Source organism: Myotis yumanensis, unplaced genomic scaffold, assembly GCF_028538775.1.
Source record: "Myotis yumanensis isolate MYYU_CA2020_CCGP unplaced genomic scaffold, mMyoYum1.0.hap1 SCAF_8, whole genome shotgun sequence".
NCBI lineage: Eukaryota > Metazoa > Chordata > Mammalia > Chiroptera > Vespertilionidae > Myotis > Myotis yumanensis.
In genome coordinates, this window is record NW_027223759.1 from 19,868,920 (window position 1) to 19,987,393 (window position 118,474).

General features: G+C 45.3%; 1 protein-coding gene and 1 long non-coding RNA gene across 2 annotated transcripts; one reads left to right on the top strand and one right to left on the bottom strand.

The window, feature by feature from the left end:
* Positions 1–6,203: 6,203 nt before the first annotated feature.
* MARCHF4 (membrane associated ring-CH-type finger 4) lies at positions 6,204–83,203 on the bottom strand. Its single transcript, XM_070423306.1, has 5 exons — positions 82,894–83,203; positions 80,730–82,639; positions 27,391–27,546; positions 22,044–22,236; positions 6,204–6,607 (listed from the first exon to the last, which is right to left on the bottom strand). The coding sequence occupies exons 2-5, from the start codon at positions 81,249–81,251 to the stop codon at positions 6,240–6,242; spliced, it is 1,239 nt and encodes a 412-aa protein (XP_070279407.1). The 5' UTR covers positions 81,252–82,639; positions 82,894–83,203; the 3' UTR covers positions 6,204–6,239.
* Positions 6,510–18,518, top strand: LOC139015539 (uncharacterized). The gene is made up of 3 exons (XR_011472455.1): positions 6,510–6,681; positions 13,839–14,171; positions 18,205–18,518. It is a non-coding gene; the product is annotated as an uncharacterized lncRNA (long non-coding RNA).
* Positions 83,204–118,474: the final 35,271 nt, after the last annotated feature.

Below are 118,474 nucleotides of genomic sequence, written 5' to 3' on the forward strand. Positions count from 1 at the left end.
TGTTAACCTCATTGCCTAGTGTAGTGCCTGCTATATTCGGGCACATATACATGTTTCTGAAATGAATGAATAATTGATCTGTGTATCCATTGATCAGTTCCTGTTGTTCTAGACCACGTGGTAGGAGCAGAGGATAGAGTATTAATGGATGAGACTCCCTGCCTTTAAGGCACTCTGTGGCTGTTTGGTGGATTAGCATACAGGTAACTATAAGTGAGAATGGAATAGCTGCTATCAAAATGGTGCTATCAAAATGAAATAAAGAGGAAGGTGTGATTACTTTACAGGGGGTGGTGGAGGAAGGAGGATGCATCAGGAAAGGCTTCCTAGAGAAAGCCGTGTTTGGACTGGGGCCTGTGGAAGCTGTAGGACTTATGCACAGACACTATGAGAGGAGGTGCCTAGGCCAGAGACTGCCCACACAAGGGCACAGAGGGTGACGTCATGAGGGCTATTTGTTAATTTCATTATGAAAAATTTCCAGTACGCACAGATAAAGAGTGTGTCGCTTGTTTTACCTTCCCTTTTGTGGTTGCTGCCGGAGAAGGCTTTGTTCGTTTGATGTTTGTTTACTCTGCCTGATTACCTCGTGTCTCCATCTGCTTCAGAGCCCCCACTATGTCTGTTTGAGTCTCTCCACATTGTCAGTCCCCTTGACTGACTTTGCAGATTCACATCTGGCAGGCTCTGAGGCCAGGAAGATGCCTGGAGGTTTTAGGCATTTGGCTGGACAGGCAGGAGCCTTCAGTGACTATCTCCAGCTGACAGGTCCCTGGGCAGAGGACTGACTGGCTCCTGAGCCTGGGGTGAGCATGGGGAGGGGATGCTGGCAGCAGACACCGTGTACACTGTCATCTGCTGCTGGAAGGCATCAAATGGCTGCTGCCTAGGGAGGTGGGAGAGAGAGGTAGGACAGAAAGGGGACAGAACCAACTGCCTGCAGCCTGGATGCTGCTGGCTCTGTGCTGGCCAGCTTTGCCTGCAGCTTCTTTTGGACACACGCAGAGCTGGGCTGGCGGGTGGCACTCTCACCGATGATGCCTGGCTGCAGCTGCACTCCGTGCCTCTCAGCAGGCAGCTCCTCCCCAATGTGTTGGCAGCAAGAACTCAATCTCCGGGAGCTCCAGGGGCTGCTTCAGAATCACTCTGGTCTGGAGGCCTGTGGAGACCAGTGAAGGTGTGGGAGGCCAGGTCTTCAGTACAACTTGAGACCTTCTTCCCTGCCCTTGCCCTCCCTCTGGTAGATCGGCAAATAAACTCTCAAGTGTAAATTTCCTTATCATGGGAACACAGAAACGTGGAAGCACCCATGAGTCCTCTATTCCACCCCTGTAGGGCTGCCCCTCCTTCAAAGAAAAGTTCTTAGGAAAGATGAGCGAGGACCTCCTCCAAGTAAAGAGCTTTTAATCATTGTTTTCAATGGTTACTCAATGTACCACTCGATATATGTACCATAATTTTGTTAATTACATAAATATTACATGAATTCATTCTGATTATTAAAATGCTTACCACGTAAACAGATATTTCCACTGCACATTCCCTTAACCTCATCCTGTCCCAGAAATAAGTAGCTTGAATCAGTTGGGTGGTATCAGTTGGGTGCCAGGGGTCCAGGAGGGTGCTGAGGGCTTCACTTCTCATCAGGGTGGGCGTGGGCAAGAGGAAAGCCTTTGCCCAGTGGATTCTTGTCCTCATGATGGGCTGGGTGAGGAGTAGATAAGAAATGCTAGAGCAGGAAAGAGGCAGCATGAGGAAGGACAAGTGGATGCTTGGTCAACCAGCTGGCCATCAACCCAGTGTAGCCCAAACCCCAGACTCAGATCTGGGGTGAAGCCAGTCCTAGATCCTCACCACTTAGAGTTGTCTTAAAGTGTCACCCAATTGTCCATAGCACCCCAAGCACTTCCCACATGCCATTTTTTCAATAGGGTGGATGGAGATGTCGGGGAAGAAGGCTTCAGACCCTTGCACCACTGCTACAGGATCAGACCCTTACAGGCAAAAGTCATCCTTGCTTGCTGATTATTCATGGATAAACAGGTAATTTGAGAAAAGGTGATGAGGAAGAATGCATAATGTGTCCTGTCCCTCCTTTTTCTTATCCCTGCAACACTGAACTCTGCTTACGAAGCACATCATGACGCTTAGGAAGTGGTATCTTTGTGTCCAGACCATGCCCCTGTCCTCTGCTGTACATGTTGGATCTCATACGTAAAATAAATAGAAGTAAATTATCTCATAAAAATTCCATGATTTTGGTGGTTTCATGCTCTAAGATGTCACAGATTTGATTCTCCCAATAGATAGGGACAAGGCTTCAGAATTGTGGGGTCCTCCTAAGTTTTGTGGACTCTGACTAGAACCCCCACTCTGCACAACTCACTGGGAACCAGGGCCAAAGGTCTAGTCCTGATAAATAGGGTAAGCTTTTACTTTTTTCTTTCTTTTTTTCTAGAAGAAGATTCTGTGGTCCCTACGGAACCTGGCCCTTTGTCTATAAAATTTGGTTGGAGTAAGTCCAGTGTCTTTTCTGAACTCTTCCATGTCCAGAAATAGCCAATTTTCTATCATACAAGCTTTCATTCAGCCAGGATATTATCTGGACAACATCAAAAATCAATTTTTAGGTAAACTAATTTTTGGTAGGGGACAGAAATAGTTTATAATTATTCAGCCCCAGTTTCTACACATTTTCCACAATTTTTCTATAGACTTCTGTCATGATGAGCTCCCTGCATTGGCCTGACCCAGGTTTCCCTGAAATGAGTGCCGGGTGTCCAGCAGGAGCGGAGCAGAATGGTTACAGTCAAGCCTGGGTGGCCTGGGATGAGTTCCTGGCTGCTGTTAATGGGCTAATTCCTTAACCTCTTTGCCTCAGTGTCCACATCTGTAAAATGAAGGTAATAATGACACCTACATCATCATTTGTGGGAATACTAAGAGTGTTGATACATATAAAGTACTTAATTTGGTGCCTGGCAATGGAAAGAGATTTAGGTGTCAGCTAGCATCTTACCCCATGCATGTGCCATACTCGTGGGTGGCACATGCATGGGGCAAGTGAATTCTCTGGCCACTTCTCATTGCTCTGCATCAGGTAACACCACAGGAAGCCGGGACATTTGTCTGGTGGAATGAAGGATGATTTGCATGTCTGGAAGAGGAAAGTGGTCTCTGGCCCATGGAGATGCATAGAAAAACCCAATCCATTCATTTTGGGGCCCAAAAGTTCCATTTCACAAGGCACAAGGAAGCTACCATCTTGTGTGGAGTCAAAAGTGGATTTTACTTTCTGAGCTATGATTGAACCTGAGAGCTAGGGTATAAGTGGGAAGCAAAGGAGGCATGTCTCCTGCATGCTGAAGGCAGTCCGGTCCTCTTCCAGGAGTCTCTTATTTGTCCAGAAATATTTGTTGAGCACCTACAATATGCCACGCACTGTTGCACATCTTGAATATATAGCAACAAACAAAACAGACAGGTCTTTGAGGTCTTAGATCTCCCATCATCAAGATCCAACACATGCTAGCATTCTATGAGAATTTGTCATTAATCTGATGCCTCTTCTTCAGTAGGATGACCCTGCACAACCACAAGATCTGAAGTGCCTTGTGAGTCACCAAACTCAACGTGATGGCCACCACAGTTGTGGTGAAGTTTGCATGTTGTTGCATCCTAATACTTTTTCTGAAAATAGATAGTGCATGTAAGACATCTATATTTTCCATAAATATATATTTTTTGTTAATCCTCACCTGAGGATATTTTTCCATTGATTTTTTAGAGAGAGTGGAAGGGAGAGGGAGAAGGAGAGAGAGAGAGAGAGAGAGAGAGAGAGAGAGAGAGAGAGAGAGAGGAAGGAGAGGAACATCGATGTGAGAGAGACACATCGATTGGTTGCCTCCAACATGGGCCGGACCAGAGCTGGAGATCGAGCTTGCAACCAAGGTACATGCCCTTGACCGGAATCAAACCTGGGACCCTTCAGTCCATGATCCAACGCTCTCTCCACTGAGCCAAACCATCTAGGGCTTCCATAAATATTTAATTGACCTGAATGGCCTGTTCTGAGACTGCACAGAAAAATATATACCTTTACTCCACAGGAAGTATTTGTATGGTTTTGTTGGGTTCCACTTGTTTATATGTTTTGCTTGTATGCATCCTTTGTTCCCTCACCAACTGTTATGTCCATCAGGTGAGGAGCCTCCTTAACCAGTACACATCCTGCTGATGACATCGCTCCACCAGCTCTGGTCCTGAGGATGGAGGTTCCAGTCAGGTGAAAGGGAGGAAAGATCTTGTCTGCTGCCTCAGATCTTGTCTACGGCAAAGCCTTCGCCTGGGACCCTCTGATAGTCAGAGGAAGAGTCAGGGGAATGAGGTCAGGACACATTCATCCCTCCTGAGATTCTCTCCACTTCTGTAAATGACCTGATGGGGTGGAAGCTCTCCAGATTTCCTTTCAACACTGGTCTCTGCTTCCAGGTTTCCTGGGCAGAAGGCAGGGCAGGATTTGGGAGCTGTTCTTTTTGACTTGAAGGACTCCCATCTACAAAGAAGCCAAGGAGTGGCCAGCAGTCCCAAGTCTTCATAACACACACACACACACACACACACACACACACACACACCACACACCACACACACACACACACACACACACACACCTGCCATACCTCATCTATATCTTCAAAGCAGAAATAAAAACACCCTTGATTTCTTGCTACGAGGAGACTTAGGGGTGGAGAAGAGACAGGCAAGGAGAGGCAGGGTTCCCACAGAGGGAGAAGGGGGAAGAGGAAGGGAAGCTCACATATGGAAAAGGACACTAGTGGTAGGGAAAGAAATTTTATTTTCAAGCTTTTAAGAGAATAATACAAACAACAGAGAGTTTTAAAAAACCCTAAAAACTGGTTTAAAAAAGTATTTGACAGTGTCCCTTGAATACCTATGGATGATGCAGCCATTGTGCAATGACAACAAGAAACTCTGCAGGTGGCCACCCAGTGGCCTTCCCTGGCAGGGTCCCAGGAACCAGTGGGCGGGCTCAAGGGACAGTGCTCCCTGCCAGGGTCCCTGGACCAGCCTTGGTGCTTGGGAAGGACCAGGGAGCACTAGCACTGAGGGCTTAGCCAAACTGCCCTAGGGAGGGTCCTCAGCAGCAAGGAATACTTAGACTGGTCTTACTCCACTCCACTGGCTGGGATACATCCAGCCAACTCCCTCCCACTCGCTGTAGCAGCTTTCAGCACATGCCTAGCAAGGTGGGCCATGGGTGGGTGGGCAGCAGGGAAGTCACTTCTGGATTGACAGCTTTTGAAGGCTGAAGCCACAGCAGCAGGACTGTGCTTGAGATGCCCATGAGAAATCTGTACTTTTCTCTAGTTTGTGTGTGTGTGTGTGTGTCCTGTAAACATCTTTGAGCCAAAATCACCATAAAATAAAGTAACAAGGGCACAAAAAGACATCCAACTCCAAACTTGAGCCCTCGTTGAGCCCACCTGAAATTGGGAGTTCCACTTTGGAAGGTGTGGAAAGGAGGAAAATCCCCCCTCCCTCTGGCCGCTCACACCAACACCTCCCTCCCTATACGGTCCACCCAGAGTCGCTAAAGCCATCTGAGTTAGAAATCCTGCCCATCCAGTGAGCTCAGGGGCTGCAAAAACTGAATGCCATCCCTGCCAGTCCTCACCCGTCCCTCTCCCTCCCGCCACAGCCAGTGGGTCAGGCCCAGAGAGGAACCAAAACAAACTCAAGGGTAAAGCAGGGCAGGCTGCAGGTGCTTTTTCTTCTGTGCCCTTTGCATTGCTTCTCCCTCCACACGTGCACAGGTGGGCACCATCCCCAGGCCAGCCTTGCCCTCTGCAGCCTCCACTTCCCCCAGGTGTTTGACCATGGTACATGTGCCCAGTGTTGTTGTTGTATTTTGTTGGGTTCAGTCTGTATTGCACTTTGTTGTTGAGTTTGTATTGGTTTTCCTTGCTCTTGTTGGAGAATGGTATTGACTGATTGGAAACCACAAAACCACACCAACATCACTCACTGCAGCTCTAATCCTGCCCCCAGACCCCTCAAAGCCCCCCACCCTCTGCCTGCCCTCTGCTCTGGTGCCTGGGGAGCCACCTGGCCTCCCCACACCTGCTCCCCAGACCAGCATCCCATCGGGCCCAGCCCCTTCCCAGCCCACCCTCCGCTGTTGTGTATGGTCACGGCTGCCCTTCCAGGCACTCCTTTCACACTGTTGTGACCCTCATGACGAGCTCTCGGCTGCCCCCCTGGGGGCTCCGCTGTTCATGAGGTCTTAGGTGACTCAAGATGTGCAGGATGGTGTAAGCACAGTGGTGATCAGAGGGAGGGCCTGAGGGCTGGCTGGCTGCCCGGGCAGGGCCTTCCTCGGGGGCAGGGGTGTCCGCAGCCTCCTCTTCCGAGGAGAGGCCATTGGCCTGGGTGGACGAGGAGGTCCGGGGGTTTGTCCTGCCTCCTGACTTTTGATCCTCCAGGTCTTTTGTCTTGTCATAGTTCAACACTTTCCACTGCTGGTTGACAGCCTGCCACCGTTTAAAGATGCGGTACACGGAGGGTCCCTCGTGGATGATGAGACCTGAGGCCACAGGGAGAAGAAGGAAAGCCACGTAAGGAAAGCAAGTCATAGTCTCCCATTATTTATAAATGAAGGTAGGTGGGGGGCAAGCTGGATTTCTCTAGTTTGATTTGTTCTTTTCAAACCTGCCTTTCAGCTCTGAGCCACATGGTTCCCATCCCTACATTCCTAGGTTCAATGAGTCTCTAGTGGGTGCAAACCACACCAAGTCCACAGAATAGCTGAGAACTTCCATGTGATACCTTTGTCTACCTCTACTCTACCCACCCATATTGTGACTTCACAAGATCCAAATTTGTTGTCTTTGAGGTATAATATAAATATGGGGTGGGGCAAAAGTAGGGTTATAGTTGTTTGATAAAATAATACAATAATTAATAAATACTAATACAAGAATAAACTCTGTTTTGAGTACTCACAATTGTAAACTTACTTTTCCCCCACCCTGTATTCTTTCCTCCCTCTACCATGTATCCATGGCACCCCGTACTTAGCTGATGTTGAATGAAAGAAACCCCAGGGTCATGCCATACCTTCTGAATGATGTCCAAAATTCCACTAGTTAACTCTTTGTACAACTAGCCCAGCGCTACTGAAATACACACACCACTGGGAGACTTGGACACAGTTATATTGGCCAGTGGGAAGGTGGAGTCAGAAACAAGCCATGTCAGACAACCAGGAAAATAAATATTAATTATGTACCTACTGTGTGCCAAGTACTAGAGATACTGCAGTGAGAAGGACAGGAAGAATCCTGCCCTCAGAGCTTACAGTCATTCTAGTGGAGAGACACATAACAGTCATGTAAACAAGCCAGTAGGACTATTTCAGGTACTGAGAAAATGCTATGAGGAATGTAAAATAGGGTTAAATAGCCACTGGCTGCAGGTTCTAAAAGGTCCTGTTTAGCAGGAAGGTGGTGGGAGATGATATTTGAATTGAGACCATGCAAAGGCCTGAAAGGAGAGCATTCAGTGGTAGGAACTGCAAGTGCAAAGGCTGGGGGCTGGGAATGATGCAAAGGGTCAGAAAAGAGGTCAGTGTGGCCAGGGTGCAGTGAATGAGTGGGGAAGTTCAGGGAGATAAGTGCAGAGGCCAATCAATGATAGGGCCTTGTAGGCCATGACAAGGAACTTGTATTTTATCCTAATATAATGGGAAACCATTGAAGGGTTTAGTAGGAGGAATAATGTGATCTGATTTACCCTCCAGAAAGATCATCTGGCTCCTGTGAAGCAATAAACTGAGGAGGACAAGAGTAGGAGCAGAACACAAGAGGAAATGATGGTGGCCTAGACCAGGGTGATAGCAGTGGAGACAGTGAGAACCATTGGAAATAGGATGTATGCTGGGAGTAGAGCTGACAGGTGTGGCGTGGATCAAGAGAAAAATCTGAACAACTGGAAGGTTTTGGCCTTAGCTGTTAGTAATGGTGCCATTTATCAAGATGTAAAAGGCACAAGGGTAGGGGGTGTGGATTTGTGTGGTGGTGGCAGTGACTCTATTAGTTTCCTACGACTGCTGTAACAAATGACCACACATTTAGTGGCTAAAAATAACCCAAATGTATTCTTCTATAGGTCTGGAGATCAGAAGTCTAAAATCAGTCTCGCCAGGCTGATCTAAAGGTGTCAGCAAGGCTGGTTCTTTCTGGTGGCTTTGAATGGAGAACCCATTTCCTTGCCTTCTTCAGCTTCTAGAAGTCACCTTGCTTCTTCCTTGCATCAGTCTACCTCTTTCTTTCACTGTCACATCTCCTACTATTCTTTTGTCTTCAAGCCTCCCTCTGCACCCCTCTCATAAGAGCACTGTGATTACTACATTGGGCCCACCTGAGTCATCAGGATAATCACCCCATGTCAAGATTCTTAAATTAATCACATTTGCAAAATCCCTTTTACCATAAGGCAACATTAATAGATTCCAGGGATTATGACCTGGATGTCTTTGGGGGCCATTATTTAGCCACAGTGATAGTTATACTAGTATTTTATTCACAGTACATTTAAGATGTCTGATAGAAATCTCACTGGAAGGACCAGCATGACAGTTGAACATATAAGTCTGAAGCTTAGGGAGGGGTCTGGCCTGGAGATAGAAGTCATCAGTGCAGAGGTAGAATGTGAAGCCTTAGGAATGGCCCAGATCTCCTGGGGAGAGATGGTAAACAAGTGAAGAGAGCCAATGACAGAGGCTCTGTGAGCCTTCCGATGTATAGAGGTTTGGTGACTATTTGATGGAGGTGAAATCAGCAAAGGAGGCTCTGAATGAGCAATAAATGGTGTAAAAGCAAGACCAGCAAATAGAGACCCAGATGTCTAGAGAAATATATATTTCAGGAAAGAGAGTGTGATAATTTGAAAATGCTGTTGAGAGGTCAGTGAAATGAGGAGTGACCACTGGCTTGGTGGGCACCTTGAAGGTAAGATGATAGAAGTGCAAGTGCATCTTTTTCTTCCATGAAGTCATCAGCTAAGGGGGAAGGGATAAGGGAGCAAGTGCTGACAATTTGTGGAGAAAAGAGAAAGTGAGAAATAGTTATCTTGGAAAGTGGGAGAGTGAATTTGCAAGGGAGATGTGGCAGAATCATCTGATGGTGTTGGGTGCCCATTTGAAATTTGTGGCCATAAGTTTGAAATGAGTCTAGTGACTAGACTCTAGTCCAGCCGTGGGCAAACTACGGCCCGCGGGCCGGATCCGGCCCGTTTGAAATGAATAAAACTAAAAAAAAAAAAGACCGTACCCTTTTATGTAATGATGTTTACTTTGAATTTATATTAGTTCACACAAACACTCCATCCATGCTTTTGTTCCGGCCCTCCGGTCCAGTTTAAGAACCCATTGTGGCCCTCGAGTCAAAAAGTTTGCCCACTCCTGCTCTAGTCATTGGTTATGTGATTTTTTTCCTACACTTTCAACTGCTTGCTAGGTGTATTTGTGGAATAAGAAGAGAGCTGGATGTAATCAGTATTGACTATTTCTCCAGGAAAGCAAGGCAGGCAGGAGAGAAGGTGAGAGTTCTGGATGTTTGCAAGGGAGTAGTTATTACCCTGGGGAGGAGAGAAGTGAAGACACAAATAAAATAAAGAATAATGAAAAAGAAAAGTTTTAGGGTCAATGACAAGAGGTCTCTATGAAGTTGGAGAATTGCCTTTTCAGCTTCTAGAAGTCACCTGTGTTCCTTGCCTCTTCCATGCATCAGCCAAGGGATCAGTAAACCACAAAGATGGGGGCGGAGGGGGATGATCATCAGAGAGTGGGATGTTTAAATCTAGACTTTGGGAGTGGTGTGGTTCTTGGTGAGGATAAGGTCTAGAGGTTGACCATTTGAGTGGGGCTGAGGTGAGCGGGAGGAAAATTATTTTGGAGTAATGAGGAGTTGGACATATTTTCTGCATCAGTCATCTCAGTACTATCAGACCAAATGCCTCCTTTTTATAACAAATATATTTTAATATCCCCTTTTTTATCCTGAAATGAGGTTCATAAGATAAGTCACGATTATATATATATATATTGCCCTAACAGATAAAGGGGAAAAAAGAAAACAAATGGAAAGTCATTTATAACAAGACTATATAAATTTCAATATAAATTCTGGGCACAACTACAGTTGAAAACAAATGAAAAACCTCATACATTTCCAAAATTCCCACTAGGGGATGGTACCACCTCTGCTGAGAACCACTGATCTGTAAAGATTCTGAAGTCAAGACTGGTGGGAGGGAGTCTATGAGTCAGGTCCATCAAGGAATGTGAGTAGGCAGTCAGCAGCCAACAACATCAAGAAGGGGATCCCACCTCCAGACCCCACAGAATAGTGCATGATAGGAAAAGCAGCCACCACTTGAGAAAGTCATGCAAGAAATAATGTCTTCAGGAGACAGTTATGTTGCAATTAAGGGAAGATGAAAGTTATACTCAGAGAAGGGCTGCCAATGATGGACCATGAGGTCCAGAGGGCACAATAGAAGGGCTAGGAAGATGGGACCAGTTAAGGGATGAGCAAAACAGGAAAGGGATGATTGTCCATATTGTGAGGGTGGTCTTAGAAGCTGGGACCTGTGATGGTGAGTGAGGGATGATGATGATTAGGGATGAGGCACAATGGAAATTACAGAAATTGTAAATCTAGAGGTGGCTGGTCTGGCCCCTGCGGTTAAGCACTGACTCACAAGAGCAAATAGTACGGCCTCCTGATGTGAAGCAAAGAGACTGGATGGCAACACCTCAAAGCCTCTCCAACCTCCAACACACCGTGATCCTAGGAGGCAAGACTGCTACCCACTGTCACTCTTGTCTCCAGGATTCCAATGGCTCCTGCAATTGCACTTTGCGTGACAAGTCTTCAAGGGCTCATTGAAGGAGAGACAATCTCCCTGTAGCCCAGTAGATCCTAATGTGTTCAGTATATACCCCTTGAGGATCTCATGGAAGCTAAGGACCGTCTTCCTGGAAAAAGAAAAACCAAACACACAAACTGTCCTTATAATTTTAGGGCGTTCATAAATCTTCAGCGGACCACTGTGGACCCCTTGATCAGCCTGCCTGATTCTGGACAGGGGGGCTTGCTCTTTACCCAGAGCCTTGCTCTCACCCTCTCCCAATGTGCTAACTCTTATCACTTCTTTCAACCTTTTGAATACCTGCCTATGCACCCTTAGCACTATACCATTTATTTGTTCATTTACTCCACAAGCCTTGTTTGAACACTGCTATGCTTTTTTCTCTAGATCATAAGCCCTTTGAGGACAGGAGGTACGGTTGAGGCTTGGGCAGCTAACACAGTTTCAGGAGACTGAAAAGCCTCAGTGATGATGGAGGAAACAGGGGCCTTAGGGAGAGAGAAGCGGGATCTTTTGAAACCCTAAACTCTTTCCAATAAGAGCCACTACAGTTGGTTCCTAATTAGCTTCCTGATCAGACAGTTTTACCCTGATTGAATAGGGTGGCTTAAATTATTGGTCTGAATGCTGCCTTCTAATTATCTAACTGTCTAGTGTTCAGGAAGTAATTAAACCATTTTAATGGATAGGTGGCTGAAGGGAGGAAGGTGCACCTGTGTTTGTAGATAATGCTTGTTTGGCAAAAGTTGGAAAAGCACAAACTACCTCATTCACATATACTCCCTAGCACTCCCTCTGCTTCCTGCTCTACAAACTACTTATTGGTTCCAGGGATAGCAGAATGTTTTTTTTTTAATGGGGGAAGATGGGTGGGGCTTACCTGATTGGAACAGGTGAGTGGGCAAGGTTGAAGAGAAAGAAGATGGATGGATGGGAAATGGCAGTGGAGAGAGAGAGAGAGAGAGAGAGAGAGAGAGAGAGAGAGAGAGAGAGAGAGAGAGAAGGTGATTAGTGAAGGGAAGCAGAGAAGGAGCAGGGAAAAAAAAGGAAAATTAGAGGGCATGGTAATATTCAAAACCCAGTAAATTTTGGTTGTGTCCTTTTCTGGGGTTTTCTATGTAATTTAACAGTTACCTGGTAACCACCTACAATGTGCCCTTGGGCTGTATTTGTGGGAAATCCAGTTCCAGAACCATTGCTGCCTTTGTCTTTCTAACATCTCTCTGCCTTTTTGGCCTCCTCTTCCTCACAAAACTGTAGGCTCCATAGGTTGTCAGAACTTTTCATTTGCCATCATAGCTCCCCCTGACCTCCAGCTTAAACGGTCCTTTGCTCAGCTCAGCCCATGAGGGAAGGTGACCATTGTGAGTGGATGGCTCCCATGCCCCTAGCTCACCACAGCAGTGTCAGGGAGTTCTTCTGGATGTGGCATCCCCATCCTCCCTTGCTGAACCTTGGCCATTGGCTCTTGTGTCCACAACAGTGAGAGACAATTTAATTCCACTTGGTATTTCCTGAGTACCTACTATGTGCTTCTGTGACACTTGGTCCCCATCATGCATGGAGTTAAGAAGGCAGTGCTAACTGAGAAGTCTGTAGAGAAGCATCTGGTTCCCTCTCATGCTAGAATCCTCCTCCCTACCCCCATCTCCTGCTGGTATCCTCATTAAATGGCATAAAAGTTGCAGACAACTCTCCAATAGTGCTTCTCAAACTTTGGCATGCACAAGAATCAACCAGGGAGCTTGTAAAATACAGACTCACAGGCTCCGCCCCCAGACAGTCTGACTCAGTAGGTCTGGGGTGAGGCCTAAGAATTTGCATTTCTGCCCTAACTGGTTTGGATCGGTGGCTAGAGTGTCGGCCTGTGGACTGAAGGGTCCCAGGTTCGATTCTGGTCAAGGGCATGTACCTTGGTTGTGGGCACATCCCCAGTAGGGGGTGTGCAGGAGGCAACTGATCGATGTTTCTCTCTCATCGATGTTTCTAACTCTCTATCCCTCTCCCTTCCTCTCTGTAAAAAAATAATAAAAATATATTTTTAAAAAAGAATTTGCATTTCTAAGCAGCTCTGAGGCAATGCCGGTGCTGCCTGTGTGTGGACAGCACTGCCTACGACATGGTCCTTATCCTGGCCCACTGTAAGTAACTTAAAAAATACTTCCAGATGTGACAGGCATGAAAATGCCAGACCACTGGAGAAATGGATTATTCCTCTCCTAGACCCAAAGATCTTTGGGCTCCACAATTTAAAGTCAACTTACCAATGGGCATGCATTGAACATTCAGAGCACTGTCACTTTACTAGCCTGTGGCTTTAGGCAATTACTTTTTTTTCTGAGTAAATTGGGGCTGATGCCCCTTTCTTATAGGGTTGTTATGAGATTAAACATGGTAATGAGTCCTTCATACTGATGCCTGGCACAGAGTGGGGCACACATCTAACACTCAATGCCACATGATGTTGGTTGTTGTGGGGTCAGGGGAGATCTCAGGATAGAAAGTGCCCACTCATATCTCTTCCTCCTTCATTGCCAGCCCCATCCCCAAACAGAAGCACCTGTTCTTTCATCTCCTAACCGTCCTTCCTGAGCCTCGGTGTGAGTCATTGTTTATCGATGAGTAACATGCTGGATCAGTGATTCTTGACCTTCCTAATGCCGCGACCCTTTAATACAGTTCCTCATGTTGTGGTGACCCCCAACCATAAAATTATTTTCGTTGCTACTTCATAACTGTAATTTTGCTACTGTTATGAATCATATTGTAAATATCTGATATGCAGGATGTATTTTCATTGTTACAAATTGAACATAATTAAAGCATAGTGGTTAATCACAAAAACAATATGTAATTATATATATGTTTTCTGATGGTCTTAGGTGACCCCTGTGAAAGGGTCGTTCAACCCCCAAAGGAGTCGTGACCCACAGGTTGGCGAACCACAGGTTGAGAACCACTGCTGGAACTGAAAGGAGCTCTAGAGACCAACCAGCTCCACAGAAGTGGAGACAAGCCTTCGCACCTGCGTCTCCTCTCCCACAGCTGAGAGCCTTCAGTAGTCACCTGGAGGGATGCTCCCCTTCCCCTGCAGAGTTGCAGGCAATTATGGGGCAAGACACCTCGGAAGTCCCACCGTTGCCAAACACTCACCTTTCAGATGCCACCCCTCAAGGGGCTAGCCCTGTCAGGACCTGCACCAAAGAACTTATCAGGCAAGTGTGGGAAAGATATCAATATAACTAGCTATGTGGGGTGGGTTCAGAAGCTGCTGCCAGGATAGACCTGACTGGCAATGCCACTTGTCCAATATTCTCCAGGCGTACAGCTTTGTGCTTCTCACAAGTAGCCAGGCTGCACTTCTCGGGGCCTCCCTGAGGAATTGGCAAGATGAGGGTGCAGGGGCCCCATTTTGGGCAGGCTCACCTTGACTTGAATGGTCTGAGTCTTCATTTGATGAATGCTTTGAGTTATCTGACTCAACAAAGACTCAAAGGAGAGAGGATGCTGAAAGCACTCAGTGAGGGCAAATGCAAAGCCACTTTCTGTTTCCATCTCTCAGTGCCCAGGGAGAGGTTGTCCCTTAGAAGTGGCTTCTGAAAGAATTCCCTTCTGAGCAGGGCCCTGTTGGGCCAGTTGACCTTGGTCAAGCTGTACAGAACGTTTCTCAATGCATCGGCATGAGAACATTCCAGGCACTCGTACCCAGGGCACCGCAGAAACCTGTGAGAACTTTGTTGGAAAATCATTGGGAGCTGAGGCTCTTTAATGTAATGTAAGCTTAACTCAGTAGGACTGAGTAGGAAAGAGAAGTATCCTGGAGCCCCAATTTGAGATGCCCATCCCTGGAAGTGTGTGTGGATTACGCTCTAAGATACTGTGGATTTTTTTCTGTGGGGTTTCTTTAAGAGGCGCAGAGTTCTCACCCTCTGGACACATATAGACAGAATTGTGTTTCTCGGCCATTCTGGATGGTGATCATGAAGGTGCTGGCAATGATGGTGATTGATGGTGATGACAGTCAATATTTATTGAATGCTTACTATGACTGTCACTCTAAAATGGATTTGCAAATACAGTATACTTTTCATAGAAACCTTGTGAAGTTGGTGATATAAATCTCTACTTTACAGAAGAGGAAAGTGAGCTCAGAGAGGGTAAATGTCTTGTCCTAAGACACACAGCTTATACATGACGTAGGACATAAACCTACGTTATCCGAAACAGAACAGTGCCGTGTGTCTGGGCTGCTTCATTCTCTGTGCTCAAGGTTAGGTACTCCCTCCAGAGACAGTGCAGCTATGGAGAAGGTAATTTTTTTTTAAATTATCTATGTGTATGTATATATAATTTCTATTTGAAGTCATATAAGATGTGTTTTATATGTGTGTTACATTGTTATAACAGAGTGGTTAAGAATGTGGGATTTGTATCAGATGAAACTGGGTTTTAGTTGTATGACTTTGGGTGATTTATCTCTTAGCCTCAGTTTTCACGTCAAGAAAATGGGCATTATGCCCTAGCTGCTTTGCTCAGTGGATAGAGCATCGGCCTGTGGACTGAAGGGTCCCAGGTTTGATTCTGGTCAAGGGCACATACCTTGGTTACAGGCTCCTCCCCGGCCCTGGCCCTGGCCAGGGCTCGTGCAGGAGGCAACCAATCAATGTGTTTCTCTCTTTGATATTTCTCTCTGTCTTTCCCTCTCTCTTCCACTCTCTCTAAAAATCAATGGAAAAATAGCCTCGGGTGAGGATTAAAAAAAAGAAAAAAGAAAGAAAATGGGCATTATAATAGTAACTACATCATAGGATTGTAGGGAATAAACAAGATGATGCACATAAAGCACTCTTCACAGTGCTTGGTATATAATGAGAAATACAGTGGGGCCTTGACTTACGAGTGTCCTGACTAACGAGTTTTTCGAGATACGAGCCGTCTCTCGGCCGATTTTTTGCTTTGAGTTGCGAGCTAAAATTCGGGTTACGAGCCAGCTTCAGATACCCCACCGCTAGTTGGCGCAGCGAACGTCACAGTGAATGCCACATCAGCCCAGCATCACGTGTCATTGTAATGGTGAAAATTGATTTGACATACGAGTAATTTGAGTTACGAGCTCTGTCATGGAATGAATTAAACTCATAAGTCAAGGCCCCACTGTATTAGTTATTATTTTATTATCAGTATTATTAAATAAGTATCACATAACTTCATTTTAAAAGGATTATTATAAAGTTACAAAAGTAGTTTATTTATACAAACATGGCCAAGGTTAAGCAATGGGTATTGAGAGGAAAAGTATGTGGGTGTCCCTTATCTGTGCTCTCTTTTATTTTCTATTCGCTGGAGCCCTGTGAGACTGTGGAGCCACAAAATAGAAGGGGCGTGGGTCCCTGAATCGCTGTGTGGAGGAGAACCTCCCACTGATCAGGAACTTCTATTGCATTAAGCCACTGAAATGTGGTGGCTTATTTTTTAAGCGGGAGATACCCTTATTAAAATCACTTCAGTACTAGGTTAGAGGCCAGACGAGAAAAGCAGATTAGGGCATGTTTTCATGTGGTCTCCAAAATGTATTAGCTGGCTTGAGCACCCACCTTATTTATCAGATTGGGCTATTTCTAGTCACAAACCCCTGGCAACAAAGAGACATGCCACTCTGAGTCTGTTCCAAAGACTGTGCTGCAGGCACTGAAGACAGCTCTCAAGAGGTGTTCCTAAAATATTTTGAGCTTGTCAGCACAACTGGATTAAGTGAATTACCTCCCAAGGGGTCTCCTTTGAGAGGGACAGTGCTTACTTGGTGTGTCTGCTTCTAAATCAGTCATCTTCATCCTTCAAGCATCCCAAAGCTCAGCTATGGGGAGAAGTGGTCATGCATGGGAAGCCATGAGGGGTGAGGGAGGGCATGGGTGAGATATGAGTTAATAGTAAATTCAGAAAATTGGACAAGTCACATGCAGATAATGAAACATAGACTGAGCCTCACTTGCTGGTTTACATGGTTGATGCCTATGGGTTGTTTGTCCTCCACGCCATTAATGAGATTCCACCCAGCCACAGCTGTCAACCTCTGAGAATTATGATATCTTCTCACAATGGACATAACTTCAAAATCCTAGGATGTCAGAGCCAGAAGGACTTTGGAGGTTATCAGGTTCAACCCTCTTATTTTACAGATGAGTCGACTGAGTTGTAGAAAGAGGAAGTAACTTGGTCATAGAGGTAGGTAGTGGCCAATCTTGTTTTCAGACCTAGATCTTTTATTTCCTAGTCTCTTCCATATTTTTGGCTGCCTCCTCCATATTTTTAAAGTTTTCTAATCAGGGAATTAAAAGGTTTGACAGGCAGGTCATGTCTAGCCCAAAGGGAGGAGTCTTTATGGCATACATGTATTTTAAATTAATATGAATTAAAATTAAATTTTAAAATGTTTTTATAGTTCTGCTGCTACCACCCCCTGCCCACTTGCTACAAATTAGGATTTGAATTCCTATATTTTAGAGGGCAGGTACCAGGTATCTCTAAATCAAAGGAAATAACCTGAATAGATAACACACAGAGAAAACTTTAACAAAAATTTTTAAAATAATTTTGTTAACAACCATATTCCACTGTCTTAAAGATTTGGAGCAAGCTCAGAAATGTTGCTCTCCTTCCTCCCCTTGACCCCAGTCCACCCACGAGTAAGAAACAAACATGGTAAGGATGAAGTCCTTATGTTTGCAAAGTTGACACTTTGATGGCCAATCTCTTGGGTCTCTGAAGTGAAGAAAAAAAAATGTGTTTGGTGCCAAAGACCTTAATTAATTTGCTCTTGTTAAATTCTAATAACTTGACCCACTGGAGCAGAGAACGTCCCATTTGTTTTCTGTGAGGCTTTGTCAGCTTCCCTGCTGGGGCAGACAGTGTCATTAGAGATGACGGAAGAGAGGCAGGTGGAGCGAGGACATTCAATGTAATCAGATCTTCTCATTGAGGGGTCACGCGTGAGGGGACCCAAGACCTTCCGAAAGAAGCACTGCTCCAAATCACAGCAGACACTCAATTACATGAGGACACAGGGTCAGGTTCTCTAGGCTGTGACTGGATTCAGCAAACCTTTATTGAGTGCCTACGGGTGGAACCTACTCTAATCAGGTGCCTCCTACTCTGGCCACTGATAACTTAGGCCTGCCTCCTCCTTACATGCACCATCTTCTCCAGTCCTCTCAGCAACTCTAACGAGGGTGGTATTATTCTGTTCCACAGGAAAGGAAAGGGAAACAGAGACTTCTGTGGGGACCCTGGAAACTATGCCACGGTGAATCCTACACCCACTATTGTGAATCTTATTTCCTTCCTGAACTATTATTTGGGGGCCAAGAGACTAGCCCTCAACAAGGATATGGATGTCCTGCAAGGACTCACCTGCAGAGGTAAGCCAGACCTGCCTTGTGGAGGTCATGGTTCTCATCCTACTTTCCTCTAAATCAGTGGTACTCAACCTTCTGGCCCTTTAAATACAGTTCCTCATGTTGTGACCCAACCATAAAATTATTTTCGTTGCTACTTCATAACCGTAATGTTGCTACTGTTATGAATCATAATGTAAATATCTGATATGCAGGATGGTCTTAGGCGACCCCTGTGAAAGGGTAGTTTGACCGCCAAAGGGGTCGCGACCCACAGGTTGAGAACCGCTGCTCTAAATGGATCTGGTGCCAGGTGTGCTCACTGGTAGTTCTGTGGGGTCTGAATATCTAGTTGAGCCTAGAAATGAAGAATCTCTGGTAGATGTTGCAGGCTTCACCTGCTTCTTGCTTCCAGAGAGCCCCTAAAAAGCTGATATTCTGTAACCACTTATGCAGTGCTGTGTGTTTTTCCTCAACTGGCCAGCACACTGCAGAGCAGGAGAAGTGACACGTACTTGAACTTTATCCTCAAAACCACTATCATCACTACTGATCATCATCACTGTCATCAAAATCACCATTGTCACAGCCACCATAAGAATCTGTGCATTTGCCGAAACCGGTTTGGCTCAGTGGATAGAGCATCGGCCTGCGGACTGAAGGGTCCCGGGTTCGATTCCGGTCAAGGGCATGTACCTGGGTTGTGGGCACATCCCCAGTAGGAGATGTGCAGGAAGCAGCTGATCGATGTTTCTCTCTCATCGATGTTTCTAACTCTCTATCTCTCTCCCTTCCTCTCTGTAAAAAATCAATAAAATATATTTAAAAAAAAAAAAAGAATCTGTGCATTTGAACTACTGCCTATCACCTCCCTCTCCCTTCTCCAAGTCACATATTACTCCCTTTTTTATTTTTCCTACCAGCATTTTCTCCTGTGGACAGCCTCTCCTAGAAAAACACTGAACGGCCTGGCCAGCTTGGCTCAGTGGTTGAGGGTTAACCTATGAACCAGGAAGTCACGGTTCGATTCCTGGTCAGGGCACAGGCCCCAGTTGTGGGCTCGATCCCCAGTGTGTGTGTGTGTTGGGGGTGGGGGTGGGGGTGCAGTAGGCAGCTGAGCAATGATTCTCTCTCATCATTGATGTTTCTATCTCTTTATCCCTCTCCCTTCCTCTCTGAAATCAATAAAAATATGTATTTTTTAAAAAGCAAAACACAACAGAGAGTCCGACTCAGTCTAAGACAAATCCTTCAGTCTCAGAGTTTTACTGTCTGAAAAATGGGAAGAATAATCCTTGCCCTGGGGGACATGCTCTGACACTGTTAGCTCTAGTATAGCTAACAAAATGATAGAACAGCCTCTGAGCAGGAGAGACCAGAGCACCAGGTAGGCCAGAGTGGGGGTGTTGGGTGGCTCAGAGCCACAGGGAGCAGGGCAGGCCTGTTCGTGAGGGCTCTTCCTGTAAGTGGACACAGGTGTATCAAAGTGGCAGGTGGCATCTGCAGGTGTCCCATAAGTGACGCCTGGGACTCCTACCTGATGAGAGAGGACTAATAGAAGGAACATGGGACTGCTAATCAGGAGACCTGGGCTCCACTCCCAGATGAACAACCTTGAGCAGGTCACTTCCCTTCTCCGGGCCCAGCTCTCTCAACTGCAAAGCAAGGGAGTCGTGCTGGTCGATTGTACAATCTCCTCTATGTTCAATTATCTCCATCGTCAGACCTATGGAGCCCTGAGTGGTAAGTGGTATTTATGCTCCTCTCTCTCACCCATATTCTCACCAGGAAAGGAGGAGTATACTTCCCTGCCCCACTACCTCTATGATGGAAGGCTAGTTGGTGACTTGCATTGGCCAATGTCTGTGGGCAGAAGGAGCAATGTACCAGCACTGAGCAGAAACTTCGAGAAGCATTGCACGTGTCAACCAATCCTCCTGTGCTCCTGCACTTGGCTAAGAGAATACACTCCTGTAGTCCCTGCTCCTTTAGGCTGGGCCCAGCAGGAAGAGACGCTCAAAGCAGGCCCAAAGCCAATGCACAGTCAGAAGCTAAGCCCAGCCAAGTCCAGCAGAGCCACAGCCATCTTGTAGTTCCATGAATGGAAAATAAATGCTTGCTGTCATAAGGCTCTGCAATTTTGGAGTTTGTTTGTCACTGCAGCCAAAGCTGACTAATACACCACGTGACAGGAAAGCATGTCTCCTAGAAGCTCATATCAATGACAGATCAAAAACCTGCCTGAAGGAGAATGAAGGGCAGCTGGAGGGGCCTCTACAGGAAGGCCCCTCCATGCCAGAGCCCCATACCTCCATATGGAGACACAACTGGTTTTTGGCATCAACAAGGCCAGGCCTCAGCAGGAGTAGGAAGGGAGTTTTGTGCAAGAGGGAACTAAATTAGAATGCCTCAAGTCACATTCCTCCCATTAATGGTCCTCTTTCTTCCACCGCTCTCCAAACCCGAGCAGTCTGCTTATTTCACTGCCTACATGCCATAATTAACAGTCTCTTGAACTAGGGGTTGATGTATTGGTTTCACTAGTGCAGAGAGGCAGCAAGTTGCTTAGACAAGTTTACAAGTTCCGGCATCACTAGTTGCTGGCTACTGTCATTAGTATGCAAGGGTCTAACCTCTCTGGTTCTAATATTATAGGCTCCCAGAGAAACTCACATTAATATCATCCCAGCCAAATTCTAGTTAATAGATGTTTTTCTGCCAAACGAAGCCTTGTAGCATTTTTATATAATTCATAACAAATGCCCAGGGAAGACAGCTGTGGCGCTCTGATGCTGTGAGCGCTATGGCCTAGGGGAAATCTGAGAGTTCCGGGTCAGGATGTGCAGGCTTCCCGTCACTCAGAAAACCAGGACCACTCCCCACTCCTCAGTCACTTGGACGAAGACGTCAGAGCTGACAGCCTATGTCAACCAACCCTCCACCAGCCAAATTAACAGGAGGTTAGAGAGGGGAACATAGATTTGGGAATGGGATAAGGAGGAACTCAAGTGGTGGGTTTCTGACTTTTTTCTAAAACACGGATGCCTTTTAAACAGAATCATACCTGCAATGGAAACATGTAAATAGATTAAAAAAAAACAGAAGCTCAGGGTGACACAAGGGTGAAGAGTCAGAGCCCATCAGGTCAGCACTCCATTCCCCTCCTGAAGGCGGCTCCTGAAGCTGGGCGTGGAAGCCCAGGGCTACACACAGTGTGAAAACAACTAGACTAGAGAAATCTTGGGCATTGGAATCGGCTTATGGAAAGCTGGAAAAAGGAGGCAGGCATCCTCAAAACTGGTTCTGGGCATTTTGCTGTGAAGAGAATGAGATTAAATGTGCAGGCAGCCCTGGTCTGGCTTGGCAGCCATGGGTACACAAGAGAGAGGAGGCTTTCCTCATCCAGCCAGAGGCAGATAGACTGACCAACGGACTTTTCACAAATCTTCATAGTGGCAAGTCTCCTTATCTATCTTCAACCAGGCAAGACATGTGCTTGGAAAGATTTAGATCTTCCTTCCCTTCCCCGCTTCCCACTCACCTCCCAAATTTAAACCACCGCCCCCTCCTGATCTCACAGGTCTCAAGGCTGCTGCCTTCTCTGCTTTGACGTCCCAGAGGGTGCGGTCCTGAGGGATTTGTCTAACTCACCCTCATTTGGCTTCCCACTTCCCCTGGAGACAGGCCCCGACTCACCAATGCACACCACGTCCATGAACCCATACATCCCGTAGCAGATCTGGAAGAGGAGGTCTTGGCGCTGCCATTTTGCCGAGGGACTGAAGGTTGACCAGATGAGCCAAGAGATACTGGCGATGAGGAAGAGGGAACCCAGGATGGCGGCTGCAATCTGCACCTTCTCAATGACTGTCAGAGAGATGGCCTGCCACTGTGGGGCAGAGGATGAATGGTCGGTAGGTTAGCTGTTGCTCATATACCCTCATCCCATTCCCATCCCTCTTCCTTCTGTCACCCCAAACTCTCACCACTGGTTTAGGATTTAAACCAGGGCTTTCCAACTAGTGACACAATGGATATTTCTTGCAAGTTTTTTAGTTTTATATTGTTTTGGTGGAAGAAACCTATATCACACCAAATGATCAAGTCATTGCAGGGGTGGGGTTCTGGGCAGGCATGGCTGGGAAGGTCTTTACAGTTGAATATGACACAGACAGAGAAATGGGGAGGAGGAAGTGAAAATGCAGTGCTAATGTGGTTGGAATTCCAGGGCCTAAATGTTATTTTCAGAGCAGCACTGTTTCCTTTCACACTGATAGGTGCTGAAAGGACACAGGCCTTTTTTACTTTTCTGCAACACCTGGCATGCCATTTAATATACATGCTGGAGATTACCAATTCAACAGACTAGGAGAGGACCCAGGATGTGGAGGAGAGATAAGAAAAACAGTATAATCTACTGACTATATATGAACACTAAAGTTTCATTTTTTAAACAGAAAAAGTATTATACTAATAGCAGTATTGATGGATGGGTTGAAGGCTAAGGTGTGGGTGAGTTTCAGCTCTGAAATTCTGCTATTCTATGACGATCTAGGTAGCAGAGGCCTGAATGAGCCTGGAGTTGGATTTTAGTTTGGGATTTATTTATGCTGTCACTCAACAAACATGTGCTGAGTAGTCTCTATGTGCCAGCCACTCTTCTAGGTGCCAGAGACAAAGTAGTAAGCAAGAACATACAAGATTTCTGCTCTCATGGAGCTTACATTCTAGAAAACACAGACAACCAAATAATTTCTTACAAATGTAATTTATCAGGAGTAAGAAAGGGAGATCCATGTCACTGTGGAAGTCTATAAATGGGGATTTGACTTCCCAGGAGAAGAGATGCTTGAGTTGAGTAGGAGTTGACTAGAGAAAGAGAGGGGAGGGGGCTCCAGGCCCAGGGAAAAATGTGTGCAAAGGCCCTGAGAGTATGAAAACCTGCAAGAAGACCAGAGTGAGTGGAGCAGAGAGAGCGAAGAGGTTGTGGGGTGAGACACTGGAAATAAAAGAGGGGAAGACCATGTGGAATCTTGAAGGATACGCACAGATGTTTGACTTTGTCCTAAGAGTAAATATGATGCTTTTGAACAGTTTTAAGCAGGGAAATTGGACAATTTTACAAGGATCAGGTTTGGGAAGAGGGAAGGAAGGACAATCTCCTGATCATAGGAAGTTGCATAACACCTTGCAGAGAAGACTCCTAGGGCATTTCGGCCTGAACCAGAGGAAAGGCAGGGTACCCTCCACCTGCCAACAGCGAGCGCTCACTCTGCATTCAGTGGCCGGGAAGGGGACACTGATTCTGGCTCCAGCCGGGACTGATCAATGGCCCCCAAGGAATTGTAACCATTGGAAAACATGTTGTTTGCTAGTCTAGATGTAGGACATCCGCCTTCACATTTAATTATCCCATTACACGTCATTGGGCCTTTAAATTTTCCACTGTTTCCTCCTGCCTAGGGTTACACATAACAAGGGGATTTTCCAGAAGACTGTAACCCGAACCTACAGATGTTGCTCATATACAACAAATGTTTTTTCCAGGCCTGTCCCACTGTCTGTGAAGAGGGTTCCTGACTGGGCTTTTTTGTTTCTACCATTAAGTCATCAATAACCTCCACCTTCTCCTGCTCCAGATTTTAAAAAACCCCAAAACCAAAGGCACGGAAAAGTCCCCTTAATTTCTAAAGCCCTTTCCTACCAGCCCCCAAGCCACCTGTGGAAACTAAACAGGGCCCCAACTACAGTCTGAAGCATGAAGAAGGAGTGGGGTGGGGGCCATCGTCAAGGCTGCCCTCCTGTCTGTTCCACGTGAGGCTCCCCAAGAGGTGGGGGAGCAGAAGTGCAAGGAGAAAGCAGAGAACAAGTGACCAAGGTCTCAAAGAGGCTGGGAGGGGGGGCGGGTGGGGAAGGCTCCAGAGGCTCCAGGCTCTGCAGCCACCAGACACAGAGCAAGATTCTAAATGCGAGATTCTCAAGCGCCGCCTGTTCTGCAACATAGGGAACGCACGTGGGGCACTGAGTCTGGGCAGGTGACCCAGTTCCAGCCGAGCTCTGCCCCAACTTGCAGAGTGTGACCTAGGAGAAGTCAATATGTCCTAAAGACTCTCAAGTTGCCCTTTTGTAAAAGTGGAAATAATCAGTCCCACTTTCTAGAATATTGTGAGGGTTAAATGAAATAACTTTCTGTGCTTCTTTGTTATGTTTCAGCAAAAATATAGTTATGCACGTCGAGGTGGGGGCTGCCTAAAGGTAAACGTACTCAGCAAACTCAGTGCTGTGCACTATAGGGTAGAGATTAAGGGCCAGACTCAGGAGTTAGACCCCTTGGATGCAACCCTGCTCCACCAGGGTGACCCTGGGCAGATTGCTGACCCCTCTGTGCCTCCACTGTCTCATCTGTAAATTGGGAATAACAGTACCCACTGCATTGGTTGTTTTCAATATTAAATGAGATAATATACATGAATACGTAGAACAGTGGTTGGCTCCCAGTGAGCACCCACTGAACATTAATGTAACTGCAGCTCAGGTGTAGCAGAAAGGGTAAGAAATAACCACCAAGACCATGGGGCCACCCCAAAACTCTTCTCAGTGGCTCTTCTGCTAGAACCAGAGCTTGCAGAGGGTCACTGAGGTAACATACTGTCATGGCTGCTGTTTTTCACCACTTTGTATGGGGCCTGGGAGAGACCTCCCCACACTGAGCACAGGCAGCCCCGGGCTACCATCCATTGCTCTGCTCACTGGTGGTGGGGCCTGCCCACTCTGTCCCATACCGCAGGTGGTCTGCCTGGGTTGTGGGAGCACAAGTTGTCCCACTGAGGCTCAGCAGGCAGCTGTCTCACACACACAACTGGGACAGTTTGGGCGACAACCACACAACACTGCTGCTAGTCCAAACTACTTCCTTCTGTGGGGTCTGGAAAAGTGCAGTGACCAAAAGTGCAGTCACCACTGCATTTCCAAAAGCAGCAGAATCACGGTAGTGACTTAGCAGTAAATTAATAGCTCAATTTTGTCAATTCTGCCATTTGTTTGCTGTACTTATGAGATTAGAATAACCTCCCCCTCCCCCCACCCCACAGGAGGAGTTACCCCTAAATGGTTTTTCATCTTATGAGACAAAGGCCAATGCCTGCTAGTGAGCCAAGGGGGCACTCATGGGGAGACTTGTAGGTTTGGACCCTGACCCTTCTTCAAGGCTTGAGTCAGCCAAGAAGGAAGGGGAGAGTTACAGCACGAGGGTGTGGAATCAGCTGTCTCACGACACTGCTATTTTAAGACACTGCAAGATTTGAAACGAATGACTGGAGATGGAACCAGCACAGGGGGAGGCACCTCTTGTTCTGACCCCTTGTTCCACCATCAGGATGGCTGAGGTGCCTGGGGCTTTTAATGTCTCCTTCCAGAAAAAAATGCGCCCCCTCCCGGTCCACACACACACACACACACACACACACACACTCATTCCTGGCAGTGCCCCATGTAAGCTGCATAGTGTAACATAAAACACCCTGGACACGGCAGCTCCAGGTTTCCACCTGCCCCCGCCCCCTGCAGAGACCCCACTCCACCATCACCACCAAACCAGCACCCTCCTGGGCTCGCAGGGTCACTCTCCCCTCCCCCTCAGGGCAGAGAGTGACACCACTGTGCAGATGCTCAGTTCCCACCCTCACTAGCCTGCTGGCTAACTGATGACCTGGCAGCTTAACTGGCTGACCATGTGCACATGGAGGTATTTTCAGAAGCCACACACTCTCTATATGTGCTTGCCTCAGAGGGAGAGCTGCTTGAGTTGGAGGATTTACGGGGTGGTGCAGGGCCTGCCGGCTCCTCTGGGAAGATGGATGTGTCAGGGCCGGGTGGGAGGATGGGGTGGGGGATCCCTCAGTTCTTACTGTACTTATGAGATTAATACTGTCTAAATCTACTTGGTAAATCCCACCCCAGCCCTGCCCTCCCTGCCCTTGCCCTTCACAGTAGCTTCTCCCCTTTTCTTTCTTCCTTATTTTTTTAAAATATATTTTTATTGATTTCAGAGGGGAAGAGAAAGGGAGAGAGAGATAGAAACATCAATGATGAGAGAGAATCATTGGTCGGCTGCCTCCTGCACACTCCCCTACTGGGGATCGAGACCACAACCTGGGCATGTGCCCTTGACCAGAATTGAACCTGGGATCCTTCATTCTGCAGGCCAATGCTCTATCCACTGAGCCAAACCAGCTAGGACTCTTCCTTCCTTATTGCCCATTCTTCACTTTCCCTCTGCCTCCCTCTCCTGTCTCTTCTCCATTCTTCTCTGGTCCCTGTCACCCAAGTGTGATTCGTAGATCAGCAGCATCCATACCACCCCATCAACCCATAGCTTATCAGAAATGCAGAATCCCAGGCCCCATCCCAGACTCCTGAATCATGTCTACATTTTGACAAAATTCCAGGTGAATTGCATGTACATTAAAGGGTGGGAAGTGCCATTGAATCTCCTTTCACCTTCTTTCCTCTTTTCTTGCCCTTAGCTTTATCTCAGGCTTTCTCCTCACCCCTTCTACCCTCTGTCTTTTTCTCATTCTGTTCTCTTCTGTCCTCTGGTCTTCCTTCCTTTCTTCTTCTCCCTCCCTCCCTTCTTTCTTCTTTGTCCTGTCCTTTCCTTTCTGCTTCCATCCATCCATCCATTCATCCATCCATCCATCCATCATCTATCCATTCATCATCTATCCATCCATCTGTCCATCACTCTCTTATTCTCTTTTCCATATGACTCTGCCCTTCTTTCCTTCTATATCTATTTTTCTCTCTTTGCCTTATTCCTTTCTCCTCTTCTTGCTGAACCTTAAAAAAAATACATAAACGTTTTTTCATTTCCTCCTGCCCAAATGCCATCTGTGATCTTGCCCACCTAGCCTACCTCATTTCTTTTCTCCAAACTGCCCTGACTCTAAGGTGAAACGGTCTTCCCCCAGGAAGGCAGGGGATGTGGGAAGCCCGGGTCCCAACACCCCAGCGCCCCCAGCCAGCGGGCAGCCCCCAGTGGTACCTGCAGAGGATTCTTTGTGCTTATGGCAATGACGTGGTACTTGTAGTAGCACAGCTCACAGCTCCAGCAGCCGCGCTCGCTGATCCACTTGATGAGGCAAGGCTGGTGGGTACACTTGACGGAGCCATCGCAGCGGCACGGGCTCAGCAGCTCCCCCTGCAGGACAAGAGGCACAGGGTGGTAAGGCCCAGAATTAGGCTGGCAGGCAGGTGGGCAGGCGGTAGGCTGGGTAGCCTAGACCACGCCACTGAAACCAAGCCACAGGCTTTGCTGGCAGGCACCAGACCCCAAAGAGGAGACCTGGGCTCCAGCTTCTCCACCATGGAGGCCAGGACACTTCAGTGGAGTTTTAGCCTCTGTGCTGCCTGAGTCCTAGTGTTGCTGTGAAAATGAGTGAGTTGATTTCTATGGAAGCCTTCTGCCATCCAAAAGGGGTCATACACTGTTACCCCTCACGGGAACAGTATATTATTCATCTTTGTGTCCTTAGCACCCAGTACAGTGCCTGAAACAGATACTATCCAGCTTTGGCAGGGGCATGCATGCACACATGTCTGTTTGATGGACAAGAGGCTTTGTTCTTCTAGGACATTGGTTCTCAACCTTCCTAATGCCGCGACCCTTTAATACAGTTCCTCATGTTGTGGTGACCCCCAACCATAACATTATTTTCATTGCTACTTCATAACTGTAATTTTGCTACTGTTATGAATCATAATGTAAATATCTGATATGCAGGATGTATTTTCATTGTTACAATTTGAACATAATTAAAGCATAGTGATTAATCACAAAAACAATATATAATTATATATATGTTTTCCAATGGTCTTTGGCGACCCCTGTGAAAGGGTCGTTTGACCCCAAAGGGGCCGCGACCCACAGGTTGGCGACCCACAGGTTGAGAACCGCTGCTCTAGGACCTGGCCAGCTCTGGCTCTGGGTGGGCAGCAGGGGCACCTGGAAGAGGGGTAGAAATCCTTGGTATGGAGTAGCTGCTGTGTGTCTCTGGGAAGGAGATAGGAGGGAGTGGGGAGAGGTGCTGGGTGAGAGACAAAAGCCCTCATTATTCATGGCAGCATTTCCTAGGCTCATTTATTCTAACAAGACGAACTGGGTTTGATTAATCGGTTGTTAAGCAGCCATGTCAAATTGCCGATCAGGTAAGAGACATTACTCCCGGCCCCCGAAAATGGTGCCAGGCGACAGTGAAGGCTGCACCCCTTGCTCCTCAAGCTGCAGCCACGAGACAGGAGAGCTGGGCCACCCCTGAGAACAAGGCCTGGGCCCTCTGTTGTGGCTCTGGATGTGGGACCCTCAGGGCTCACTGGAGTCACCCCCCTCAACCCAGCTTCAGCATACTTATGTGAGGGGGGTGGGCATGACCTGGTCCCAGTGCCAGCGGTGGGGCCAAGCGGTCAATGGTGTGCTGCTTCCCTGAAGCTCCCGGTCCCCCACTCTCCCTTAGGACTGTGCAACCCAAAAGGCAGAATAGGTACTTTTTGGGCACCACAAACAGTGGAAAGCAAGGACACCAAAACTGTTAGAAAAGGTTAACTTTGATGGAGGAAGCAATCCAGAATTTTACCAAATAAATAAATAAATCTTCAAAGAAGCTATTTTAACCTTGGCACTTCCGCAAGTTTTATTTAGTATATTTTTATGTATATTGGGAGTAAAGCCATATTCTTTTTGTGTTTAGGGCTCTAAGAGGCCTTAACCTGGACACTTCACCATCTCTGACTGGTCATGCCTGTGTTTCTCAAGAACAGAAGTGGAAATGAGCCAGCAGCCAGACGGATTCAGGTTAGACTTGATGTTCTTTTCAGGAAACTCTGTTAGAGGTTAAATGGTGGAACATGAAAACTGAGGTGGTGAGCCCAGCCAACGTGGCTCAGTGGTTGAGTGTCGACCTATGAACTAGGAGATCGTGGTTGTATTCCCAGTCAGGGCACATGCCTGGGTTGCGGGCTCAATCCCCAGTGTGGGGTGTGCAGGGGGCAATCGATCAGGGATTCTCTCTCATCATTGCTGTTTCTATCTCTTTCTTCTTCTCCCTTCCTCTTTGAAATAAATAAAAATATTAAAAAAGAAAGAAAGAAAGAAACTGAGGTGGTGAACATCTCTCTATGTAAAGGGACCTCTATTGAAGAGAAAGGGAAATGACCAACCCAAGGTTACCTAGCCAGCCGTGGCATGGCTAGGATGTGAAGCTGGGTCTCTCTGACATCATCAGACTCTGAGTTTCCCACCACACTCCTCTGCTCCTTCCCCTCCTGCATCCCGGGCCCTGCTGTCCCTCCCACGCCTGTACCCTTCGGTCTCTTCTCTGGTTTCTCCTTTCCAGACCCAACCTCTTCCTGGCCCAACTGGGGTCCCACCACCAGCATACAGACTTGCTTCCTCTCCCGCATCATCACCCACAGTTTGGCACTTAATCATTCTCTAATTGTTTCCTCTGGGATTGGGGCTGCTCCTGCGAACCCCGTGGAACTGGACACACTGACTGGATGGGCACCAGGCTGTGAGAGAGGACCAGCCCCTGAGGCTCCAGCCTTTGGGCTGGGGGATTATTATGATCTTGTCCTCTGAGCTCAGCAAACTCCACAGATCAAAGGGGCTTAGTAAATGGGAAGGCACCACACACTTCCCTGATGATCTGCTTGGCGCTCTGGGGCCCAGGGACTGTCCTGGGAATAACTAGGGTGAGAAAAATCAGTTCTTCTCTAACCCCCAGGCCCTACTGGACACAGTGCAGGATGAGGGGATTGCATAGTGTTGGGAGATAGACTTCTTAGGTTTGAAGGCCTCTTTGCCACTTACTGGCTATGCAAACTTGGGCAAGTTTCTTAACCTCTGAGGCAGCATTTCCTCATCTTCCCATTGTGGGCAGCTCTTGCCTTCTCAAGGGTGGCTGTAAGGATTGAGTGAGATCAAGCACATAAAATGCTGGGCACAGTTCCTGGTACAAGTAAGATCTCTTGTGCAAATATGGCAATTCTACCTCGCATTTCCCTAAGGACTTTAATTTCATAGTTCGTTGTGGTTTTTGTTTGTTTGTTTGTTTGTTTGTTTGTTTGTTTTACTACAGTTCCACGTGATTCTCCTACTATCAAATAGGTAAGGAAGGGAGTCATTTTTAAGTAAAGGTCAACTGAGCCCCAGAGAGAAGCTGAGATTAAGGAACTAAGAGTCTGCCCCTCTGAGGTGGGTAGGGGGTCAGAACATGGATCTCCTAACTTGTGGCCAGGACTGTCCTCTGTGTTATCAAGAGGTCACTGAGAGTGTTTTGGGGCACCCATCCCTGGGGATGCTGAAGAGAACAGCATGAGCCCTTGGATGGGTTAAGTGGGGCCATGCTAGAGGCGGGAAGCAGGACAAGGTGATCCACTGCCCTTAGCCATGGCTGAGCTGGAGGGTAGGGAGAGAACAGGATGGATTATCCTTGCTGCCAATGACACAGCAAGCGGCAGGCACAAGGCCCCAATCAGTTCTCCGTTCACAGGTTTCTTTCTGTTTATTTTGGGCTTGCCTCATTTTTCCCCTTCTCAATCTGAAAGGACTTGCTTCTGGAGTCCTTAGGTTATCTGGTTGCCATGGGAGTGGCAGGTAAGCCATAGACTTCCCCTTCTACCCACACAGGCACCAGGCATCCCCGCCACTGAGCAGAAAGAAAGAAATCTTGTCTAGTGAAGCAAAGGCAGCCCTAGCCCGGCTGCAGTGTGCAGCTCTGGGAGGTCAAAACATAGGAGATGATTGCCCCTGCTGGTGTGGCTCAGTTGGCTGGGCATTATCCTGTGCACCAAAAGGTTGCCTGTTTGATTCCCGGTCAGGGCACATGCTCAGGTTGCCAGCTTGATCCCCAGTAGGTAGCATGCAGGAGGCAGCTGATCATATTTCTCTCTCACATTGATGTTTTTTTCTCTCTCTCCCTTCCTTTCTTTCGCTAATAATCTATAAAAAAAAAATTAAAAACACACACACACACACAAAGGAGATGATAGAAACGCCTGCCTTTGGGTGTAGTTTAGAGTTCTCTTCCTTTGCTCAGATTAGTGTGATGGATGAGAGCTTGGGCTCTAATCCCAGGTAGACTTGGATGTATCCAGGCCCATACAATCTGTGTGACCCTGAGAAAGTTGCTTAACCTTTCTGGGCTTCATTCAGTTATTCTTTTAATCATTAAATATTGAGCTGGTATGTTCTAAGTTCTGTTCTAGGTGTCAGGGATACAGCACTGAATGGAATTGTCTGTCTGAGAGAGTCAGACAATAAAAAAGATAAATAAATTGTAAATACTGAAGATGCTCTCATGTACTATGGAGGAAAATTAGCAGGGACACTGGAAATGGAATACTAGGGAGGTGGTGGGTTGAAGTTCTAAATATGGTGGCTCTGGAAAGCTTCATCAAATGGAGGCATCTGAGTGAAGACCTGAGGAAGGTAAGGAAGCAAGCCATGCAGGTATCTGAGGACTGAGCACTCGAGGCCAAGGGCACATCCAGTGCAAAGGCCCTGAGGCAGAAGCATGTTTGGTATGTCCTAGAGGAGCCAAAGTGGCTGTTGTATCTGTGGTAGAGTGAATGAGGGGGAGAGGAGTAGGAGGTAATGGGGATCAAAAGTGAATGAGATGGGAAATTATGAGAGCATTTTCAGCAGAGGACGTGACTTGATCTGACTGTGCTTGATAGGATCACTCTGGCTGATGTGCTGAAAATAGACTCGAAGGAAGAAAGGGCAGATCAGGGGACAGAAGGCTGTTGTAGTAGTCAGGCGAGCAAGGGGTGGTGTTTTGGACCAGCATGGGAGCAGTAGCAGATCTGAGAAATGGTCAGTTTCTGAATACATCTCTAAGATACAGATATTGGGATTTGCTGATGATTGGGTATGGTGAATGAGAGGAGAAAAGTCAAAAATGGTGCTGATTTTTAGCTGAGCCACAAGGAGAGAGTTGCCTTCCATTGAGATGGGAAAGACTGATGGAAGGGCAGGTTTTGGAGAGTAGATTGGGAGTTCACCTGTGGACATGCCAACTTTGAGATGCTTATTAAATGTCTAAGTGGAGCCATTAAATAGGGATTGCAATATACATTAGTCTGGAGTTTAGGGGAGAGGTCTAGACCAGTGGTCGGCAAACTGTGGCTCACGAGCCACATGCGGCTCCTTAGCCCCTTGAGTGTGGCTCTTCCACAAAATACCGACTTCTGCGCATGGGCCACGAAGTTTCAATCGCACTGTACATGCGCGCCCGCATGTGGTATTTTGTGGAAGAGCCACACTCAAGGGGCCAAAGAGCCGCATGTGGCTCGAGAGGCGCAGTTTGCCAACCACTGGGCTAGACTAAGATACAAATTTGAGAGGCATTGGCATTCAGGTGGTGTTTAAAGCCATGAGCTTGGGTGAAATCACCAAAGGAGTGTAGGTGGGAAAGAAGACCGGTACTAGGACTATTCCCTGGAGGATGCCAAGATGTCAGAGCTTGAGAGATGGGACGGAACCAGTACAGAAGACTGAGAGGGAAGGCCAATGAGGTGAGAAGAGAACATGATGTTCCAAAAGCCAAAGAGGAAGTGTTTCAGAAAAAAGGGAATGCTCCAGTGTCAAATGGAGCCGGTGATGGGTCAAGTTGGATGAGAACTGAGAATTAACCATAAAGTTGGCAAGTTTTCTTTGATTTCTTCCATTTTCTGGGGGAAATATGAAGCACCGTCATGAGCTGGAAGTGCAGGTGGGGGAGGAGTCACTGGATATCTGAGAGTTGGAATGAATAGTCATCCAGGGGAGTTTGAGTGATTAGAGTAGAGAAATCAAGAATGATTGCTGGAGCGCTGAGGGTCCTTTCTATTAACATGAAGTGGCTCATCTGTGAAATTGGAGAATATATTTAAGTAAGAGAATATATTTAGCACCATGCCTAACACATAGTAAGCTCTCAGTAAATTCTGGTTAATATGTAAGGGGTTATAGTATGGGATATAGCAGATCTTCCTGTCTCTAGGCCCATCTTCTCACCTACTTCAAACATCGATCAATATCCTTCTTTCCCTCCTTCCTCCTTTCTATAACATTATTATCAATAATCCTAATGTTATAAACATTTCACAGCTTTAACAATTACTGACATGGACATTCTACCATCTAATAATTAAATAAGGCTAATAATTAATTCTCCAATTTTATATATACAGATAACCACTCAGAGGGGTTCTTGCACAAGAGAAAGGCAGAGAAAGGCTCTGAAACTAGTTCTGTCCACCAGGTTGCTTATATCCACAGTGTCTGAAACCCAGCAGCCTTGTCATCAGATCCTTATCTATTCCAGCTCTAATAAAAAAGATGGCCTTGCTGGTTCTTCTATTAACATATAAACACAAAGGCAGAAATCCTTTGCTCTTTCCCCTCTCCTCTGAACCCAATTCCAAGCAATGTTTATTGGGTACTAATCGATGTGGTGGTAGAGAAAGTGATGGGGTTTAACTTACCCCTCACTTCCTCCTCACACCCCCACCCTTGATGGGGAAGAGACATTTGTTATGTAAAAATTAAGAGATAGAGACTTCTGTAAGCATAGTAATACATTCAAGTTATCTCTTAGTTGGATCTCATAGTCTAGATCAGTGGTTCTCAACCTGTGGGTCGAGACCCCTTTGGAGGTCGAATGACCCTTCACAAGGGTCGCCTAAGACCATCGGAAAACACATATGTAATTGCATATTGTTTTTGTGATTAATCACTATGTTTTAATTATGTTCAATTTGTAACAATGAAATTGGAGGTCACCACAACATGAGGAACTGTATTAAAGGGTCACAGCATTAGGAAGGTTGAGAACCACTGGTCTAGATTAATAAGGAAGGTTAATGTTGGCTGTAGATGCTCAGAGGACCTTAAAATCAGATTGTCCTATCCAGGGTGGACCCAGAACCTGTGTGTATTGGGGTGGGAAGAATAGAAAAAGTTCACTGGGATTGTAGAGAAGAATAAGGAGGGATGCCAAAGAAAGTAGGGACTCCCCAATGTCCATCCTACGTGGTCTCTGGGCTTAGAGGATGGATAGTTGACTTGCTAGGGAAAGGAAAGAACTCTGTGTGTCACTCCTTGGACTTCACATATTTGAGAGACCAGTTAACAGTAAGGACTATCAATAACCCTTCTTTCCAACATTGAGGACACAACCAAACTGGTCCATGATATTGACCAACTATTTGTGTCGCTGTAATCTAGTTTGATGGGGGAGGATTGGGGAGGGAGAGAACAGAAAGGGAGCAGAGAAAGGGCAGTAGGTTGAGGGAAACCTAGAAGGTTCCAAGTGTCTTTTTCCTGCAGGATACCAGATAATGATTTCTTAAGTCCACAGACCTGTAAGAGGCCAGTGTAGACTGGTATCAGGATCAAGAAAAATGACCTATCATGAAGTCCTACTTACCAGCAAAGGTTGTGATACAAAGATGAATAGGAAAGAGTGTGACTCCTGCCTCCCCGAAGGATGATAAAGCAAGTTTCCCCCTTACCTATGGGAGGTAGGCTGATCTGCAAGATGACCTTCAAAGATCCTGTAGCCCTAGGATCCATTATTATACAAGATAGGCCATTCTTGTTCTCTGCATCCTGTATCAGGTAGTGTACGGGCAGCACTTTGCTCTCTGCCTGAAGCCCTTTCAGGCCAACCTTTTAGCTCTGCTACTCACCCACAGCATTTACCATGCTCCCTTAGCAGCCAGGCCATGCCCGAGCTTCTCTCTCCATGGCACCAAGGCCAAACCTTGGCTTCAGGAGACCAGCAGTGCATCAATTGGCAGAAGGAAATAAGAAATGTTGCAAGATAATTTGATTTAAAAGGAAAGAACTCTATTACTAAGTAGAAAAAAGAAAGATTTAAGGCCTTAATGAGATGTAGTAATCTATGCTAAATCCAATTAACCACATAATTATTTTTAGTTTTACTCTCATACCAGCAGCTTACTTCACACACACACACACACACACACACACACACATCAATAATTGGCCTCCATCTTCATGGAAAATTTTTCAGCCTCCCTGCTCATCAGATAAGAAAAAAAAAAAGATACAAGAAAAAACACACATGGAGATCCAAACCAACCCCTCCAAACCATGTTTTCTCATTTTCATGACAATTATTTTTTTTAGCAGTGCTTTCTCCCTATAATGTAACTGGTATAAGACAAATGTACCTATTCCCTCTAACTACCTCCAAATGTATTCAACTGGTGCTAGAAAGAACTTCACCTCACAATAATTGAATTTAAATAGCATTCAATTCCATAAAGTCAGACATGATCTGCATAATAAACAAACCAACCTATCCAAGAGCTGGCGGAAAGCAAGGTCCTATTTTCTGTATAGATTCATAATCGTATCTGTATTACTGATGGCCTAAATGTGCAATACATAGTCCATTTGTCTGTCTCTATTACGCATCATTACCATCACCATCGTTACCAAAAGGCTCAAATTAAAGGCTGATCTGCCCTCAGACCTGTGGCTGAATCAATCAAAAAACATAATTTTGATAAACCTTGACTGGCCAGAATTGGGCTATTTGTATACACCAGCCGGCTGGGCTTGCTTCCAAAGTTCCAGGCCACCAGGCTGAAATTTCAGAGATCCAGGTCACTGTGTCCGCTTTCTTTCCCACAAGTCAGGCCAAGCCAAGGGCCCAAGTCAGTGGCAAGTGAAGGGGCAAATACTCAGTTGCCCCCTGGGGTCGGCCCTCCACTGTCCCTATGCACTGGCAGAGCGATGCCCAGCTCCAGTTGTGCAAAATCTTCATGTTATTCAAAGGGGCTCTGGTGAAATCCTACAAAAATTAGTTTTCAGTCACTGTAATTAATATATCATTCAGTGTGTTTGGGGGATACAGCAGATGTTACAAGTGTAAACGAGCTGTGATGACATGTTACACTTCACGAACATTCCAAATCACAGCCCTAGACACTTGGAATCTCATGTATGGCTGACTTACAGAGTGAAAAGCAGGATCTCTCCTCGGTGTCAGTTCCAGCTCTGCCACCCTCTGGCTGGTGACCTTGGGTTTAAGCTATCTATGCCCCGATTCCTTGTGTCTCAGAACTTACATCAGAATCCTGGGAAACTTGTAAATAATTCATTTTCTCAGGCTCTACTCCAGGGATTCTGATTCCATGTAGACCAGTGGTTCTCAACCTGTGGGCCGCAACCCCTTTGGGGGTCGAACGACCCTTTCACAGGGGTCGTCTAAGACCATCGGAAAACACATTATAATTACATATTGTTTTTGTGATTCATCACTATGCTTTAATTATGTTCAAATTGTAACAATGAAAATACATCCTGCATATCAGATATTTACATTATGATTCATAACAGTAGCAAAATTACAGTTATGAAGTAGCACCAAAAATAATGTTATGGTTGGGGGTCACCACAACATGAGGAACTGTATTAAAGGGTCGCGGCATTAGGAAGGTTGAGAACCACTGATGTAGACTCATGCTTCCTCTCTGAAAGCAAGGTTAGCTAAGACTCATTTTGTGAAGCTCTGGACCAGATACTCCCTAGCAACCTGCTGTCTCTGACATCACTTTAAGACTCTCGTGTATACAAAGATAAAAATAAATGCCAGTAGCTAGAACTTATTGAGCATGTACTATGTGCCAAGCCCGTATGCCAGCTTTGACTGCTGGATCCAAATGCTAGTTCTTCTACTTACTCGATGAGGGACAGTGTGTAAATTACTTACCCACTCAATATCTGTGACCAGGGGTCTCTGCAGCAAGCTGCCTGGGCGCCTGGATATTGAGTACAAGTGACAACAGTGCGTTGGATTCCAGGAGCCTCCAGGTACTGCTCTCTGCCCTGTAATTTCAGGGGGAGAAAAGAACTACCATCCACCTGGCTGCCGCCCTGTCTCTTAGGAACCACCTCCCCAAGCCTTCTTCCTCCTCATGGATGTGTTTCTATCTCTGGTGATGGGGTAGATGAAAAAATATTAAGCTTTGAGTGTTGACTGCCATCACATCTCTTTCCCCTGCCCCCTTTCATGTAAGGCTGTGAACGTGGGTGTTTATGGTTCCAGGTGAGGGCTTTGTGATGCCCTTGGAAGTGCAGGAATGGAGGGACATAATAACAGAGCAGGGAGACTAGAATGATTTTTGTTATGAAGAGCTTGTAAGGAAAGGGAAGTAAAAGAGGAAAAAAGTCTTTGTCCTATAATTTCCTTTGCCTGCTTTGTAAAGAGAATGCAGTAAACACCAAAATGGTTTTCAATTCTTTCTCTGTATGGAACTTGCATTTCTTCTTTATGACGAACTTTATTCCGATTATATTCCATTTAGACTGAAAAACCTGAAGCCCAGAGAGGGCAGTGGCCTTTCCTAGGTGGTCAGCGCTGAAATAGGAGAAATGACAGCCCCCTCTGGGTTCAGAGCCTCAAAGAGTCCACCCCACATGCCTGCGGGATGGATGCCTCTCAGGGAGCCAGAGTTGGAGCTGGCTGGCGCCTCAGCCAGTTCTTTTCACACCTCTCGGGAAGTGTGCTGCTCCCGAAGGCTGGGCTCCAGCTCCCTGTCAGGAGAAGCATGCGAGTAGAATCTGAATTGCTCTGGCGCGTGAGGAGACTCCCGTCTGCTGACTCTAAGCCTCTGCTAAGCTCTCCAAGCGGTTGTAGCTTCTGTCATCTTGGCAATTTTACTTTTTCTTTGAAACAGTTCTATATTCCTCACTTCTGGTGCTGGGAACGAGGGTCTTCAAAGGCCCTCCTTGCTATCCTCAGCCTCTGGGCAGATGGGGTGCTTCTGTACAGGGATGATGTGAGGGAAGGGGACCCCAGGGCCTCCCGTGCTTACCAGTGCCTTCCAGTTCTCCTTCTCAGATCCGTATATGAAAACCAGTGTGGGATAAGGCTAAGCTCATAGAATAGCCCAAGCCTCTGGACTTAATGATTGGGGACAGGGGAGTATTTATGGACCAGCAGTGTTTTTCTCCAAAAGATTGAGACTGTTTAGGAGCCATTCAGCGGCCTCAGGTGAGCGCTCAGCCCTGGTGTTGAGAACTCATGGTGGCGCCTGCCTGGGAGCACGCTCTCTTAGACATGTGCAGAGTCTCAGCTTTTGCCATGGTGTTTTGGTCTGCATTTCCCATAATTAATGGCTGGTATGTAAAATATGACTTCCTTTTATTTGCCTTTAACCTCTTTTACATGGCAACGTAGTTAACTAAGCAATCAAGATGCTTTTCAATTGCTTCCTAGGACTTGGCAACCCAAGACCATGTTCCCTCTCCACTCGCACTTCATGATTGTTTAAAAATTTATTCATCTTCCCCTCAGCAGTTATCTATCCACACTGAGAGCCCTATTTTTAGATTCCATTCTCATGTCATGCATCATTTCAATCATTTATTTCTAGACCTTCACCAATCTCTTAGGTTTTTAAGGCAAGTTTTCCTGTTATGTCCAAGATAGCCAAGAATCCACACGTCCAGAGGCTGGGGAAGAAAAGGCCATATCTTAAAAATACATAGATATTTATTATAAATCAAAAATTTCCTCATAACTGTAGCTCCCAACACACACATCATTTCCCTCAATCAGAAACATACAAACTATTTTTTAAAATAGATTTTTATTGATTTTTTACAGAGAGGAAGGGAGAGGGATAGAGAGTTAGAAACATCGATGAGAGAGAAACATCGATCAGCTGCCTCCTGCACGCCCCGCACTGGGGATCGAGCCTGCAACCAAGGTACATGCCCTTGACCGGAGTCGAACCCGGGACCTTTCAGTCGGTTGCTCAACGTTCTATCCACTGAACCAAACTGGTCAGGGCACAACCTATTTTTAACTTGCATGTTTCCATTCACACTATGTCATGAAAAATTTCTCATGGTGATCCATGATTTCGTAGATCATATCCAAAATTATATCCTTAAAAGACAGTCCAAGAATGGAGTTACTAATTCAAAGGGCATGGACATTTTTAAGGCTGTTGATACATGTTGCTGAATTGATCTTCAGAAGGATGACACCAGTTTCCATCCAGATCATTATAGTAAGTCAGCATCTGCTGCTGCTACCCCACATTCAAGGTCTTGTCCTTTCTTCATATTCTCAAGGGCAACTGTCAGTCATACTACAGCTGGGACCCTGAGAAGGGAGGCTCAGCAAATGCAGGCAGTCTGTTCCTTTCTGCCTTTCTTTCCACTGTAGGGAAGGAGCAGGAGGTGGCTGTAGGATTGGGGCAGAGTTAAGTCGGGAATTTGCAGCAATGCAACCCAGGCATTCTTGGGAGAGAGTTTCAGCTGTGAAGGAGAATCAGGAGGCACCTAGCCAGCCAGCTGGAGGCTGCAGAATCTCAGTCTGGGTGCTATGGGGGCTTTTTCTTCTCCAGGGAACTGATGAATGATAGGGATGACTCAGAACATTCTCTTCAGTGTAGCCCAGTCTCTGAGATGGCCAACTACGTGGCTAAGACACCCAGGGCGAAGCGACCCACATTAAACACCCTGCACCTGGGTAATTGCCCACAACTGCCCTTTCGGAGACCTGAATATTGGAATACCACACTCCTCCCAGTGATACCCTTGTGTGACTAGGCAGCTTTGTTTTGGAAACATATCATAATCTAACCTGTGTTTTCCTGCTACATTTTCAACCTTTATCTTTTCATGACAAATGGACAATGCACACAGGCTTGAAGATCAAACAACTTTTGTCTCTGCCATTTACTAGTATCAGTTAGTTCTAGCTGCTAACTAACCTGCTTAAAATAACAACCATTTATTCTGTTTCACAAGTTTACAAGTTGGCTGAATGGTTCTGCTGATCAGGGTTAGCTGGTCCCCGCTGGGTTCGCTCAGGCATCTGAGTTGGCTAGAGGCTGGCTGATCTAGGATGGGATGGTTGGTCCACTTCTGCTCACACCTCTCCTATCAGCCAGTAGGACTGCCCAGCCCAGTTCACATCATGGTGGGAGTGTTCCCACCAGCAAGAGAGGGCACACCCTGATCCCAAGCACTTTTCAAGTTTCTATTTACATGGTTTGCTACTCTCCCATTGGTGAAAGCAATTCACGCAGACTACTCAGTCAGTGTGAGCGGGCATTACCAAGAGGAAATGCCTATGGGGAAGCCTAAAGATCTAGGGCCATTAGAACAATCAATCTTTCACATTGGCTCTGTGACCTTAGACACTTTCCTTAACCTTTCTGAGCCTTAGTTCCATCCTCTGTAAAAATATAGAGTTCTTGTAGAATTCCTCGCTATAATATATGCAAAATGTCTGGCGCATAGAAAACATTCCATATGTGCTCATTTCCTTCTCTTCTCTTTTCCATCATTTGGGATTTTTTCTTTTTTCTTAAATGTGTTATTCCTGTACGTTATCTTCTACATTCAAAGCTTCAACATAATAACACTAAACATTATGCCTGTGGGTTTGGTTGAATCCCCAACTCCTAGCCTATGCCTAACAGAGCAAGTCCTTGATTCATTCTAATAATCTGGAATTTGAATACTAAGGCAATCTAGGAGTTTCTCCTCCCTTTATTCCTGGGACTGTCCAGTTGAGAGATGATCTCCTGTCTCTCTGACCCAGCTCCACTACCAAGAGGAAATAGAAAGGGTTAAAACGTCTGCATTAACCGATGACTTAACAGAGGCAACAGGATGAGGAACCTCCACTTCCTAATTTAAAGGTGGCCTTGGGGGTAGAGTAAGTATCCTGGCCTCTCCTTAGCTAATCAGGCTCCAGAAGAGACATTAATTGCAACCAGTTCATCCTGCTGGTGAGACCCAGGGCTGCCAGCTTCCTTGCTGGGAATGGAATAGAATTTTAATTGGCAGTGAAAGCATCGTGGCAGGAGGTTCACAAAAGAGTTGGTCCTCTCCCCTGGAGCAGGTGAGAGAAGCTTCAAGGGAAAGGCCCTGAGGAGGCACAGGGCAGTAAGGACCCTCCATCCCAGGTGCAGACCCGTAGTTCCAGGTCCAGGCTGGACTCCAGCCAACATCAAGACCCCCTTGCATAGTGCACTTGGTGTGGTCAGCCCAGGAGCGCTGAGTATGGGACCCTTTTCTCAGTGCTTCCTCTGACTTTCATGAGAAAGCACTGTATCGTTTCTGTAACTTGTACAGCCAAGACAATCAGCATCCCTTTCCTCAGAGGTCTTCAACTATAAGTTTACCCTCCAGCGTGTTTATATGCATGTGTGTGTGTGTGTGTACATGTGTGTGTCCATTTGTCCATTTGTGCGGTTTGAAGCAATGGCACAGCATTTCTGTTCTGCTGTTTCCGAGCAATGTTAATATCTTTCCAATCAAATAAATTAATGTGATAATGTTTGGGGAAAATATGTACTTGAGGCAACGTGTATGCTTTCTGCCATGGCAATTCCTAGAACATGCATATAATATGTGATCACATGTGTAGGTCCATGGATGCGACTAAGAAAAATAAGACAATGTAAGCTTGTTAGCATAAACACATAATGATGCATGTTTGTGAAGACTGTTGGGTAAGTTGTTTAGCCTCCTTGAACTGTAGTTTCGTCATGATTAAAATGAAGGCAGTAGTAATAGGGCTGTTGGAAAACATAATGAGATATAGACAGCTTAGGATAATGAAGACACTCAATACATGTGCTTTTATGAGTATGTCTAGTGAAGGGGGGGTGAAGGGAATCACTGACCATGGTGCCCTGTCAGCTTAGTGGTATAGTAAACCTGTTGGCAGAAAACAGAGCAAAGAAACAAAACAAAAGTACAAGCAAAATTAATGTTTTCAGAACACTATTTTGTGGATTTATAACTTGATAAATATTCAGAATTTTCAATAATTTAAAACTTCATTAATACTTTATAACTTTATTAATACTTTAAAACTTAAAGTGATCAATTATCACTTATAACTGCCAAACAGTTTTGTTTTTATTGTATATTTTTATGTTTACTACCTTTATGTTAATTTTTTATGGAAAGCTTATCACAAATTTAGTTAGGGGAAGGGAGAGGCATTGAAGAAGACTGTTTAAAATAGAATTTTATAATTTATAAAGATATGAAGACTAGCTTCTAAAACCAAAACAACTCAATTCCACTCCTACGTTCACCACACCTTCCCCATTCTTCCTATCTTCTTCTCACTGGGGAATAAGACTTCTTTCTGGTATAAGCTCAGAATATAGGAATGAAAATAGTCAGAATAAAAGGAGTGGCCAGTAGAGATTGTGTTGATCTCATCATTTGGAGCCCAAGGGCATTTTGATCCCGTGTTTATAATTGCAAAGTTTTAATGGGCATTATATATGCTTTGATAAACTCTCCTTGAGGATGCGTTTTCCACAGATAATTCCATTAAGCCAATTTAATTTTTGATCAATCTTTTTTAATATAGAGCAATTAAACACCATTTTTTATATTTCTCATCTAATGTTATTGAAACTTTTCATTGGGCCAAATCATTCTATAAGTGAAATATGTGTATAAGTAAAATGTGCATTAAAATTCACTAATTACAGCTTCTGTCATTGAAAGGTTTATTTTGTGGCCTTTATAATCCTTCCAAACTTAATTTTTGGGGGATCAAAGTGTGCAGATCTGAATTTTTCCAAGAAGCTGTGAGTCTTCTGTTAGATTTTAATAAATAATACATTTTACTGGGGGCAGTTTTAGCCACTATCCATTTTCTGGTATTGAATGTTTTTAAACATCTTCAGAGTCAAGATGTGCTGGCCCATAAGAGCAAGGGTAGTTTATTAACTGCCCAGTACATGTGGGTGTTAAATAAACATGACCTCATTTAAGCCCTCAACAGTGCTGAGAGGTGAGTATCATTATCCTTATTTTATAGATAAGTGAATTGAGTGTTGAAACCTTTATTTTTTTGTACTGTATCACAGTGTCTTTCTCTTCATTCATAATTATAGTGTCCACTGGCTGTACACACTACTCATAACACCTCACCTTGCTCTTAACAATTTCCAGTTCTCTCTCTCTCTCTCTCTCACACACACACACACACACACACACACACACACACACACACACACACATAGCCTCTTCGTGCTTCTGATAAAGCTGTCTGAATGTGGGCCTCTCTCCAGAGCATTCCACTTTCTCCTCTCTCTCCTGTGAGCCCCAGAGCCATCTCAGTGGACCACCTGGGAGGAGATCTTAGTGGCAGCACCTTGGATGGGGCCTCCTTAGGTTCACATCCATGTGTGCCTCCCAAGTTCCAGTGGAAACCTGAATGAAGTAACTGTGGGGTGTGTGTGTGTGTGTGTGTGTGTGTGTGTGCGTGTGTGTGTTTGCACCTGGGTGAGTGAGCAAATGGATCTCACCTCTCGCAGGGGAGCAGGCTGCTGCCTGGGAGGCCAGGCCTCAGCCTAGCCACTCACCGTGATTCACAGGGGAATACATCAACGTGTTGTTTTATTTAGTCAGGTAAAGTACATCGATTCAGTGGAATGCATCCAGACAGTTTCCTTTTTTACAACAAATTACAGGGGGATGGGAAGGAAAGGAAATGGAGAAAGAGAGAGGGAGAGGGGCTTCTATTTTTAAACCCTTGCCAAACATTAGTTCTGTGGGAGTTTCTATGAGAAAGGAAGAAGGGAGGAGAAGATAGGACTGAGTTAGGTGGCCAATGGAGGTGCAGGCCTAGGATAGTGATTTTCAAATATATTTTTTAAAGTAGCTGGAACCTTTCTTCAAATGTATCCTATGAAGAATGCCAATATTTAAAACAAAAGGGTTGCTGGGTTTGGTGACAGAAAGCTGGCGATCCCAGAGCCCACCCACTTGGCCTTTCCCTGTGCACACAGTGGCCATTGAGAGCTCTACTAAAAACAGGCTTGAGCCACAAATCAAACACAGTGTAGGAAGAGGATCACATCTCCCTGTACTCATTCATTCATTCATTCATTCATGAGCTTGTTGATAATACTATGTGCCAAGTGCCATGAAGGTGCTGGGGGATGTTGTGGCAGGTAAAACAGACCCTGGTCCCTGCATATCATCCAATAGGGTAGAAAAACATTCATGAAATAATCATGCAAACAAATGTAAAACTGCAGCTTTGACAGTTGCTGTGAAAACGGGGATACAGTGACCCGACAGGAGGCCACCCTCTGGGAGCCATCTGTGGGCTAAGGGCTGAAAGACAGGCACTAACTAGATGGAGAGCAGAGAAAGGACCTTTGGGGTCCTGTGGCAAGAGGGAGTGGCAAGGCTTCTTATTGATTCCCACCTAGCAACCCATTCAGTACTCGGTGGCTTGAAACAACCACCATTTTCACTATCCTCACAATTCTGTGGGTCAGAAACGCACAGTGCTTAGGTGGGCCCTTCTGCTCCATGTGGCATGGACTGGGCCACTCGACAGTGTTTGATAGGCATATTGGCTAGTCTAGAGGGTCCAAATGGCATCCCTCCACATCTGGGGCCTTGGTGAGGATGACTGGAAGCTTATAAACAACAAATTTTGGTTTCTTACAAGGGAAATCCAAGTCAGCTGGGCCATACAAGATCAAGGTGCCCGTGGATACAGTGTCTGGGGAGGGCCTGCTCCCTGGTTCATGGGTGGCCATCTCTTCTGTGTCCTCACGTAGTAGGAGGGACAAGGGAGCTCTCAGGGGTCTCTTTTGTAAGGGCACTGATCCCATTCATGAGAGATCCATTCCATGACCTAATCATGTACCAAAGGCGGGACCTCCTAATACTGTCAAAAGGGGGCTAGAATTTTAACACATGAAAGTGTGGGGAGGGGGAACACACAGTCAGTCTGCAGCAGTAGCCTGTGGTGTTCTGTACAAGTCATGGACCCTCTCAGCTCCTCAGTGTTCTCACATGCAAAGCAAATAGTGCCTTCCTCGCTGGGCCATGGAGAGTTAATGCACAGAAAGCACTTGACACATAGCAGGTCACAAGTAAGCATTGCTAATATTATTAATACTCTGGCTTACACGATATTAGAAGGATGAGATGAGATGACTGGGGCAGTGAGTCAAGGATACCATGTGGCACACACAGTGTTTCCAGAAGTCCTAAGAAAATGGGTCAGTCCATGACCTTTAGGATGAGAGTGTAGTCTTTGAAGTCTAAGGATCTGGTTTGAATTCGACTCTTCCATGGCAGAGTGACCTTGAACAAATGACCTAGGTGGGGGTTTTGTTGTCTTCCTAGTGGAGTTGATTATGAAGAGTGAAAGAGAAGTAGGTGACCTGGCTGGCACAGAGTAGGAACCGGGTTCTGGTCCATTTTCTGTCCTACGACGTGGCCCTGCTCTGATGTAAGCAATGCCCGAGCGTGTTATTACAGGTGGTCCTACCAGTTAAGAGTGAGGTTTGATGGTTTGTAGACAAGGCGGGCTACAGGAACCGTCAGCCTCCAGCTCAAGAGGTGAAACATGCAGGTGCATGTGATATGCTGGAGGCCCCAGCCAGGGCTGCTCTGTCCAAGACACCATTGGTGCTTCATTATGTGACCTGTCAGTCTGTCTCTGAGTACAAGGCGTTTAGGTGGTTTCCAGGAAAGGATGTTTATAAGCAATTAATGATGATTGATAATGAGCTGAGTAAAGCATCATTGGGGTCTATAGATATTACTGCTCCTTGCAGAAATGGGCCAGGAATGAGAAGGAAATAATAAATCATGGGATGCATGGCTCTGTGAGCAGATGTCAATGGGGAAACTGAAGCAGCCCCAGGAGGCCCTGACACCACGGCACCTGGGACCTGTTTTCAGTGTTTCAACCAGCTCCTCAGAGCCTGGGGGCTCTGCAGGGGTGACCCAAGGCCCTTGGCACTCCATCTCCATCCAAACTTCATTCAGGGTAGCTCTATTTTAATCTGCTTTATATATTCAAGTCCCATAAATTTTGTTTGAAAATTAAGTTCTGCTGATTAAAAAAAAAGTTTGAGCCCTAGCCAGTTTTGCTGAGTGGATAGAGTGTCAGCCTAGGTTCGATTCTGGTCAGGGGCACATGCCCTGGTTTCCAGCTCGATCCCCGTTAGGGGGCACACAGGAGGAGCCAAATCGATGATTCTCTCTCATCATTGACATTTCTATCTCTTTCTCCCTCTCCCGTCCTCTCTGAAGTCAATACAAATATAAAAATTCTAAAAAGTTTGAAAACTATTGCATTAGTTAAACTCAGGAATTAAGTTTTTGTTCGATACTAACTTTATTTTAATCCCCACTTTGGGTTTTTCTGTTACACAGGAGGGTAATTTAAAGGTATGCATATGAAGAAAATAATAATGATTCTTCCCTATATTTTCCCATATTCCACTTTGCACTGTGCCATTAATCACACTTTTCATTTGATTCTTACAATTGCCCAGTAAGCTACTCAGAGCAGGGCTTATTCCTCATTTGCAGATGAGGAGTATTGAGTTCAGGGCTCTGCAAGTTCCCCAGGGAGATGAAAACCTGTTTGGGAAGAGGGTCTATCAGACTCTGTATGGTGATATCGGCAATGCTGCTGATTGTAGAGCAAACAACTTTTAGGTGCTTGTGTTTATCAGTACCTGCACTAAGAACTTCAGACAGTAAGTTTCTTGTTTCTCACAGTGACCCAAGAGGTATGTAATCTTGTCAGGAAATTCAGGTTCTGCATTATTGAGTAACTTGCTAAAGGTTACACAGCTGAAAAACCCAGGCCCTGAACTTGAGTCTAATCATGAAGAAGTGATCATACAAATCCCAATTGAGGGACAGTCTACCAAACAACTGAGCTGGACCCTTCACTCTTCAAAAATGTCAATGTCCTGAATGATAGAGGTAGATAGAAAAAATCAGCTGGAAAAACAGCATGGGTACAATAGGGGATATATGAATACATACATACATCTGTATATGTATGGATAAATATGTGTAGATATCTACCTATAGATGTATAGATGATGATAGATAGATAGATAGATGATAGAGTACACAATGTGTCAAGATGATGAAGCTGAGTAAAGAGTATATGGGTGTTTATTGTACTATTCTTTTAACTTTTCTATATGTTGGGATGTTTTTAAAATTAAAACTTGGGGGAAATAGTTTTAAAGGAAAAGTCAGGCATGTGGAGTTCCTGTCCTGGACTCCAAAACTTCCTGTCTATGACAGCCAGGGAAACCAGTTTCCTGAGGTTGGACGATGGGCCCATGTAACCTAGGTAAGCAGACTGGACAGGAGAACCCTACAAGCCTGCCTAAGGTGTGGCTTGTGAGCCAGGACTACACTTTGCTTCCAGAACCCTGTGTTCAACCCTCCGCCTAAGCACTGTGCTTCCCCCCTTTGTCTCTGCGAGTCCCCAGGAAGAGAGCTTACAGGTTGACAGAGGAGTCCAGACTATGATGTCTGCATCCCACCCAGACAGTTATATGTCATTCCAACCTGAGTTAAAAAAAAAAAAAAAAAAGGAAAGCCACTCAACATAGCGAGCTGCTGATCCTCAGGGGCACTGATCCTGGTTTGGTTAGAATTATACAGCCCACTGTGGGCGCCCTGTTCCCAACTTCTACTCCTTTCAAAGAAGCGTGTATAGACAGTCGAAACTACCAGGGTTGTTCACGTTTGCTTCTTGTGAATGGCAGAGACAAAGCATTTGGAGAGGGAAGAGAAGAGTTGTTATGGCCAAAATGAAGCCTCAAGACTGTAGAGTTCCACTGCCTTGCCTTTTGATGCTTCCTCACACTCATCCCCCATAAGCGTGAAAAATAAAGAGTTGATTCTAATGGCAACATATCTTTACAAAGCATCTGGCTCTGCAGATCCCATGGCACTTTACAGATGGTTTCTGGAAAACCTAGTTAATCCTCACAGTGTGTCTGTGAGGGAGTGGTTTTGATATAAATCTACCCTGAAGATGCAGCAGAACAAGACGGGTGGAAATTATAGCAGAAGGAATGCAAGTTAGAGGAGAGGCAGAATTACCAGATGGTGTGGATGTAAAATACATTTCCATGGCAGCTGGTATTTTTTAAATATTTTTTTAATAGGAGAGAACTCCCTATAGTGGACAGAAGACACTTTCTACATCCTGTTCAACCCAGAGTCCTGGAAGTATCACTTAGTCATTTTCCCCTCTCCTTGCTAGTTCCTCAGTTCCAAGCAAGAAGGCACTACAGCCATTTGAGACAAAGGCTATGTGTTTGTGAATGGAATGGGCTGGGGCTTGGAGATCAAGGAAATGGAGCTAGATCACTTTGCGCTCTTGGTTGTAAGTGACAGAAAGCCCACTGAAACTGTGTCAAGTGAAATAGAAAATATATTAAGTCAAAACACAGGAAAGCCAAAGTGACTGGAACTGGGTACAATGTGAGCCAGGACTACACTTTGCTTCCAGAACCCTGTGTTCAACCCTCTTCTTCCAAAATATGTTTTTAAATAGGAGGAAACTCCCTATAGTGGACATAAGACACTTTCCTTTCTATATCCTGCTCAGAAGGCCCACAGAAGGTTCACTTGCCTCCACCACCCAGGTTTCGGGTGTGTACATAGAACCCAGCCTAACCAATCAGTGGATAACTACCCTGGGACACAGTGATTGGCTTAGAAAATGGTCACATGACCCAAACCATCTAAGGAGGATTTTAAGTTTGGAGGAAGACACAGTCTTAGTCTGAGTTCATGAGCTGTAAGTACAACATAAACTCAAGACTGTCGAGACCATCTTGCCTCCACATGTCATGGAGCTAAATTCAGCTACATGGGTCAAAGGATGGAATTCAAACTCTGATTCTTTTGCCATTTAAGATTTGAATTAACCTATGAATACCAATTGAAATTGGAAACTGGTTTTTAAGTTTAAAGATGAATTGAAATCAAAATTGCTGGAGATAAGCACTGTTGGCTCAGCCACATTGTACCCAGTTCCAGTCACTTTGGCTTTCCTGTGTTTTGACTTAATATATTTTCTATTTCACTTGATACAGTTTCAGTGGGCTTTCTGTCACTTACAACCAAGAGCGAAAACTGATCTAGCTCCATTTCCCTGATCTCCAAGCCCCAGCCCATTCCATTTACAAATACACAGCCCTTGTCTCAAATGGCTGTGGTGCTTTCCTGCTTGGAACTGAGGAACTGGCAAGAAGAGGGGGAAATGACTAAATGATACTTCCAGGACTTTGCTCCCCACTTTGTGATGGGCAAAGCATAGAATCATTGGCCTATATGACACCTTGGAGGGCAACTAACCAATATGACCACACAAGTGATGCCAGACCCCTCTCAGTTTTGTCACCAGGTTGTCACCTTGCCATGACCCCAGCAATGATATCCCTCCTCACTGAGGCTGCCCTTTCACTCTGGGGTGGTTTCAATCATCAGATAGTTCTTTCTTACAATGAACCCAAATCCAGATGCCTGTTATTTCCAGTTATTGATCTTGCTTTCTGGGGTGACACAGAATATTTTGCACTTTTTGCTTCATAATAACCTCAGGTAGTTATGGGCAGCCAGTCTGGTTTCCCAATTCTGCCTAAGTATTCTAGCTATTTTTTATGTCCCACAGCTCTATGTCCTTTCATCATGTCATCTTTTTCTTAACCCATTCCTGGAGGTGTATGTTTTTAAGGTCTTTCATCTTGAACATAACAGATGTTTGGCTGGCAAGAGAGGCATATAGGAGGGCCCTCACTTCCCTTTTCTGGATTCCATATTTCAATGAATGTAGCCCAAGACCACATCAACATCATCAAGGGGCAGAAATGGAGAAGATGAGAAAATAGTCTTTTTAAATAAAAAGCAATATGATAGAATGTAAAGAATATGGAATATATTAAGAAGAAAAAATACTACCTCTGATCATACCAGGTAGAGATAAGCACTGGTAACATTTTATTCCCTTTTCTAATCCTTTTCCTATAAAAATATAAACTATATATATAAAAGCCTAACATGCACATTGTCTCCTTGGGAGTTCAACCAGGAGACAAAGAATTCGATTGCTCACTATGACATGAGCTGACCACCAGGGGTCGGCGCAGATCGGCCCTGATTGCTAGCCAGGCCTAGGGATCCTACCCATGCATGAATTTTGTGCACCAGGCCTCTAGTTTAAAAATAAAATTTGGCCGAAACTGGTTTGGCTCAGTGGATAGAGCGTCGGCCTGCGGACTGAAAGGTCCCAGGTTCAATTCCGGTAAAGGGCATGTACCTGGGTTGCGGGCACATCCCCAGTGGGAGATGTGCAGGAGGCAGCTGATCGATGTTTCTAACTATCTCTCTCCCTTCCTCTCTGTAAAAAATCAATAAAATATATTTTTTAAAAAATAAATAAAATAAAATTTGAACTCAAACTCTGTATTCTTAGATCCAGGAGTACATCCCACCCATGTCATTAATTAATTCATGGAAACATTGGTAATGATTTCCTAATGGTATATAGTGTGGCTGAATCCTGATTTTTTTCACGTTCTTATTATCAAGAACTTAGGTTTTCTCACATTTTTATTTTAATGAACTACTTATAAGCCTTTTCAGTAGAGATTTCTAGAAATAAAATTATAAGCCATTATAGGATGGACATTTGTCAGTTTCTTGCTTCTTCCTGGAAAATTCCATCCCAGAAATGTTGTGTCCATTTATTTTTTATTTTTAAAAAAATATATTTTATTGATTTTTTACAGAGAGGAAGGGAGAGGGATAGAGATTTAGAAACATCGATGAGAGAGAAACATCAATCAGCCGCCTCCTGCACACCCCCCACGGGGATGTGCCCACAACCAAGGTACATGCCCTTGGCCGGAATCCAACCTGGGACCCCTCAGTCCGCAGACCAACGCTCTATCCACTGAGCCAAACCAGTTAGGGCATGTTGTGTCCATTTATTCTCGCATCCCAGCATATGAAGCACTTGTCTTACCACATTCTGCTTAGCATTATGTATTATAATTTGTTATATTGCAATGAATTTATTAGGTGCAAATGGTATCTAATTGTGGTTTTAAAGTGAAATTCTTTTAGATTTAATAAAACAGTTTTCAAATGGAGTAAAATTAGTCCCTCTTTTGTGACTTCTTCCAATTTTTAGAGGTAAATAGTATCTAATTGCTCCTTGAAGTTGCATTCCCTTGATTATTAATAAAGTTGAACAATTTTAGTTCATTACAACAGTTTTTAAATAGAGTAAAATCAATTATTTTGTGACTTCTCCCATTATTTTATGCATAGTGTATTGCTTTTATAAATTTGAAAAATTACTGGCATCAGATCTTAAAGACTAGAAGTTATGGTCCCCATGAGTCTGATTGTAAAGCCACCATAGCTACTATACTGGTCAGTTTTGAAGGAGCAAATGGCGCATGGCATAAGGCAGTACTGGGAAACATTAAAAGACATGTAAGCAACTTTCTCCATCTTCCTCTTCCTGTTTCTAACTCTTCATTTCTCGTCCTTGTTCAACCTGTTAGATATGGTCCCTGGATTTGGAACATCTCACAGTTGGGAAAGGTGTAGAGAACTGCAGTTTTGGGGGGTTATGTTGGGAGCATAGATTTTTTCAGGGCTTCCAAAGGCTGATGTGAATATTGTATGAACCACCATCAAGAATATCGGATTCCCCTGCCATTTAAATGATTTGAACCAGCCAGTAAATACCATTAATTAAGGATCCACTCTAGACTAAGCCCTGAATCAAGCATTATGGGAAGCACTTAGCACTAAAGCAATAATGGAGAAAGGGAACTCCTGGTAGAGAGAGGAGCTGATGGGGCTGGTGAGCCATCGATTCCATCCCCCTCCTGCATCCCAGGTTTCATTGTTTTGTTCCAAGTGAAATGGGGATTAGGGGAGAACTAGTCTGCTTTATAGTTGTGTGTTGTAATCATCACAAGATACTATTTGTAAGACTTAAATTAGATCTCTAGTTCACACCTTATACCCAAACAAATTCTAGATGAATTTAGCATTCAACCACTTTTAACAAATATCTTTTGGACATCTGTGTGCCAGACACCTGCTGGGAATACAAAGCAGATATGGTTTTTGCCCTCCATAGAGTTTACAGCCTGGTAGCAAATATTGAATAAGTGGGCCAAAAAAATGAGTAACTGCGTATGAAGGAAAACAATAAGGTGCTAAGAGAAAGAAAATGTGGGCTGGGAGAACCTTCTTTAGGTTTATAACCAGGAAAGGCTTCTCCGGGGAGAAGATGGTTAGCTGAGAGTTGAGGAATGAGAAGGAGCCACATAGTTGCAGAGAAAGAGTGTTCCAGGCAGAGGAGATAGTGGTCAAAAGACATGTGAGTTGAGAGAGCTGCAACAACCAGGAAGAAAATACAGATACATATGTTTCTCAACCCTGGCCTGAAGAAGGCCTTTCTAAATGTGGTTCCCAAAAAGCTGGTCCACGGAAGTTAGACCACACCTGAATTTTTTATTTCTTCATGGTCAAAACCATATAAAGTTAAAGACACATGGTAAACTAGGCAAAATTGGTATAGCTTGTATGACAACGAGTTATTATCTTTGCTTTATAGAAAGTACTTCTAACTGAATATTAGAAAGGTTAATACTCCTAAAGAGGGAGGGGCAGGTCAAGGGAATTCACCAAACAAGAAACAATGGCCAATAAAGTAGGGAAAACAGTTCAACTCCTCTAATCAATAAAGAAGTGCACATAAAAACAACTGTAAAGCCCTAACCGGTTTGGCTGGGCGGATAGCGTTGGCCTACGGACTGAAGGGTCCCGGGTTCGATTCCAGTGAAGGGCATGTACCTGGGTTGTGGGCTCATCCCCAGTAGAGGGTGTGCAGGAGGCAGCTGATTGATGGTTCTCTCTCATCGATGTTTCTAACTCTCTATCCCTCTCCCTTCCTCTCTGTAAACAATAAATAAAATATATTTTTAAAAAAACAACTGTAAAAACCATTTCTCACTCATAAAATTGGCAAAGATAGAAACAATTGTAATCCTCAGAACTGAGGAGGTGAAGACAGGCAGGTACGCTAGACCCTGGTGGTGGGCATATGCACTGTTATAACTTTTCTAGAGGACAGAGAGCAAATGTCTTAAAAATACGCCAAACTCTTCAACTTAGCAAGCCCCTTGTAGGGCTTTATCATTCGGAATCACTCTCAGTTCTGCAGAAGGATTTAACTGTGAGATTATTCATTATAATACATTCTATCATGATAAACTAGAAGCCCGGTGCACAAAAATTTGTGCACTCGGGGGGGGGGGGGGGGGGGGAAGGGGGTCCCTCAGCCCATCCTGTGCCCTCTCGCAGTCTGGGACCCCTCAGGAGATAATGACCTGCTGGCTTAGGCCTGCTCCTGGGTGGCAGAGGGCAGGCCCAATCCCTAGGTGCAGCCCCTGGTCGGGCTCAGAGCAGGGCCGATTGGGGAGTTGGGGCGCCGCCCCCTGTCATGAACAGAGCAGGGCGGATGGGGAGGTTGTGATGCCACCCCTAGTCACGCTCAGGGTAGGGCCGATTGGGGGGCTGGGGCACCGCCCTCTGTCACACTCAAGGCAGGGTCGATAGGGAAGTTGCGGCGCCACCCCCTGCCATGCACAGAGCAGGGCCGATCAGGGGTTTGGGGAGCTCCCCCTTGTCATGCACAGAGCAGGGTCAATCAGAGGTTTTGGGAGCTCCCCCCTGTCATGCACAGAGCAGGGCTGATCAGGGGGTTGGGGAGCTGCCCCCTGTCACACACAGAGCAGGGCCAATCAGGGGGTTGAGGAGCTCCCCCCTGTCACGCACAGAGTAGGGCCAATAGGGGAGCTGGGGCACCGCCCCCTGTCACATACAGAGCAGGGCCCGTGGGGGGGGGGGGGTAGTTGAGGTGCCACACCCTGTCACACTCAGGGCAGGGCCGATGGGGAGCTATGGCTCTACCCCGTCTCACATAGAGCAGGGCCCGTGGGGGGGGTTGGGGCGCCGCCACTGTCACACACAGAGCCGCAGGGCAATCAGGGGGTTGGGGCGCCGCCCTCTATCACCCACAGAGCAGGGCTGATCAGGGGGTTGGGGCGCTGCCCCCTGTCACACACAGAGCCGCAGGGCAATCAGGGCGTTTGGGCGTTGCCCCTTGTCACGCTGATCCCGGTGCGGTGCCGGGAGGCCTCGCGGCTCCGCTGATCCCGCCCGGCAGGGTCACAGTTCCGGGTCCCAGACCACAGACAGCCTTGCCTGCTGCCGCCCGCCTTCTGTATACAAATTAGCCGCCATCTTGTTGCTTCAGGGTGGGGGTCCCCACTGGGGTGCCTGGCCAGTCTGGGTGAGGGGCTGAGGGCCGTTTTCAGGCTGGCGGGCGACTGGAGCTCCAAACCTCTCCTTTTTTTCTTTTTTTTTTATTCTGGCATTTATTTACCTTCTATGGCTGTCACTGGAGCTGAGAGCCAGCTTTCTCTCTGAGGCTCGGCTGAAAGCAGGTTTCTGGCCTTTGTTTTCTGTATTCGAAACAATGTTGCGACTCCAGCTCTGAGATCCCGGCTGACTGACAGGAGGTTTCTGGAGTTTTGTTTATCTTCTATAAATGTTACTATGTTTCCAACTGAAGCTCAGAGGCCGGCGGGGAATGTTGGAATCCACAGCAAGCAAGCCTCCTATTAGCTTCCAGCTGCCTGGCTGCCGGCCGCCATCTTGGCTGACAGTTAATTTGCATAAGGATACGCTGATTAGCCAATGGGAAGGGTAGCGGTCGTACGCCAATTACCATGTTTCTCTTTTATTAGTGTAGATAGTCAGAGGCTACCTCACAGGGTTCATCTATACAATGGGATATGGTAAAACCAGTAAGAATGATTTTGTTAAATTTATATTTTATTGACATGGAAATGTGTTCAAGATGTTAAGTGAAAGATGCAGGTTACAAAACAGCATTTATGATAGGACTTCATTTTGTTTTTAAAATATTGCACATATGCATAGAAATGTCCTTAATGTAAATAATGGTTATCTGTGAGCAATGGGTTTGCATGTAATTTTTACTTTCTTCTTTATACCTTCATGTGCTGTATGACTTTTTTAGAATGGGAAGGCACTATTATTTTTTTTATATATTTTTTTATTGATTTCAGAGATGAAAGGAGAGGGAGAGAGATAGAAACATCAATGATCAGAGAGAATCATTGATCGGCTGCCCCCTGCATGCCCCACTCTGGAGATTGAGCCTGCAACCCAGGCATGTGCCCTGACCAGGAATTGAACCAGGACCTCCTGGTTCATAGGTCCATGCTCAACCACTGGGTCAGGTAAGCAGGGCAGGCATTATTTTTTGTTTCATTTTAAATATATTTTTTATTATTGATAGTACTATCAGGCATTGTTTTTTAAACTAAGAAAAAGTAAAGCTGTTTTCATACTTAGGTGGGTAAAAAGTGAGTCATCATAGCCCCCTTGGGCCAGAGGGACTGGGAGATGATCCTGTCTGTTTCACTTCCTCAGAGCAGGCCTATTTGATCGGCATCGCCTGAGCCCTCAGGAACAGGGCTAATTCCCCCAGGAAGCAATATCCTCCTCCGATCCCTTTCTATCCCTGGCTTAGACACAGTCACGCCATCCACATAAGCCCCCTGCGCAATGTTTTCTCTTCTCCTGAGAAACAAAGCCCTTTGCCCGCTCTGATTCATCGCCCGGTTGGAGGCCAAGTCACTAGAGCCTCGGGCGCAGGTGTCTGGGTGCCACAGCACAACACGCTGCCTCCAGAATAAGGGCAGCCCTTCCGCAGTGGGGGCTGTGAAATGTCAGGCGTGATTAGAAAGGTCACTTGTCCTGACAGCTCTCTGTGCTTCCCGGAGAGCAGCCTTCCTGCTGGGAAGGTTCTTAATCGTGCTTCCTGTGGAGGGGAACACTGCTTCAGAAGGGGAGTGCACATGCAGAGGCCCTGAGGTACGAGCCAGCGATTGAGTGGTGTGAGCAAAGACCCACAGTAAAGCCGCCGTGACTGAGGTGAATGGCAGGAAATGAAATCAGAGGAGCAGCCAGGGGCTTTGTCACTCAGGATCTTGTTGACTGTGGGTGGGACTTTGAATTATTTCATGGGAAGCACTTATTGCTTAATAGATTTTCTCCCCCAAACTCTAATGATCTAAGGAAAATCATCAAAACTACTTGTTTAGAGTTTGTTGGAAACAGAGACGTTAGACAAAGAACATACAAAAATGAAAGTCTATGTTAGAGAAATGGAATTATGGAATTTTTAAAAAATAAATTTAGGCCAAAACCGGTTTGGCTCAGTGGATAGAGCGTCGGCCTGTGGACTGAAAGGTCCCGGGTTCGATTCCGGTCAAGGGCATGTACCTGGGTTGCGGGCACATCCCCATTAGGAGATGTGCAGGAGGCAGCTGATCGATGTCTCTCTCTCTCTCATCGATGTTTCTAACTCTCTATCTCTCTCCCTTCCTCTCTGTAAAAAAATCAATAAAATATATTTAAAAAAATAAATAAATAAATTTAGATCACTACAATGCTTCTAGAATAGGCTTTCCTTAAAACAAACCCACCACCCCAGGGACAGTGTGGCGCTACTGTGTCCTTATTACTTAAGAGTTGCACCCAATGCATGTCAGACATTCACAGATGCTTGTGGACTCCTTGAGTTGAACTCTGGACACAGGTCACATGTTCTCCCTAGAGCCATAAAGTCAGAGGCTCTACAGGCCCTGCCTGAATTACATCAGTATAATCCTGGTTTCTGTACTTCACCCCTGGAGTGTAAGAGGGGATGCTTGAACCAAGATATGAATGATGGCTAGGAAGTAAGTAGGCAAAGAGAGGAGGGCAAGTGCTAATAGAATCATCCAACCATTCCCATCCTCTCTCCTTTCAACTTGCCATAGCAGAAACCTGAGTCCTGTGAAACGGAGATGGGGCAGTACAGGAAATGGATCCTCCAGGTCTCATTCTTCTAAGAGAATGTAGCCCTGGGAATACTGAAAGTTTTATTCATTGAGGAGAAAGAAGAGACGAAGTGGCTGGTGATACAAACCCAGGATAGGGACATAGGTATTTTATCCTCTGATAGATGTGTTCTGACTCCTTGGTGACCCTGCTCATCGCGCAGGACTGCCACTGCATTTCCTTGAGCTAGAAAAGGAGGCCAAAGCCTTGAGCCAGGGCACCTGGCTGGAGGAGTTAAGCATGGGCTAGATTTCCACCCCAGTGACCAGCTCCCCCAATCCAAACCATGTACTCTTGTCCAGTGATAACTGTCCCAGCTGTACAGGGGGGAGGGATGTGTGGAAATCCCCCACCTCTATTAACCAGTCTCTGTAACTGAGGTAGCTGTGAAAGGTGGACTGGACTGATTTAAAGTGTTGTGCACAATGATGCATATTCAGAGGAGCATGTGTGCATGTGTGTGTGTGTCCTGGTGAATAAATATAAATTACCAAAGGTGGCTAGAGTAGTCCAAGGGGAGTTACAGAAATGAGAACCAGCCTCTTACAATGTATTTCCCAGAATCATCACCAGGAGAAAGCAAGAGATGGACATGAAGCCATTAGGAGAGCAGAAAACTAAAACCAGATGATTAGTGACTGGTGGTAAGGTGCTTGGAATAATCAGAGAAGTTGTAGGCTGGCTTGGGGGTGGGGTGTCTCTAGAATCTGGCCCCATTCTGGTTTAGAGCAAAGGTTTTTAATCTGGGGTCCATGAATGAGCTTCAGGGGATCTCTTAACTTCCTGAAATTGTAGTGGTATTTTTGCACATATGTGTACATGGACACTTTTTCTGTGGGGAGGGTTAACCTTTAGATATGAGCATTAGATGCTCAAATTAAGAACTGCTGGTTTCAAGATATGTAGATGATCTGTCTGGGTGGGTCCGGGTGGATTCTGTAGACCTTGTCATGAGGTGTCCTCTCAGAAAACAAAGCTATTTATTATTAAGACCAAGGAAGTTGTAGTTTTCCACGAGCAGGGCCTACAGAAACTCTGAAGTATCCTTTCAGTCGTGTACGGAATTTGACCACCCTTTCCATAAGAACCGAGTGGAAACGCTGAGTGGCTTGAGTTTTCTGAGTGAGGGTACTTAAAACTGAATAAGCAAAGTGTGTTCATCAACAGATGTTCAAATTGGTACTCCAGCAAGTTACATTTACATCCCTTCTGCCTCCTCAAGCTTATAGTAATTATTTTCCCCATTCTTTGCAATCATCCAGATGATTGGAACACAGAGTAGAGTGGATGAGAATCCACGCACTGGAGTCCTTCAATCTGGACTTCAAGGTTTGGTCCTTCCAGGTACCAGCTGGAGAAACTGGTAGGTTATGTCATCACCCTGAGCTCCAGTTTCAACACCTGGTAAAATGGGAATAATACTATTACTGCCTTAAAAGGTATTGTAAGGGTAAAATAACTCAATTAATCCATGTAAGGTACTCAGTAGAGTCTAAGTGGCTGATACAGGTTAGAATTAGCGTACCCCACACCTCCCTGTTTAAGTTTTGTTTTTGTTTGTGCTTGTGGAAATTGAGGTAAATCTTTACAAGCACATGTATCTTTTTCATAAACAAAGGTGACATTCTTTTTCTGTTGTCTATGTTGTGAAACTTGTTTCCCAAATGTTGAATTAGACTGCAATATATAACTTACCTATGAAAAATCTCCACCCTTTCTCCCTCCAACATACAGATTCTAAAATAGCTCCTCCCCACCCCCAGCTCAATTTAACACCTGGGAGGAACTTAGTGGAGTCTTTTTGCCCTCCCCTGCATCCAGGAGAGGCTGTGCATAAATCTGTGTTATTTTTAGGTTCCCAAGGAAAGCGTTTCTACAACCTCCCTCCTCACCTGTTTCAGCACTTAGCGACACTTAACACTAGAAATCTCGGTCCCTGTGTGTCTCTGACTTTTAAGTGAGTAATAACAAGTAATATGGATAAAATGCAAGGGCCACAGACCGAGAAGACATGGACAGAGATGTGCAAACTTGGCGATGTGAGTGCACTGGGAGGTGCTGAGAATGGAAGGTGTGACCCAGCTGAGACTGTGTTCCTGCAGTGAATGAGCGCTGCTCAGCTCCAGCCCATCCATCACGTGTGGGAAGCCAGGTCTACAGTTGCCAGACCTTTGGATTTTTTTCTAGAGGGAGAGGCAGAAATCTGTATTTTTATGTAAAACTAGAGGCCCAGAGACAACATTCGTGCACTGGGGCGGGTGGGGGGCCCTCCGCCAGGCCTGCGCCCTCTAGCAGTTTGGGACCCCTCGGGGGGATGTCGGCCAAGGGGTCCTTAGTGCTGCTGCGGAGGTGGGAGAGGCTCCTGCCACCACCACTGCGCTCCCCCTGTGGGAGCGCATTGACCACCAGGGGGCAGCTCCTGTATTGAGCGTCTGCCCCCTGGTGGTCAGGGCACATCATAGTGACTGGTCGTTCCACTGTTCAGTCGATTTGCATATTAGGGTTTTATTATATAGGATAAATTTTTTTAACACTGGCTTGGTTAAAAAGAAAACAACAACAACAAAAAAACCAAACAAAAAAAGGAAACACTCAATAGACCAAAAAAGAAGAAAATGCCCACAGCCTGCATGTAGCCCGTGGGCAGTGTACTATCTCTGCTTTAGAATTTACCGAGTGTTTTCACATTTACTATCTCATTCAACCTTGAATATACCTGTAGTCCATATCCACTGAGCACCTACTAAGTGCCAAGATCTTTAAATGGATCATTGATTTAATCCTCACAACAACCCATAAACTGGGTGCTATTTTTATCTCCCATTTACAATAAAAGAAGCGGAGGCACATAACATAAAGCAACTTTCCCAAAGGCACAGCAAGCAAGGGAGGGCAGGAAGAGGTGGACTCAGGTAGTTCGAGTCCAGGGCCTGTGTCCCTTACTTCTTTGCTGTCCCCTGGTTGGACAGCAGAGAGGAGGGAGGTGGGAGAAAGTCTCAAGAGAGGTGAGACAAGCACAAAGAAAGAGCACCAGGGTGACCTGGGACTACTCTGTGACCTTCAGTATTGTAGTTGCTGAGCTATAGTAAAAGAGGACAGACCTGGTCACCAAGACCCTTCCCAGTGAGAGAAGAAAGTGCTTGGCTTCTGACACAAGAGAAGATGCCAGGAAATGTCAGGTGCAATGTGACATGACCCTGCCCTCCTCAGCACCTGCCTCCGTTCCTCATCTCCACCCACCCACTTTCTCTGGTCCTCCAACCGCAACTGGGCAGAGCCCATGACCCCCTTCAGAAAATCTACCCATCCTTCCAGATCTTGCTCCCTTGGCATTGGCACATCGCAGGGAATGCAGGTTGCTCTGACTCTAATTAGCAGGTGCTAAGCAGTTTCCCCATTTCTTAGTAAATATGTCAAAACACAAAATCCATTCATTCTTTCACCCCTCCCCCACCTTCCTCCTTTCAGACACACTTTTCTCTCTTAGCTGCTCCGCTGGGAAGTGTTTTCCTTCAGTAAGAAAGAAGGTGGCATTAACAAGAGTCTGGCAGTATTACAATCCTTTCCAAATCCTCATCTGCCCTCCTGGTCATTCATCCATCTGCTCACTTGTTATTCCCACTACAGGGCAGGCACTGCCTGGGGTGTTGGGTTTTGCTGGGGTCTCTCCAGTACAAAGCTGGCATCATGAGGGATCCCATGGAGACCCCCCAGGGGACCCCATTGTCACCCAGGAGTCTCCTGAGGTGACAGGGGACCACGGAGCCCCAGGGGAGTTGTGCATTTAATTTTCACCCTCTCTCTGGGCTACTCCTGGGGTGATTCTTAAACAACTCCTTATCCCAGCAGCAGCTGGCTCACCTGCCCCACCCCAGCACCCGCCCGCTTTCCTTCAGAGGAGCCTGGATGGAGAAGCCCAGTTTCCAGCCAGAGCTGCCTCCTTCCTTCCCACACTTCAGACCCCAGGCCCCAAACAAAGGAAGCAGGAAGTGGAGAGGGTGGGGCCGCTGTTCAGACCCAGCTCCCCAGCATCACAGAGCCAGATGGGTTTCACAGCCTGGGCTCTGGGAAGCAGGCTTTGGTTGTTTTCACAGCCAAAATGAGGGGCCTCTGGGTGGGCTGGGAGGACACTTTTCCATCTGTGTCGTTTGTTTTAATCTAGGGTGGCACGTGAACATAAAACTCAAAATTATTGTGAAGGGCTGGCAGTTCAGTTTCAGCCAGGAACTGGCAGGGGATGCCTCCTCACCTTCACCCTGACAGTGTCTTTAGGGAGAAGCTGAAGCAGAGGGGTCTTCCCGGCCTGCATCTCCACGTGAGTGAATGTAATGAGCCCCACCTGGATCCCGTCAAAGCCCGTGACACCACGTGATCCCCACCCTCCCTTCCTAAGGAGCACACGTGGCTGCCCCGCACCTGTCCCAGCCACCCTGCATTCCTTCATGCCAGCAGACCCGGCCTTCCCATGCTCCGAGGACCCCATGACCAAAAAGGTAAGTAAAGTTATCCTCGGCCCTCGGGTAGAGCTCCTGGCTGGAGGAGAGAGAGATAGAACCCAAATCATTTCAAGAGAGGAAACGAGGATGGGGGGGTGCATAAAAGAGTATTGGGGGCACCAAATGTGGGGGCTGGCAGGAACCGAGAAGCCACACTATCCCAGCCTACTCAGTGATATGAAAGCTGGGACCCAGAGAGGTGAGGCGACTCGCCCAGCGTCACCCAGCGGAGCAGCCCAGGACTCACAGTGAGGCCTCCTGGTTTCTCAAATCGGACATCTGCACGTTTTCTTTCAGGCTCCACAGTTTCCTCTTCATCCCTCTCATCTCCCCTGAACCACTCAGCTTCTCAAAGCACTAATGACCTCCCTTCTGCTGTCAAATCTCCAAGATTTTACCCTCCCCAAGCGTCAGGCCCCGCAAGTGCCTGGGGCCCAGGAAGCAGTTGCTAGGACCATTCCAAGGAGGCAGGCAGGCAGAGAGAAGTGCCAGCGGAATCATTTTCATTAATTTATACCATTTGCTGCTCCTCCAATCTTCCTGCTCCCTGCTGGCCCTTCCATGTCCTGACTGAGATTGCTGTTCTATTTGTTTCTATTGTCTGAGAAATCAAATGGTTTTGATTACACCCACGGTCTCTCGGTCTCCCGTGCCTGACTACATGTTGGCTGCCCACAAGGCACAAGGCACCATCTGTATTCCTCTGCCACTGGTTGCTGGAAGAGGCCTGCTTGCTGCTGAGGAACTGGGGCCCAGGGACACCCCCAGACCAATGCCCTACCCCCCAACCCCCTAACCCTGTGATCCGGTATGAATCGAAGGGTGCAGGGAGAGCTGAGTAAAAGGGCAGGATCCAGGGTGGGCCAGTTTCCTGTTAGCTGCAGAGAAGGGGAGAGTGAGGGGAAGGAGAGGAAACTAACATTTTTGAGAACATAAGGCAGAGTTAGTCAGTCAGTCAGTCAATAAACAACACCTACTCCGTGCCAGGCCCTGCACCCAACACTGGGGACTCAGAGGTGAACTCAGGCACACACTCCTGTACATCTGGGCATCAGTGTTTCTCAAAACATTTGACAGCTGGACCTGCACAGACACCAGCCAGTCAGCTACCCTGTAGCTGGGTCCCAGAGACCCCTATTGTGGCTGGGTCTCAGTGAGGTCGGAGAGGGGGAGTCCCAAGGGAAGAGCCCCAGATGCAGCTGCTCACCAGCCGGCACAGAGGAACTGTAATATTACAGCAATATTGAATATCAACCATATATACAGAGTGTCACATGAGAGGGTTGGGGAGGGACTTCAGCAAACTGCCATAATTAGAGGCAACAGCTCATAGTTGTCTCTTGGGAGAAAGAGGCCCAAAGATTCTGGATCTTCCAATTTTTCAACAGTGTGTTCTGGAGTGTGTGTGTGTGTGTGTGTGTGTGTGTGTGTGTGTTCTTTCGATTAAAAAAAAAAATTATATGCCCAGCCCAGGTCAAAGAACAGGTATCTTTGCCCACACAAGCCTGAGAGCTTTCTAGCCTTAGGACCCCAGAAGCTGGCCGGACTTGACAGGTTAAACTACAGTTAATCCTCACAGCCACCCAGAGGGTTCATGCTATTCCCTCCAGCTGACAGATTTTTAAAAACAAAAAAAAACAAAAAAAAACAAGGACGAGTTTTCTGTGGGGTGCAGAGCTCACAATGGCACCTGTCTGGTACGCGAGAGGGTGGCCAGCTGAACCCAGAACTGCCTATCTCCAAGAGGGGAAAAAACCCCTTTGGATGCAACTATGTTCTGATGCTTTAATTGGCACCTGTTCTGCTGAGGGATGGGCTGGGGCTAAGAAAGGCAGCCCTGCAGAGGGACCAGCAAGGGAGGTGGAGTGGCTGCGACTGGCCTAGGGTGGCTATGGAGTTGTGAGGAAGGGGTATGAATCTATGTAGAAGTGGGAATGGGGTAGGTGTTCTGGAGAAATTCTGGAGTTTATTCCAACCTGAGGAAAGAGCAAATTTGGGTCATGGTCAGGGACCCTGCAAGGAGAGTTGGGGTAGACTGAGGCCCTATTTTCTAGATGCCTGCTGGAAGGTCCCCATGCCCCTTCCCTCTCTGCACCAGATCCCAGGTGCATGCTGGTGACCATGCGCAACAGTTACCCTGCCCTTGATGTCTGCTGCATCTGGGCCTGAGCACATCTGCTTCCACAGGTCTCCCGTGGGGCCACCAGCTGGTGGGTGGTCCTGTGATCCCCTTCTGCAAGACCTTGTTGTGCTGACAATGATAAGAGGAAGGGCCAGCCAGGCAGAAGGCACCGCCCAGGAGAAAGAGACAGGAACGGGTGTGTCTGGGGAAGGAATGGTGAGTTGTCCCACAGTCCAGAAGGACAGGGACTTGTGGAAAGTGAAGGCTTAAGTGGAAAGCTGTGGCCAAGTTGAAGGACCCATAGGGCACTGGGATGAGAGTTGAAATATTTCATTCATTAGGCCATAAGGAGCATAGAAGGTTTGGTAGCAGAGTATCTGATGAATTAGGAGGCTAGAAGCTAAATTTGAGTTCCTAACCTGTGCCAGCCTCTTTAAATATCTTTTACCTAGCTTTATTTATATTCTTTTTATTTATTTCAACCAGCCCTGTGAGAAAAGTATCCCACTTTGCAGGTAATGATATTGAAGGTTGGAAGTGTCAAACAACATTCCTGAGGTCATTTCACTTATAAATGACAGTTTGAGATTGTCACTGACTGGGGGCATTGGGAGAGTTGTTAGAAGGTTACTGTAATATTCTGGGTGTGAATAGAAAAATCAGCAAATGAAGCAAGGGAAATGTAAGGACGGTTGAACGCTGGAATCCTCAGAGTGGGACCTAGTGACTGACTAGGTATGGATAGAGTGAGAGGGAAAAGTTACAAAGGGTCCAGGATGGGGATAGGAACTCTAGAGAAATCATGATCAATATTGGGAGTTTGAGAGAAAGACTTGGTTTTCAGAAGAGAGTCTTCCTGTGGTTTTACAGTAGAAATGTTGCAGGAATATGGGAGGTGTCGTTTTTTACTTCCCAGTTTGGCAGTATGGAAAGACAAACTAGAACAGAAATTTCTCAACTTTTTTTTTTTTACTAGTCCGCAGCAAAAACTCACATTTCACAATACCCTTCTGACATGTAATATACCTGATTTTTTCCTATTCTATTCTAGTCTATTTCATGGAAGGGCAGAGGGTGGAGAAAGAGAATGCTGGTTGTAGCTAAATCGTGCAGGTGATTTCATGACCCCCAAATGGGAATGGCCCAGTGTTTGGACAAGATGTCACCAGAAGCAGATGGAATGGATGTTGAGCAGCCAGTCTTTGTATTCACCACATATGGACATCCACAAGGACAGAACCGAATGAGGAAAGCATATGTGCAAGGAAGGGAGATCAGGAGAATCTTATATGCAGAGGAATCAAGAGGGGGTGGGGCTTCTGAAAGGCAACTTGTTTTTAAATTAGGTCATCAGGGACCTCCCAAGAATTAGTTTCAGTCATTGGAGTGAACAAGGGAGGTGGCAAAGGATGAAGTTCCGTGGAGATGAAAGGTGCTAGGGTGAGCCAGGACAATGAGCACTGGTGTAGTCATTTGGGAAGAAGGCACATAGGAGGGAAAGGGAAAGACTAGGTAAGACAGACATTTGCAGAAGTGAAGAGGGAGTCATGACAGGCAGAAGGAGGGAGATGCTGGAATGTGAATGATTGGCCCCAATTGTCTCAGTAAAGTAAGAGGCAAGGTCATCTGCTGAGAATGAGGTTGACACTTGATGAAAATGGGAAATGTTTGGAACAGCTGCTAGGAAGCATCAATAAGCAAGGAATAAGGGACATTCTGAATGGTTGCAGAGCCAGTCTGGATAACTTGTTCTGTGAAAGCTATGATTGGCTGGTTTTGGAGACCCATGCTCTCTCCCCTCAGCTACTTCCAGAGCAGTGGCTCCCTTCCCTCCCCAGAGGTGCACCCTGGGCTCCATCACCCAGAGGGGTCAAGATGTGTTGATTCCCTACTAAACCTAAATGGCCAAAGGACTCAAACCATTATATCCTGACTTTTTTTAAAAAGAATCTTGCCTCTAGGCTTTCCAAAATAAGCTCCTTCTTTTAGATTTCTGATTCCACTTCCAATAAATCTCTTGACAGCACAGCCTAGCCCATCTGGACCAATCAATCAGCCCTTATCATCACACGGTATTTTTCTCTCCTTCCCCTCCCTGGGATTCACAACCCTGTCTGCACACTGGAATCATATAGAGAGAGTTAAAAATACTGATGCCTGGTCCCGCCCCTAGAGACTGGCTTAATTGGTCTGGGTTTGTGGCTGGGCAACTGTAGAATGTTTTAATAGTTTTAATATGCCAGCTCAGGATGAGAACTACTGAGCCCCTTGCTACTCAGTGTGGCCTATGGACCAGAAGCATCCATGGACCTGGGTGCCTGTAGAAATGCAGAACCTTAGGCTCGATTCCAGACCTTGCGGTTCAACAAGGACTCCAGGCGGCTCTATGCATATAAAAGTCTGAGAAGCTCTGGGCTAGAAATCTAACGTCTTAAGCCGTCCTTCCTGCCCTGTGAAAAATCAAGGAGGAGGGTTTCAGAGATCACACCTCCTTGATTCTAAGAAGCCTGGCAAACAGCTGATGGCTGCTTTCTCCTGGAGTGTGAAAACAGGCACCCATCAGCTAATCCATCACCAAGTGCTTCCCCACTTACAGCTAGCAGACACTGAGTGTCGGAGGTGTTGTCCTGTACGTAGTCTACTGTGTAGCTAGTTGGAGCATTCTTGTGGGTTACCAACTGTCCAAGTTTGTCTAGGACTGTCTCCGTTTTAGCACTGGATGTCCCACATCTTGGAAAATTTGTCAGCCCCTGGACAAACTGGAATGGTTAGCCAACCCATGTTAAGCAACATTTAAAACTGATTTTACTCCCACCACCACCACCATACACATATACACACATACACACCATCAAAGTAAGGTCTTCTGCTTCTTTAGCACTCAAAACCCCCAATAAACATATATAGTTAGGAGCTACAGTGTTTTTTGTGCATATAGTTAGTGCTTAGAAATGTTGGTTCCTTCATTCAACAAAAAATCCATTAAGTAACCTCCATATGTCAGCCTCTGTGCAAGGGACTGGGAAGCAGCATCATCAAATAGACCAAAGGCTTATCAAAGTAGAGAAAAATAGTAGAATAAACCATGTAGCCCTCAGCCGGTTTCAGCGGGTTTAAACACATGGCCAGTCCTGTGTCATCTATAGTAACTGGTTTATTTGTAAGCAAGTTCCAGCCATCAAATGAACACACACTTTCTTACTTGAATTGCATTTATAGGAAGGCTGATGATTAATTTAAATCATGAGGAACCTCGCTTTATGTTTTATGAAGGAGAGGAGAAGAACCTTTGAAGACATAGCATATACTCTTCCAGAGCCCACTGTTGGGTGAGTTGGTTGGTTGGTTGGTTGGTTGGTTGGTTTTGTGGGGTGGGGTGGGGGGAGATCAAATTTTGTTTTATCTGGCAAACACTTACTGGGTGTCAGAAGCAAGAAACAAGACAGCAAGCATTGCAAATATGTCAGCACAGACTGCAAAGACTAGACTCTCTGAGCTCTCTCTGGAACAAAGATGCGCAAAGGCAGGAACAGCCAAACAGACCCACACCCTCGAGTGCCCTTTTCTTCTAGAGTAAATAGTTGTATTCCACGTGCAGACACATGCCCATTTCCTCACCCGCTCGTGTACCCACTCATTCCCACCCACCGACATGCACACCACAGGAGCGGACACCTCCCCACTCTCAGGCACACCTGCTCTCCTTCACCTGCAGCTGCCTGGTTGGGCAGCTGTTTTCTAAACATGTTGGAGAACTCAGAGCCCCAGCCCTGGAAGCTTTTCTTTCTAAAGTAGCACATGGCTCCACAGAGGCTTAAATCTGTGGCTCCTGGAGGGATCACCCCGGGATGAATCAAAATATATAACCCATACTCTGTGTGCCAGAGTGCCGCCTTTGGGGTGTGAGGTTAAGAGTGTTAAAGAACACTGCATAATGGCCAACTCTGTTTATGCTGATGATTAGCTCTGTTTATGCTGATGATTAACTCTGTTTATAGGCTTAAAATCCCAGAGTGGGGAAACTTTCCTGCCCACTCATGCCTTTTTACTGCTCAGGTGTCTCTCTCAAAGCACTTAGCACACACACTCAGACCTGGGGAATGTGGGAGGCTTGTTTGCCATCCTCAGATAGAGGGGGAAGGAGAGACCAGAAAGAAATTGTAAGTTCATTGTATGTTTGTATTTCAAGACCAGAAAGAGAGCTAATGGATATCGGGAGCACGCTCCGTAATAAGTGCCGTTTCCTGAAATTCTCACGGCAGTTCTATGAAGTATTTCTGTGTATTCGCTCATGGTACAGATAGAAGCCACTGTGATTCAGAGGACTTGATTGATTTGCCCAAAGTCACACAGCTAGGAAGTGCTAGAGCCTGGATTCTAACCAGAGTTTTTGTAACTATCAAACCCAGGCTATTTTTCCCATACTAGTAATTCCTAATTCTTCCAATGAAAATAGCTCCCATCTAAATCATTTTTATTTTTTAACTTTTCACTTAGCAATAATTTCAGATTCATTTTTTAAAAATTATAAAAATAATACAAAGAGTTCCCACAAACCCTTCACTTCATTTTTCCAGCGGTTAGCATCTGTAGCACAATGATCAAAACCAGGAGCTTCACATTGATCTGATACTATCAACTAACTTATACATCTAGTTCAAGTGTCACCAACTGTCCCACTGATGTGCTTCACCTGGTTCAGAACCAATCCAGATCACACATTGTATTGAGTTGTCATATCTCCTTAGATGCCTCCAATCTGGGACATTTCTCCCATTGTTCTTCATAACCTTGACACTTTGGGAAAATACTGGCCAATTGTTTTGTAGACTGTTTCTCAATTTGGGTCCTTTTCAGTTTAAAGCTTCACAAAGCCTCAAGTGACTATACTTGTACTTTAAGTATCTGTTGATTGAGCCCTAGCAGGTTTGGCTCAGTGGATAGAGTGTTGGCCTACGAACTGTAAGCTCCTGGGTTTGATTCCAGTCAAGGGCACACACCTTGGTTGTGGGCTCCATCCCTAGTTGGGGCTTGTGTAAAAGGCAACCAATCAATCTGTCTCTCCTACATGGATGTTTCTCTCTCTCTCTGTATCTCCCCTTCCCTTCCACTCTCTCAAAAATCAATGGGAAAATATTGTCGGGTGATGATTAACAAAAAAATAAAATAAATGTATTTAGTTATCTAGGTTCCTCATTATACTGAAATAAGTGCTCTTTTATAAAAGTATCTGTTGATTGAGAATGTGATGCTTATTGACAAGTAGCTGCACTAAAGTGAAGGATACTTTTGATTTTGTTCATCACAATGGCTCCCATAGGCAATTGAAAAGTAGTATGCAGGTCTATGAGATAACTTTTATTTAGATTACCAGCAGTGATTACTGGGGATCAGCCCCACAACCTGGGCATATGCCTTGACTGGGAATCAAACCCAAAACCTTTTGGTATATGGGATGACGCGCCAACCAACTGAGCCACACTGGCCAGGGCTTATGCCAAGACATTTGCATGCATTATATCATTTGAGTCTCACTACCACAGACACTATTACTATCAACCATTCCCATTCTATAGTGGAGGGAATGAGAATTGTGTAAGTGACTTGCTCGATGTCATATATCTGCACAGCCACACTGGGATTTAAAAGCAGTTCTGCTTGGCTATGAAAGCTCTATGCTCTTATCCAATGTGCTAATTTTCTCCTAAAGCATTTCTGATTCTTTGTTTCCATTGTTCCTATGCCTAGAACAGTCTTCGTTTCCCATTTTCCAAATTCTTTCCCTGATCCATCTTTAAGGCCCAGTTTTAAGTCCATTCTTCCAGGGAGGCTTATTCTATCAGCAGAGGGAGGAGTGGGTTTATCCCAGCCCCAGGGTATGGTTCCTATACCTGCTGTGGCATAAAAGAGGACAGCAGCACATGAAGGGACTGGACATTCCTGAGTACAACCTCCTCCTTTTACAAGTGAGAAAACAGTAACAAAGCTGTTCATAGAGTTTCTCCTATGGGTCAGACAGTGTGTTATCTCATCTAACTCTCCCAACAGCCCTAAGAGGGATATGCTAATACTGTTGAGAGAGACTTGTTGAGCTCACTCACACCTGGACTTTCTCTCTGTCCAGGCACCCAAGAGGATGACACTCCCCAACCCTCTTGCTGGTAGGCAGAGCTGTGTTTCTAGGTCCAGCGAGTTGCAGGCAATAGTGATGTCATTCCTGAGCTGAAGCACTTCATTGTTTGTATTCAGTGAGCTGTGAGGAAGCAAGCTGTGCAACATCTGTGGGCCTGCTCTGGAACTCGGGCTTCCCCAGGGAGGGCCCTGATATAACGTCACTCAAGAATCCCCTCTGAATATAATTCAGGAGTGGGAACTGGTGGTTGGATTATTCAGGAAAATTAACATGAGCAGGGCAACAGACAAAGCCCCAGGTCTCAGTGACGTACCACAGGTAAAGGGTGCATCTCCCCTGTTACACTACCATGTGGGTTAGACTTTCCCTTCTGTGGCTATCCCATCTGAAACTTGTAGCTCTCAGATCACTGAGGCAGCAGAGAGGTGGAAGCGGCATCTTGTCCTGCCTCAGTCCTGAGTGACATGTCACTTCTTGCCTAGTCACATGGTCCTGTGCTCCCCTCCTCCAGTGGCCCCCTCCTCCAGTGCCCACACCCCTGTTCCTTGTAATGTCTGGGGACCTCAGAGCTGGGGGAGGGATTTCTTCTCCCCATTAGCTGTCTCCACAAGCTCCTGACTCATACACAGTGTGCCTGGAGTGATCACCTACTACAGAATCCTCAAACTGAATGTAAAAATGCAGATACTGGGGCAACCCCTGAGACAGGGACCTAGGACTGCATCTTCCCTCTTCCTGGGCACTTCTTGGTGCCCACAGATGTTTCTGAACTATTATTGTAAAGTGTGCAGCCCAGGTCAGTGGCTTCTACTTTTCAATGTATTCATGGGGCATCTGTACTATTATTTTCTTTAGACTTAACATTTTTCTCTAAGTGTTTCATATTTTTACTTCAATAAATTTATTTATAAAGGAGACTTGTTGCCACTACCATAAATAAAAAAAACTGGTATCATTTACCAAAGAAAAAATAGACAAGCTGTGGTACATCCATATCACAGAATATTATTCAGAGCTAAAAAGAAATGTGCTATAGAGACATGAAAAGACATGGGAGAACTGTAAATGCATATTACTAAGTGAAAGAAGCCAATCTGAAAAGGCTATACACTGCATGATTCCAACTACATGTCAGTCTGGAAAAGGCCCGGCAGTATTACCAAGAGTTCCAGGTCAGAGCGGAGGGCTGAATGGGTGGGTTCTTAAGGCAGTGACACTACTCTGTCTGATACTACAATGTTTGATCCATGCCATGATGCATTTATCTGAACCCTTAGAATACGCAACACCAAGAGTGAACCCCAAAGTAAACTATGGACTTTGGGTGATAATGTGTGAATGTTGGTTCATCCGCTGTAGCAAATGCACCACTCTGGTGTGGGATGTTGATAGATGGGGAGGAGGTGGGAGGACTGGGGGGCAGGTGAGTATATGGAAACTCTATACTTTCAGCTCAGTTTCGCTTTGAACCTAAAACTGCTTTAAAAAAAAAGTAAAGTCTATTCATTTTTTGAAAAGAACAGACACACACAAATACAAACAAAACAAGATTAACAGATTCCAGCTCTATATTACTGTGCACCCAAAGGCTCCAAGCCTGACGCCTTCTCTCTTTGTTTACAAAGGAGGCAGACAAGTGTTAGAAAGGTGTTAAAGACATATTATCACTCTAATGAGATTTTTTTTTTTAAATCCTGGACATAATCATAAGGCATGAGAGAAAACTGAAAAGAACAATGTTCTCACTTGATGATCAATATTATTTAATATCACGTCTATCTGGGGTAGCCATCCCACCCCAGGCTTTCCAAAACACTAGTCTAGGGATGAACCTGAATGCAAACATCTTGCTGTCACATTTTGAGTAAGCGGTGTGTTTTTTTTCTGCCACTTCCCCTACATGTTCCTCTGAGTGCATGGTCTGCTACTGCCCCCAGGGACTCAGAGCCCAGGAAAATGTCTTTCTGCACAGTTCATACCCGGAAGAGAGTGCTATTTAATAAAGATCTTTCAGGAATGTGGTGGTGCTGGGGATAAAGACACCTAACTATGTTGGGAATGAGGGACCCAGGCAGGCTCCGCTGAGTCATTAGTACAGAGGCAACAGACTGCTGAACAGAGGCACTGGCTCTAAGTGTGCATCCTTGATGTCAGGCACAAACACAGCCTGGGGCTCGCTGTGGTCGAAGCACAGCCTTACAGCGTCTGATTTTTTTAATGCTTTCATAAGAGAGGGGAGTAGGAGAGGCAGCAGTGTGATCTAGGGGCCCTACTGCAGCCTCTGAACCACACTTACAGAATGGGGTAAATATCACTCCCATTTAATGAACAGCTTCCCTGTGCCTCGAACTTTCATAAATCATGTCCATGCCTTAGGACAGGTGTTCATGCTCAGAATTTTATTCCTGCTTCGTAAACAAGGAAATCTAGGTCCAGGGAGGTTAAATAAGTTGCCCGAGATCACCCAGTTGGGAAGGGCCCCAATTGGGATTTAAATCCATATCTTTCTGACTTCAAAGCCTTTGTTCTTGCCATTACCAGGCAATAGAATGAGAAAAGCTCTGCTGCTGGCCAGTGGTCTCCAGCCAGGGTAATGGTCACTATCATTGTTAGGACAAGAATCATCACTATTCATCCTTATAGAATCAGAACCCGAGGCTGGACAGGGTAGAAGGGTGTGTATAAATTAGAGTGCCTACACCTGGCACTTTAATTTATACACACACACGTGTGCACACACACAAACATACCTTCCACCATGTGTACACTAGGGACCAAATACAGCACTATTAGTCTGGAATGAACATGTGGCAGGAGGGAGAGGAAGGGATCAATAAGTACTGACCCCTCCTGTATGTAGAGCCCTATGTTAGCTGCTACGGTGGCTTCAAAAGGCTTCTTTTGGATGAGCTGGGTCCAGGACTGGGGTCCATGAGTCCCCCTTGTGGGCTTAGATCACATGGAGTGGAACAGAGCTCATATTTGCACATCCCCCATTTTTTTTTCTGACAGTTTTCATCTACCTGAAATTCAAATTGTTAACTTATTCAATTTTGCCTATTTTTTATGAGGCAGCCAATTCCATGTGCACCCACTTTTACTTTTCACATATGCAGAGGGAGGTATCACATGTGTACTAAACATAATTGCACATGTAGACTCTAGCTTACATATGATACATCTCAGAGGGGAATGGTGTGCAGCTCAGGCCCCACAGTATCCACTGACCAGCTCCTTTACATCCGGGCTCCCTTCCAACTTGGCTTCCTTCCCAGCAAATAAGAAGCAGCTCGCTCATTCCCACATACTTCTTCTAGTATCCTTTCCCTCTCAAACTACTCTCCCTCCCCCAACTCACAGGCCACAACTGGGCTTCTCCAACATACCAGCTGGGAAAGAGAGAAGGGAGAGAGAGAGAGAGAGAGAGAGAGAGAGAGAGAGAGAGAGAGAATTTCCAGTATCTCTCCTTTCTTCTCCAAGGCTGTTTTGAAATGCATATTTCCCTCCTGTCCTACCAGCTTTATTAAGTAACTCTGTATGGGGCACTCAGCTAGAAGCCACCCCCAATAAATTAGCCAACCCACCACAAGGAGATGCAGGCTGGCAAGTGAAGAAGGATTACCCCTAAGTGCACACTTTTAGAGGATCTACTGACAACTGAGGTGAGAATCACTCCACAACTGTCAAGACACCAGGTGTCTCTCCTACTCCAATCCCTAATTCGGTCTGTGGGAGAGAGACAGATGCACTCAATGCTTTATTTGTGTGTTTGTGTGTGCAGTAAGTAACAGATAGCTAAATCTGGGAAATAGCCAGGGACCCAATGGTGGAGTTTGAACATTCCCAATAAAGACTTAGAGCACTGATGAGCAAGGAAAGTGTCCTTGGAGCTTCCAGATTAAATAGGACCAGGACTGGCTAAAGTTGGCACTGAAAAAATACAATGGAAAAACCCAGATGGGAAAGGAAAACATCCCACTTACGACTCTGGGGGTGGGGTAACTGAGCTTCCCCTTTTCTGGTTCTGCATCCTTAGGTCCATGATGGTATTTATTGCCTATTGTTCATGAAATGCTAGCAGCTCTCCTACTATGGTATGTGCATGGTGTCAATTCGTGATTGCAGCAATCACGTGATTGCCAACAAATTGGGATTTCTATGAATGCAGGAGGGAGACTATTCGCTGAGATCTTTGCTGAAGATATATTTACACATGCCATATACTGTATACACTGGTATAACATGACCCCTTAAATTGGAAAGGGGTGCAGGCTCACATCTTTCTACTTGAATTAAAAATATCTCGAGACCCTCAAGCAATGTCATTGTAATGAACCCAACTCTCAAGCTCAGAAGGGATCTTGATGATCACTAGTCCCAGTCACCCATTTGAATCCCCGTCTAAAGCAGCCTGTACTCTCTTGGGACAGCCTTGGTAGAAAGTTCTTTCTAATATCAAAGTCCAAATTAGTGTCTCTGGAGATTCCATCACTGGCCAAGGCAATGCCTTCTGTGATCCCACGGAGCAGATCTGCCCCCTCTTCTACCCAGCACACTTCCATCATTTCATTCCAGTGAATACTTCTCTCTTTTGTACTCTCTTCTCCCCAGTCCCCCTACCTGTGGAGCTGCCTGCTGGATAAGCTCTAGAGCAGTGGTTCTCAACCTTCCTAATGCCGCGACCCTTTAATACAGTTCCTCATGTTGTGGTGACCCCCAATTTCATTGTTACAAATTGAACATAATTAAAACATAGTGATGAATCACAAAAACAATATGTAATTATATATGTGTTTTCCGATGGTCTTAGGTGACCCCTGTGAAAGGGTCATTCGACCCCCAAAGGGGTCGCAAGCCCACAGATTGAGAACTGCTGCTCTAGAGGCTCATTCATTCAACAAATATTTTAGAGTATAAAGCAAGTGCCAGCCACTGAATTGGGAGCTGATGACCCAGTGATGAGTAAATACACAAGTTGCTGCTTCCAGGGATCTTAGTCCCTCTGCATTGCCTTCCTTAGACCCAGGACCCCACTTTGGCCCTTCTTCAGCTGCACCCTTCCAAGAGGGTGAGGAGTCTGCAGGGTCAGGGAGACATGCCCCTCTTCTAGAACATGCTCTGATTACCTGGGAACCTGTGATTTCTGTTGTGAGTTTGCTCCCAGAACCTTCAGGCTTCTTTTCTTCAGTTAAACAGGAGGAAGTCAAAGGGCAGCTGTCTGGTGGTGGCATGCAGAGAGCTTGGATGACCAGCTGGAGTGTCCACATGCATGTGTCCAAGGCTCATCATGGAGCCAGCAGTGAGAAGAGAGTCAGAGTGGCGTGTAGTCTAAGGGCCAGATATCCCCACTTGGCTGGCACAGAATTAAGAGGAATCTAACAGTTGTTTTCCAGAATGTTTTGCAGGTATATTTGTCAGGATAGGAGGATAAGATGCATTTAGTTTGCTGGATTTATTATGTTTAAATATATTGGCCTATGCCATGTGAGCCTCTATTTATACTCTTACCTGAGGGTCCATGAATGTTAGGGATGGGTGTGTTATTTGTGGAGACAGATACTAATTAAATAATCACACACAGAAATGCAAAATTGAACCATAGTGCTAAGAAAATAATGTACCATTTGGCTCTCTTCTAAAATGCTCTACTTGATCTCTATTCACAGGGTTCTCATTGCATCTTGGGGCCTCCAAAGCCCTTCTCTTATTCCCCAAGAACCCCAAACACTGACTAGAACAGCGGTTCTCAACCTGTGGGTCATGACCCTTTTGGCGGTCGAACAACCCTTTCCCAGAGGTCGCCTAAGACCATCCTGCATATCAGATATTTACATTATGATTCATAACAGTAGCAACATTACAGTTATGAAGTAGCAACGAAAATAATTTTATGGTTGGGTCACAACATGAGGAACTGTATTTAAAGGGCCAGAAGGTTGAGAACCACTGGACTAGAACAGTGATGGCGAACCTTTTGAGCTCGGCGTGTCAGCATTTTGAAAATCCCTAACTTAACTCTGGTGCCGTGTCACATATAGAAATTTTTTGATATTTGCAACCATAGTAAAACAAAGACTTATATTTTTGATATTTATTTTATATATTTAAATGCCATTTAACAAAGAAAAATCAACCAAAAAAATGAGTTCGCATGTCACCTCTGACACACGTGTCATAGGTTCGCCACCACTGGACTAGAATATTCCACACTACTCTTGCCCCTTCTAAATGCAGAGCTCCAGAGAGGCCGACTCCAGGAAGAGGAAGAGGTAGATGAAGCCTATTAATCTCTTCCAGACTCATTTCCTGATTTTCATTACAGGTATCCTGCCACCACCACTACCATGATGGGTTTGATTTCTGTACCCACCTCCAAGTGCTCCACTGCTGGCCCAGCCTAGGAGCTGGTTTTACCTCTTTGTCGAGATACCCATGTGTCTCACATCTCTTATGCTTCTAGCTTTCTTTTTTATATGTTTTTTTGAATTGAGAGAGAGAGAGGAAGAGAGAGAGAGAAAGGAAGAGAGAGAAAAAGAGAGAGAGAGAGAGAGAGAAACATTGATGAGAGAGAAACATCAACATTGATCCACTGCCTCCTGCCCACCCCTCACTGGGGATCAAACCCACAACCCATCCATGAGCCCTGACTGGGAATCGAACTGGTGACCTCTTGGTGCAGGGGTCAACGCTAAACCACTGAGCAACACAGCCAGGCTGCTTCTAGCTTTCTAAACTCAGTCCAAGTCTATTTCATCTCATTTGGTATTCAGCAGCCACACTAAAGAAGCCCTCTCTGACTAATTAGAGAAAAAGTAGCAAATTCTCCCACTTGCTTCTTGGCATTGGCACCCCATACGCTAGCCGCCTTTAAACATACATCCCTTTCTTGTAGCCGATATTACTGCAATTCACTTCGACTTGCTGTCTGTGTGTTCTTGATCTCTATCAGCCTCCGTGATGTCTGGGTTAGATTGTGCAACTCCCAGAGGGCAGGGCCACATGGGCCATGTGTCTTTACATTTCGCTCAGCAGAGCAGCAGGTATAGGTGGGCACTTAATACTTGTGATGGTGGAAGCAGAGGAGCAGCACTGTGCCTAGACCATTGTGAGTACACAAAAAAACAACCCATTAACACAGCCAGACCACGACCATAGTGCTTCTCCTGCCAGACTGGGAGCCAGGGCACATTTTTCCTTTTAAACAAGGCAGGGGGAGCATTCTCTTGCATTTAAGACAACAATAACAACACACTGTAACAGCACTGATGCTCAATGACCTTGCATATTGGGGATGATCATCATTATCCCAACTTAAAAAAATGAGGACCCAAGGCACAGAGAGGCTATACAATTTGTTCAGACCTTGAACTAGGACCATCTGGCTTCAGAGACCCCCGCTAACTCACCAGGCTTCACTGTCCCTCAAAGTGAACTAGAAATGGAGAGCGAAGGATTGGTGACTAGGCTCTTGTCTTACACTCTCGTGGACCTTGACCATGATCCAACCTGAATGAATGGCTGAAAGGAGGAGAGTGGGTACTTGGTCAGTTTTCTAGGGTGAAGCCAAGTTGTCTCTCAAAGCATTTGTTCACACCTGCTCATCGCCCTCCTCCTGTTCTCAAACATGCTCAGCTTATTCACACTGAGGCCTTTAAACCTGCTGTTCCCCTCATCTGAAATGGTTTTCCATCAAGGGGTCCTCCTCACCATGTAGGTGTCAGCTCAGAGGGCACCTTCTTAGGAAGGCTGTTCCTGAACACTGTATCTAATGTAGCTGCATCTTTCCCAAGACCCCCCCTTTCATTCTTGTCTAACTCATTTTCCTGTTTTACTTTTATCAAGGCAGTCAACACCATCTGAAATCACTTGATTTATCTAGCAGTTTATTTGTCAATTTCTGTATCTCCACTAGACTGTCAAATTCAGGAGAGCAGAGATCTCAACTGTTTTGTCTATTCCTGGATACTCAGTGCCTAGAACAGCATCTGGCACACTGTAAGAGCTCAGTCCATGTGTGTTAAATGCATTTATGAATGAGTGATGCGAAATCCTGTATAAATATGTGACACTAGCTGGATCTTTCAGTTGTCCCTCACCACATATTGGCAGGAAGAGACCACACCTTCGTGTTTGGCAGTCTTTTAGCCCTTGGAGTAGTGGCAGATGACTGGGGAGCTGGTCGGTCCCTTTGTTTGGCTGCAGGGAAAAGACCAAGACATTCAGCCCTGAGATTACAGTCTGTCTGCATGCCTTTCAGGGTCACATGTGGACAAATGCTGGACAGCTCTCTTCCTGAGCAGAAAGAAACTAAGATACTGATATAAAAGCTCAGCTTCTCTCTCCACCCTCACTCTCCCTCTCCCTTCTCTAGAAAGTTTTCCCTATCTCCTCCCTCTTTTGTCTCCCTTCCTTATTGAAATGCTGTGGGGAAAAATGAAGAAAAAGTGGGGAAATGCCTTCCCCACATCTAAGCTACATTGCTTTTAATACTTCTATAACATGTTCTCATTATAATCTCCTGGCTCCTGCACAGATAAAGCAAATCCCAAAATGTAATGATAATATACAGGAAATACTTGATTTGATCCAGTCTTAATGCTGTCAAAATATCCTATTTCTCCCACATAATAACAGAGCCCATTCCTCTCTCAGTGTTGTTAGCTTTTTTAGTCAATGCTTTCTTCATGACACATCATGAGAATAATAAGTGAGAAAGAAAATCTTTTAATCTCTGACCCAACCCTGTAGCACACGAAGTGTTTCACAGTATGCTTAATGATGTCATTCTTTTTCTTTTCTCAACAAAATACTGCTTTTTCGTGATCAAAATACATGCAATTATTAATTAATCCCTTTCAAGGCATTTTCATGCTCATTATCTCCTGAGTCTTCTCAACAAATATGAGAAAAGGAGGGGAAGCAGAAAAAGGTGTCTTGAAATCACAGAAGTGGAAAAAGAACCTAGTGAGATAAAGCTATTTGGACTGCACACACCCATCAAATAGTCTCCAAGTCATGCTGTTCTCTATGGACTAGGGTACTCTTACCAGAAGCCACACTCCCAGCAGCCCCTGTGACATGCAGCCCTGAGCCATCCCATATGGGAGAAGAAAGAAATAGCTTAAGAACTTAAGAAACTAAGTAATTCCTTGTCTGGGAATGGATGAGGCTCCTGATTTGGGCAAGATCCTGACCAGGTGGTCCCCAAAGTGAGGTTCCCTCTTGCTCTCAGCCAAGCCACTCTGCCTTGTGTCTCTGCTGGAGACCCAGCACTGGAGGTGATGCGGAGGGCTGGGAAAAGGGCAAGGAGCAGGGACCCTGGACCTTCTCCCCTAACTGAAGTCCTCAACTCTGGGCAGTACTTTATTTGGGACTTCAGGCAATCCTCATCACAAGAAGGAATCCAGCCCTCAAACTCTCAGAGATATGTATTCATCTGGATGTCTATATCTCCTTCCCTCATAATGCCCAGGGTGTGTCCTCAGTCATCATCTGTCCATGAAGTGCTTTCCCCATTCAGAGCAGAGATCAAATGAATGAAAATGTCAGCCAAGCCTGCCTCTTACAGAGCAAGCACCCAACAAGAACCAGGACTACTTGGGACACCAGCATGGCATCCCAGTGCACTGCCATTTGTTCAGAGAGGACCTAGAAGTCTTCCCTCCACTTCCAGGAAATCCACAAAGAAGTGGCTGATGTGATCACACAACCCTGCCCAGGGCCCAAGTGAATATTCTTTCCCCAGAATGACTGACTAGATCTGATGTTCAGATCTGGGATTCTGTGGAAAGAGCTGCCACAATATGACTCTGGAAGAACGTGCACATGCTATCCAGCATTGCAGACACTAGATTGAAAGTGGAGTTCAAAGGGGTGGGGTAAGAATGTCTGTGAAAATCTGAATGAATGGGGTAGTGAAAACTCTCAGACTTGGGAAGACTCTAGTCTGCGAGGTACTTGCCATTCTCTATCCTGGATGGGGAGAGTGGAAGGGACAATCTCAGTTGATGTGCTTCAGGCCTGAGGAGGGGACTAGATACAACAAGATTCTCTATTAGTCCCTCTATTTCCCTTAAATTCACTCTCACCCCACTTACCTACCTGCTTTCAACCTAGGAAACACAAGTCTGCCAATAAGTGTCTTAGCAAACTGCAGTCTCCTTGGACCTAGAATCCTTCTCCATTTTCTCTGCAGTGACTAAAACACACTGCTGAGAAGGAAATGTAATATGGGAGGGGACAGTCTCTACATGAAAATGAAGGAACAGGCACAGGCTCATTGGGTTTTGGTCTGTAAGAATAGGGAAAGTGGACAAGATTTCTGCTCACTTTCATGGAGGGAAGAAGTTTGAATCTGGGACTGAAGATGAGCTGGGGAAAATGCCACTCACAATAAATCAGACAAAAGGACATCTTCATGACAAGTGTGAATGGACCACCGAGTTCCTTCATTTCATTGCTCCTGACTTCTGGATCTTCTATTTTGATGACACTTATGGAATTTTCACATGGAACTGAAGATACTAGCATTGGAAGGAACATGCAAACACTGGGATACAACCGAGCCACCAAACAGACTCCACCAGGAACCAGACCCTCTTGGGGCAAACTTAACCAAAAGAACATCATTGAGAGTCTTAAAACTTACAGTCCTCACATTAGACACAACATAATGGTTCCCCAGAGCAAGTAGGCGAGTAGCAATCTGCGAGATCTGGAGACACTACAAGGAAGCAGGAAAAGGGGGAAATGGCCTTACCTGTTCTGGCCCCTGGAAGCAGATGCGGCACAGCGGGGTCCTCATGCCACTGTCCAGGCTGCTGCCCAGTGAGTAGCAGTCCTCAGCCTTCCCCTTACAGAAGTCATTTGAGGAGGCACTGCTGAGCAGTGAGGCAGGTGGCTCCGTGGCTGGGACACCCCAGTCATCTTCCACAGAAGAAGGTGGCAAAGGTGGTGGAGGTGGCAGAGGAGGGGTCTCCCTGCCCACCCCTTCTCGAGGGCCCCTCCAGCCTGCCCACCCCCCGGCACCCAGAGCCGGAAGGGTATTGTTGTTGGCGGTCAAACCTGGGGGCTGGGGGTCTCCGTGCATGGGCAGGGGTGCTGGAGGGGGGCGCCGAAGTAGGAAAACCTTCAGGTCATTGAAGAGCATGCGGCAGCGGCACTTGAGGAGACCCTGGTGGCGCAACATCTGGGGAGCTGGGGTGCACAGTCCAAAGCGGTACCAGGCACAGCAGTAGCAGCAGCACCACCACCAAAGCAGCCCACTCAGGGGCATCAGCATGTGCCCAGTGGAAGCAGAGAGCCCGGGAGGGGCAGCTGAAGTCTTTGCAGAAGATAGGATGGTTTTGAGGGGTCCACAGAGTATCTGTGTTATTCGGGAGTCTGCTTTCTCACTGGTTCCTCCAAGTAGCAAATAAATTACCCCCAGGACTGAAGACTGCAAGTCACTGATTCTGAACTTTACCTGGAAATCCCAACAATAAAAGCTTCTCTTGCTTCCACCCCACCTCACCCCAACCTTAGGCTTTGCTCAGGCTGCCTCCTTTCTGCCTTTGACCTGGGGGCACTGGTAGAGGGAGGGGGATAAAAGAAATGTTGAGGATAATCTGTTAGGGCCTTGAGATGTAGGTCTAATTGTTAGAAAGTTCCCCAGGAGAGGATTATTGGGTTGTTCTCAAATTCATAGACTATGGGCAACCTTTCTTCTTGTATATAAAAAGGTGGAGAAGATTATAAATCAAATTTGGAGTGGACTGAGCTGGGATTAGGGCAAACTAGCTCAATGAAGAATTGAGGACTGTATGTGTGAGAGGGAAAAGATTATTTCTTCAGGTAGCCAGAGATTGGGGGTGGGGGGGGGTGGGGGGAAGGGGAGGTAAGGTAGGAAGGAGAGGGGGTGGGGACAAGTTTTAATTCTCCAGGGCAGAAAACTGGGGCAATTAACCCCAGAAGCACCGGTGTTGCTTTTAAGAGAGCAGTTGGATGGGGGGAAGGGATCACAGGTGAACTTGGGCAAGGGTCTTGTGCTTTGCCTCTGCAGCCGAAGGGCTGCACAAAAAAGGGAAAGCTAATCGGGAGAATAAAGGTGGGGAAATAATGGACCGAGGAAGGGGAAAGAAAAGATCTTTTAACCCCTGCAAAGCACCTTCTTCCTGGAAGAAGGGTGTGTATGGGGGGAGGGGGGCGGGAGGCAGTGGAGCAGAGAAAGGGGGTAGAGAAGAGGGGTGTGTAAAAAGGGACAGAAGGAAGTAGTTACATGACCTCAGCCTTCAGCCCACCCTGCGACAGTCTGTAAATCCTCGGACCCCTCCCCTGGGCTCCATCAAAGGTCCCTTCCGGCGAGGGGCGAGGGCCTGGAGAAGGGCAGGTCCGGGCGGGTGTATGGCCTCGCGTTCTCCTCCTCGTCCTCCGCTGGACGGTGGTCGCCCCCTTGGTCTGGCTCCGGGTCTGCCCGCGGCCGGCGAGGCTGCTGCGAAGGCGGTGGCGACTGCTGGTCGGCGTCTGGGTGTCTCCGGGGCGGGGGCTCCTCTGGCTGCCGCTCGCGGTCCGGCGTGGCTGCGACTCCAGGCTTCATGATCCTCCTCCTTCCCGGGGGGCTGGCCCTGAGCCCCCGCGCCGGGGCAGCGCTGCCATGCAACCAGAGGCGAGGCCGGCGTAGAGTGAGGGAGGCTGAGGAGCGGGGAAGGGAGATAATAAAAAATGAGATGGTACTAGTGGAAGAGGAATAATTCGGTTCTCAAATAATCGGAAAGAGTGCTCCTGGAGGGGTGGGAGCGAAGGAGGGCGGCTGCGGGGTCCTCGCCGCAGCTCTGCCCCCGCTACCCCCACCAAGGGCGGCCTCGCCGGCTCTCTTCGCCCCCAGCCCCCACGCCGCCACTCCCTCCTCGCCACCGCCTCTGGCTGGCTGGGCTCGCTGTTGCTACCTCTCTCCGCAGATGCAACGAGGTAAGGCTGGTTTGCGGTGCCGGTTGAAGGTGGGGAGAGGGAATCGAAGCAGTGTGGCCCAGGTGGTATGTAGTCCGCACTTGGCCCCGGCTCGGTTCTCGCGACTCCCCAAAACCGTATATAAATATATCTCCTCTAAAAGGGGAGAGGAAGCAAATCAGATTCCAGGCTGCTGCCAGGTGTTGTCTCGTCTTCCGCCGTTGCTCAGCACCCGCCGCCTCGACCGCTGCCCCCTTGGCTCAGGTCCCAAAGGGGTGGTGCTGGAGGAGAGGTGGCGTGGGCTGTGAGTTGACTGTCTGAGGACTGGAAACAGTGTTCTTGGAGCGAAGAAACCTCCCAGTTATCTCTGCCGCCGCCGCGGCCGCCGCTGCTGCATTCAGCACCCGGGGCGAGTGGACAGCTCCCACCCAGACCCCGCGCGCCCTGCAGGTGGGGGCCTGGCGCAGACGCGGAGGGATGGAGGAGGGAAAAAAGAGGAGAGGGAAAAAAGGCTAGAGAGAAAGGGAGCCAGAGAGGAGAAGAACTGAGCGAGGGAAGGGGGTGGGGAGGGACCAAAGGAAAGGGAAGGAAGGAGGAGAGGGAGGGATTTAGAAAGGAAGGGAGGAGGGAGCAAAGTGGAGGCAGAAGGGGAAAGGCAAGTGGGCTGGAGGGGAGCAATTCGGGTATTAACATGTATTTTCCCCCAGCTGGAAAGTATCAGTGGAGAGTAGGGCAGTAGAATTTCTTCCCACTGTACACTATCACCGCCCCCACCCACCCCTTAACGCACATACACAGACTTCTACATCTGAACCGGAGTCCATTTCTCTGCGCATATAAACATTTTAAGCAGATAACAATCTTCAAGCTTTGGAAGAGATAAAGTTTTATGATTCTCGAGCCGATACTGGCACTTAATGGAGAACAAGCTGTCATGACTAGGAACTTATGAGAAGGAAATAGTTCAAACAAGAAGGGGAATGCTAGCACCATTTTGCCAGATTCTTCTGGAATTTAAGCCCCAATGGCAGAGATTTATTAAGGGGAGTCCATTTCTATCCCAGGTGTCTAGGTCAGTGGTGGCATGTAGTAGGTGCTCAATACATATTTGTTGAATGGATTATGACCACCACCTCTATCACCAGAGTCATCATTAATTACTCCAAGCCATAGACCTCTTTCAATTGTGGAGCATATGAATCTAAAGTAATGTGACAGCCTCATCTTAACCAATATCTCCAGCCTTTCGCTGAGCCACTGACAAAAGGTAATTTGAAATGGATTTGAAATTTCTTTTCTTATTCTTTATCTGACTCATGTCACCCTACTCCATTTTCCTCAAAAAGTTCTTAGTGAGCAGAAAAGTAGAAAATTAGTCCCCAAATGTGAAGAGCAAGAAAAAGAAAACTTAAAGTGGTCTATACAAATGCTCAATGTTTGCAGCATTGCTTTCTTGCCTCTCCTTAGAGCTCTCTCTCTCTCTCTCTCTCTCTCTCTCTCTCTCTCTCTCACACACACACACACACACACACACACACACACACACAGCTCCAGGGCCATAGACTTGCACAAACTATCCCAATGAGTCATCCACACAGCTGTAGCAATGTCTTTAGAAATGGTGGAGCCATAGACAGAATAGCATTCAAAATCTCTGCACCAAAATATCATTGGCATGAAGTTCAGCCCTATGAATCAAGAGAAAATTACCCCCTTTGCTGCCATCTCCTTGAATGATTCATTCTTACAAGCTCTGAGGAGCAAGGATCTAAGTCTAGGTCTTGGTTAAGCCTGTGTGGCTGCTTGTTTGAATCATGCTTCAGTACCCACCAAGGCAGTGGAGACCTGGCCCAGAGTGAGGGATTTGAAGATGACGCTGATGCTATTAATAAGTACAAAATAATGTGTATATTATTGATATCAGCACATGACCACTGTGCTGTAAAATGCATTTCTTTGTTTTAAAAAATCTGTCTGTTCTCAAAGCAAATTCTCTGGGCTCCATATCACCCTGTGCCTGCCTCTGTCATTGTGCAAATCACACTGTATAATAATGGTCTCATCATACATTCATCTCCCTTTACAAGAGTCAGAGCTCCTCAAAGGCAGGAACCAGTATTTGTATTTGTATCATCAGCACATCATATAGCACCTAGAGTCTGGTGGGTGACTAAGAAAATGAATACTGATTGAATGAATGAATGAATGGCCTTTTTGTTTAGTGAAGCTACCATATTTCTCCCCTTCAAGTTAGACACATACATTTGAGGGCTCTCATACATGATGGAATGTCTGTTTTACCTAAAATCAACTATCTGTTTTTGTGCTGGTAAATGCTAGCTCCAAGTGTGGCATGCAAGTAAACGGACAGGAGATAGAAAAGCCATATGAAGTCTGTGTTCAGAGTCATAGAAAGGGGCATTATCCACAAGAAGACTCTTTCCCACCCCTCCCACTGAAATCGGGATTTCTAGAAACAGAAAGCTGCTAAGGATGGGAAGCAACCACAGGACTGTCTTCAGAAAGACTGAAAGGCTTGAGCAGTGGTTCTCAACCTTGGCTGCACATTAGAGTCACCTGGGCATCTTTTTAAAATCCTGATTTCTGGGCCTCATCCTCCGGATATTCTGTTTCTTTGTTACTAATGTTGTGGCCCCAGCCCATAACAAAGAAACAGAATTTCCGGAGGATGAGGCCCAGAAATCAGGATTTTAAAAAGATTCCCAGGTGATTCTAATGTGCAGCCAAGGTTGAGAACCACTGGGCTTGAGAGTTCTGTTTTAAATATAATGTAAATCCTGAAAAGCACTTCACTGAGTTAGAGCCTCCTTGTGCTGCTGATGAAATAGCGGTTGTGAGCCCCAAGAGTAAAAGCCACAATAAAGAAAATGTTAAATCAATGAGTCTCCATTTAAGCATTCAAAAAATATTTACTGAACACTAATCATAGGCAAGGCATTGTGTTGGGAGATGTGGGGGACACAAAAATAAATTGGAATTGCATCCTCAAAGGTCTAGTACTATAAATGTTTACATAAGCATAATAGAAGATATAAAATAATAAATGCTACAAAGGTATTCAAAGTTGTGGGCGTGTTAGAATAAGGTGGTAATTAATGCTTACAACTGGGCAGCAGTTAGGAGAGAAGGGGGAAAGTTAAGATACCAGAGCTCTAGGAAAGCCCTTTTCTGTAAGTAACATCTGAGCTGAGTTAAAATATGTAGAATTCAGAGGAGGGAAGCGTATTTGTGGGAGTGGGAATGCTGGATACATTAGCTCTTCCATTCAACTAGAGTGGAAGGTACTTGAAGGTAAGTAGCTGGAAGTGAAGTCAGAAAGTTAGGCTGGAGCCAGATCACAGAAGACCCCGAACACCACTCTGGGAGATTTATTCATTGACCAGGTACTTGTATTAATGGGTTTAAAGATTTGGAGCTGAAGGTGAAGGGCAGAAATAAACTTTATCTCTGAGCAGGTTAATTAACTGGATGGGATTTTACTGCTAACAGGTGAAAAGCAATCAATATTTTTCATTTCATGCCAGAAAGTTCTCAGCTCCTTAATAGATTTATTCTTTTAAATGAGGTTGTTTTCAGATATATTTCATTACATGCGGAGATGCTGGGGTCATGTGAATTAGAGCAGCAGAGGAATGAGAGCCACTAAGGAATAGTCTGCAGGAAGAAAAGAGACACAAAGTTTTGAAAAGAATTATTATGGAGGCCATTGCACTGGTTTCCCCAACCAGGGGAGCCCTAAAAGGATTCCATGCTAGCAGCTATTGCTTCTTCTTTACCAGACAGACAGTATTCAGGCTAACAGGCGTTTTACAGGGGCTGGGGGAAAAGTGAGCCAGGAAGATTAGGTAGTTCTGTACCTAAGATCCTACAGCAAAGTAAGTGTCAGACAAAGGCTAGAACATCTTCTAGTCCTCAATACAGTTTGCTTTGCTCTCCATTCTATTGCAGTTGACTCTCTTCAAACATAAAGTTCTTTAAAAAATAATTACAGAGCCCTAGCCGGCTTGACTCAGTGGATGGAACATTGGCCTGCAGATTGAAGGGTCATGGGTTTGATTCCAGTCAAGAGCACATACCTCGGTTTCAGGCTCAATCCCTGGCCCAAGTCAGGGTAAGTGTTGGAGGCAACCAATGGATGTGTCTCTCTCACATTGATGTTTCTCTCTCTGTGTCTCTCCCCCTCCCTTCCACTCTCTCTAAAGATCAATGGAAAAATATCCTCAGGTGAGGATTAACAACAACAAAAGTAATAGATAATTGCAGAATTACTGTTCTCATGCAAATTATTAATAGCTACCATGTACTGAGCCACACACCTTATTCATGTGTACTTAGAAACACTTGGGCACTTACTTAAACTAAAAATTCTTAAGGAGTCACCCCACGTTTACTGGATAAGGCTTTCTTGGGGAGCAACCATGAAATCTGCATTTTTACATGTGCCTCAAGCAAGTGATTTTTCGGTCCTCAAAACTACTTAGGTGGTAGGTATTTTCCACATTATTTTTGGATAAAAATATAACAAGCTCAGTGAAACTAAGTCTAAAGTGATATAGTTGGTGAACACCAAAGTTGAGATTCTCATTGAAGCTTCTCTCAACCTAAAGTCTATGCTGTTCTTAGGATGCAACACTGAATTTTAAATTAAAATTTCAGGTACCAGATACAGTACCTCATACAGTTATTATCTGTCTGACATACTGTGTCCCATACTGTGAAAAGATAGTTCAAAATTCAGGTTAAGGTGTAGCAGGCAGCTTCTAAAAGAGCTCTCAATGATCCCCACCTCCTGGTATTCATGCCCTTGTGTAAGTCCCTCCGTTTGAGTACACTGTAGGCTGGACCTAGTGACCTGTTACTAATGAAAATAATACAGCAAAAGGGATGGGATGTTCCTTCAGAGATCAGGTTACATCAGCCACTGTGCCCATGCTCTCTGCACCTCAAGGTACTCTACTCTGACCTCAAACAGAACTTAATCATTCACAAGACAATGCAAGTGTAATGTGAGTGCTCACCAGGAAAAATGAGTATTTTGGTGTGTGTAATTGGTGGGCTGAGCTTAGACTTGGGAGAGCTTCTTTTAAGCCTGTTGCCATGGTGCTTATTAAAAGATTCCTGGGTGGGTTCTTACCTCTAGAGATTCTGACTTATTTGTCTGGAATGGGACTGGGGGTTGGTGTTTTGTTTTGTTTTGTCTAGTTCCTTGGGCGATTCTGAAACAGAAATTGGTGGCACTTGAGCTCCACAGTGGAGAACACTGGCTCAGATGAATTTCTAAGCCAGGATCCTACCCTCCCGTTATCAGGCACCGCAGAAGCAGGGTGGCCACACCCCTGCTAGGAGTTGATCTTCTTCTCCAGACATGAGTGAGTAAAAAGCAAGCTCCAAACCAGTGTCCAAAAGAGGCAAGATAGTGACATGGAAAAGGTGCAGAGAAGGTATTCGTATGTGTTCACCACCGGAGTCAGGACCATTCCTGGTGAAGGGGAGGCATCAGATGAAGGCTTTGCTCTCACAAAGTTCAGATCCTCGTGTAGAAAACAGATAAGTGGGCAAACAAGTAAGTTAATTCCATGTGATGATAAGTGCTAGTAGGAAACTAAACAGGGTAACGTGTTAGGGAATAACCCACTAGCAGGTGGGTGGACTGGCAGAACAAGGTGATGAGAAAGGGCAAAATAAACTTTTATTGTGTTTTATCGTGTTAAGAAACAGGAAGTGTGGAGCTATTTATTACTGCAGCATAACTTAACCATTCCAAGAAACAGAGTCTTGGGTTATAGAAACAGCTTGGCCCCTAATCAGCTGTATGACTTCAGGGACTGGCTACAATCTGGGCCTCGGTTTCCCAGTCTATAAAACGTCTGCTTGGGATCAGAAGAGCAATGTGGGTCATTCTAACTTCTCTAGTCTGTCAAATACACAGCACTCACCTGAATTTGAGCCAAACCTGCATATGTGGGTAGAAAATAAGTCTCTGGTTTCCTTCTCACTTCATGTTCTGGTCACTTGATACCCGTTCAGCACTTCCTCTTCCTCTCTAAGGGTGCTGATTGGTGCCTGAAGCCACCTGTGTGGCCTCCTCTCCCTGGCACAGCCTCAGTCCAGAGCCCTCTGTAGGAGTTTGCAGTTTGGGATGCTCCTGGAGGGAATGGCTGGCCAGCCTGCCCCATGTCAGCTACAGCCCTGCTGCTCATCTCCTGTACCAATAACTGCGCAGGCTTCTCCGAGCTCTTTTTCTGGGAAGACAAATGGTATTATTAAATATTCAAAAAGCCTAAAATAAAGCAGTGGACATGAAAGACAGAATCGGCTTTTCCATTGTGCTGAGAGGGCAGTTGCCTGTGCAGAGTGAGGCTGGGACAAGGGGGGAGGTGGTCTCAGCCGAAGATTCCCCAGGCTCCTCTGGATGTGCCTCTGATGTGTCCATCCCAATCTGGTCCCAGAGCATGAGAGCTTTTGTCCATCACAGGGAAAAAGCTCTGTCCTCTTTGGTAACATATCATCTTGTCCCGGTGACATATGACCAATCATAGAATTCTAGCTGTCTACAATGCCTGTGTACACATACATACATCATCCGAAATAGAAATGTAATCTGTATTTGTACCACAAACTCCTCCAGTTCACATGTGTGCTGATACGTCCTGCAAATGTTGGCCATGCACACGTAACCCATTGTAACAGAGAGCCCATTTAATACAATGTGGCTTTTAAAAGAGCCTGTTTGAAATGGCTACCCAATGTGCACATGTAGGTTGATAGCCAGACAGATAGGAATATTGATTTTTAGATACATACATAGCAATAATAAAACCTTGAACTTATGTATCCTCCTTCCCTTGGGAAATTCACAAGATATGTCAGGGTTTCCCTGTGTGGGAAGCACAAAAGTTTACCTGGGCCTGAGATGTGAAGCGAAATGGATATAAACACAACGAAAGCCCCATAGCATCCTGGTTTATGCCACCTTGTACCTCATACACCCCGGGCATATGAATTTACACCCCCCTAAAGTGGGGAAGACTTGAGATCTATGAATTATAAAAAGATGGCTATAACACCATCCATGTGCATGCTGGATCACATGCTCTGAGTAATATTACCTGGAGATTAAAAAAATTGTACCTACATTTCCTGCAGTGTTTATCATTTCTACCTTTTCAGATTCATATAGTTATGGCTATAGAGAGCCATTACATGAATATATAATTGTGTGACAATCCATTAAGCTACCCACTTAAGATTTGTGCACTTTGCTCTGTGTAAGTAAGTACCAAATACTTCAATATAAAAATGTAAGAAAACACAAAGTTGCCTCTTGAAATCCAGGATGCATTCTCATTGACCAGAGTCCATATAGTAAAAGGTACTTAGTATGTGGGTGTGTCGCAGTGTCTGTTACAGCAGATAGGGGGGGCCACGGGGTCCTGATTGGATGGCTCATGGTTGTGTGAACCTGGCCACTTCACTTAACCTCTCTGTGCTTGTTTCCTGCAAACAAAATAGAACCAACCTCACAGAGTGACACAAAGACTAAATGAGAAAATTGTGGACAGCCTTTCACATGGCGCCTGGCCCATAGTCCACTCAGTCACAGTTGGCTATTCCCATTATGATGGTGGCGACCCCTTACTCCTTCTTGGGGATCATTTATGTGCCACAAACTTGGCCCCTCACCCTCATCAACCATCTGCAAAAGCAAAAAAGATTAAATATAATCAGGGACCTAACTAATGATTTTTAATGCTCTGTTTGCCCAACCCCATCCACAACAGCCAGACAAATAAATTTTGGTTTTCCAAACCCCCAGCTAGGTAAGCATTGAGCTTCTCAACTTCCTCAGCAAACATGACCTCTTCCCATCACCGGTGGCCCTGCCTATTATGCTGTTATTACTTCTGCTCTCTTTTTATAACCTTGAGCCTCCACCTCCTGCTCCTGGTCCTGTCTCCCAGAAGATCCCCTTTATGGACACCCCTGCAGGTGTATGCCCAGAAAAACTAGCCTAGCCAGCATTCCAATGCACTCATGTGGGGAATGGCATGTGAGTGGGGTGTGTGTGTTTGTGCAGAATGAACAAAGCAGGGGCTGTGTAAGAAAGGCCTGGGTATGCATCCGCGGCCTGTCCCTTAATGCAAGTCACCTGACCTCTCTGAGCCTTAGTGTCCTTACCTAGAAGATGGGACCCTTGGAAGGTTGTGGTGAAAATGGACTGAGAACACACATACCAAGTAATTGCCTAACACAGTGCCTGGCATTAACACTGTGGAAGAGAAACATGGACTAGTGAGAACTAAGGCCAATTCCTTGGGTAAGAGATTGTTTGCAGTTCGGTTGGGCAGGATAACTACTTGTTAACCGAAATAAAATCCCATGCTTTCTTGAGGATTATCTTCTCTAAACGTTTTCATTGAGAGCTGGTCCTGGCTAAGGCTGCAAGATTTGTGCAATTCACACATATTCGTGAAATTCAAGAACGTTATCTCTACTGACAGACCATAATGACTGCAATAAACAGGAAAGACTCTGTTCTAATAAACAAGTAATTATAGTTGACAATAAATATGTAAACATGATGCTAATTAGCAGATCCTCTCATTGCTGTTCCCAGTGTGGGGACCCATGTGCACATGCTTGGGAATATGGGTAAGAGCGGGCGCTGTGTTCTCATCCATAGGTATATGAATATGTGAGTAATAAGGGCCACCTACTTTGTCAATCTTTTTTTATTAGAAAATATTTTCTCCTTCAGTCAAGAAAATGAGGTCACTTTAGTACCTTGGTCTCCAATGTAATCCCTTTAAACTCAGGTTTCCTAGTAACCTTGAGGGACTGTGATTTATTACACAAAGTGCCTTTAGATTTGGGGACACTGGCCTCATTACCTGGCTTTTTCCAATCTTAGATACAGAGACATGGCCTGTTGATCCTTGGGATTTGGGAGTGATGGGTGACAGAAGGCTGAAAGGAGAAGATGGTTAAGATTAATAAATGGTCTTAAACCCATAAATAGTTTTTATTGAACCATGAACGAGAGAAGAAGCCACACAGGGAGACAGTGACCCAAATGAAGACCCTGCCTGCTTGCAGACGGGAGGGCTGTATGGAACTTCCCTTTAAAGGCAGAGTATTCCCACTCATGCTTCCCTGGAGATGGGTTGCAAAATTGTTTTCAATAAGGAACAGCTACAATTAATTCCCAGAAGCAAAAATCCTGAAGGACCTAACTATAAAGTTTTCTAAGGAATCCTCTTTTTTATTTTCTTTGTTTATTGATACAATGAGCAAAGGAAAGATAGGTATAATTTTTTTGCTAATCTCTTTCCTAAATCTTTTATTCCTCTAGTAAGAGTCCTCATGAACATCACTTTTCTTTCTTAGGTCCCCTTTATCTGATCATTTCAAGGCCATAACTCTATCCAAGAAATACTCTTGGATAGTAAGCCAGGGAGAAGCACTATTGCTAAGTGCCTAAAGACAATGACTTTTGGTCCAAAAACATTTGGTTTTGATCCCAGCTCCTCCACTATTTCAGTCAGGATAGATTAGGTAATGAACAGCACCATATTTTCTATTTCTTCCTTCCTTCCTTCCTTCCTTCTTTCCTTCCTTCCTTCCTCCCTCCCTCCCTCTCTCTCTCTTTCTTTCTTTCTTTCTTTCTTTCTTTCTTTCTTTCTTTCTTTCTTTCTTTCTTTCTTTCTTTCTTTCTTTCTTTCCTTCTTTTCTTTTCTTTCTTTCTTTCTTTCTTTCTTTCTTTCTTCCTTTCTTCCTTTCTTTCTTTCTTCCTTTCTTCCTTTCTTTCTTTCTTCCTTTCTTCCTTTCTTCTTTTCTTTCTTTTGTTGTTGTTAATCCTCACCAGAGGATATTTTTCCACTGATTTTTAGGGAGAGTGGAAGAGAAAGGGAAAGACAGAGAGAAGCATCGATGTGAGACTGCATGAGCCCTGACCAGAGCCCAGGCCAGGGAGAAGCCTACAACCAAAGTACGTGCCCTTGACCAGAATTGAACCCAGCACCTTTTGGTCTACACTAAAGTGGTTCTCAACCTTCTGGCCCTTTAAATGCAGTTCCTCATGTTGTGACCCAACCATAAAATTATTTTCGTTGCTACTTCATAACTGTTATGTTGCTACTGTTATGAATTGTAATGTAAATATCTGATATGCAGGATAGTCTTAGGCGACCCCTGTGAAAGGGTCGTTCAACCGCCAAAGGGGTCGCGACCCACAGGTTGAGAACCGCTGGTCTACAAGCTGACGCTCTTGTCTGTTGAGCCAAACCAGCTAAGGCCATATTTTCCATTTCTTAACACAATAAGTTTGACTGCAGAACAGCTGCCTTCATGAAGAGGCTCAGCAATCTAGGCTGCTTAAATCTTATGGCACCCTCTCACCCTCTGCCCCATTTCAATGCATGCTCATGTGACCACAGTGGCAGACGAATCAGGCATTATAGATCACATGCCAGCTCTAAAATGTGTCCTCCCAGGAGTACCTTGTCACTTGAAGTCACAACCCATTGGCAACACTAGTCACAAGACCCTCTCCAATTACAAAGACAGATGGGGAATATAATTTTCCATGTTTCCAGGAGGTATAAGAGAATCAGAAATATTGGTGGCCACTGGTATTAACCACCATAGCCAAATACCAGTTGTTTTATGTTGGGTAAGTTACTTAACTCTCTGAGCCTCTTTTATAGTTCCCTCTTCTATAAAATGGGAAGAACAGTAGTATCAAACCCATAAATTCCTTGTGTGGATTAGATGAGATAAAGCATAGCATAGTTTATGCATATTATAAGTGATCAAGAAATGGTAGTCACCATTATCAAATCTAGCATGGTAGGCACACTTTCTACTTGCTTATATTAAAGAGAAAAGAGGTTGACAGGAATTGGAGGGAGAGAGGGAGAACAACCCTTGAATATATCATTTTAACTAATAGGTTTCCCAAGAAGTCTAAGCCTTAAAGAACAGGCTGTTCTTTAGGCTCATGAATATTGGGTGTATCAAGGCTCACAGTCTAACATGAGTGGATCTTGTATCTGCCACCTGCCTGCTGTATCCATCAGGATTCTTGGGGAGACCAGACAACACATTCAGAGGCTTTCTAATGAAGATACTATATACACTAGTCACAAGACCCTCTAGTGAAGACCATCTAATGAAGATACTATATACACTAGTCACACGACCCTCTAATGAAGATGTATAAGTAAGATTAAGTGAACCAATGGGGAGTGTTGAGTCACCCAAGAAAGTAACAACAGGGAGTTAATGCCACCTTTAGGCCTGAAGGAGAAAAAGGAGGAGGTAGTAATCCTATATAATAAAAGTCTAATATGCAAATTGTCCCCTCAACAGGGAGTTTGACCAGGAGTTCAGCCACTCACTATGACAGTGATGGCGAACCTTTTGAGCTTGGTGTGTCAGCATTTTGAAAAACCCTAACTTAACTCTGGTGCTGTGTCACACATAAAAATTTTTTGATATTTGCAACCATAGTAAAACAAAGACTTATATTTTTGGTATTTATTTTATATATTTAAATGCCATTTAACAAAGAAAAATCAACCAAAAAAATGAGTTTGTGTGTCACCTCTGACACGCGTGTCATAGGTTCGCCATCACTGCACTATGATGTGCGCTGACCACCAGGGGGGTGGTGTGGAACATGGCGGGCATCAGTGACATGGCGCTGGCAGCGGGCAGCAGTGGAGGTGCTGCTGGCTCCAATGGGCCCTGATGAGAGTGGGACCGTGGAGCAGGTGAGCGGGTGATGCCAGGCCAAGGTGTGTATGAGTGGGGCCCGATGGCGCCACCAATCACCCCACAGGTGGCAACTAGCAGTGGTGGTAGGGAGTGGGGCTGCCACCCAGCTCCCAGGCACTGAGGGAGCTAGGCGGGAGCCCAATGACTCAGGCGGAGGGGGGCACATGGGGACCCAGGGGCCCAGGTGCTGCCCAGGGCCCAGAGATCAGCTGGGACCTGCCCTTCCACACCAGACGCTTGTGCTTCGATCGCTGGCCTAGCCTAGGGTCCACACCCATGCACGGATTTCATGCACCTGGCCTCTAGTATGGAATAAATGAAAGTGGCACCATGTAAGGGGAACCACCCAACAGAAGCGCTGGGCATAGTAGGATGTAGACACTACCAGAATCATGACAAAGCAGGGAGTAATCATGAGGAATAAATATCTAAATCTCTCCTCCTTCCCTTTCATCTCCTGATGATGCCAACTGTTAACCAAAGCCAACCAGAAGCCAGAGAACAAGGAGAGCCGGGCAATGCAGTCCTAAGAGCTCAGCTGCAGGGCACAAAATCAGCTAGGGTTGAGAACACACAGCACACCTGTCTGTACCACAGCTTGCTCACTCTCAGGACCTTTCTTAGCTAACACCTCCTCCCTCCCTCCCTCCCTTTTCTCTGTTCCTTCTGATTTCACTGTGCCAGGTTGACTGAGCATCTCCTTAGGTGAAAAGTGCTGCTTGGATAGAGGTAATTAAAGCCACAGGAATGACCATGTGGAATGAGTAATTCAAAGGCGCCAGCCCAGAGTGTTCCTAGAGACAGTTCCGTTGACCTCCTACTGCTGCTGCTGCTATTTTGAGTCCAAGCACAAACACAGTTTTTTGCCTCTGTAGTCTCTTGGTGGGCATCTGCTGTTTTTGTTGCCCAGCATCTATTCCCCTCATCTTGATTACCATTTCCAGTTCTCTCTGAGATATCACCCTTTCCTTCCCCACTCTCAGCTCATGTCTTTGGGTAGAGTTGACTCATCCCTGGGTTAGAGGGGGAACATGTGACCTAGGCTTAAACCATTCATTACCTCTCATCCCCTTGTACATAGTAATTGGTTCAGGGATGGACATGTGATACAGTCAGACCAATAAAATATAGTGACATCTTGTAAGAACTATTGCTATGTTCCAGGTAGAACATTGTAGAAGACATTATGGTTGACTTTCTACTAATCATCCTAGGTGATTATCTAAGCAAGGGGCTTTCAACCTCAGCACTACTGACATTTTGGACCAGATAGTTTTTTGTTGTCAGGGACTATCCCATGCACTCTAGAATGTTGAGCAACATCCCTGTCCTCTGCCCACTAGATACCAGTAGCACTGCCCACTACATTTGTGACAGCCAAAAATGTCTTTAGATATTGTCAAATGGCTCCTACGGGACATCTTCCTTGGTTGAAAACCACTGGTCTAAGCTAACCATGGTAATTTTATTCCACTTGCCAATGATTAGTTAAGGAATGGGCAAGTGGGGCAGTTCTGTTCCATAAAATATGAGTAGGCAGTTCTGTTCCATAAAATATGAGATTCTAGAAAACATTTCCTTTTTCTGAAGAAAGAGTTGGAGGAAGACATAGTTTTCCCTGCACATTGCTATCTTCAGATATGACAATGAAATGTCACCATGAGGGAAGCCTTTCTGAGAAAATAATTGATATTGAAAATGAAGGTGTAGAAAAAAAGTGGGTCCTTGATGACATTGTTGAGGCACTTAATTAACCAGTCTGGACTTCACCATGTCTTTGGATTTCTTTTTATGTGAGGTGAAAAGTTTCTTTATTGTTAAGCTAACTTAAGTCAGATTTTCTGTTGTTTGCAGCTCAAATTATACCAACTGACATAGACTTTAACATGAATGTATGTAACTGAGAGTTTTGGGATGTTCTCTTGTGATCACAAAGGGAAATCCTACCTAACATGAGAAAATACAGAGGATGCAGAGCTGAGAGGAGGGAGAATAAATGAATTTTAGTGACAACGGTTCAGATATATGAGACAATACACTTTCTTTGCTTGGCTTTAGTCCATTAGAGTTGAGTTTTCTGTCCCTTGCAATAAAAAGGGATCTAACTGATACAGGTGGAATAGGAATAGAGCCTCCAGCATCAGAAAGTCACCTCAGAACAGACAAAAGATAAAGCACTTTGGATGACAGTCCACTCAAGTTAATGTGAACCCTTTGACTGTGACTATACCAGCAAATAAAGTAAATGAGGCACCACCCAATCTCCCCCAGCCTGCCTTTCCCAAACACAACAAAATACTTCTGCCTAAAATATTAATGAAATTAAGGAAAGTATGGGCCTCAAATATAAACACTTGTCACAATTTCAAATTCTGCTGACTCATTATAGATTTTGCCTACATGCGCCATACAGATATTTGGTCTTGTTAGATGATACTGAATCTATAAAAGGAAAGAGTTAAAAGGAAACTTAGATACATCCTATCCCACTTTCTCATTTTACAGAGGAGGAAACAGGCCCAGAGAGGGGCATGATTTCCAAGGTCATACAGTTACGAAGTAGCAGAACCAGGACCAGAACCATATGTCTTGACTATGCTACCCCTATTCATTCTCCCTCACTTCACCTTCCCAACACTGGGTCCCGTTTTCTGAAACAGTCCATGTAGAAATTGGGCATTTGGCCTGACTTTCCTGACTTTCCCAGCATTCGGATCTTATATTAGTGGCACCCATGAGAACACACACTTTAAAATCTTCTTTCTGGAGCAGCTGTGTCAGCAGCCCTGGGAAGCTCTGGGACAGGCAGGAGGGACCCTCACCCTTGGCTGGGACAGATGGCCAGTCTGACAAGGCTGGACTGGCCGCCTGCTCTCCTTCAGGCTGAGTCGGAGCCAGCTGGATGCTGGAGGGCGGAATAACTGGAGACAGCAGAGTGGGAGGAGGGGCTCTCCCAGTGGCAAGAGGCACAGAAATCTTTTGTGCCACCAAAAAATTGAATCCAAATTTAAAGCTGACACAGGTGGAGTGGGCGGGCCCCTGTGATTTGATGGGTTCTCTAAGGTTCTGGTTGCCTAAAAATATCTTCTCTACCCACCTGCCTAGGACACCCTCCCTTCTTATCAGGCCTGCAATTCCGACCCTACCCGTTGTTAGAGTCGTGAAGGTTTTAGATGACAAAGGATGGAGCACGTTTCCCAGCAGGTCACCGTTAAAGCAGGTTTCCTGGGAATGGAAGGAAGGCCCTTGTGTCTGCTCCTTTTAGCACAAAGAGCTAATACTGCCAGGGGCTGAGAGAAGACAAGAGTGGCCTACTTTGCAATTTCGCCTCCTACAAAGGCACCAATCAGTCCATTCATTCGTGCCCATATGATCTGGGCCTTGAAGAAATTAGGCAGTAGGCTTTAGCAAAAATAAGGCCAAGAGGCCCACAAACAAGACATCATAGTCTGCCTTCTTTGCACTCCTATTTCATTTTTTTTCTGTATAGAAATCTGGGCCCACATGACATAGGGTATGTGGTGAAACGGCTGTAACCAATAAGGGCTACAAGAACTATTAAGGAGCCAGGAAGACCAACCCCCAATGAATTATGTCTTAGAACCAGCAGAAGACCCACTCCATTCAACATGGTGACTAATTTCACCTTGGAGTAACCCCTAGCCTCATTAAGTGCTCATTGTAACATTAGCATACTAAATGACACACCCCACACTGCCTTGGTGGGAAAGGGAAATCCCATATAAGGACACAACATGGCCAATGGGGCTCTTCAGAAAAGTCTCCACCCCTTTCCTGGAAAAATCCTGCATATCCCTCCCCCCTGTTGAATGTCTTACCCCTGATTAAATGAGACTCAAAGGAAGAAGTAAACCCCACTAGGGCGGGCTGCTCTGCCTGTGGAGTAGCCACTCTCTGTCCCACTGCTTCACTAATAAACTCTTTCACTTTAAACTCTATGCTGGCTCATCTTTGAATTTTTTCCCGCATGAAGCCAAGAACCCTCAGTGGGTCACAGACCTTCGGGTCCCCAGACTCCCAGAAAGTCTGCATCACAAGTTTTCCTTGTGTTTGCTGCAGCCAGACATCACAGTGTTTCTAAGCTCTATAGGGCTCTCCAATTATTGTTGCTGTTGTCTCCTAAATTCTTTCCCATTTCTTGCCAACACTTCCCCTTGGCCAATCCCAGAAAGAAATTAAAAATCCTGGCATGCTCTTGAGAAGTATCGGGATGAAATGGTGGGGTGCAGGGAGGGGCACTGAAAGAGATAGATGACCCTGATGATTGATTCTGTCCACCCCATTCTGACAGGTGTGAGCCTTCACTCTGCTCTGTCAGAGGCTGGGGTGAGGGAGGGAGATGGACAGGAGGGTCAGAGGGAATCATTGCTGGCAGGAAGAGCCTGCCAGGCAGCAGAGTGATTAATGATCCTGGGCTTGCAGAGCACACAACAGCCAAAGGAGGCGTTGGGCCTTGTGCTAAGAATTTATAGGCTCTGGCATGAAGGGGAAGCTCTCTGAATACTTAAGACGCTTGGTATAGGCCTTATTGGTTGGAATCAAGGTGGGTACCTCAATTGGGTCAGATAATTTATTCATTCACTAGCAAAGTGGACAGGACTAAAGAACTCAACTGAAGGAATGGATTCATGTCCCACCATTCTGTGATTGTCTTATCTGAGCCAGACATACTGGTGGGGGGAGGAGTTGGGGGAGGGCTTGTCCTTGAAGCATACGGACACTCCCATTGTCAATCATCCTGGCACAAATTTAATTGGATGTTAGCTATAAGGATATAAGAAGAAGAATGTACATTGGGAAACAAAAAATGTTTGCTCTCCCTGGAGTAGGATATCACTCCTGTTGGTGCCCCAAGGCCAAGAACAGCCCTAGTGTGAATGCCTGCTGGGGCAGAGGAAGGGCTGCCCTTTGCCAACCTAGGCAAGCCAGCAGCCAAGCAAGCAAACAGATCTGGAGGATACACCTGATACAGAGCAAGAGATTTTTAATATTTCTGAGTTTTCATAATTTCTTTCATTAATCTCAGACTTAAAGAAAGGTCTTCTTAAGATGCGAAGACTGTCTCTGTGATGCTGTAGCGGCGGAGGGAACCATCCCCTCCTTGAGACCAGAAAAGTAGAATGAGTGACCATCACATGGCAGCTGTATCTATAGGAATAGCATGAGGGTCAGTGGCCAGAGCAGTGGCTCAGGATAAGACAGAGTGAAATAACCTCACGGACTTGTCCTGGACATGGGTAAGGCAGAGCTCCAAGAAGCTCTCTGACGTGGTTTGAGGGTCTCAGAGGACTGGGGTCTCAGCTCAGGCCACTGTGATGTGAAGCACTTTCTTTTATAACACCAGACACGTCCTGAGGGGCCCGGCATTGTGTTGGGCTCTACGGACACGGGGACGAATTAGACATGATCCCTTCCCTCAGGACCTTCTTGCCCATATGACTCTACCTCAGCCTTCCCAGGTCCCCAGGTAGGAAAAGACATCTGAATCCTGGGCTCCGAGGGACCACTTGTTTTCATGGCCATTGTCCATGTTTCCAGGTCCTTGGCTCAATTTTAGGAACCACAGCTTTACAAGATCTGGAAGAGAGGCTGGGGAGTGTCTGGCTCAGTCCTCTGATATAACAGACTTAGAGGCATCTAAATGGTAAGAGCTGGTGGGGGAGGGCACCCAGACCTGTTCCCTGGCGAAAGGGAACTTTCTACAAGTGATATCAGAGCATCACCCTGAAAGAAGGCAAGTCCTGTGGTCAAGTGTGCAGGCTCAGATATAAAGATTCAAAGCCTAGTTCTGGCTCTGTGGCCATGGCCACAACTGAATCTTTGAAAGCCTTCATTTTCTCTGGTCATTGCAGCTACCCCCTTCCCCCTACCCACCCCCCCCCCCCTCCCGCCCCCAAGGAATCTGTTGAGGATTAAATGAGAAAAATTTATGTCAAGGGCCTCATGCTTTATATGGTACATTAAAAACGCTCTGTGGATTTCAATTATTTAAAAAAAGCTTTTTCTCAAAATGTGCAGGAATGGAATTAATTGATTTACCTTTTTTTTTCTGCTTCAAGTACATGTCAACTGTAAACCTTGCTACTTTTAATGTCATCAGTCATTACTAATCAATGAGAATATTCTTGTTGAAGCTCTTGACTCTTCCATTTTCCTGCACCTCGAGTACTTTTTCCTGTAGCTCTCAGCTTCTGTTATAATACTTTAGGAAAGACGGAATGTTCTGGTCATCTATTGCTACATAACATTACCCTACAATTTAGTGGCTTAAAACAACATTGGTATTCATTATGTATCATGAGTTTATGGGTCAAGATCTTGGGCAGGGCTCCATTCATATTTTGTTCCATTTAGTGTTGACAGAGGTTACTTAATGATACTCTGTTTGCATTGGTGCAAATGGCTAGAATTCTGTGCTCAGCTGGAATGGTCACATGCTTGCACATAACATCTCCAGCATGGCCGCTTAAGTCAGGCTTCTTACATGGAGACTCAGTACTCAACCCAGCTTCCGAATTCCTAGGATATCATTTCTACCATGTTTAAGCGATTCTCCAACACCAGATTCAAGAAGAAAATAGTTAGACTCTACCTCTCAAATGTAAGAGTAGCGAAGAATTTGCAGCCATACTTAATCTACCAGAGGTGATGAGAGCAACATTTTAAATGTAAATATACAAGCCATTGGGGGGAAAATAAGAACTAGACATGATTGTCTATTCCCTCAATGAACTCTGTAAGCATAAAAGTATTGGAAAATACACAAAGGAAATTTTTGATAGAGTGCAAATGCCTGTATTTCCAAAGCATTTGTAATTCAAATGAAGCCATAGGAAAATAGCTACAACATATACTAGGTCAATATCTCTAAGGTAGAAAATTGATACAAATCAATAAGAAAAAATAAGTTCAGTACTAAACTAGGCAAAGCAAATGAATGGACAATTCCCCCAAACAAGAAATGCATATGACTAATAAATATGTGGGAAAAATTCAACCTTAGTCCAAGAATAGAAATAAAAAATATTTTGTAATCTCTCTGACTTTGGCTGTCCACAAATACTCCATTGGGTACTGGCAAAGATGTCGGGAGACAGGCATTCTCAACAACATCCTGAAAAATCAACTTGACAATATATATCAAAAGCTTTTAAAATGCCATATTCTTTGAGCCACTAATTCTGCTTCCGGGAAGATATCCTAAAGTAATAATTATTAATGTGCTCAAAGAGTTAGAGACAAAGATATTCATTACAGTATTGTACAAAATAACAAAAAAGGGAAAAATCTAACAAGACATTGTTTAAATAAATTATAACATATTTGTATAATATACTTGTAATACTACATAGCCATTAGGAGCAAGATAAAATGTGCTATTGACATGAGAAAATTTTCACAATGTTTTGTTAAAGGAAAACAATGCAGAATGATTCCATTTTTGCAAGAAATGTTATATTTATTTACATAGAAGAAAATGTTGGTACCAAACAAATATAATTGCTCCTACTACTCACAGCCACTTACAGACACAAATCTACTATTTCACTGTGACTGTCATGAGTTGAATTGTGGTACCCCAAAAGATGTTGCAATCCTAGTTCTCAGACCTTTGATTATGACATTATTTGGAAATAGGATCTTTGCAGGTGATAAAGTTAAGATAAGGTCATTCAGGTGTTCCCTAATCCAATAAAAAGAGGAATTTGAACACAAACATACACACAGAAGGAACACCATGTGGAAATGAAGACAGAAATTGGGGTGATGCAGCAGAAGCCAAAGAAAACCAAAGACTCCCCCAGACCACCAGAAAACCAGCCCTACTGACACAGTGATCTTGGACTTATCCCCTCCAGAACTGTGAGATGATGAATTTCTGTTGCTTAAACCACCCAGTTTATGACCCAAGTAAATTAACAGACTTGTGATCCTGCCCACCGGATGAGTCTGCCTGGCCCAAGCTGGAACAATCAGTCTTCTTGGAACTTGGAATTGGAACAACAACAGACTGAGCGTATGAGAATGGAACATCATGGAAACTCCAGGCAGACAGGAGGACCACATGTGAACGAATGAATGAACAAAAAGAGTGGTCTTCAGAGAGAGATTAGAGCAGATGAACCAGAGGTTCCTTGGGAGGGAGACCTGAAGGCCCCACGGAGCCAGAAAGAGCAGTTTTGGTGTCTGGTGTCTGTTTAGTTCTCTTGAGGCCCAAGGATACTCTGTAGGTTTCTCTGGAGTCCACTGTGGCTATTGATAACAGCCCTGTGTTTAGGTCAGCCAGAGTAGATTTCTATTCCTTACAATTCAAAGGGCATTGATGAAAGCAGTCAAGAAAGATACATAGCAAATACCTGATATTTCCAGATGGTCATTCTTACTTCATCCTTAAGACTTATCATAGTTTCTAATTTTTCTACAAGAAACCCATATAATGGGTTTCATGTTTTTAAGCTAACTAGATTAAATCATTTATTCATTCACTTAACAAACAGTTGTTGAGAGCATCCTGTGTGCATGTGCCAGGCACTGTTTTAGACATTAAGGATGTAATTAACAAACCCACAAAAATCCTTGCCCTTGTAGATATAAAAATAAAGACGATAGATAAATAAAATAGATTGTATGTTAAATACTGATAAGGGTTATAGAAAAAATAAAGCAGAAGGAGATGAAATTGCCAAGTGAGGTGAATAATTTTAATTTTAAATAGAGTTATCAGGAAAGATTTCGATGAGAAGGTAAGTTTGAACCAAGACTTGAAGGAGGTGAGGGAGCAAGTGATTTGAATGTCTGGGGAAAGGGTGATTCAGGAAGAGAAACCCACAAATGCAAAGTACCTGAGGCAGGAGTGTGCCGGGCATGTTCCAGAAAAATCAGGGTGGCCAGTGTATCGGCAACAGAATGGAAGAGAGGGAGAAGACTAGGAAATGGGGTCAAAGATGTAATCGGGAGAGGAAGGCAGACCATCTGGGCCTTGTAGGTCATTGTGAGGAGTTTGAATTTTTTAGATTATTAATCTATCAGGGTGTAACAAATTATCTCAAGACATAGCGGCTTAAAACAACAGCAAACATTATTACCTCACAGTGTCACTGGTTTGGGCTTGAGATTGCAATCAAGATGTCAGCCAGGGTTGTACCATCTAAGGGACTGAGTGGAGCTGGAGGATTCACTTCCAAGATGGGCCACTCACCTGACAGGAAGGTGGGGCTGGCTGGTGGCAAGAGGCCCCAGCTGCTCACCAGATGGGCCTCTCCAAAAGGCTGCTTTAATGTCCTCATGACGTAGGGACTAGTCCGCTTGGCTAGGACTAGCCCCCATTTCTGACCCAAGACAGAAGAAGGTGAAAACTTCAATGTCTTCTATGACTGGGCCTTAGAAGTCAGATTTCACACACAATATTTTGCAATATTTTATTGCTTACACAGCCCTATTCAATATGGGAGGGGACTAAACAAGAATCTGAATGTCGCCTGCTGGCGTGGCTCAGTGGTGGATCATTGACCTGTGAACCAGAAGGTCAGGGTTCAATTTCCAGTCAGGGTACATGCCCTGGTTGTAGACCCAATCAGGGGCATGCAGGAGGCAGCTGATCAATGATTCTCATCATTGATGTTTCTATCTCTCTCCCTCTCCCTTCCTCTCTGAAATTAATAAAAATATACTTTTTATAAAAGAATATGAATGTCGGAGAATCGAAGATGGCGGCATAGGTAAACACCGGAGACTGCCGCCGTGGACAACCACTTCAAAAATACAACTAAAAGTCGGAGAGGACATCAACCAGAACCACGGGAAGGCTGGCTGAGGAGAGTCTCTTCAACTAGAAGCAAAAACAACAGCATTCCGACGCTCAGCGGAGGCGCAGTGTGGAAAATTTAAAGGTACGGCGGGGCGGTGGTGAGGGTGCGCGCGCAAAGCGGGCTGGCGGCTGAGGGCGCGATTGTCGTTTTCAATCAGGAGCGAGTCTCAGACTCTGGGCTACAGATCTGGGCGAGTCTCTAGGGACCCAGACTCAAACGGGAGAAGCGGGACTGTCTGGCTACGGCCCCTCCAAGGTGTGCAGCGATTGCTGGGACAGAGAGGCAGAGCCCCTGGGGACGGACTGAGAGCGGCCATAGCTGCTCCCTCCCCCCGCCCTGTTGAGCCCGCCCCGCCCAAACCCTGCGCACAGCCATTTGCCGATCGCCTCAGGCAAGGGCTGGACTAGCGCCTCCCCTGAGGACTGAAGTTTTCCCACAGCTGATTTCCACAGCCAGTCGGCCTGGTGGTCAAATCCCTCTAGTGTTAACTACAACAATTAAGGCTTGGCTAGAACAAGACTGCGCACAGAGACCACAAGGGGGTGCACCAAGAAAGCATAAAAGATGCGGAGACAAAAAAACATGACAGAAATGGAGGATATGGAGCTAAGAATCGCAATTTTGAGGGCTTGCCATAAATTTGTGCAGAGCCTCATGAAAACTAATGAGACCCTCGATGCTACGATAAAGAAATTAGAAAGTAAGCATACACGGACTGAAATAAAGAATATTATACCCAATAGCAGACCAGAGGAGCACAAGAATCAAAACAAAGATTCGACAAAAAACACCCAATTGGAAAAGCAAAATGAAAAAAGAATCCGAAAGTGTGAAGATAGTGTAAGGAGCCTCTGGGACAGCTTTAAGCGGACTAATATCAGAGTCATTGGAGTGCCAGAAGATGAGAGACAGCAAGATATTGAAAACCTATTTCAAGAAATAATGGCAGAAAACTTCCCCCACCTGGAGAAAGAAATGGACTTACAGGTCCAAGAAGCGCAGAGAACCCCAAACAAAAGGAATCCAAAGAGGACCACACCAAGACACATCATCATTAAAATGCCAAGAGCAAAAGACAAAGAGAGAATCTTAAAAGCAGCAAGAGAAAGAGGCTCAATTACCTACAAGGGAATACCCATACGACTGTCAGCTGATTTCTCAACAGAAACTTTGCAGGCCAGAAGGGAATGGCAAGAAATATTCAAAGTGCTGAATACCAAGAACCTACAACCAAGATTATTTATCCAGCAAAGCTATCATTCAGAATTGAAGGTCAGATAAAGAGCTTCACAGATAAGGAAAAACTAAAGGAGTTCATCACCGCCAAACCAGTATTATATGAAATGCTGAAAGGTATCCTTTAAGAAGAGGAAGAAGAAGAAAAAGGTAAAGATACAAATTATGAACAACAAATATGCATCTATCAACAAATGAATCTAAGAATCAAGTGAATAAATAACCTGATGTACAGAATGAACTGGTGACTATAATGAATCAGGGACATAGAAAGGGAATGGACTGACTATTTTTGGGGGAAAAGGGGTGTGGGAGATGCGGGAAGTGACTGGACAAAAATCATGCACCTATGGATGAACTCAGTGGGTGGGGAGTGAGGGTGGAGGGTGGGGTGGGAGCTGGAAGGAGGGGAGTTATGGGGGGAAAAAAGAGGAACAAATGTAATAATCTGAACAATAAAGATTTAAAAAAAAAAAAAAAGAATATGAATGTCAATAAGCAAGCATCATTGGGGGCCCTTTTGGAAGCTGGCTAATACAGTTATTGTATCTATAATAATAAAAGTGTAATAGCCCTAACTGGTTTGGCTCAGTGGATAGAGCATCGGCCTGCGGACTGAAGGGCCCCAGGTGCAATTCCGGTCAAGTGCATGTACCTTGGTTGCAGGCACAGCCCCAGTGGGGAGTGTGCAGGAGGCAGCTAATCGATGTTTCTCTCTCATCAATGTTTCTGACTCTCTATCCCTCTCCCTTCCTCTCTGAAAAAAATCAATAAAAATATTTTTTTTAAAAAGCATAATATGCTAATTAGACCAGACAGTTGAACGAACTTCTGGACATCCTTCCAGACAACCTTCTAGATGAAGCCAGGGCTGTGAGGGCCCAGGCAAGCCGCTGCAGCTGCAAGGACCGAGCCCCTTGCACGAATTTCATGCATCAGGCCTCTAGTTTAAATATAATTTCCAGTATATGCAAAGATAGACAATTTGCCAAGTTCAGCTGCATTCCCCTTGGTAGGATTTATCTAAATATAACCACATTGAGGAACCAAATAATTCTCCAATTCTCACTTCCAAGGGACCTCCTCTGTGATAGCCAACCTTTAATCTTAAATCCTCTCCTGACATGTTATTTGTCTCCAGAATGAAAACATCTTACTAAGATTCTTTAGTTTAAATAACCCAACTTTAGCTGGTTTGAACACAAAGAAATGGAAATTTGGGGACGGATGCTGCAGTGTCTTACAGAAACCATGAAAGAACTGAATGGCCGAACCCCACGCAGGGAAGGAACAGGGTGCTTCTGGAGACCCCGGCACCCACAGTGCATGGCTCTTCCTGGGAGTGCTTTCATGTGACTCAGCTCACAGCCCAGGCTCCCATGCCAAGCTCAAGTGCCAAGCCCCTGTGAAAGATCATCTGATGGGCTTGAATGTGTCAGGTGTGCCCCCCTACACACACACACACCGAGAACAGTCCACTGGGACAGAGGGTATGTGATGCACACTCCACAGCTGAGGGCTCACCTTGAGTATTGTATGGAGGAAGTGTCCAAAGAATAGTGAGTCTTTGTGAGCTGAGCAGCCACCCCAGGAAGTGTTTCCTGTAAAGCTCATAGACATATTGTACTCAGAGGGTCACTGTTGAGGTTTACTTTTTTGCACTATTGTATGTTTGTCTGTATTTTTACATAAAATTATTTTTGTTATATACCAAGCAAAATGCACAAAAATTCTTTCATATCATCCCAAGTCCAGTTCAAAAGTTCTTGATTGTATCAGGGCTGGATTTTTTGTTTTATTTTGGTTTGGTTTGGGTTTACATTTAAATTTCTTGGTTGTCATTTAATTTTTTTTTACATTTAATTTAATTTGGTTCACATTTTTCACTTAATTTAGTTTGATTCACATTTTAAATTTTAGTCTAGCCCAGGATCACGCCCTATGGGACATTTTTGGAAAGGTGGGGAGTGTTTTGGGTTGTCCCAATGATGGGTAGAAATCCCATACCTGACCAGCAGAGGCAGGGACCTGGGCAATTTTGTCCTTCGCAATCTGGCTGACAATTCTGTGCATGCCTTCCCCTGTGCTCCACAACTTTAAAATGTCCCACTAGACATTAGGGGCCTGGAAGCGTACTTATAAGTTGAGCTTTAGAATATAATTTGGTTTTATATGTAAACAGGAGGACTTTTTAAAATGGTTCTTAATATACACGAAGTATACACTAAGAATGGCACGGCTATGTAAATTACGGGAAGACTATACTTTATTTTACTCAATGCTTTACCAGGAGTTGCTCACTATTGTGGAAAATCATATCACTAACAGAAATGGTGCTGATGGTAACCGAGTCTCCAATATCCCTGCATTAGTCTTCATTCATAGCTGTCACATGAGTGGTGATTGTACTTTTGGGAACTAGCATCTATTTCATTATGTCTTCCAGGGTAGGCCTCGCTGACCTGTTTCTGGTTGAAACACACCCCTCAGTTCCACTTTGAACTCTAAGTGCCTCTCAGCCTCTCTTCTTACCATGCCCAAGGCAGACACGGAAATCTCCAGCTGCTTTTTTCCTTAGGATGACACCTGACATCCAGGTTTGAAGTGGGGACGGGCAAGCGTTGGACCTGGATTTCTTGAACTCCCTGATATTTGTGAGGGAGAGGATGAGGGATGCCCCTGTGGGTCACAACAGAAAGATAACCAGTGGCGGTTTATGGGGAGGAAGTTTTCTATTGTCTCACTCCTGCCACTGTCATCACCATCCACCTTATAACAAAGCTGCTAATTTACTGGCTTTGGATTTAACTTACATTTCCCCAGTGCCTCCCCTACGCCAGCCACTGTGCCAGACGTCTCACTGTGAGGTAGGCAGTATTGTCCCTGTTTCATAGGCAAGAAAACAGAGACTCCGTTTCTACAGTATGGAAACAATCCCGAGAACTCCTCCCAGAACCTTCACCCTGCTTCCAGGCAGGGGCGGAGGGTCCGTTCCAAGTTCAGACAAACCCAGGTCTCCTCTCTTCCCATTCTCTTTGTCCCTTTTCTGTGCCTGTGCGGGCTCGGAGGAGGGGGCTGGGAGGAGTTCTGGCCAGATGGCAGGGTAATAAATAAATCTGATTTAATAATGTGTTGCTCTCCTCTTAATTAAAAGGCTTTTCCCTAAACGACTTGCTGATCACACAAGCAGCACACACTGGCTGGGCATGGATTGGGGGACGGGGGAAAGCTGGACTGAGATGAGGAGTTAGATGAAGAGGCCCCAGATGGGCAGAAGCAGCCCACCCTACACACGCAGGCAGCTTCAGGGGCTCTGACTTCAGGTCTGAAGTGTGTTCAATCTGATGACAGAACCTTGGGGTGCTGGTTCTTCTCAGGGCCCTGTGTTCGTCCAGAACAGTGGTTCTCAACCTTCCTAATGCCGCGACCCTTTAATACAGTTCCTCATGTTGTGGTGACCCCCAACCATAAAATTATTTTCGTTGTTACTTCATAACTGTAATTTTGCTACTGTTATGAATCGTAATGTAAATATCTGATATGCAGGATGTATTTTCATTGTTACAAATTGAACATAATTAAAACATAGTAACTAATCACAAAAACAATATGTAATTATATATGTGTTTTCCGATGGTCTTAGCGACCCCTGTGAAAAGGTCGTTCGACCCCCAAAGGGGTCGCAACCCACAGGTTGAGAACCGCTGGTCTAGAAGCTGACTTAACCATAGGCTTTTGAATTTCTGGGATCAAGATATAAGCTCCATTTTATCTAATATGTGGCTTGGAACTCAGTTCCCACCCCGACGCAGCCCCATCTGGCCTTGGGAGTGGTTAGATGGCCTCTGGACCATTTTGCACATGTAAATGTTGCTTATACACTTGATGTATAGGGGTGGTAGCAGGAGGGGGGTTGGGACGCCCATTGTTCAAGCATTGTCAAGATCTGCAATTGCAATCAAATGATGCTCTTCAATAAACTCTCTATTTCTTCTGTGCAATTCAGTCCCTGTGACTAAAATCTGCTTTACAGCAATTATCATACAGAGGCATCTTTTCAAAGCCTCAGATGTAATTAGAACGTATTATTGATAAAGTGTTATCTGAAGATTTAGACTTGGAGTTTGTTCATGAGGGACTGTTGTTGTTTTTTAATGTTGATACCTCCCCCCCCCCGCCTTTAATTACAGTTGAGAGTTAGATTGAGATGCCAAATTCAATCAAAATCCACATAACACCCCCACCTAGGGACTCCCGGCCCTCCCTTTCTCACTCAGACTTGTCAAAAGGACCCCAAAGATCATGTTATTTGGGAAAACAACCTGTCAATCTATAACTCTCTCTCTTAAACATTATTTCATTTAATTAACCACATTTTCTTCAGCATTTGTGATTCTGTCAGATCGAATCATCCTTGCAACCACCATCTCCCCTATTATTTCTGGATGTCAAATTCCCACCGATTCTTCAAAGGCCAGTTCAGATGCCTTAGCCTTCAGGTCACTTAGCCTTCTGTGTTCTGTGCTCCCCGTGTACCCACTGTCACACCAGCCAGCAAGCAGCTCACCAATGCCCACAGCAATTTCTTCTTTTTGTGTTACATTTCTGACTCATGTCTGCTTTCCTCCCCTAGATGTGAAGCTCCTTGAGACAAACATTTTCTTTTTAGTGTTTGTATTCCACCCATGGACAACACCACCTGGCACAGAAATAGTAAAGACTTAAGTTGCAGAGGCTTCTTATTTTGTTTCATTCATCTGCTATTATTTATCAGGACCACCATGTTCATTATATTTTAAACTAAAGGCCCAGTGCACGACATTCGTGCACTCGGCGGGACGGGGCGGGGGTCCTTCAGCCCAGCCTGCACCCTCTTGCAGTCCGGGAGCCCTTGGAGAATGTCTGACTGCTGGCTTAGGCCCTCTGCAGGGAGTGGGCCTAAGCCAGCAGTCGGACATCCTTAGCGCTGCTGTGGAGGCAGGAGAGGCTCCTGCCACCACTGCTGCACTCGCCAGCCATGAGCCCAGCTTCTGGCTGAGTGGTGCTCCCTCTGTGGGAGCGCACTGACCACCATGGGGCAGCTCCTGTGTTGAGCATATGCCCCCTGGTGGTCAGTGCACATCATAGCGACCGGTTGTTCCACCGTTCAGTTGATTTGCATATTAGCCTTTTATTATATAGGATATTAACAATGGAGTAATAACATATCTATTGATAATTTACTATGTTCCATGTGATGGGCTCAGTGCTCTACTTTATCTCATTTAATCCTAACGGAAGTCTCTGGGCTAGGTACAATTATTTCCATCTTAAAGATGAGGAAACCAAATTATGAAGAAATTAACTTACTTCAAGGCAAATTCAAACAGCAGAATGCAGAGCAGTGGGTACAGCATGTTACCACTTATTTTAAAAGGACGAAGGGGTAGATATGCTTTTACTTAAATGTGTATCCAGGAAAATACTCAAAAAAAGCATTGGTATTGGTTGCCTGTTGGGAAGGTAATGTGGTGGCTAAGTGACAGGGATGGTGGCAGGGGCACATTCAAGTGTTTGGAAACACCAAAGTTCATACAATTTGGGCGGGGCGGGGGCGGGGAATGGGGGGAGAGGGGCGTTTAAAGAAAAATAATAATACAGAATTAGGCACAGAACCTTAGAAGAGGCCTATGCAAATAAGGGTCCCTGAAATCGAAGCGTATTTCACTTCATGTTAAGTCTGCTTTCGGCTGGAAGAAAACATTTCACTTGTGCTCTTGCATGTATATGGAGTTTGAATCATGGGGATGAATTGCCTATTCAAAAAATATACAGTTTTAAAAATTATTATATGTAAGTGCTACCTCTCCAACTGACGGCATAAGACAGAACATTAAACTTTTTCAAAAAGCAAATAACTTTTTGTTTCAACAGAGAAGGGTGTGCCTGCAGCAAAGGGGGAGGAGGAGGCGGGGCGGGGGGGGGGGGGGGGGAGGAGTGGGGGCCGGCGCTGAGAAGGAATTCCGGAATCATCTGCTCACTAGAAGCTGGGCAGCGGAAGGTCAGATGTACTTCCAGCATGTGGAAGTCTCCAAGGCTTGAGTATGCAATACTTGACTACGCATCACTTGCTGTATAAGCAGGGATAAGAAGAGAGTCCCTGCTCTTTCAGAAGCTTAACAAGAGAAAAATAAAATAAAAACTCAAAAGACTATTGAGCTGATTGCTAAGAGGGAGCTGACTTCCAGGAAACAAGTGCTGGAGGACCAAAGAGGCGAGTGGACTGTATGCTAATGCTCTTTCCCAAATGGATCTGATGGCCGTGGTTTTCTGTTATTGCATCCAGGAGCGGGAGGCCCCTTACTGTAAACTACCTAGAAAGCATCCATTCTCTTAACCACTCAATTAGGATAATTTACCCTCGTGATGAATGGGACTGTTCCTCCTCTCCGAGTTCCTCAGAGCGTGCCTCCCTCTAATGCAGATGTAAATAGGTCTGTTGGAAGCAGGCGGTCAGCCCTGGCCCTCGGCACACTCACGCCTGAACTGTCAGCCTACAGCACGGGAATTGATCACAGGCCTCTCAGGTCAACAGAAACATAAAACACCTCGCAGCTCCCTCCATAGATCTTTCTCTTGTGGACAGAACCAATCTGAACTTGCAGAGAATTTGGAGTGGACACTAAGGAGAATTGTCTGACAGTAAGAAATGTGAAATACTGGCCTCGGGAAAGGAAGGAGTGGCCTTCCCCTCTCCCCCAGATCCACAGGAACCCCACACTTTGGATAGTTGTTTAGATACTGTCTCAGTTACTCTGGAGACAGGATGCAGCCCTCAAGGCCTCTTAAAACTTCCGCTGCTCTTGAAATTCCTTAACAATTGAAGGACCTTTTGTTTGTTTCTATTGAAGGGGAGGCCACATAAGTAAAAAAACGAACAAATGAGTGGGGAAAGGCTAGGGAAGGGAACTATAAAGTGTTTCACTTGTACTCTTTTTTTTAAAAATAGATTTTTATTGATTTTTTACAGAGAGGAAGGGAGAGGGATAGAGAGTTAGAAACACGATGAGAGAAACACCCATCTGTTGCCTCCTGCACGCCCCTATAGGGGATCACTGCCACAACCAAGGTACATGCCCTTGATCAAACCTGGGACCCTTTAGTCCACGGGCTGATGCTCTATCCACTGAGCCAAGCCGGTTAGGGACACTTATACTCTTTCAGAGCTGCAAACCAGGAGCAATTCAACACATACAACACACTACTAAAAGTAGTTTTAGTTCCATGATGTGGGCAGACTCCATATGGGTAACATCTCTGTGTTCTTATTTACTGTTGCAGCCCCTGTGCCTTTGCACAGTATGTGACCCATAGTACATCCTTGAATTGTTGTTAAATGAATATATGCATGAATGGATGAATAAAGTGGAATTTGACATATTGGAGGAGCAGAGAGAAAAGAAGGAATAATAAAAAGGTAATAAAATTTAAAAGAAAGGCATAAAAAGAGACAAAGCATAAATATAGAGAACCAAGAGGTAAAGAGGGTTCCAGACAGAGGGACCAGTAGTGGTGACACCAGCTGGCTTTCGTGGACTATTATTTGCCCCCTAGTGGCCTTCAGGGATATTGCACCAAGCCAATGACAATCCAAAGTTAAATTATACTGTATCTCATCTGTAGACACAAAAATGGGGTGTCACCACTGGGCAATTTCCCGTGGGATGGATAAAACTATGTCAAGAGTAGACTACTGAGCAAAGTCTGGTGGCTGTCCCCTTGCTATGGGACCTACGGAGCAGCACAGGAATGAGGAGTAGGAAGTAGGACATCTGAGATGGAGTTTGGGCTCGTGTTACCTAGTATATCCTTAAACAAGCTTCTTAGCTCCTCTTTGACTCCATTTTTCATTAATAATCATGAAAGAACATAATTGTTCCAATTCATACTCCTGTAAAGAAGCTGCCTAGTATACAGGGGGAAAAATAGCAGTTCATAAGAAAGATCAGTTTATTATCCCAACTTTCTAAGCCAGCGGTTCTCAACCTGTGGGTCAAGACCCCTTTGGGAGTTGAACAACCCTTTCACAGGGGTCGCCTAAGACCATCGGAAAACACATATATAATTATATTGTTTTTGTGATTAGTCACTATGCTTTAATTATGTTCAATTTGTAACAATGAAAATACATCCTGCATATCAGATATTTACATTACAATTCATAACAGTAGCAAAATTACAGTTATGAAGTAGCAACGAAAATAATTTTATGGTTGGGGGTCACCACAACATGAGGAACTGTATTAAAGTGTCGCGGCATTAGGAAGGTTGAGAACCACTGTTCTAAGCGAACTTCATGTCCACTGCAGTGGGCCTCTGTGTGTGTGTCTGTGTGTGTGTGTGTGTGTGTGTGTGTGTGTGTGTGTGTGCTGGACTCAGACATTCAGGCTCCCTGAGAAGAAGGCATGGTGCTGGCATCTCCCCTCCAAGCAGCTTTCCAAAGCAACCATCTAGCCAGGCCACCATCCATCTCTTCTTCAGGCTCCTGCCATGGCTTCCCTGAGGCCTCGCTGTCGGGCTGCTTGCCTTCGTGCAGAGCAGGCTCCGTTCAGCAGCAAGAGCGATCTTCCTAAGACACACATGAGACCACAGCATTCCAGCGTGAATCCACTCAGGGATTCTCCACTGCTCTCAGAATGAAATCCAAACTTCTTTTGCTGCCCTGAAATTATCGGCCCTACTTGCCTCTCCACTCTCATCTTGTGTTGCCCTCCTCCTCTCACACCATCCTGCAGCCACACTGGCCTTCTATAAGTTTCTCAAGCACACCCAGCTCTGTCTTGCCCCGGTCCAGTGTGCTATCCCTGCCTCTGGTTCAGAACCCTCCTCCCTCTGACATTTGCATGGCTGCCTCTTCTCCCCGTTCAGGTCTCAGCTTCAATGCTTGCCCTTAAGGAGGCCATTCCTGACCACTCTGAAATAGTTCCCACTTGAGTCTCTCCTTGTGACCCTCTTTTAGGACTTTTAAGCATTTATCATTTAGTTAGTTTGTTTGTTTGGTCTGCCTCCCCAACTAGACTGTAAGCTTTATAGAGAAAGGGTAACATCTCTGGGTTCTTATTTACTGTTGCAATCCCAGTGCCTTTGCACAGTATGTGGCCCATAGTACATCCTTGAATTGTTGTTAAATGAATATATGCAAGAATGGATGAATAAAGTGGAATTTGACATATTGGAGGAGCATAAAAAGTGAAAATTTAGAAGTCTAAGAAAACAGGAGCAAGGTGTCAAGGACGATGCTTTTGGCAAAGAATGTACAAGCCATCTTAGCAGAAAATGTGCTAGATTTGAGAGGCTTGTGAAATAATCGCAGCCACCAAGACCAAACAGTTTGAGAAATTAAGATGCTTGGAGAAACCTTACCCAAATTGTGGGATGCACCGTAGATATAATATTGGAGTTTCTGTCTTTAAAATACATTTAGAGTTTGGGGGTGGGGAGGAGGGCTAGGGGAGGCAGATGAGAGGAGGGAGAAAAACTGAACTATCAGACGCAAAGCTATTAAGGCCATCAGAACAGAACAACCACCCAGGAAGGTGAATTTCTTGGCTTATAAACCTCCTCATTGCTCCTCTGTGCTTTGGATATGCAAATGCCTCTGCCGACTGATCTTGCAGAGGAGGGAACAGCCTCCATATCCACCCAAAGTCTTGCATCTGCTCCAGGATCTTATCACAGTGCTCAAGGTGTAATTAACCTGAGTGATGACATGCCCTTGAGGAGGCTGTCAAACCTTCCTCCCCAAAGGCTGTCAAGCCCTCTCCCCGGGGGATCAGAAATGGGAAGAGGGAAGCCTCTAGTCTACATCACTGGCATGTGAGCTCCTGGGAGAAGGACTTAAATCTGTTGTCAGTGCCCAGATAAACCATCAGGCACGGGCAAGCCCGCAACAACTATTTGTATGTTTAATTAGTGTCTAGAAAGAGCCGACATTGAGACTAAGGTTCCCTGTTTCAGCCTGGCCTCTGCCTGGTCTGTGACATGGGGCACTGGGTTTTTATAACACAAAATTTTTTTTTATTTGGTAAATGAAGGCATTTATAACCATCATCACTTTCCTAAAGAAAAGCCAGTTAAACATTAAAAACAATGAGATGAATTCTACAAGTCGTTTTATATAATTACGTATAATGATACAATTATAATTTATGTGAATTTCATTGGTCATTTTATATACGGACTAGCAGCTAATCTGTCCTCTATTGCCTCACCTAGGAAACCAGATAGGCTCTAAAGCGTCTTTTAGCTTTAAAATTCGAAGTAGCAGTATGTCTGTGATTCATGTATCTTTCAATGTATATTTGCTGCTCAATTAAGTCCTGTGCCACTGGTACTAGGAGTGAACCATTTTTATGATTGTCAGATAAAATATAGAACATCCAGTTAAATTTGAATTTCAGAGACACAACAAATACTTTTTTTAGGATAAGCATGTGCCATGCAGTATTTGGGAAATTTGCTGAATCTGACAATTTTAGCTATTTGTCTTCTGCTCTCCAAATACTGTAACCTTTTGGAGGGACAGGAACTGGATCTCTGTCATCTCTGGAATGCCTTACAATTGTGTCTGCCAGAATTTTGGATTCACAAACATTATTGGATTTTTTGGAGGGAAAACCAACTTTTTGTTTGGGTAAATGAAGGCATTTATAAACAACACTTTACTAAAGTAAAGCCAGTGAAACGTTAAAAATGATGAGATGAATTCTCAAGTCATTTTACATAATTAAATATAACAGTGTAGTTATAAATTTTATAAACCATTTAAAAAATTTAACTTTACAAAATACTCCACACATTGTCCTTTTGCTTGTGTGTTTCCAAGGCAGGCAGATGACCTTCATCTTTGAACCAGCCTGGCACCGCCCAGCTGACTGTGTTTGGGGGCTTCAGGTATGTGGTGTTTATTTGACGGCCTTGCCCAAGATTTTTACTTTTTTGCTTTAGCTGCCAGAAGCTCCGAGTTAAATTGGAGCTCAACTGCTCCAACTACTCTCCCCTCTCCCTGCATTCCTTAGCTCCTATACTTTCCTCCAGGCCTTTAAATCATTTAATGAATTAATTTTCACTGTAACTTGCCTCAAGAACTTTGGAAGTATAGGCATTTTTTAAGAAGACTTGAATATGTTAAAACCTCAGTAAATGATGCTATTGACAAAGCAGAGATGAATATTGAGTGGTATCTGATTAGTTTACTCTCTGTAGATGGTTCTTTTTACTGAATTCTTATTTTAATGTCCCATTCTTCGAATGTTAGAACTAGAAAGGTATGTACATCTTCTGAGAAGTCCAATTTCAGACTTGGGGTCCAATTGGGATTTGGGAGATAAGATCCATGAATCTATAGGACCCAACGTTCACTCATCCATATGCCGTCTTAGCATATATCAAAGGGCAGTATATCATTTTATTTTTTTAAATATATATTTTATTGATTTTTTACAGAGAGGAAGGGAGAGGAATAGACAGTTAGAAACATCGATGAGAGAGAAACATTGATCAGCTGCCTCCTGCACACCCCCTACTGGGGATGTGCCCGCAACCAAGGTACATGCCCTTGACCGGAATCAAACCTGGGACCCTTCAGTCCTCAGGCTGATGCTCTATCTATTGAGCCAAACCGGTTAGGGCGAAAGGGCAGTATATCATTTTATAGATGCGATGAGGGAGTACAACCGAGTGAAGTGACTGTCGCATGAATCGGTGGCAGGCAAGGGTGAAGTGCACAGCCCCAGCTTTCTTAGCAAATTAACTGACTCTGTGGGAGACAGGAAGGGCAGGAAGAGGTGTTCATCCATTTCTGCTCACATTACATAGTAGGAAGTGAGTGCCTGCCAGGTGTAGGGAAATGAAAAGACCTAAGATTTACCTCAGATAATAGCGACATCCCTCTCCCATCTGTTCTGAGATTTCACAGTTCACTAAGCACTTCTCCCACATTATCTTGCTTTGATCCTCACCAGAAGGAGATTTAGCAAGATGGTAATGTTTTCTATTTTACTTTACCGATGAGAAAATGGAATAACAGTCACTGTGTTTATGTGGCCAATAAAAGGGGCAGAACTGAGATTTGAACGTTTCTAACAGTAAATGTCACTCAAGTCTGGTAAGACAGGCAATGGCTTTGTCATTTAAAAAACCTGATTTACTGTTTCAAAATTCACACATGGTGTATATGATCATTACAAGAAAATTCAAAGACTTCAGAAAAATGTAAATTAAAACGTAAAAGAGTGCATTTCATCCTACTTCAGGTCCTGAAGAGTTCGGTGAGTTTTTAAATTTCCTTTTTCTATGAGTTTACATGTATTTATAGACACACAAAAAATTTTTTATGGTTCAAACTACATACATTGCTGTGCTTTGCTTTGTCTTAAAAAATATTTCTTGGCTGTTTTCCAAAATTCTGAAGTAGAGATCTGCTTCTTTAAGATGAGCCATATTTGAAAACAGAATAGCACCATTCATGTGTGTACTGATGATAGAATACTGTATTTACTACCAATGTGTAAAGGGGAGTTGATTGTGTAAGGGGAAGGGTGCTGGTGCTGAGAAATGGAGTAAACTGACGCTGATAGTGTCAGCTGATTAATTTTCCCTCAAAAGCGGGGGCTTCAGAATCAGAATCACAAAAAGCCTAACAAGACCCTGAAAAAGTTATCGAATAACTGCCTCA

Excerpts from the sequence above, each read along its gene's own strand:
- MARCHF4 (XM_070423306.1), bottom strand. The coding sequence starts at position 81,251 with ATGCTGATGCCCCTGAGTGGGCTGCTTTGGTGGTGGTGCTGCTGCTAC. Across the intron at positions 27,547-80,729 it reads GCTTCCAGGGGCCAGAACAG|GGGGAGCTGCTGAGCCCGTG; the intron begins GTAAGGCCATTT and ends CTTGTCCTGCAG. Across the intron at positions 22,237-27,390 it reads GCACAAAGAATCCTCTGCAG|TGGCAGGCCATCTCTCTGAC; the intron begins GTACCACTGGGG and ends TCTGCCCCACAG.